Source organism: Hordeum vulgare, chromosome 3H (assembly GCF_904849725.1).
Source record: "Hordeum vulgare subsp. vulgare chromosome 3H, MorexV3_pseudomolecules_assembly, whole genome shotgun sequence".
NCBI classification, from domain to species: domain Eukaryota; kingdom Viridiplantae; phylum Streptophyta; class Magnoliopsida; order Poales; family Poaceae; genus Hordeum; species Hordeum vulgare.
The window spans coordinates 2146699-2290877 of record NC_058520.1 but is presented as its reverse complement, the minus strand read 5'-3'; the positions used below and the strand labels follow the sequence as shown (position 1 = coordinate 2290877).

General features: G+C 46.0%; 6 protein-coding genes and 1 long non-coding RNA gene across 7 annotated transcripts; 3 read left to right on the top strand and 4 right to left on the bottom strand.

Moving 5' to 3' along the window:
- The first annotated feature begins 50905 nt into the window (after positions 1-50905).
- Positions 50906-51553, top strand: LOC123439111. The gene is made up of 3 exons (XR_006630029.1): positions 50906-50956; positions 51043-51137; positions 51335-51553. It is a non-coding gene; the product is annotated as an uncharacterized LOC123439111 (long non-coding RNA).
- A 23920-nt stretch (positions 51554-75473) lies between these two features.
- Positions 75474-77112, top strand: LOC123442365 (cell division cycle protein 123 homolog). The gene has a single exon (XM_045118381.1). The coding sequence runs from the start codon at positions 75563-75565 to the stop codon at positions 76766-76768; it is 1206 nt and encodes a 401-aa protein (XP_044974316.1). The 5' UTR covers positions 75474-75562; the 3' UTR covers positions 76769-77112.
- Positions 77113-78304: 1192 nt separating this feature from the next.
- LOC123442366 (putative transcription factor bHLH086) lies at positions 78305-82343 on the top strand. Its single transcript, XM_045118383.1, has 7 exons — positions 78305-78593; positions 78674-78758; positions 79516-81328; positions 81443-81544; positions 81671-81736; positions 81844-81909; positions 82015-82343. The coding sequence occupies exons 3-7, from the start codon at positions 80843-80845 to the stop codon at positions 82120-82122; spliced, it is 828 nt and encodes a 275-aa protein (XP_044974318.1). The 5' UTR covers positions 78305-78593; positions 78674-78758; positions 79516-80842; the 3' UTR covers positions 82123-82343.
- Positions 82344-85910: 3567 nt separating this feature from the next.
- LOC123442364 (putative AC transposase) lies at positions 85911-88921 on the bottom strand. The gene is made up of 3 exons (XM_045118380.1): positions 88510-88921; positions 87207-88186; positions 85911-87117 (listed from the first exon to the last, which is right to left on the bottom strand). The coding sequence occupies exons 1-3, from the start codon at positions 88670-88672 to the stop codon at positions 86215-86217; spliced, it is 2046 nt and encodes a 681-aa protein (XP_044974315.1). The 5' UTR covers positions 88673-88921; the 3' UTR covers positions 85911-86214.
- A 3157-nt stretch (positions 88922-92078) lies between these two features.
- Positions 92079-93536, bottom strand: LOC123439110. Its single transcript, XM_045115859.1, has 3 exons — positions 92691-93536; positions 92486-92611; positions 92079-92378 (listed from the first exon to the last, which is right to left on the bottom strand). Exons 1-3 carry the CDS (start codon positions 93023-93025, stop codon positions 92285-92287), a joined length of 555 nt encoding a protein of 184 aa, XP_044971794.1. The 5' UTR covers positions 93026-93536; the 3' UTR covers positions 92079-92284.
- A 5463-nt stretch (positions 93537-98999) lies between these two features.
- On the bottom strand, positions 99000-104901 carry LOC123442363 (protein decapping 5-like). Its single transcript, XM_045118379.1, has 8 exons — positions 104635-104901; positions 103896-103996; positions 103189-103266; positions 102188-103108; positions 101297-101362; positions 100128-100322; positions 99941-100051; positions 99000-99868 (listed from the first exon to the last, which is right to left on the bottom strand). Exons 1-8 carry the CDS (start codon positions 104825-104827, stop codon positions 99551-99553), a joined length of 1983 nt encoding a protein of 660 aa, XP_044974314.1. The 5' UTR covers positions 104828-104901; the 3' UTR covers positions 99000-99550.
- Positions 104902-140513: 35612 nt separating this feature from the next.
- Positions 140514-141786, bottom strand: LOC123439109 (peptidyl-prolyl cis-trans isomerase CYP26-2, chloroplastic). Its single transcript, XM_045115858.1, has 2 exons — positions 140936-141786; positions 140514-140859 (listed from the first exon to the last, which is right to left on the bottom strand). The coding sequence occupies exons 1-2, from the start codon at positions 141697-141699 to the stop codon at positions 140745-140747; spliced, it is 879 nt and encodes a 292-aa protein (XP_044971793.1). The 5' UTR covers positions 141700-141786; the 3' UTR covers positions 140514-140744.
- Between the last annotated feature and the right edge of the window lie 2393 nt (positions 141787-144179).

Sequence of the window (144179 nt, the reverse complement as noted above, 5' to 3'; positions counted from 1 at the left end):
GATAGGTTTAGTTTAGTTTTCCCTGTTTTCTGTTTTAGCGTCCCGTAGAAAAGTACCCCGAAAATAAAAGTTCTCCGAATGTCCTGAAAATCAAGTATGATTTTTTCTGCAATTCTTGAAAAGTACTGAGACGAAGAGCTAGTCTGGGGGCTGCACCAGTGGGCCACAAGCCCTGGAGGCGCGGGCACCCCCCTGGCTGCGCCAACCAGGCTTGTGGGGCCCACGTGCACCCCCTCCACTCATTCTAGCTCTCATCTGCTTCTCCCACCTCCAGAAAAAAACGTTTCGCAGCTCAAACCCGTGTTCTTGCTCTTCTTGCTGGGATTTTCGATCTTTTTGCTCAAAGCACCATTCTCCGAACTGTTTTGGGGAAATTACTCCTTGGTAAGTGACTCCTCCATTGGTCCAATTAGTTTTTGCTCTAGTGCCTTATACTTCGCGTATTTTGGTGCCTTGGTGACCCTGTTCTTGAGATTTGCATGCTAATTTTAGCTGGTCCCAAGTAGTTTTGATGCATAATATGGCCTCTAGGCACTTGTCAGAGTGGTTGGTACGAGTTTAGTTGAGCCTTGTTCACTTTTCCTTAGAGTCACTAAAAATTTCAGAAATTTTCAGAGATAAAAAAGGGAAAAGATGAGGAGGTTCTTGAGAGGCTATTCAAGCCGTGACCCCAAGGATGATGGAAGTGAGAAGAAGCCCAAGTATCCGGTCCCTCGAGTTGCATAAATTCGAGCGTGCGAGTGGCAAGCAATGTGTTGTTACGCGCCGTCGGACTTTATGAGGACTTTTATTACTTGGTGGAGAACGCAGGCCTTATCGCCTTCGTTGAAGATAAGTGTCCACAATACCTCATCCTCACTAATATCTTTGTACAAGGCTTTAACTTCTATCCGAGGAAGAATCCTTCTATGGTTGAGTTCAAACTTTATGATATCCCCCAGCGCATGTCACTCGAGGATTTTTGCAATTTCTGCAAATTACCTTACGTTGGGGATATTCATGAACCTCGTCCACGGGACTTGGAAGCTTTCATCGATACTATTGCTGTAGGAGAGGAGAGGGGAGTGTCTTGCGCTAGAGCTGCTAGCATACATTTTCCTGTGCTTCGGTACTTCTCATTATTTGTGGGAAAATGTTTGATTGTCCGTGGGAAAGTTGGGTCCCTTAGTTCCCCAGATCTGGCGGTCTTGCACAAAGCCATTCATAATAATAGAATTTATAGCTTGGGTGCTATAGTAGCTCAACGGTTGAACACGAACCGTTCTAAAGGCGTTGTCTATGGAGGTATCTATGCTACTCGTCTTGCTAGACATTTTGAGATACCCATTAGACTGGACGAGGAAGAAGAGATTCTTCTTCCCGAGAGATATCTAGATTATGATAGCATGGTTCGCCATGACTTTCTTCATAGAAATATAAATAGAAGGATGATTTATAACCTGGTATTTAGTCAGGGTACTCGTGAGACTATTACTTTGCGTGCTCCTTCTTTGTTCAATCTTCATGCAAGCAGGTACATTATTATGCCCTCATACATCTACGCATATTGGGGCTTAGCCCAACCAAAGGTGCCCGTGCCCGAGCCACCAGTCGAGTACCAGACGCTAGTTTATCAATGGGAGCCACAGGAGCTCACACAGCACTGGCATCCTCAGTCCACTCCGGAGTACCCTAGACCTGGTTATTTCCCTCCCTGGGAGTAGACAGCTGCTGGCTACGCCTATAGGGATTTCCTTGGCAAATATGCAAAGGATTCCCCCGCGGCCTTGGAGCCTTGTGTTGGTATTCCATTGAAGAGGAAAGGGTGATGTAGCACAGCGGCGGTAAGTATTTCCCTCAGTTTGAGAACCAAGGTATCAATCCAGTAGGAGGGTCGCGTCAAGTCACAAGTATCTGCACAAACACAAAGATCTTGCACCCAATGCTATGAAGGGGTTGTCAATCCCTTATAGATTGTTTGCAAAGTGAGAACTGAAAGCAAAAAGTAAGCAAAGCAAAGTAAAAGCTGAGATGATAATTGTGAATAGACCCGAGGGACGTAGTGTTCACTAGTGGCTTCTCTCATGAAAGCAAGTAGACGGTGGGTGAACGAATTATTGTCGAGCAATTGATAGAATGGCGCAAAGTCATGACGTTATCTATGGCGATGATCATACATATAGGCATCACGTCCAAAACAAGTAGAGTGATACTTTCTGCATCTACTACTATTACTCCACACGTCAACCGCTATCCAGCATGCATCTAGTGTATTGAGTTCATAAGAACAGAGTAACACCTTAAGCAAGATGACATGATGTAGATGGACAATCTCAAATCTATGATGAAAGCCCATCTTGTTACCCTTGATGGAAACAACACGATGCGTGCCTTGCTGCCCCTTCTGTCACTGGGAAAGGTCACCGCATGGTATGAACCCAAAACCAAGCACTTCTCCCATTGCAAGAATCATAGATCTAGTTGGCCAAACAAAACCCAAGACTCGGAGAGACTTACAAGGATATCAAATCATGCATATAAGAAATCAGCAAAGACTCCAATATAATTCATAGATAATCTGATCACAAATCCACAATTCATCGGATCTCGACAAACACACCGCCAAAGAGGATTACATCAGATAGATCTCCATGAAGATCATGGAGAACTTTGTATTGAAGATCCAAGAGAGAGAAGACGCCATCTAGCTACTAACTACGAACCCGTAGGTCTGAAGTAGACTACTCACGAGTCATTGGAGAGGCAATGATGTTGATGTAGAAGGCCTCCAGCTCCAAAGTCCCCTCCGGCAGGGCACCGGGAAGGGTCTCCAGATGAGATCTCACGGAAACGGAAGCTTGCGGGGGCGGAAAAGTGGTTTCGTGGACGCCCTTATTTTTTCTGGGATTTTAGGGAATATATAGGCCAAAGAGCTAGGGCAGGGGAGCTCTAGGGGGGCCACAAGCTTGGTAGCCGTGGCCCCCTGTGGTCGCGACTACACGGCTTGTGGGCCCCCTGTGGGCCTCCTGCCTTGGCCTTCAAGTCCCCCGATCTTCTTCTTCTCTGGAAAAATTCATTTCGGGGATTTTATTCCGTTTGGACTCCGTTCCAAAATCAGATCTGAAAAGAGTCAAAAACACAGAAAAAATAGGAAGTTGCACTTGGCACTGAATTAATAAGTTAGTCCCAAAAATATATAAAAGGTATATAAAACATCCAAAGTTAAAAAGATAACAGCATGAAACCATCAAAAATTATAGATACGTTTGAGACGTATCAACATCCCCAAGCTTAACTCCTGCTCATCCTCGAGTAGGGAAGTGATAAAGAATGGTTTTTTGATGCTTTCATGCTACCTAGCATAGATGTCCTTTGTAACTCCTCTTATGTGACATGAATGTTCAGATCCGTTAGATTCAAAACAATAGTTTGCTATTGACGTGGAGATAATAATACTTCAAACAAACTAACAAGGTAATCATGAACTTTCGAAATAACAAGGCCAAAAGAAAGTTATCCCTACAAAATCATATAGTCTGGCTATGCTCTATCATCCTTGCACAACGAATTTATATCATGCACAAACTCGGTATTGGCCAAGTAATTGTTTTCACACCTTTACTTTCTCAAAACTTTTCAACTCTCACGCAATACATGAGCGTGAGCCATGGTTTTAGCACTATAAGTGGAATGGAGTGTGGTGGAGGTTGCAAGGCAAACAAGGAGAAGATGGTTACATTGACTAGGCATATCAATGAGCTATGGAGATGCTCATCAATAGATATTAATGTGAATGAGTAGGGATTGCCATACAAATGATGCACTAGAGCTAAGAGTATGTGAAAGCTCTTAAAGAAAACTAGTGGGTGTGCATCCAACTTGCTTGCTCACGAAGACCTAAGACAATTTTGAGGAAGCCCATCATTGGAATATACAAGCCAAGTTATATAATGAAAATTTTGCACTAGCTACATGGTGGTGACAAAACGAGATACTCTCAATCATGAAGATCATGGTGCTTAATAAGCACAAGTGTGGAAAGATAGTAGCATTGTCCCTTCTCTCTTTTTCTCTCATTTTTTTGGTGGGCTCTTTGGCCTCTTTTTTTTGTGGGCATCTTTGGCCTCTTTTTGTAAATGGGCTTCGCTGGCCTCTTTTATTTTCTCACATGGGACAATGCTCCTTCAATGATGAACATCACACTTACAACTCAAAACTTAGAGCAATGATGACTCTATATGGAATGCCTTCAGTAGTGTACCGTGACAATGATCTAGCATGGCATAGACATAAAATGGAAACATAATGCTAGCTATCTTATGATCATTCAATGGCAATGTAGAAGTGGTGGCACATGTCATGGTGGTAGTTGCATGGCAATATATCTCGGAATGGCTTTGAAAAAGCCAGAGTAGGTAGGTATGGTGGCTGTTTTGAGGGAGGCTAATGGTGGTTTTATGCACCGGCGGAAGTTGCACAACACTAAAGAAGATAGTGATGGTGGAAGGTGAAAGTGCATATAAACCATGGACTCAACATTAGTCATGAAGAACTCATATACTTGTTGCAAAAGTTTTAGTAGTAATCGAAACAAAGCATTCAACGCATACTCCTAGGGGAAGGGTTGGTAGGTATAAACCATCGCGCGATCCCGACCGCTACACAAAGGATGACAATCAATAAACTAATCTTGCTCAGACTTCATCACATAGCGGTTGACCATCGTGCATGCTACGGGAATCACTAACTTCAACACAAGTATTTCTAGATCCACAACACCTTACTAGTATAACTTCAATATAACCACAACCACAACTCAAAACTAATTGAGATGAATCAAACTTCTCTAACTACTCAATGCACATGAAGGTGGAAGTTTTCCTATCCCTTTGGATAACTACCCCTTTTGAGACTACTTTCATAGCATAGATCAACTACCACGCGATGCACTGCCCTTCTCCAAAAGATATAAGTGAAACACATAGAGAAAAATTAAGTAGCTCAAAAGATATAAGTGAAACACATGTGAGCTGAATTGCCTAACCAAAGGATATAAGTGAAGCTCGACAAAATCACGGTGAGTGCATGTCTCTCTCTCTAGGTGTGCAGCAAGTAATATTGCGACACAACAAAAATAAAGACTCCTACGATACAAGACGCTCCAAGAAAAACACATAACATGTGGTGAATAAAAATATAGCCCCAAGTAACGTTACCGATGGATTGAAGACGAAAGAGGGGATGCCTTCCCGGGGCATCCCCAAGCTTAGGCTTTTTTGGCATCCTTGAATCAACTTGGGGTGCCTTGGGCATCCCCAAGCTTGAGCTCTTGCCACTCTTTATCTCTTTGACCATAAGAACTTCACCCAAAACTTGAAAACTTCACAACACGAAACTTAAACAGAAACTCGTGATATCATTAGTATAAGAAAGCAAATCACCACTTCCTTAGGTACTGTAGCAAACTTAAATTCTACTTATGTTGATGTTGGGTTACTGTTTTTTCAATCTTTCATGGCTAATGCCCCCTGATACTATCCATAGTTTCGTCAAAATAAGCAACCAACTCAACAAAAACAGAATATGTTAACAGCAGACCAGTATGTAGCAATCTGTATACTTCGTATACTTCTGTTACTTCAAACATTCTGAAAAATTACGACAGTCAGAAGAATTTGCGTAGCAATCAGAAGCAAAAAGAATCAACTCAAAAGCTCTCACAGAACAAAAATGAAAATTCTTTTCGTGAGCAGAAAGTTTATGTCTTTTCCAGCATGATCAATCGATCATCCCCAAGACTAATCATAACGGTTTTACTTGGCACAAATCATCCCCAAGACTAATCATAACGGTTTTACTTGGCACAAACGCAAAAGAAACACAAAAAACACAATCATAACAGAATTATGAAAGTGTGGGAAACACAAAACAGAAAGAAAAAGGATAGATTCGTTGGGTTGCCTCCCAACAAGCGATATTGTTTAACGCCCTTAGCTAGGCATAAGGTAATGGAATCACGTATAGTCATCTTTGGTGCTCAAACCATAAGTAGTGTGATCATTTATCATCTTAAGATCTTCATCTTTATTGGATGACTCGCCACTAGCTTTAGGAACAAAAACAAACTTGATGGTCTTTTTGAGAGTGAGATTTGGAGTATTTTGCACGGCGGTAAAAGCGGAACCCAAGTTGGTTATGACATCTTCTAGTTTGCCAATTCTAGAGGAATCATTAACTATAGGTTCCTTCTTCCTTAAATTTTTCAAAACCATTCCCACTTTGGATCGGTACTGAGTAATTTGATTGTGGATCTTTCTATCCAAATCCTCAATAAGTTCAATTGTGGCAATTTTGTTTTCAATGGCGTCAAGCCTTTGCATCACGTGTTCCAAGGTCAAGGTAGTTCCATTAACCATGAGCGGGGGTGAGCCTACCAAATTCATGATAGCTCCATAGGAGTCAACAGTATGGCTCCCCAAAAAATTCCCGCCTACGATGGTATCAAGAATATACCTATTCCAAGGAGAGATTCCAACATAAAAACTGCGAAGAAGAACGGTAGTGGATTGCTTACGAGTAGATCTACTTTGAGCATTGCAAATCCTGTACCAAGCGTCCTTTAAATTTTCTTCCTCATTCTGCTTGAAATTAAGAACTTCGTTCTCAGGGGTATCGTTTGGAGTGGTGGGTCTAGCCATTGATGGACTATCCCACACACAAACGAGCAGGAAGTAAGCGAGTGAAACGGGCAAAAGAGAACGGCAAAAAGGCAAATGAAAACGGCAAAGGAGAAAGGCAAATGAAAACGGAAAATGTGAAATGGGGGAGAGGAAAACGAGAGGCAACTGGCAAAAAAGGTAAATGCAAGAGATGAGTTTTTGACACTTACTTGGATAGATCTTGACTTGATCTCGCCCCGGCAACAGCGCCAGAAATCCTTCTGTTGCTGGCTACGCCTATAGGGATTTCCTTGGCAAATATGCAAAGGATTCCCCCGCGGCCTTGGAGCCTTGCGTTGGTGTTCCCTTGAAGAGGAAAGGGTGATGTAGCACAGCGGCGGTAAGTATTTCCCTCAGTTTGAGAACCAAGGTATCAATCCAGTAGGAGGATCGCGTCAAGTCACAAGTACCTGCGCAAACACAAAGAGCTTGCACCCAACGCTATGAAGGGGTTGTCAATCCCTTATAGATTGTTTGCAAAGTGAGAACTGAAAGCAAAAGTAAACAAAGCAAAGTAAAAGTAAAAGGTGAGATGATAATTGTGAATAGACCCGGGGGCCGTAGTGTTCACTAGTGGCTTCTCTCATGAAAGCAAGTAGATGGTGGGTGAACGAATTACTGTCGAGCAATTGATAGAACCGCGCAAAGTCACGACGTTATCTATGGCAATGATCATACATATAGGCATCACGTGCAAAACAAGTAGACCGATACTTTCTGCATCTAATACTATTACTCCACACGTCGACCGCTATCCAGCATGCATCTAGTGTATTGAGTTCATAACAACAGAGTAACGCCTTAAGCAAGATGGCATGATGTAGATGGACAATCTCAAATCTATGATGAAAGCCCATCTTGTTACCCTTGATGGCAACAACATGATGTGTGCCTTGCTGCCCCTTCTATCACTGGGAAAGGTCATCGCATGGTATGAACCCAAAACCAAGCACTTCTCCCATTGCAAGAATCATAGATCTAGTTGGCCAAACAAAACCCAAGACTCGGAGAGACTTACAAGGATATCAAATCATGCATATAAGAAATCAGCAAAGACTCAAATATAGTTCATAGATAATCTGATCACAAATCCACAATTCATGGATCTCGACAAACACACCGCCAAAGAGGATTACATCGGATAGATCTCCATGAAGATCATGGAGAACTTTGTATTGAAGATCCAAGAGAGATAAGAAGCCATCTAGCTACTAACTACGGACCCGTAGGTCTGAAGTAGACTACTCACGAGTCACTGGAGAGGCAATGATGTTGATGTAGAAGCCCTCCAGCTCCAAAGTCCCCTCCTGCAGGGCACCGGGAAGGGTCTCCAGATGAGATCTCGCAGAAACGGAAGCTTGCGGCGGTGGAAAAGTGGTTTCGTGGACGCCCTTATTTGTTCTGGGATTTTAGGGAATATATAGGCCAAAGAGTTAGGGCAGGGGAGCTCCACGGGGGGCACAAGCTTGGTAGCCGCGGGCCCCCTTGGCCGCGGCTACACGGCTTGTGGGCCCCTTGTGGGCCTCCTGCCTTGGCCCTCAAGTCCCCCGATCTTCTTCTGTTCTGGAAAAATTCATTTCGGGGATTTTATTCCGTTTGGACTCCGTTCCAAAATCAGATCTGAAAAGAGTCAAAAACACAGAAAAACAGGAACTGACACTTGGCACTGAATTAATAAGTTAGTCCCAAAAAAGATATAGAAGGTATATAAAACATCCAAAGTTGCCAAGATAACACCATCAAAAATTATAGATACGTTTGATACGTATCATAGACCAACTTAGTCCAAAAGCCTAAGCTTGGGGGAGTACGCGTTTCTCACCGACTTTATATTCTTGCTTACACTTTCACTTTGTTAGTCGGTGTTCACACTTTGCCACTGTATCTTCCATGATAGTTATTTTTTTCTCGTTTTCTTTTCGTGTGTCTGTCTAGTTTGAGAAAACCCAAAAAGATTTTTCTTGTTCTTCTTTTGCTTGTTGGGAGCTACTACGGCGACAAAAATCCTTCTGTTGTCACTTGAGCTTGCGTTGGTTTTTCCCTTGAAGAGGAAAGGGTGATGCAGCATAGGAGCAGTAAGTATTTCCCTCAGTTAGAGAACCAAGGTATCAATCCAGTAGGAGAATCGCGTCAAGTACAGAGTACCTGCGCAAACACAAAAGAGCTTGCACCCAACACTATAAAGGGGTTGTAAAGTGATTGCAAAGTGAGATCTGAAGGCGGAAAGTGCAACGAAGAAAAAGAGTAAGGCTGAAAATATGGTGTGGAGTAGACCCGGGGGCCACAGTGTTCACTAGAGGCTTCTCTAAAAATAGCAAATATTACGGTGGGTGAACAAATTACTGTTGAGCAGTTGATAGAACCGCGCAAAGTCATGACGATATCTAAGGCAATGATCATACATATAGGCATCACGTCCGAGACAAGTAGACCGATACTTTCGGCATCTACTACTATTACTCCACATATCGACCGCTATCCAGCATGGATCTAGTGTATTGAGTTAATGATGAACAGAGTAACGCCTTAAGCAAGATGACATGATGTAGAGGGATAATCTCAAACCAATGATGAAAACCCCATCTTTTTACCCTTGATGGCAACAACACGATGCGTGCCTCGCTACCCCTTATGTCACTGGGTGAGGTCATCACACGGTATGAACCCAAAACCAAGCACTTCTCCCATTGCAAGAATCATAGATCTAGTTGGCCAAACAAAACCCACAACTCGAAGAGAAGTACAAGGATATGAAATCATGCATAAGAGAGATGAGAATAAACTCAAATAAGATTCATAGATAATCTGATCATAAATCCACAACTCATCGGATCTCGACAAACACACCGCAAAAGAAGATTACATCGGATAGATCTCCATGAAGATCATGGAGAACTTTGTATTGAAGATCCAAGAGAGAGAAGAACATGATACGTCTCAAACGTATCTATAATTTTTGATGGTTTCATGTTGTTATCTTGTCATCTTTGGATGTTTTATGTACCTTTTATATCTTTTTTGGGACTAACTTATTAATTCAGTGCCACGTGCCAGTTCCTGTTTTTTTTGTGTTTTTGGCTCTTTTCACATCTGATTTTGGAACGGAGTCCAAACGGAATAAAATCCCTGAAATATTTTTTTCCCGAACGGAAGAAGATCAGGGGGCTTTAGGGCCAAGCCATGAGAGCTACAGGGGGGCCACAAGCCCTGTAGCTGCCACCAGGGGACGGCGGCTAGCAGGCTTGTGGCCTCCCTGGCGCCCCCCTGACCTAGCTCATTCGCCTATATATTCCCTAAAATACACAAAAAAAATCAGGGAATCCATGAAAACACTTTTCTGCCGCCGCAAGCTTCCGTTTCTACGAGATCTCATCTGGAGACCCTTCTGGTGCCCTGCCGAAGGGGACTTTGGAGTTGGAGGGCTTCTACATCAACATCATCGCCCCTCCAATGACTCGTGAGTAGTTCACTTCAGACCTACGGGTCCGTAGTTAGTAGCTAGATGGCTTCTTCTCTCTATTGGATCTTCAATACAAAGTTCCCCATGATCTTCATGGAGATCTATCCGATGTAATCCTCTTTGGCGGTGTGTTTGTCGAGATCCGGTGAATTGTGGATTTGTGATCAGATTATCTATGATATATATTTGAGTCTTTGCTCATTACTGATATGCATGATTTGATATCCTTGTAAGTCTCTCCGAGTCTTGGGTTTTGTTTGGCCAACTAGATCTATGATTCTTGCAATGGGAGAAGTGCTTGGTTTTGGGTTCTTACCATGTGGTGACCTTTCCCAGTGACAGTAGGGGCAGCAAGGCACACATCGTGTAGTTGCCATCAAGGGTAACAAGGTGGGCTTTGTCGTAGATATGAGATTGTCCATCTACATCATGTCATCTTGCTTAAGGCGTTACTCTGTTCTTTTGGAATTAATACACTACATGCATGCTTGATAGCGGTCGATGTGTGGAGTAATAGTAGTAGATGCAGAAAGTATCGGTCTACTTGTTTTGGACATGATGCCTATAGATATAATCATTGCCATAGATGACGTCACGATTTTGCGCGGTTCTATCAATTGCTCGACAGTAATTTGTTCACCCACCGTCTACTTGCTTTCATGAGAGAAGCCACTAGTAAACTCTACGGCCCCCGGGTCTGTTCACACCTATCGTTTTCACTTTTGTTGTTACTTTGCTTTGTTACTTTGTTGCTTTCAGTTCTCACTTGACGTACAATCTATAAGGGATTGACAACCCCTTCGTAGCGTTGGGAGCAAGCTTTTTGTGTTTGTGCAGGTACTTGTGATACTCCTTCACTGGATCGATACCTTGGTTCTCAAACTGAGGTAAATACTTACCACCGCTGCGCTACATCACCCTTTCTGCTTCGAGGGAACACCAACGCAAGGCTCCAAGGCCACAGGGGAAATCCTTTGCATATTTTCCTAGGAAGTCCCTTAAGGTGTAGCCGTAGCAGAAGGATTCCTGGTGCCGTTGCTGAAGAGTATCAAGACAAGAACAGTCTCCCGTCAGCACGTGTTTCTGGCGCCGTTGGATGGTCTTTTGTTGCAGTAGCAGAAGTATTTCTGGTGCCGTTGCCGGGGAAGGAGAGATCTATCCAAGTAGATCTCACAAACTCATCTCTTGCATTTACTTTTTTTGCCAGTTGCCTCTCGTTTTCCTCTCCCCCACTTCACATTTGTCGTTTTCATTTGCCTTTCTCCTTTGTCGTTTTCTTTTTCTTTTTGCCTTTTTGCCTTTCTCCTTTGCCGATTTTCTTTGTTGCTTGTGTGCTTGTTTGTTTGTTGAAGTCATCATGGCTGAAAACACCAAACTTTGCGCTCGAGTACCAATAATAATGATTTTATGAGTACTCCGATTGCTCCCACCACTAGTGTGGAATCGTATGAAATCAACGCAGCTTTGCTGAATCTTGTTATGAAAGAACAATTCTCTGGCCTTCCTAGTGAAGATGCCGCATCCCATCTCAATACCTTCATTGAGCTTTGCGATATGCAAAAGAAAAGAGATGTGGATAATGACGTGATTAAGTTGAAGCTTTTTCCTTTCTCGTTGCGAGATCGCGCAAAAACTTGGTTTTCTTCTTTGCCTAAAATAGTATCGATTCTTGGGATAAGTGCAAAGATGCTTACATATCCAAGTATTTTCCGCCGGCTAAGATCATCTCCTTACGTAACGATATCATGAATTTCAAGCAACTTGATCATGAACACGTTGCACAATCTTGGGAAAGGATGAAGCTTATGATTAAAAATTGTCCCGCTCATGGCTTTAGTTTGTGGATGATTATACAAATCTTTTACGCTGGCTTGAATTTCGCTTCTCGCAATATCTTGGACTCCGCCTCAGGTGGCACGTTCATGGAAATCACATTAGGAGACGCTACAAAACTCCTAGACAACATCATGACCAACTACTCTCAGTGGCACACTGAAAGGTCACCTGCTAGCAAGAAGGTACACGCTATAGAAGAAATTAACTCGCTTAGTGCTAAGATGGACGAGTTGATGAATTTGGTTGCTAGTAGAAACACTCCTTTAGATCCTAATGACATGCCACTATCTTCCTTGATTGAGAGTAGCAACGCTAGTTTTGACGTTAATTTTGTTGGTAGGAACAATTTTGGCAACAACAATACTTTTAGAGGAAACTATGTTCCTAGGCCTTTTCCTTGTAACTCCTCTAACAATTATGGCAATTCCTACAACAACACTTATGGAAATCACAACAAATTACCCTCTGATTTAGAGAGTAATATCAAACAGTTCATCAACTCTTAAAAGATTTTCAATGCGTCCATAGAGGAAAAACTACTCAAAATAGACGATTTGGCTAAGAGCGTTGATAGGATATCTTGTGATATTGATGCTTTGAAACTTAGATGCGCTCCTCCCAAGGTCAACTTGGATGAAACTTTGAAAGCTATGCGTGTCTCCATGAATGAGAGCAAAGAAAGAACCGCCCAAATTCGTGCTAGGCATGAATGGTTTAAAAGGGTGTGTTCTAGTGATGCAAATCTCAAAGATCTTAAAGTGCTTGGTGTGACTCCTCTTGAATCTTTGTTTTTGCGTGTCAAACCTATTGATGAAGGGGCTGGATATGAATCCACTTTGGTTGAAAAACACGCCAATGATTCGGAGTCTACCCATCTTGATGATAAAGGTGTCTAGAGTGGAGTAGAAGAAATCAAAATTTTGGGTAGTAATGAAACTCCCACTTTGGATTTCAAGGAATTCAATTATGATAATTTCTCCTTGTTTGAATGCATTTCTTTGATGCAATCCATTGCAAACTCTCCACATGCTTATAGCCAAAGGAAAGCCTTTACCGCGCATATCGTAGATGATATGATGAAATCTCTTGAAGAGAAGCTCGAATTAGAAGTCTCTATACCTAGAAAACTTCATGATGAGTGGGAACCTACTATCAAAGTCAAGATCAAAAACTATGAGTGCAATGCTTTGTGTGATTTGGGTGCTAGTGTTTCCTCGATTCCAAAGTCTTTATGTGATATTCTTGGTTTTCATGAGATTGAAGAGTGTTCTCTTAATTTGCATCTTGCGGATTCTACTGTCAAGAAACCCATGGGAAGGATCAATGATGTTCTTATTGTTGCAAATAAGAACTGTGTACCCGTGGATTTCATTGTACTTGACATAGATTGCAATCCTTCATGTCCCATTATTCTTGGTAGACCTTTCCTAAGGACTATTGGTGCTATCATCGATATGAAGGAAGGGAATATTAGATTTCAATTTCCTTTAAAGAAAGGCATGGAGCACTTTCCTAGAAATAAAATGAGATTGCCTTATGAATCTATGATGAGGGCTACTTATGGTTTGAGCACCAAAGATGACTATACCTGATTCCATCTCCTTTTGCCAAGCTAAGGGCGTTAAACAAAAGCGCTTGTTGGGAGGCAACCCAACGAATCTATCCTTTTTCTTTCTGTTTTGTGTTTTCCACACTTTCATAATTCTGTTATGATTGTGTTTTTTGTGTTTCTTTTTGCGTTTGTGCCAAGCAAAACCGTTATGATTAGTCTTGGGGATGATTGTTTGGTCATGCTGGAAAAGACAGAAACTTTCTGCTCACCAAAAGAATTTTCATTTTTTTATGAAAGCGATTTTGAGTTGATTTTTTTGCTTCTGAATGCTATGCAAATTCTTCAGACTGTCGTAATTGTTCAGAATTTTTGAAGTACCAGAAGTATACGAAGTATACAGATTGCTACAGACTGGTCTGCTGTTAACAGATTCTGTTTTTGTTGTGTTGGTTGCTTATTTTGATGAAACTATGGATAGTATCGGGGGGTATTAGCCATGGAAGATTGAAAATGCAGTAACCCAACATCAGCATAAGTAGAATTTAAGTTTGCTACAGTACCTAAGAAAGTGGTGGTTTGCTTTCTTATACTAATGTTATCACGAGTTTCTGTTTAAGTTTCGTGTTGTGAAGTTTTCAAGTTTTGGGTGAAGTACTTATGGACAAAGAGATAAAGAGTGGCAAGAGCTCAAGCTTGGGGATGCCCAAGGCACCCTAAGAGATTCAAGGATGTCGTAAAAGCCTAAGCTTGGGGATGCCCCGGGAAGGCATCCCCTCTTTCGTCTTCAAATCCATCGGTAACGTTACTTGGGGCTATATTTTTATTCACCACATGTTATGTGTTTTGCTTGGAGAGTCTTGTATCATAGGAGTCTTTTATTTTTGTTGTGTCACAATCATCCTTGCTGCACACCTAGAGAGAGGGAGATGCACTCACCGTGATTTTGTCGAGCTTCACTTATATCCTTTGGTAGACAATTCAGCTCATATGTGCTTCACTTATATCTTTTGAGTTAGTTGATTTTGCTCTATGTGCTTCACTTATATCTTTTAGAGCACAGCGGTGCGTGGCTTGGTAGTTGATCTATACTTTGAAAGTAGTCTCAAAAGGGGGTAGTTATCCAAAGGGATATGAAAACTTCCACCTTCATGTGCATTGAATAGTTAGAGAAGTTTGATTCATCTCACTTAGTTTTGAGTTGTGGTTATGGTAATATTGAAGTTATGCTAGTAAGGTGTTGTGGATCTAGAAATACTTGTGTTGAAGTTAGTGATTCCCGTAGCATGCACGTATGTGAATCGCTATGTAATGAAGTATGAGCATGATTAGTCTTTTGATTGTTATCCTTTGTATGGCGGTCGGGATCGCGCGATGGTTTATACCTACCAACCCTTCCCCTAGGAGTATGTGTTGAATGCTTTGTTTCGATTACTAATAAAACTTTTGCAACAAGTATATGAGTTCTTCATGACTAATGTTGAGTCCATGGTTTAGATGCACTTTCACCTTCCACCATCACTATCTTCTTAGTGCCGTCCAACTATCGCCGGTGCACAAAACCCACCATTAGCCTCCCTCAAAACAGCCACCATACCTACCTACTATGGCTTTCTCAAAGTCATTCTGAGATATATTGCCATGCAACTACCACCATGACATGTCCCAGCACTTCAACATTGCCATTGCATGATCGTAAGATAGCTAGCATGATGTTTCCATTAATGTCTATGCCATGCTAGATCATTGTCACGGTACACTACCGAAGGCATTCCATATAGAGTCACCGTTGCTCTAAGTTTTGAGTTGAAAGTGTGATGATCATCACTGATGGAGCATTGTCCCATGTGAGGAAATAAAAGAGGCCAAAGATGCCCACCAAAATAAAAAGAATAAAAAAAGGCCAAAGATCCCACCAAAAAATGATGAGAGAAAAAGAGAGAAGGGACAATGCTACTATCCTTCCAGACTTGTGCTTATTAAGAACCATGATCTTCATGATTGAGAGTCTCTCGTTTTTTCACCACCATATAGGTAGTGGGAATTTTTCATTACATAACTTGGCTTGTATATTCCAATGTTATGCTTCCTCAAAATTGCCTTAGGTCTTCGTGAGCAAGCAAGTTGGATGCACACCCACTAGTTTTCTTTAAGAGCTTTCACATACTCTTAGCTCTAGTGCATCATTTGTATGGCAATCCCTACTCATTCACATGGATATCTATTGATGAGCATCTTCACAGCTCATTGATATGCCTAGTTAATGTGACCATCTTCTCCTTGTTTTTCTTGCAACCTCCACCACACTCCACACCACTTATAGTGCTGAAACCATGGCTCACGCTCATGTATTGCGTGAGAGTTGAAAAGGTTTGAGAAAGTAAAGGTGTGAAAACAATTACATGGCCAATATCGGGGTTGTGCATGATTTAAATTCGTTGTGCAATGATGATAGAGCATAGCCAGACTATATGCTTTTGTAGGGATAACTTTCTTTTGGCCTTGTTATTTTGAAAGTTCATGATTACCTTGCTAGTTTGCTTGAATTATTATTATTTCCACGTCAATAGCAAACTATTGTTTTGAATCTAATGGATCTGAACATTCATGTCACATAAGAGGAGTTACAAAGGACATCTATGCTAGGTAGCATGAAAGCATCAAAAATTCATTCTTTATCACTTCCCTACTCGAGGACGAGCAGGAGTTAAGCTTGGGGATGCTTGATACGTCTCAAACTTATCTATAATTTTTTATGGTTTCATGTTGTTATCTTGTCATCTTTGGATGTTTTATGTACCTTTTATATCTTTTTTGGGACTAACTTATTAATTCAGTGCCAAGTGCCAGTCCCTGTTATTTCTGTGTTTTTGGCTCTTTTCAGATCTGATTTTGGAACGGAGTCCAAATGGAATAAAACCCCCGAAATAATTTTTTCCCGAACGGAAGAAGATCAGGGGGCTTGAGGGCCAAGCCAGGAGAGCGACAGGGGGCCCACAAGCCCTGTAGCTGCCACCAAGGGGGGCGGCGGCTAGCAGGCTTGTGGCCTCCCTGGCGCCCCCCTGACCTAGCTCCTTCGCTTATATATTCCATAAAATATAGAAAAAAATCAGGAAATCCACAAAAACACTTTTCCGCCACCGCAAAGCTTCCGTTTTCATGAGATCTCATCTGGAGAACCTTCCCGGTGCCTTGTCGGAGGGGACTATGGAGTTGGAGGGCTTCTACATCAACATCATCGCCCCTCCAATGACTCGTGAGTAGTTCACTTCAGACCTACGGGTCCGTAGTTAGTAGCTAGATGGCTTCTTGTCTCTCTTGGATCTTCAATACAAAGTTCCCCATGATCTTCATGGAGATCTATCCGATGTAATCCTCTTTGGCGGTGTGTTTATCGAGATCCGATGAATTGTGGATTTGTGATCAGATTATCTATGATATATATTTGAGTCTTTGCTGCTTTCTTATGTGCATGATTTGATATCCTTGTAAGTCTCTCTGAGTCTTGGGTTTTGTTTGGCCAACTAGATCTATGATTCTTGCAATGGGAGAAGTGCTTGGTTTTGGGTTCTTACCGTGTGGTGACCTTTCCCAGTGACAGTAGGGGCAGCAAGGCACACATCGTGTAGTTGCCATCAAGGGTAACAAGGTGGGCTTTGTCGTAGATATGAGATTGTCCATCTACATCATGTCATCTTGCTTAAGGCGTTACTCTGTTCTTTTGGAATTAATACACTACATGCATGCTTGATAGCGGTCGATGTGTGGAGTAATAGTAGTAGATGCAGAAAGTATCGGTCTACTTGTTTTGGACATGATGCCTATAGATATAATCATTGCCATAGATGACGTCACGATTTTGCGCGGTTCTATCAATTGCTCGACAGTAATTTGTCCACCCACCGTCTACTTGCTTTCATGAGAGAAGCCACTATTAAACTCTACGGCCCCCGGGTCTATTCACACCTATCGTTTTCACTTGCGTTGTTACTTTGCTTTGTTACTTTGTTGCTTTCAGTTCTCACTTGACGAACAATCTATAAGGGATTGACAACCCCTTCATAGCGTTGGGAGCAAGCTTTTTGTGTTTGTGCAGGTACTTGTGATACTCCTTCACTGGATCGATACCTTGGTTCTCAAACTGAGGGAAATACTTACCACCGCTGCGCTACATCACCCTTTCCGCTTCGAGGGAACACCAACGCAAGGCTCCAAGGCCACAGGGGAAATCCTTTGCATATTTTCCTAGGAAGTCCCTTAAGGCGTAGCCGTAGCAGAAGGATTCCTAGTGCCGTTGCTGAGGAGTATCAAGACAAGAACAGTCTCCCGTCATCACGTGTTTCTGGCGCCGTTGGAAGGTCTTTTGTTGCACTAGCATAAGCCATCTAGTTACTAGCTATGGACCCGTAGGTCTATGGTGAACTAGTCACGCTTCATCGGAGAGGTCATGGTGTTGATGAAGAAGCCCTCCGTATCTAAATCCCCCCTACGGCAGGGCACCAGAACGTGCCCCGGATGGGATCTAGCGGAGACAAAAGCTTGCGGCGGCAGAAAAGTACTTTCGATGATCTCCTGATTTTTTCTGGGATTTTAGGGAATTTATAGGTGAAAGACCTAGGGCAGAGGTGGCCCAGGGAGCCCATAAGCCTGGGAGGCGCGGGCCCCCTGGCCGCGGATAGGGGGCTTGTGGGGTCCCTGCAGGCCCCCTGCCCTGATTCTCACGCTTCCCGAACTTTTTCTGTTCCGGAAAAAAATCTTTTTTGCAGTTTCGTTCCGTTTGGACTCCGTTCAAAATCCTCCTCTCAAAGGGGTCAAAAACATGGAAAAACAGGAACTGGCGCTTGGCACTGAGTTAATAAGTTAGTCCCCAAAAAGATATAAAAGGCATACAAAACATCCAAAGTTTGACAAGATAATAGCATGAAACCATAAAAAATTATAGATACGTTGGAGACGTATCAAGCATCCCCAAGCTTAACTCCTGCTCGTCCTCGAGTAGGGAAGTGATAAAGACTGAATTTTTGATGTGGAATGCTACCTAGCATAGTTGTCCTTTGCAACTTCTTTCATGTGACATGAATGTTCAGATCCGTAAGATTCAAAACAATAGTTTGCTATTGACATGAAAACAATAATACTTCAAGCAAACTAGCAAGGTAATCATGAACTTTCAAAATAACAAGGCCAAGGAAAGTTATCCCTACAAAATCATATAGTCTGCTATGCTCCATCATCCTCACACAACTAATGTAAATGAGGCACAACCCCGGTATTGGCCAAGTAATTGTTTTCGCACTCTTACTTTCTCAAACTTTTTATAACTATCACGCAATACATGAGCGTGAGCCATGGATATAGCACTATAGGTGGAATAGAGTGTGGTGGTGGTTGTGAGACAAAAAGGAGGATATGGTCACATTGACTCGGCGTATCAAAGGGCTATGGAGATGCCCATTAATAGATATCAATGTGAATGAGTAGGGATTTCCATACAAGGGATGCACTAGAGCTATAAGTATGTGAAAGCTCAAAAGGAGAACTAGTGGGTGTGCATCCAACTTGCTTGCTCACAAAGACCTAGGGCAATTTTGAGGAATCCCATCATTGGAATATACAAGCCAACTTACATAATGAAGATTCCCACTAGCATAAGGTAGTGACAAAGCAAGAAGCTCTCAATCATGAAGAACATGGTGCTATTATGAAGCACAAGTGTGGAAAAAGATAGTAGCATTGTCCCTTCTCTCTTTTTTTATTTGGGCTCTTGGGCCTCTTTTTTATCTTTTTTTTTGTTTGGGCTCTTTGGCCTCTTTTTTTTTATTTACTCACATGGGACAATGCTCTAATAATGATGATCATCACAATTTTATTTACTCACAGCTCAAAGCTTAGAATGATGATGACTCTATAGGAAATGCCTCCGGCAGTGTACCGGGATGTGCATCGATCTAGCTTGGCCTATGACGTTGAAACATCTTGCTAGCTATCTTACGATCATGCAATGGCAGTATGAGAGTGACGGCACAAGTCATGAGATGGAACGGTGGGAGTTGCATGGCAATATATCTCGGAATGGCTATGAAAATGCCATAGTAGGTAGGTATGGTGGCTGTTTTGAGGAAGGCATATGGTGGGTTTGTGCACCGGCGAGAATTGCGCGGCACTGGAGAGGCTAGCAATGGTGGAAGGTGAAAGTGCATCTATACCATAGACTCACATTAGTCATGAAGAACTCACATACTTGTTGCGTAAGTTTTTATTAGTAATCGAAACAAAGTGCTAAACACATACTCCTAGGACAAGGGTTGGTAGGTGTTAACCATCGCGCGATCCCGACCTCAACACAAAGGATGACAATCGATAGAGAAATTATGCCCTGACTTCCTAACATAGCGGTTCACCATACGTGCATGCTACGAGAATCAGTGACTTCAACAAAAGTATTTCTAGATTCACAACACCCTACTAACATAACTCTTAATATTACTAAACCCACGTCTCAAAACTAATTGAGAGGAATCAAAACTTCTCTTTCTACTCAATGCACATGAAGATGGAGGTTTTTGTATCCTCTTTGGGTACCTATCACCTTTGGAACTACTTTCATAGCATAAGCCAACTACCAAGTCACGCACCGCCGTGCTCTAAAAGATCTAAGTGAAGCACATAGAGCAAAATTATCTAGATCAAAAGATATAAGTGAAACACTATCAGCTTTCTAGAAAAATCACGATGATTTCATGTCTCTCTCTAAAGGTGTTCAGCAAGGATGATTGTGACACAACAAAAATAAAAGACTCCTACGATACAAGACGCTCCAAGCAAAACACATATCATGTGGTGAATAAAAATATAGCTCCAAGTAATGTTACCGATGGATTGGAGACGAAAGAGGGGATGCCTTCCCGGGGCATCCCCAAGCTTAGGCTTTTTGGTATCCTTGAATTTGGCTTGGGATGCCTTGGGCAGCCCCAAGCTTGAGATCTTTCCACTCCTTATCTCTTTCTCCATGAGAACATCACCCAAAACTTGAAAACTTCACAACACAAAGCTTAAACAGAAACTCGTGATAACAATAGCACAAGAAAACAAACTACCACCTCTCTAGGTACTGTAGCAATCTTGATTTCTACTTATATTGGTGTTAGGCTACTGTATTCTCACTTTTCCATGGCTAGTACCCCCCGATACTATCCATAGTTCCATCAAAACAAGCAACCAACACAAAAAAAACAGAATCTGTCAAAAACAAACCAGTCTGTAGCAATCTGTATACTTCGTATACTTCTGGTACCTCAAAACTTCTGAAACATTACGACGGCCTGGGAAAACGGTATATAAACCAGCAGAAAAAAGAATCAACTCAAAATCTCTTTCTGAATAAAAATGAAAAATCATCTCGTGAGCGAAAAGTTTCTGTCTTTTCCCAGCAGGATCAAACAACCATCACCAAGACTAGTCATAAAGGTTTTGCTTGGCTCAAACACAAAAGGAAACACAAAAGACACTATCATAACTTAATTATGATGGTGTGGACGCAACAAAACAGAAATAAAAAAGATACATTCATTGGGTTGCCTCCCAACAAACGCTATTGTTTAACGCCCTTAGCTACGCATTGATAATTCAATGATGCTCACAAAAAGATAGCAATCAGACACAAATAGAGCATCATGAAACATGTGACAAACATATCTAAGTCTAACATACTTCCTATGCATAGGCATTTTATAGGAAAACAAATTGGCAAGACAACCAATAGTTATCAAATGCAAGGAAGAAGAAAGAGACAATAGCAATCTCAACATAACGAGAGGTAATTTGGTAACATGAAAGTTTCTACCAAAATATTTTCCTCTCTCAAAGCAATTACATGTGGGATCATAATCAAATTCAACAAAATAGCTATCACAAAGGATATTCTTTTCATGATCCACATGCATGCAAAGCTGACGCTCTTCAAAAATAGTGGGATTATCATCAACTAAAGTCATGACTTCTCCAAACCCACTTTCAATATTATTGCAAATATCATTGCAACAAGTAGTGGACATAGCAAAACTAGCATCCCCAAGCTTAGGGTTTTGCATATTTTTAGCATGGTTGTCATTAATAGAATTTATAATGAAATCATTGCAATCATGCTTTTCATTCAAGGAGCCCTCGTGAATCATTTCATAAATTTCTTCATCACGATTTTTCAGATTCACGCATCTCAAGCAAAACTCCATAGAGAAAGTCAAGTGCACTCAACTCACTAGCAATTGGTTCCACATGAGTGGATCTCTTAAAGAGATTAGCAAGTGGGTGAGGATCCATATCACTAGATTTTTAGCAAGCGAAGATGCAAGCATATTGAAAGCACATAGCGAACAAGCAAAGGAAAGGCAAACGAAAAAGGCAAAAACAAATTTGTAAAAAAAAAATCAGAAGTGGGGGAGAGGAAAAAGAGAGGCAAAAAAGTAAATGCAAGAGATGAGTTTGTGACACTTACTTGGATGAGTTCTTGACTTGATTCTCCCCGGCAGCGGCGACAGAAATCCTCCTGTCGTCTCTTGAGCTTGCGTTGGTTTTTCCCTTGAAGAGGAAAGGGCGATGCAGCACAGAAGCAGTAAGTATTTCCCTCAGTTTGAGAACCAAGGTATCAATCCAGTAAGAGAATCGCGTCAAGTCCACAGTACCTGCGCAAACACAAAAGAGCTTGCACCCAACGCTATAAAGGGGTTGTCAAACCCTTTAACATTGATTGCAAAGTGAGATTTGAAGGTGGAAAGTGCAACGAAGAAAAAGAGTAAGGCTGAAAATATGGTGTGGAGTACACCCGGGGGCCATAGTGTTCACAAGAGGCTTCTCTCAAAATAGCAAATATTACGGTGGCTGAACAAATTACTGTCGAGCAATTGATAGAACGGCGCAAATTCATGACGATATCTAAGGCAATGATCATACATATAAGCATCACGTCCGAGACAAGTAGACCGATACTTTCTGCATCTACTACTATTACTCCACACATCGACCGCTATCCAACATGCATCTAGTGTATTGAGTTCATGACGAACAGAGTAACGCCTTAAGCAAGATGACTTGATGTAGAGGGATAATCTCAAACCAATGATGAAAACCCCATCTTTTTACCCTTGATGGCAACAACATGATGCGTGCCTCGCTACCCCTTCTATCACTGGGTGAGGTCATCGCACGGTATGAACCCAAAACCAAGCACTTCTCCCATTGCAAGAATCATAGATCTAGTTGGCCAAACAAAACCCACAACTCGAAGAGAATTACAAGGATATGAAATCATGCATAAGAGAGATTAGAAGAAACTCAAATAAGATTCATAGATAATCTGATCATAAATCCACAATTCATCGGATCTCGACAAACACACCGCAAAAGAAGATTACATCGGATAGATCTCCATGAAGATCATGGAGAACTTTGTATTGAAGATCCAAGAAAGAGAAGAAGCCATCTAGCTACTAGCTATGGACCTGTAGGTCTATGGTGAACTACTCACGCATCATCGGAGAGGTCATGGTGTTGATGAAGAAGCCCTCCATATCTGAATCCCCCCTCCGGCAGGGCACCAGAACGTGCCCCAGATGGGATCTTGCGGAGACAGAAGCTTGCGGCGGCGGAAAAGTACTTCGATGATCTCCTGATTTTTTCTCGGATTTTAGGGAATTTATAGGCGAAAGGCATAGGGCAGAGGTGGCCCAGGGAGCCCACAAGCCTAGGAGGCACGGGCCCCCCTGGTCGGGGCTAGGGAGCTTGTGGGGTCCCTGCAGGCCCCCTGCCCTGATTCTCAGGCTTCCCAGTCTTTTTCTGTTTCGGAAAAAATCTTTTTGGCAGTTTCGTTCCGTTTGGACTCCGTTCAAAATCCTCCTATGAAAGGGGTCAAAAACATGGAAAAAACAGGAACCGACGCTTGGCACTGAGTTAATAAGTTAGTCCCAAAAAAGATATAAAAGGCATACAAAACATCCAAAGTTTGAAAGATAATAGCATGAAACCATCAAAAATTATAGATACGTTGGAGACGTATTAGGATCTTTCCCGTGTAAATAGTTTTCATTTTCTTTGGGTCAAGGTAGAATACCATGTTTACAATGTTTATTGGCTCTCGCATGCATATATGTTTATCTGTTAAAGAGCCATATTACTTTGTCTTCTCCTTTGTGTTTGCGTGCAGATTCCAGCTTAGTCCAATGCGCGAGCACTCTTATTATTGTTCACATCGTTTGGTCGTGCAAGTGAAAGGCAATAATGACGATATGTGATGAAGTGACTGAGCCTGGAAAAGCTGGTATGAACTCGGTCTATTTTGTTTTTGTAAATATGACTAGCTCATCGTTCCTGATTCAGCTTTGTTGTGAGAGAAACATGTTTGCAATGACAACTTAGAGATCATAGTTGTTGATGCCATGCTTACTTAGCTAGGAGCTTATAATGGTTTGTCTTGGATGCCCACATGAATCTTGAGATGACTATGATGTAGTATGATAGGATGGTATCCTCCTTTGAATGATTCAAGTGACTTGACTTGGCGCATGTTCACGCATGTAGTTGAAACAAAATCAACATAGCCTCTATCATATTCATGTTCATGATGATTTATGTCCTACTCATGCTTGCACTCAATGTTAGTTAATCTCAATGCATTTTGATGATTGTTGTCGCTCTCTAGTTGGTCGCTTCTCAGTCTTTTGCTAGCCTTCACTTTTACTAAGCGGGAATACTGCTTGTGCATCCACTCCCATAAACCCAAAGTTGTTTCATATGAGTCCACCATACCTACCTATATGCGGTATGTACCTGCTGTTCCAAGTAAATTTGCATGTGCGACTCTCTAAACCTTCAAGAAGTAATCTTTTTTGCATGCCCGAACCGCTCATGTGGTGACAGGGGGGCTATCAGTATCTTCCATGCTAGGCGTGTTATCCTTGATATGTGTTTATTCACTATCATTCACGAGAAAGGGGACGGTAATTGGAATTCCCAGTTCCATGCTCAAATCGAAAAGAGAATTACAAACAGAACTCCCCCTGGATTGATGTTGGTATGGACGGCATCCGAGTATTCGGCTAGTCGTGGAGTGTGATTGATTGGTGGTGGGGGAGTCAAAACTTTACTTTTCTGTTTGGGAACCGCCTATAGCATGTGTAGCGTGGAAGATGGTGAAAACTCTTAGTCATTGCATTGACAATGAAAGCATGCCACCCAAAATTATTATCTCTGTTTTCAAAGCTTGAGCTTTGGCACCTCTGCAAATCAATGCTTCCCTCTGCGAAGGGCCTGTCTATTTATGTTCTTGTTGAGTCATCCTCCTCTTATAATAGCACCAATTAGAGAACACCTCTGACATTTTTATGCTTTGCTTTTAAGTGTGTTGAGTATGAGTGTGACTGGATCTTCTTTGCCATGAATTACAATGTTTAGTCAGCCCTTGGTCTCTGAAGGTGCTCTGCATTTATGTTTTGCGGTATCAGAAAGAGCTAGCGAGATACCATCTGTTCGTACTGCTTCATGATTGTTTTGATTGAAGTGTTGACATTTGAGACTTATTATTATTTGCTCTCTAGTTGATTATGCCATTGATATGAGTTTACCGTGAGACCTAGATGTCAGTTGCTTTTGTGGTTTGCTTGTGATCTTGCTGAAATTCTGGTTATGAGTTAGACATAGTAGCAACAACAAGATCAAACAGAGTTCGTAAATGTTTTTCTTTTGTCTCTTTCAGTTTGTCAACTGAATTGCTTGAGGACAAGCAAGGCTTTAAGCTTGTGGGAGTTGATACATCTCCGTCGTATCTACTTTTCCGAACTCTTTTGCCCTTGTTATGGACTCTAATTTGCATGATTTGAATGGAACTAACCCGGACTAACGTTGTTTTCAGCAGAATTGCCATGGTGTTGTTTTTGCACAGAAATAAAAGTTCTCGGAATGACCTGAAAATTTACGGAGAATTTTTGTGGAATTTATGAAAAATATTGGCGCAAGAATCAGCGGAGGAAGTGGAGCTGTGAGCCCACAAGCCCACCAGGTGCCCCCCTGGCTGCGCCTGGCAGTCTTATGGGGCCCACAACGCTCCACCGCCTCCAAATCCAGCTCTATTTAGTCCGTTTTGTCCGAAAAAAATCAAGGAGAAGAGTTAATCGCGTTTTATGATACGGAGGCGCCGCCACCTCGTGTTCTTCATCTCGAGGGCAGATCTGGAGTCCGTTCTGGGCTCCGGAGAGGGGAGATCGTCGCCATCGTCATCACCAACCTTCCTTCATCACCAATTCCATGATGCTCTTCACCGTTCGTGAGTAATCTCATTGTAGGCTTGCTAGACGGTGATGGGTTGGATGAGATCTATCATGTAATCGAGTTAGTTTTGATGGGGATTGATCCCTAGTATCCACTATGTTCTGAGATTGATGTTGCTATTACTTTGCCATGCTTAATGCTTGTCAGTAGGGCCCGAGTGCCATGATTTCATATCTGAGCCTATTATGTTGTCGCCAATATATGTGTGTTCTTGATCCTATCTTGCAAGTTGTAGTCACCTACTATGTGTTATGACCCGGCAACCCCGGAGTGACAATAGCCGGTGCCACTCCCGGAGATGACCATAGTATGCGGAGTTCATGTATTCACTAAGTGTTAATGCGTTGGTCCGGTTCTTTATTAAAAGGAGAACCTTAATATCCCGTAGTTTCCATTAGGACCCCGCTGCCACGGGAGGGATGGACAATAGATGTCATGCAAGTTCTTTTCCCTAAGCATGTATGACTACACACGGAATACATGCCTACATTAGATTGATGAACTGTAGCTAGTTACATATCTCTCCGTGTTATAAGTGTTGCATGATGAATAGCATCCGCCAAAATCATCCATCACCGATCCCATGCCTACGAGCCTTTTCTTATTGGTCCTTGCTACGTTACTTTGCCGCTACTGCTATCACTGCTGCTATTGTTACTCTGTTGCTACTGCTCTCACTTTGCTGCTACTGGTTACTGTTGCTACTATTGCTATCATACTGCTTTGCTACTAATACTTTGTTGCAGATACTAAATCTTTCAGGTGTGGTTGAATTGACAACTCAACTGCTAATACTTGAGAATATTCTTTGACTTCCCCTTGAGTCGAATCAATAAATTTGGGTTGAATACTATACCCTCGAAAACTGTTGCGATCCCCTATACTTGTGGGTTATCACTCGTCAAAACTCATAGTTTTGGCCTATTCCGACAAGTTTTGTATGCTATTAGTCACTGATTTTGGGTCCCGATGTGATCCGAATGTTTCGGGAAACCTTGAGTCCGGTTAAGGGGAACTCGTAAAACCTCGCAGTTTTGTCCTATTCCGGCCAGTTTTGTATGCTATTAGTCACTGATTTTGGGACCCGCTGTGATCCAAATGTTTCGGGAACCCCGGGGTATGGTTACGGGGAACTCAATAAAACTCATAGTTTTGGCCTATTCCGGCAAGTGTTGTATGCTATCAGTCATTGATTTTGCGTCCTGATGTGATCTGAATGTTTCGGGAACCCTTGGGTCCGGTTATGGGGAACTCGTAAAACCTCGCAGTTTTGGCCTATTCCGGCTAGTTTTGTATGCTATTAGTCACTGATTTTGGGGCCCACTGTGATTCAAATGTTTCGGGAAACCGGGGTTTGGTTTCGGGGAACTCGTCATAACTCATAGGTTTGGCCAATTCCGGCAAGTTTTGTATGCTATTAGTCATTGATTTTGCGCCCCGATGTCATCCTAATGTTTCGGGAACCCTTGGGTCCGGTTATGGGGAACTCGTAAAACCTCATAGTTTTTCCCTATTCCGGCCAATTTTGTATGCTATTAGTCACTCATTTTGGGTCCCGCTCTAATCTGGACGTTTAGGGAAGCTCGGGGTCCGATTACGGGGAACTCGTCAAAACCCGCAGTTCGGGCCTATTCCTGTCAGTTTTATATGCTATTAGTAACTGATTTTGGGTCCCGTTGTGATCCGAATGTTTCAGGAACCCTTGGGTCCGGTTACGGGGAACTCGTCAAAATCGTTGTTTTGGCATATTCCGACCAGTTTTGTATGCCATTACTCACTGATTTTGGGTCCCGCTGTGATCCGAACATTTCGGGAACCTTGGGGTCCGGTTACAGGGAACTCATCAAAACTCTGAGTTCTGTCCTATTCCCGCCAGTTTTGTATGCTATTAGTCACTGATTTTGGGTCCCGATGTGATCCGAATATTTCAGGAACCATTGGGTCCGGTTACGGGGAACTCATCAAAACTCGTAGTTCTGGCCTATTCCCGCAAGTTTTATATGCTATTAGTCACTCATTTTGGGTCCCGCTGTGATCCGAATATTTCGGGAACCTCGAGATCCGCTTACGGAGAACTCGTCAAAACTCATAGTTTCGGCCTATTCGACAAGTTTTGTATGCTATTAGTCACTGATTTTGGGTCCCGATGTGATCCGAATGTTTCGGGAAACCTTAGGTCCGGTTAAGGGGAACTCGTAAAACCGCGCAGTTTTGGCCTATTCCGGCGAGTTTTGTATGCTATTAGTCACTGATTTTGGGGCCCGCTGTGATCCAAATGTTTCAAGAACCCCGGGGTGTGGTTACGAGGAACTCACTAAAACTCATAGTTTTGGCCTATTCCGGCAAGTTTTGTATGCTATTAGTCATTGATTTTGTGTCCCAATGTAATCCGAATGTTTCGGGAACCCTTGGGTCCGGTTACGGGGAACTCGTAAAACCTTGCAGTTTTGGCCTATTCCGGCCAGTTTTGTATGGTATTAGTCACTCATTTTCTGTCCCGCTGTGATTCGAACGTTTCAGGAACCTCGGGGTCCGATTACGGGGAACTCGTCAAAACTCGCTGTTTGGGCCTATTCCTGTCAGTTTTGTATGCTATTAGTAACTGATTTTGGGTCCCGGTTTGATCCGAATGTTTGAAGAACCCTTGGGTCCGGTTATGGGGAACTCGTAAAACCTCGCAGTTTTGGCCTATTCCGGCCAATTTTGTTTGCTATTACTCACTGATTTTGGGTCCCGCTGTGATCCGAACATTTCGGGAACCTTGGGGTCCGGTTACAAGGAATCGTCAAAACTCACAGTTCTGGCCTATTCCTGCCAGTTTTGTATGCTATTAGTCACTGATTTTGGGTCCCGATTTGATCCGAATGTTTCGGGAACCATTGGGTCCAGTTATGGGGAACTCATCAAAAATTGCAGTTCTGGCCTATTCCCGCCAGTTTTGTAAGCTATTAGTCAGTCATTTTGGGTCCCGCTGTGATCCAAATGTTTCGGGAGCCTCGGGATCTGGTTACGGAGAACTCGTCAAAACTCATAGTTTTGGCCTATTACGGCAAGTTTTGTATGCTATTAGTCACTAACTTTGGGGCCCGCTATGATCCAAATGTTTCGGGAACCGCGGGGTCCGGCTACGTGGAACTCGTCAAAACTCATAGTTTTGGCCTATTCCGGCCGGATTTTTATGCTATTAGTCATTGATTTTGGGTCCCGCTGTGATCCGAACGTTTTGGGAACCCCGTGGTCCGGTTACGGAGAACTCGTCAAAAATCGCAGTTTTGGCCTATTATGGCGAGTTTTGTTTGCTTATAACTAACTCATTTTGGGTCCCGCTGCGATCCGAACGTTTCGGGAACCCTAGGGTCCGGTTACGTGGAACTCGTCAAAACTCGTAGTTTTGGCCTATTCTCGCTAGTTTTGTATGCTATTACTCAATGATTTTGGATCCCGCTGCGATCCGAACGTTTCGGGAACCCCGAGGTCCAGTCACGTGGAACTCGTCAAAACTAGCAGTTTTGGCCTATTAGGGCTAGTTTTGTATCCTGTTAGTCACTGATTCTGGGTCCTGCTGTGATCCAAACGTTTCGAGAACACCGGCGTCCGGTTACGAGTAACTCGTCAAAACTCACAGTTTTGGCCTATTCCGGCCAGTTTTGTATGCTATTATTCACTGCTTTTGGCGCCCGCTGTGAACCGAATGTTTCGGGAACCCCAGGGTCCGGTTACGGGGAACTCGTCAAAACTCATAGTTTTGGCCTATTTCGGCAAGTTTTGTATGCTATTAGTCACTGATTTTGGCTCCCGATGTGATCCGAATGTTTCGGGAACCCTTGGGTCCGGTTACGGGGAACTCATAAAACCTCGCAGTTTTGGCCTATTCCGGCCAGTTTTTATGTTATTAGTCACTGATTTTGGGTCCCGTTCTGATCAGAACGCTTTGGGACCCCGGGGTCCGGTTACGGGGAACTCGTCAAAACTCGTAGTTTTGGCCTATTCTGGCTAGTTTTGTATGCTATTAGTCACTAATTCTGGGTCCTCCTACGATCCAAACATTTTGAGAACCCCGGGGTCCGGTTACGGGGAACTCGTGAAAACTCGAAGTCACTAATTTTGGGGCCAGTTGTGATCCGAATATTTCGGGAACCCCGGAGTCCGGATATGGGGAACTCATCAAAACTCATAGTTTTTTTCTATTCGGGCAAGTTTTGTATGCTATTAGTCACTCATTTTTGGTCCTGATGTGATCCGAATGTTTCGGGAACCCTTGGGTCCGGTTACGGGGAACTCGTAAAACCTCAGAGTTTTCGCCTATTCCGGCCAGTTTTGTATGCTATTAGTCACTGATTTAGGGTCCCGCTTTGATCCGAACGTTTCGGGAACCTTGGGGTCCGATTACGGGGAACTCGTCAAAACTTGCAGTTTGGGCCTATTCCTGTCAGTTTTGTATGCAATATTAGTAACTGATATTGGGTCCCGATATGATCGAAATGTTACAGAAACCCTTGGGTCCGGTTACGGGGAACTCGTCAAAATCGCAGTTTTGTCCTATTGCGACCGGTTTTATGCTATTACTCACTGATTTTGGGACCCGATGTGATCTGAATGTTTCGGGAACCATTGGGTCCGGTTACGGGGAACTCGTCAAAACTCGTAGTTCTGACCTAACCCGCCAGCTTTGTATGCTCTTAGTCACTCATTTTGGGTCCCGTTGTCATCCGAACATTTAGGGAACCTCGGGGTCCGGTTACGGGGGTTTCGTCAAAACTCGCACTTTTGGCCTATAGTGGCTAGTTTTGTATGCTAGTAGTCACTTATTTTGGGTCCCACTGTGATCCGAATGTTTCGGGAACCGTTTGGTCCTGTTATGGGGAACTCTTCAAAGCTCGCACTTTTGGCCTATTATGGCCAGTTTTCTATGCCATTAGTCACTGATTTTGGATCCTCCTATGATTCGAACGTTTTGGGCACCCCAAGGTCCGGTTACGAGAAACTCGTCAAAACACGCAATTTTGGCCTATTTCGGCACGTTTTCTATCCTATTAGTCACTTATTTTGGGTACCGATGTGATCCGAATGTTTCGGGAACCTCGGGGTCTGGTTACGGAGAACTCGTCAAAACTCGCACTTTTGGCCTATTCTCAGCAGTTTTATATGCAATTTCCTCATTGATTTTGGGTCCCCCTGCGATCCGAACGTTACAAGAACCCCGAGGTCCTGTTACGGAGAACTCGTCAAAACTCGCTGTTTTGGCCTATTCCGGCCAGTTTTGTATGCTATTAGTCACTGATTTTGGGTCCCGATGTGATCCGAAATTTTCGGGAACCCTTGGTCCGGTTACGGGAACTCGTAAGACCTCGCAGTTTTGGCCTATTCCGGCCAGTTTCGTATACTATTAGTCACTGATTTTGGGTCCCGGTGTGATCCGAACGTTCCGGTAACCTCGGGGTCCGGTTACGGGGAACTCGTGAGAACTCCCAGTTTTGGCCTATTCCTATGAGTTTTGTATGCTATTAGTAACTTGTTTTGGGTCCCGATGTGATCCGACTGTTTCGGGAACCCTTGGGTCCGGTTACGGGGAACTCGTCAAAATCGTAGTTTTGGCCAATTCCGACCAGTTTTGTATGCTATTACTCACTGATTTTGGGTACCGCTGTGATCCGAACATTTTTGGAACCCCGAGGTCCGGTTATGGCGAACTCATCAAAACTAGCAGTTTTAGCCTATTCTGGCCAAGTTTGTATGATATTAGTCGCTAATTTTGGGTCCTCCTGCGAAAGTTTCGGTCTCCGTTACGGAGAACTCGTCAAAACTCGTAGTTTCGGTCTATTCTGGCGAGTTTCGTATGCTATTACTCACTGATTTTGGGTCCCGCTACGAACCGAACGTTTCGGGAACCCCGGGGTCCGGTTACGTGGAACTCATCAAAAAACACGGTTTTGGTCTATTACGGTCGGTTTTGTATGCTATTAGTCACTGATTTTGGTCTAACTTATATTCGAATGTTTCGGGAAACCCGTGGTCCGGTTACGGGGAACTCATCAAAAATCGAAGTTTTTCCCTATTATGGCGAGTTTTGTATGTTTATAACTCACTGATTTCGGGTCCCACTGCGATTCGAACGTTTCGGGAACCCCGAGGTACAGTTACGGGGAACTCGTCAAAACTCGCAGTTTTGGCCTATTGCGGCTAGGTTTGTATGCTATTAGTCACTGATTCTAGGTCCTCCTGTGATCCAAACGTTTTGGGAACCCCGGGGTCCGGTTACGGAGAACTCATCAAAACTCGCAGTTTTGGCCTATTCCCCCAGTTTTCTATACTATTGGTCACTGATTTTCGGTCCCGTTGTGATCAAACTGTTTTGGGACCCCGGGGTCCGGTTACAGGGAACTCGTCAAAACTAGCAATTCTAGCCTATTCTGGCTAGTTTTGTATGCTATTAGTCACTGATTTTGGGTCCTGCAATGATCCGAACGTTTCGAGAATCCCGGTGTCCGGTTACGGGGAACTCGTGAAAACTCACAGTTTTGGCCTATTTTGGCAAGTTTTGTTTGCTATTAGTCCCTTATTTTGGGGCCCGTTGTGATCCGAATGTTTTGGGAACCCCAGGGTCCGGTTACAGGGAACTCGTCAAAACTCATAGTTTTGGCCTATTCCGGCAAGTTTCTATGCTATTAGTGACTCATTTAGAGACCCGATGTGATCTGAATGTTTCACGGACCCTTGGGTCCGGTTACAGGGAACTCGTAAAATCTTGCAGTTTTGGCCTATTCCAGCCAGTTTTGTATGCTATTAGTCACTGATAGTGGGTCCCGCTGCAATCCGAACGTTTCGGGACCCCGGGGTGTAGTTATGTGGAACTCGTCAAAACTCCTAGTTTTGGCCTATTCTCGACAAGTTTGTATGCTATTACTCACCGATTTTGGGGCCTCCTGTGATCCGAACTTTTTTGAAACCCCGAGGTCTAGTTACGGGAAACTCATCAAAACTAGCAGTTTTAGCCTATTCTCGCCAGGTTTGTATGATATTAGTCATTGATTTTGGGTCCTCGTGCGATTCGAGAATTTGGAAACCCCGGGGTCCGGTTACGGAGAACTCGTCAAATCTCGCAGTTTTGATCTATTCTGGCCAGTTTCGTTTGCTGTTACTCACTGATTTTGGGTCCCGCTACGATCCGAACGTTTGGGGAACCACGGGATCCGGTTGCGTGGAACTCGTCAAAACTCGCAGTTTTGGTCTATTCTGGTCGATTTTGTATGCTATTAGTCACTGATTTTAGGTCCCGCTGTGATCCAAACGTTTTGGGAACTCCGTGGTCCGGTTATGGGGAAATCATCAAAAATCGCAGTTTTGGCCTATTAGGGCGAGTTTTGTATGCTTATAACTCACCGATTTTGGGTCCCTCTGCGATCCGAATGTTTCGGGAACCCCGGGGTCCGGTTACGTGGAACTCGTCAAAACTCGTAGTTTTGGCCTATTCTCGCTAGTTTTGTATGTTGTTACTCTCTAATTTTGGATCCCGCTACGATCTGAACGTTTCAGGAACCCCAAGGTCCAGTTACGGGGAACTCGTCAAAACTCACAGTTTTGGACTATTGCAGCTAGGTTTGTACGCTATTAGTCACTGATTCTAGGTCCTCATGCGATCCAAACGTTTCGGGAAACCCGGGGTCCTGTTACGTAGAACTCGTCAAAACTCACAGTTTTGGCCTATTCCGACCAGTTTTTTATGCTATTAGTCACTAATTTTCGGTCTCGTTGTGATCAGAACATTTTGGGACCCCGGGGTCCGGTTACGGGGAACTCGTTAAAACTCGCAGTTTTGGCCTATTCTAGCTAGTTTTGTATGCTATTAGTCACTGATTCTGGGTCCTCCTGCGATCCAAACGTTTTGGGAACCCCAGGGTCCGGTTACGGGGAACTTGTGAAAACTCGAAGTTTTGTCCTATTCCGGTCAGTTTTGTATGCTATCACTCACTAATTTTGGGGCCCACCGTGATCCGAATGTTTCACGAACCCCGGGGTCCGGTTAGAGGAACTCGTCAAAACTCATAGTTTTGGCCTATTCCGTCAAGTTTTGTATGCTATTAGTCACTCATTTTGGTCCTGATGTTATCCGAATGTTTCGGAAACCCTTGGGCCCGGTTACGGGGAACTCGTAAAACCTCGCAGTTTTGGCCTATTCCGGCCAGTTTTGTATGCTATTAGTCACTGATTTAGGGTCCCGCTGTGATCCGAACGTTTCGGGAACCTTGGGATTTGGTTACGGGGAACTCTCAAAACTCGAAGTTTGGGCCTATTCCTGTCAGTTTTGTATGCAATATTAGTAACTGATACAGGGTCCCGATATGATCGGAATGTTTCGGGAACACTTGGGTCCGGTTACGGGGAACTCGTCAAAATCGCAGTTTTGGCCTATTCCGACCAGTTTTGTATGCGATTACTCACTGATTTTGGGACCCGATGTGATCTGAATGTTTCGGGAACCATTGGATCCGGTTACGGGGAACTCGTCAAAACTAGTAGTTCTGGCCTAACCCGCCAGCTTGGTATGCTCTTAGTCACTTATTTTCGGTCCCGCTATGATCCGAACGTTTCGGGAACCTCGGGGTCCGGTTACGGGGGTTTCGTCAAAACTCGCACTTTTGGCCTATTGTGCCCATTTTGTATGCTATTAGTCACTTATTTTGGGTCCCGTTGTGATCCGAATGTTTCAGGAACCCCTTGGTCCAGTTATGGGGAACTCTTCAAAGCTCGCACTTTTGGCCTATTATGGCTGGTATTCTATGTCATTAGTCACTGATTTTGGTTACTCCTACGATTCGAACGTCTCGGGCACCCCGGGGTTCGGTTACGAGGAACTCATCAAAACTCACAGTTTTGGCCTATTTCGGCAGTTTTTCTATCCTATTAGTCACTCTTTTTGGGTACCGATGTGATCCGAATGTTTTGGGAACCCCGGGGTTTGATTACGGGGAACTCGTCAAAACTCACACTTTTGGCCTATTCTCACCAGTTTTGTATGCAATTTACTCATTGATTTTGGTCCCGTGTGATCCGAACGTTTTGGGAACCCCGAGGTCCTGTTACGGAGAACTCGTCAAAACTCGTTGTTTTTGCCTATTCCGGCCAGTTTTGTATGCTATTAGTCACTGATTTTGGGGCCCGCTGTGATCTGTATGGTTCGGGTACCCCGGGGTCCGGTTACAGGGAACACGTCAAAACTCATAGTTTTGGCCTATTCTGGCAAGTTTTGTATGCTATTAGTCACTGATTTTGATTCTCGATGTGATCTGAATGTTTCGGGAACCCCTGGGTCCGGTTACGGGAACTCGTAAAACCTCGCAGTTTTGGTCTATTCCGGCTAGTTTTGTACACTATTAGTCACTAATTTTGGGTCCCGCTGTGATCCAAACATTTCGGGAACCTCGGGGTCCGGTTACGGGCAACTCATCAAAACTCACAGTTCTGGCCTATTCCTGTGAGTTTTGAATGCTATTAGTAACTTATTTTGGGTTCCGATGTGATCCGTATGTTTCGGGAACCCTTGGGTCCGGTTACGGGGAACTCGTCAAAATCGTAGTTTTGGCCAATTCCGACCAGTTTTGTATGCTATTACTCACTGATTTTGGGTCCCGCAGTGATACGAACGTTTTTGGAACCCCGAGGTCCGGTCATGGCGAACTCATCAAAACTAGCAGTTTTAACCTGTTCTGGCCAGGTTTGTACGACATTAGTCACTAATTTTGGGTCCTCCCGTGATCCGAAAGTTTCGGGAACCCCGGGGTCCGATTATGGAGAACTTCTCAAAACTCGCAGTTTCGGTCTATTCTCGCCAGTTTCGTATGCTATTACTCACTGATTTTGGGTCCCGCTACGAACCGAACGTTTCAGGAACCCCGGGGTCCGGTTACGTGGAACTCATCAAAACTCACGGTTTTGGTCTATTTCGGTCGGTTTTGTATCTGATTTTGGGTCCCGCTGTGATGCGAACGTTTCGGGAACTCGTCAAAAATCGCAGTTTTGCGCTATTATGGCGAGTTTTGTATGTTTATAACTCACTGATTTTGGGTCCCGCTGCGATTCGAACGTTTTGGGAACCCCGAGATCCAGTTACAGGGAACTCGTCAAAACTCGTAGTTTTGGCCTATTGCGGCTAGGTTTGTATGCTATTAGTCACTAATTATGGGTCCTCCTGCGATCCAAACGTTTCGGGAACCCCGGGGTCCGGTTACGGAGAACTCATCAAAACTTGCAGTTTTGGCGTATTCCCGCCAGTTTTCTATGCTATTAGTCACTGACATTGGGTCCCATTGTGATCAAAACGTTTTGGGACCCCGGGGTCCGGTTACACGGAACTCGTCAAAACTAGCAGTTCTGGCCTATTCTGGCTAGTTTTGTATGCTATTAGTCACTGATTTTGGGTCCTGCAGCGATCCGAACGTTTCGAGAACCTCGGGGTCCGGTTACGGGGAACTCGTGAAAACTCATAGGTTTGGCCTATTTTGGCCAGTTTTGTTTGCTATTAGTCCGTTATTTTGGGCCCCGCTGTGATCCGAATGTTTCGGGAACCTCGGGGTTCGGTTACGGGGAACTCGTCAAAAGTCATAGTTTTGGCCTATTCCGGCAAGTTTGTATGTGATTAGTCACTGATTTTTGGACCCGATGTGATTTGAATGTTTCAAGAACCCTTGGGTCCGGTTACAGGGAACTCGTAAATCTCGCAGTTTTGGCCTATTCCAGCGAGTTTTGTATACTATTAGTCACTGATGTTGGGTCCCGTTGTGATCCGAACGATTCGGGAACCTCGGGGTCCGGTCACGGGGTACTCGTCAAAACTCGTAGTTTGGGCCTATTCCTCTCGGTTTTGTATGCTATTAGTAACTGATTTTGGGTCCCGATGTGATCCGAATGTTTCGGGAACACTTGGGTCCGGTTACGGCGAACTAGTCAAAATCGAAGTTTTGGCCTATTCCGACCAGTTTTGTATGCTATTACTCACTAATTTTGGGTCCCGCTGTGATCCGAACGTTTCGGGAAACTTGGGGTCCGGTTACACGGAACTCGTCACAACTCACAGTTTGGGATTATTCCCCCCAGTTTTGTATGTTGTTAGTCACTCATTTTGGGTCCCGCTGTGATCCGAATGTTTCGGGAACCTCGGGGTCCGGTTACGGGGAACTAGTCAAAACTCGTAGTTTTTGGCCTATTATGGCGAGTTTTCTATGCCATTAGTCATTGATTTTGGGTCCTCCTGTGATTTTGGGTACAGGGAACTCGTCAAAACTCGCAGTTCTTGCATATTCCGGTCAGTTTTCTATCCAAATAGTGACTGATTTTGGGTACCAATGCGATCCGAACGTTTCGGGAACCCCGAGGTCTGGTTATGGGGAACTAGTCAAAACTCGCAGTTTTGGCCTATTCTCACCGGTTTTGTATGCTATGTACTCATTGATTTTGGGTCCCTCTCCGATCCGAACGTTTCGAGAACCCCGAGGTCATCGTACGGGGAACTCGTCAAAACTCGCAGTTTTGGCCTACCGTGGCCAGTTTTCTATGCTATTAGTCAATGATTTTCGGTCCCGCTGGTCCATAACCGTTACGGGAACCCCGGGGTCAGGTTACGGGCAACTCGTCAAAAATCACAGTTTTGGTTATTCCGGCCAGTTTTGTATGCTATTACTCACTGATTTTGGGTCCCGCTGCAATCCGAACGTTTCGGGAACCCCGGGGTCCGGTTGTGTGGAACTCGTCAAAACTCATAGTTTTGGCTATTCTGGACATGTTTGTATGCTATTACTCACCGATTTTGGGCCCTCCTGCGATCCGAACTTTTTTGAAACCCCGAGGTTCGGTTACGGAGAACCCATCAAAACTAGCAGTTTTAGCCTATTCTAGCCAGGTTTGTATGATATTAGTCACTGATTTTGGGTCCTCGTGCGATCCGAAAGTTTCGGGAACCCCGGGGTCTGATTACACAGAACTCGTCAAAACTCACTGATTTTGGGTCCCGCTACGATCTGAACTTTTGGGGAACCCCGGGGTCCAGTTACGTGGTACTCGTCAAAACTCGCAGTTTTGGCCTATTTCGGTCGGTTTTGTATGCTATTAGTCAGTGATTTTAGGTCCCGCTGTGATCCAAACGTTTTGGGAACCCTGTGGTCCGGTTACGGGGAACTCGTCAAAAATCGCAGTTTTGGCCTATTATGGCGAGTTTTGTATGCTTATAACTCACTGATTTTGGGTCCCGCTGCGATCTGAATGTTTCGGGAACCCCGAGGTCCGGTTACGTGGAACTCATCAAAACTCGTAGTTTTGGCCTATTCTCGCTAGTTTTGTATGTTGTTACTCACTAATTTTGGATCCCGGTATAATCTGAATGTTTCGGGATCCCCGAGGTCCAGTTACGGGGAACTCGTCAAAACTCGCAGTTTTGGCCTATTGCGGCTAGGTTTGTACGCTATTAGTCACTGATTCTGGGTCCTCGTGTGATCCAAACGTTTCGGGAACCCCGGGGTCCGGTTATGGAGAACTCGTCAAAACTCGAAGTTTTGGCCTATTCCGGCCAGTTTTTTATGCTATAGTGATTTTGGGTCCCGTTGTGATTAGAACATTTTGGGACCCCGAGGTCCGGTTACGGGGAACTCGTCAAAACTCGCAGTTTTGGCCTATTCTGGCTAGTTTTGTATGCTATTACTCACTGATTCTGGGTCCCCTGCGATCCAAACGTTTTGAGAACCCCGGGGTCCGGTGATACGTCTGCAACGTATCTATAATTTTTTATGGTTTCATGCTATTATCTTGTCAAACTTTGGATGTTTTGCATGCCTTTTATATATTTTTTGTGACTAACTTATTAACTCAGTGCCAAGTGCCTGTTCCTATTTTTCCATGTTTTTGACCCCTTTCAGAGGAGAATTTGAAACGGAGTCCAAACGGAATAAAATCCCCGAAAAGATTTTTTCCGTAACAAAAGAAGATCAGGAGACTTGAGAGCCAAGGCAGGGGGTCCCCAGGGGCCCCACAAGCCCCCTCACCGCGGCCAGGGGGAGGCCACGGCCACCAGGCTTGTGGGCCCCCTGGACCTCCTTTGCCCTAGGTTTTGCGCCTATATATCCCCAAAAATTTCACAAAATATCAGGAGATCATCGAAAGTACTTTTTCGACGCCGCAAGCTTCTGTCTCCGCAAGATCCCATCTGGGGCACGTTCTAGTGCCCCGTCGGAGGGGGGATTCGGATACGGAGGGCTTCTTTATCAACACCATGACCTCTCCGATGATGCGTGAGTAGTTCACCATAGACCTACGGGTCCATAGCTAGTAACTAGATGGCTTCTTCTCTCTCTTGGATCTTCAATACAAAGTTCTCCATGATCTTCATGGAGATCTATCCGATGTAATCTTGTTTTGCGGTGTGTTTGTCGAGATCCGATGAATTGTGGATTTATGATCAGATTATCTATGAATCTTATTTGAGTTTCTTCTGATCTCTCTTATGCATGATTTCATATCCTTGTAATTCTCTTCGAGTTGTGGGTTTCGTTTGGCCAACTAGATCTATGATTCTTGCAATGGGAGAAGTGCTTGGTTTTGGGTTCATACCGTGCGGTGACCTCACCCAGTGACAGAAGGGGTAGCGAGGCACGCATCGTGTTGTTGCCATCAAGGGTAAAAGGATGGGGTTTTCATCATTGGTTTGAGATTATCCCTCTACATTCAGCCTAGGCGTTCGGGTACCCGAAACCGTTATCCGAACCCGAACCGAACCATAATACCCGAAATGTCGGTTAATTCGGGTTTTGGGCTTCGGTACGGTTCTGGGTTTAGAACGTTTCGGTCTTCGGGTACGGGTTCGGTTAGTAGGTGCAAAAACCCGAAGTAGCCATATTAATCGAAGTACACAACACGAGCAGCTCACCTCTTAGCACGGCTCCACCTCAGCACTTGTGCAGCCTGCCGGCCCAACTCCCCGCTCGCACACAAGCCTCCCCGCTCACAAAAGCCTCCTCCGCTCCTCGCCCTAACCCTAGTTCATTCCTTTTCTTCTATCCCTCGACCCACCTCGCCAGCTCGCCCTAACCCTAGTTTTTAGTGGCGGCAGCGGATGGTGGCGCCTCCACCTGCTCGTGACGCCTGACGCGTGATGGGAGACGCGCGAGCCGCCACCCGTCGGTTGCTGTAGCCTGTAGCGACGCGCCGAGGAGACGCACGAGCTGCCAGTTGCTGTACGAGGAGACGTGCGAGCTCCCGGGTTCGAGTCAACGCACGCACAGTCGACGGCAGTGAGCCAGTGACCAACTTCAGTGGTAAGTCCCTCTGGCTGAATTCGTATGCTCAAGTAGTCAAATGTACTTGTTGATTCACGCTAAGTTGTAGTTGTACTTGTAGTTGTAGTTGTACTGTTACTTGTAGTTGTACTGTTAAAATTCAGAAAAAAATTCTGTAGTTGTACTGTTACACTGATAATTGTACTTATGCTGTTATATTTTCTGTAATAAATTGTTTCTTCTTTTGACCTCTCTTCTCATTGCTGATATGTTAGGCTAACTAGTTGTGTCATTTGTTTTTTGTAGATGGAAGATCAAACCTCTCATATGTCAGTGTCACGCACCTCCCCTTACACCGCTTTGAACTCAGAGAAGGACAGTAATGATGGGGAGCAGCCCATGAACCAGCAGCAGGAGGAGATGACCAAGGTTGATAAGACGACAGCAAATGCAAAGAAAAGAAAGGAAATGGCTCCACGGTCTGAAGTTTGGAACCATTTTACCAAGGTCCTCGATGGGGATGTGTTGTCCAAATCAACACGCAACTATTGCAAAAGTGAGCTTGCTTGTGTTGCTAAAAGGAATGGTACATCATCCTTATTGAAGCATTTGACGTCGTGCAAGAAAAATCCTCATAGGGTCAATGATGACAAGCAGCCAACTCTACAAGCTACTCCGAATATGGCAGATACTAGTAAGTGCTCTCTCACCACCTGGAGATTTGATAAGGATAAGCTCAAAGATGCTTTGGCTGAAATGGTAATTATGGATGAGCTTCCGTTCTCATTTGTTGAGAAGCCAGGATTTAGAAGGTTTGTGGCAAAGGCTTTGTTGGAATTATGCCCTAGAGGCAATAATAAATATGGTTATTATTATAATTCCTGTATCAAGATAATAGTTTATTATCCATGCTATAATTGTATTGAATGAAGACTCATTTACATGTGTGGATACATAGACAAAACACCGTCCCTAGCATGCCTCTAGTTGGCTAGCCAGTTGATCGATGATAGTCAGTGTCTTCTGATTATGAACAAGGTGTTGTTGCTTGATAACTGGATCACGTCATTGGGAGAATCACGTGATGGACTAGACCCAAACTAATAGACGTAGCATGTTGATCGTGTCATTTTGTTGCTACTGTTTTCTGCGTGTCAAGTATTTATTCCTATGACCATGAGATCATATAACTCACTGACACCGGAGGAATGCTTTGTGTGTATCAAACGTCGCAACGTAACTGGGTGACTATAAAGATGCTCTACAGGTATCTCCGAAGGTGTTAGTTGAGTTAGTATGGATAAAGACTGGGATTTGTCACTCCGTGTGACGGAGAGGTATCTCGGGGCCCACTCGGTAATACAACATCACACACAAGCCTTGCAAGCAATGTAACTTAGTGTAAGTTGCGGGGTCTTGTATTACGGAACGAGTAAAGAGACTTGCCGGTAAACGAGATTGAAATAGGTATGCGGATACTGATGATCGAATCTCGGGCAAGTAACATACCGAAGGACAAAGGGAATGACATACGGGATTATACGAATCCTTGGCACTGAGGTTCAAACGATAAGATCTTCGTAGAATATGTAGGATCCAATATGGGCATCCAGGTCCCGCTATTGGATATTGACCGAGGAGTCTCTCGGGTCATGTCTACATAGTTCTCGAACCCGCAGGGTCTGCACACTTAAGGTTCGACGTTGTTTTATGCGTATTTGAGTTATATGGTTGGTTACCGAATGTTGTTCGGAGTCCCGGATGAGATCACGGACGTCACGAGGGTTTCCGGAATGGTCCGGAAACGAAGATTGATATATAGGATGACCTCATTTGATTACCGGAAGGTTTTCGGAGTTACCGGGAATGTACCGGGAATGACGAATGGGTTCCGGGAGTTCACCGGGGGGGCAACCCACCCCGGGGAAGCCCATAGGCCTTGGGGGAGACACACCAGCCCTTAGTGGGCTGGTGGGACAGCCCACAAGTGCCCTATGCGCCAAGGAGAAGAAAATCAAGAGAGAAAGAAAAAAAAGGAGGAGGTGGGAAGGAAGGGGGACTCCCTCCCACCAAACCTAGTCCAACTCGGTTTGGGGGGGGAGAGTCCTCCCCCTTGGACTCGTCCGACCCCCTTGGGGCTCCTTGAGCCCCAAGGCAAGGCCGCCTCCCTCCCACCTATATATACGGAGGTTTTAGGGCTGATTTGAGACGACTTTTCCACGGCAGCCCGACCACACACCTCCACGGTTTTTCCTCTAGATCGCGTTTCTGCGGAGCTCGGGCGGAGCCCTGCTGAGACAAGGTCATCACCAACCTCCGGAGCGCCGTCACGCTCCCGGAGAACTCTTCTACCTCTCCGTCTCTCTTGCTGGATCAAGAAGGCCGAGATCATCGTCGAGTTGTACGTGTGCTGAACGCGGAGGTGTCGTCCGTTCGGCACTAGATCGTGGGACTGATCGCGGGATTGTTCCCGGGGCGGATCGAGGGACGTGAGGACGTTCCACTACATCAACCCGTTCTCTAACGCTTCTGCTGTACGGTCTACAAGGGTACGTAGATCACTCATCCCCTCTCGTAGATGGACATCACCATGATAGGTCTTCGTGCGCGTAGGAAAATTTTTTGTTTCCCATGCGACGTTTCCCAACAGTGGCATCATGAGCTAGGTTCATGCGTAGATGTCTTCTCGAGTAGAACACAAAAGTTTTTGTGGGCGGTGATGTGCATTTTTCTGCCCTCCTTAGTCTTTTCTTGATTCCGCGGTATTGTTGGATTGAAGCGGCTTGGACCGACATTACTCATACGCTTACGAGAGACTGGTTTCATCGTTACGAGTAACCCCCTTTGCTCAGAGATGACTGGCAAGTGTCGGTTTCTCCAACTTTAGTTGAATCGGATTTGACCGAGGAGGTCCTTGGATGAGGTTAAATAGCAACTCATATATCTCCGTTGTGGTGTTTGCGTAAGTAAGATGCGATCCTACTAGATACCCATGGTCACCACGTAAAACATGCAACAATAAAATTAGAGGACGTCTAACTTGTTTTTGCAGGGTATGATTGTGATGTGATATGGCCAACGATGTGATGTGATATATTGGATGTATGAGATGATCATGTTGTAATAGAAATATCGACTTGCACGTCGATGGTACGGCAACCGGCAGGAGCCATAGGGTTGTCTTTATACTAACGTTTGTGCTTGCAGATGCGTTTACTATTTTGCTAGGATGTAGCTTTAGTAGTAATAGCATGAGTAGCACGACAACCCCGATGGCAACACGTTGATGGATGATCATGGTGTGGCGCCGGTGACAAGAAGATCGTGTCGGTGCTTTGGTGATGGAGATCAAGAAGCACGTGATGATGGCCATATCATGTCACTTATGAATTGCATGTGATGTTAATCCTTTTATGCACCTTATTTTGCTTAGAACGACGGTAGCATTATGAGGTGATCTCTCACTAAAATTTCAAGACGAAATTGTGTTCTCCCCGACTGTGCACCGTTGCTACAGTTCGTCGTTTCGAGACAGCACGTGATGATCGGGTGTGATAGACTCAACGTTCACATACAACGGGTGCAAAACAGTTGCACACGCGGAACACTCGGGTTAAGCTTGACGAGCCTAGCATGTGCAGACATGGCCTCGGAACACATGAGACCGAAAGGTCGATCATGAATCATATAGAAGATATGATTAGCATAGGGATGCTTACCACTGAAACTATACTCAACTCACGTGATGATCGGACTTGGGATAGTGTAAGTGGATCATGAACCACTCAAATGACTAGAGAGATGTACTTTTTGAGTGGGAGTTTAGCATATAATTTGATTAAGTTAAACCCTAATTATCTTGAACATAGTCTAAGTCCACTTTGAATATATTTGTGTTGTAGATCATGGCTCACGCGACAGTATCCTGAATTTTAATACGTTCCTAGAGAAAGCTAAGTTGAAAGATGATGGAAGCAACTTTGTAGACTGGGCTCGTAATCTTAAGCTAATCTTACAAGCTGGGAAGAAGGATTATGTCCTTAGTGCTGCGCTAGGAGATGAACCACCCGCTACGGCTGATCAGGATGTTAAGAACGCTTGGTTAGCACGTAAGGAGGACTACTCAATAGTTCAATGTGCAGTCTTGTATGGCTTAGAACCGGGACTTCAACGTCGCTTTGAGCGTCATGGAGCATTTGAGATGTTCCAGGAGTTGGAGTTTATCTTTCAGAAGAACGCCCGGATCGAGAGGTATGAGACCTCCGATAAATTCTATGCTTGCAAGATGGAGGAAAACTCGTCTGTCAGTGAACATGTGCTCAAAATGTCTGGGTACTCAAACCGTCTAGCTGAGCTGGGGATTGAACTCCCGCAAGAAGCAATCACTGACAGAAACCTTGAATCACTGCCGCCAAGCTACAAAGGCTTTGTGTTGAACTACAACATGCAAGGGATGAACAAGTCTCCCGGCGAGTTGTTTGCGATGTTGAAAGTCGCAGAGTCTGTACTCCGTAAAGAGCATCAAGTGTTGATGGTGAATAAGACCACTAGTTTCAAGAGAAACGGCAAAGGCAAGAAGGGAAATTCGAAGAAGAGCGGCAAGCCTGTTGCCAATCCGCCGAAGAAACCCAAGGCTGGACCTAAGCCTGAAACGGAGTGCTACTATTGCAAGGGTATGGGTCACTGAAAGCGCAATTGCCCCAAGTATCTGGCAGATAAGAAGGCGGGCAAAGAAAAATCAGGTATATTTGATATACATGTTATTGATGTGTACTTAACCGGCTCTCGTAGTAGTGCCTGGGTATTCGATACCGGTTCTGTTGCTCATATTTGCAACTCGAAACAGGAACTGCGGAATAGACGAAGGCTGGCGAAAGATGAAGTGACGATGCGCGTAGGAAATGGTTCCAAGGTTGATGCAATCGCCGTCGGCACAGTGTCACTTCAGCTACCGTCGGGATTAGTGATGAACTTAAATCATTGTTATTTAGTGCCTGTGTTGAGCATGAACATTATATCTAGATCTTTTTTATTGCGAGACGGTTACTCTTTTAAGTCAGAGAATAATGGTTGTTCTATTTCTATGAGTAACATCTTTTATGGTCATGCACCGAATGTGAGAGGATTGTTCATATTGAATCTTGATAGCGATACGCATATACATAACATTGAGACCAAAAGATTTAGAGTAAACAATGATAGCGCCATATTTTTGTGGCACTACCGCTTGGGTCATATTGGTGTAAAGCGCATGAAGAAACTCCATGTTGATGGACTTTTGGAGTCACTTGACTTTGATTCACTTGACACGTGCGAACCATGCCTCATGGGCAAGATGACTAAGACTCCGTTCTCCGGAACAATGGAGCGTGCAAGTGACTAATTGGAAATCATACATACCGATGTGTGTGGTCCAATGAGCGTGGAGGCACGCGGCGGATATCGTTATTTTCTCACCTTCACTGACGATCTGAGTAGGTATGGTTATGTCTACTTGATGAAGCACAAGTCTGAAACGTTTGAAAAGTTCAAGCAATTTCAGAGTGAAGGGGAAATTCATCGTAACAAGAAGATCAAGTTCCTACGGTCTGATCGTGGGGGTGAATATCTGAGTTTCGAGTTTGGTGATCACTTAAGAAAATGTGGAATTGTTTCACAGTTGACACCGCCTGGAACACCACAGCGTAATGGTGTGTCCGAACGTCGTAATCGTACTTTGTTAGAGATGGTGCGATCTATGATGTCTCTTACTGATTTGCCGTTATCATTTTGGGGTTATGCATTAGAAACAGCACCATTCACTTTAAATAGGGCACCATCAAAATCCGTTGAGACGACACCATACGAACTGTGGTATGGCAAAAGGCCAAAGTTGTCGTTTCTTAAAGTTTGGGGATGTGATGCTTATGTCAAAAAGCTTCAGCCTGAAAAGCTGGAACCCAAAGCGGAAAAGTGCGTCTTCATAGGTTACCCAAAAGAGACAATTGGGTACACCTTCTATCTCAAATCCGAGGGCAAAGTGTTTGTTGCTAAGAACGGAGCTTTTCTCGAGAAGGAGTTTCTCTCGAGAGAATTGAGTGGGAGGAAGATAGAACTTGACGAGGTTGTCGAACCTCTCATCCCTCTGGATGGTGGCGCAGGGCAAGGGGAAACCTCTGTCGTTGCGACGCTAGTTGAGGAGGAAGTTAATGATGATGATCATGAAACTCCAGTTCAAGTTTCTGTTGAACCACGCAGGTCGACGAGATCACGCGCTGCTCCAGAGTGGTACGGTAATCCCGTCTTATCAATCATGTTGTTAGACAACAATGAACCTGCAAATTATGAAGAAGCAATGGTGGGCCCAGATTCCAACAAATGGCTAGAAGCCATGAAGTCCGAGATAGGATCCATGTATGAGAACAAAGTGTGGACTTTGGAGATACTACCTGAGGGCCGCAAGGCTATTCAGAACAAATGGATCTTTAAGAAGAAGACGGACGCTGATGGTAATGTGACCGTTTATAAAGCTCGACTTGTGGCAAAGGGTTTTTCACAAGTTCCAGGAGTTGACTACGATGAGACTTTCTCACCCGTAGCGATGCTTAAGTCCGTCAGAATCATGTTAGCAATAGCTGCATTTTTCGATTATGAAATCTGGCAGATGGATGTCAAAACGGCGTTCCTTAACGGTTTCCTTAAGGAAGAGTTGTATATGATGCAACCCGAAGGTTTTGTCGATCCTAAGAGTGCTAACAAGGTATGCAAGCTCCAGCGATCCATTTATGGACTGGTGCAAGCATCTCGGAGTTGGAACAAACGCTTTGATGAGGTGATCAAAGCATTTGGGTTTATACAAGTGATTGGAGAATCTTGTATTTACAAAAAAGTGAGTGGGAGCTCTATGGCGTTTCTAATATTATATGTGGATGACATATTACTGATTGGAAACAACGTAGAGCTTTTGGAGAGCATAAAAGGTTACTTGAATAAAAGTTTCTCTATGAAGGACCTAGGAGAAGCTGCTTACATTCTAGGCATTAAGATCTATAGGGATAGATCAAAACGCCTGATAGGACTTTCACAAAGCACATACCTTGATAAAGTTTTGAAGAGGTTCAAAATGGAACAGTCCAAGAAAGGGTTCTTGCCAGTTTTACAAGGTACGAGATTGAGTAAGACTCAGTGCCCAGCAACTGATGAAGATAGAGAGCATATGCGCTCCGTCCCCTATGCTTCAGCCATAGGTTCTATCATGTATGCAATGTTGTGCACTAGACCGGATGTTAGCCTGGCCATAAGTATGGAAGGTAGGTTCCAGAGTAATCCAGGAGTGGATCACTGGACAGCGGTCAAGAATATCCTGAAGTACCTGAAAAGGACTAAGGAGATGTTTCTCGTGTATGGAGGTGACGAAGAGCTCGTCGTAAAAGGTTACGTCGATGCAAGCTTTGACACAGATCCGGACGACTCTAAGTCGCAAACCGGATACGTATTTATTCTTAATGAGGGTGCAGTAAGCTGGTGCAGTTCCAAGCAAAGCGTCGTAGCAGATTCTACATGTGAAGCGGAGTACATGGCTGCCTCGGAGGCGGCTAAGGAGGGTGTCTGGATGAAGCAGTTCATGACGGATCTTGGAGTGGTGCCAAGCGCACTGAATCCAATAACCTTGTTCTGTGACAACATTGGTGCCATTGCCTTAGCAAAGGAACCACGGTTTCACAAGAAGACCAGACACATCAACGACGCTTCAACCTCATCCGCGACTACGTCGAGGAAGAGGACGTAAATATATGCAAAGTGCACACGGATCTGAATGTAGCAGACCCGCTGACTAAACCTCTTCCACGGCCAAAACATGATCGACACCAGAACTCTATGGGTGTTAGATTTATTACAATGTAATTCACATGGTGATGTGAGGGCTAGATTATTGACTCTAGTGCAAGTGGGAGACTGTTGGAATTATGCCCTAGAGGAAATAATAAATATGGTTATTATTATAATTCCTGTATCAAGATAATAGTTTATTATCCATGCTATAATTGTATTGAATGAAGACTCATTTACATGTGTGGATACATAGACAAAACACCGTCCCTAGCATGCCTCTAGTTGGCTAGCTAGTTGATCGATGATAGTCAGTGTCTTCTGATTATGAACAAGGTGTTGTTGCTTGATAACTGGATCACGTCATTGGGAGAATCACGTGATGAACTAGACCCAAACTAATAGACGTAGCATGTTGATCGTGTCATTTTGTTGCTACTGTTTTCTGCGTGTCAAGTATTTATTCCTATGACCATGAGATCATATAACTCACTGACACCGGAGGAATGCTTTGTATGTATCAAACGTCGCAACGTAACTGGGTGACTATAAAGATGCTCTACAGGTATCTCCGAAGCTGTTAGTTGAGTTAGTATGGATCAAGACTGGGATTTGTCACTCCGTGTGACGGAGAGGTATCTCGGGGCCCACTCGGTAATACAACATCACACACAAGCCTTGCAAGCAATGTAACTTAGTGTAAGTTGCGGGATCTTGTATTATGGAACGAGTAAATAGACTTGCCGGTAAACGAGATTGAAATAGGTATGCGGATACTGACGATCGAATCTCGGGCAAGTAACATACCGAAGGACAAAGGGAATGACATACGGGATTATACGAATCCTTGGCACTAAGGTTCAAACGATAAGATCTTCGTAGAATATGTAGGATCCAATATGGGCATCCAGGTTCCGCTATTGGATATTGACCGAGGAGTCTCTTGGGTCATGTCTACATAGTTCTCGAACCCGCAGGGTCTGCACACTTAAGGTTCGACGTTGTTTTATGCGTATTTGAGTTATATGGTTGGTTACCGAATGTTGTTCGGAGTCCCGGATGAGATCACGGACGTCACGAGGGTTTCCGGAATGGTCCGGAAACAAAGATTGATATATAGGATGACCTCATTTGATTACCGGAAGGTTTTCGGAGTTACCGGGAATGTACCGGGAATGACGAATGGGTTCCGGGAGTTCACCGGGGGGGGCAACCCACCCCGGGGAAGCCCATAGGCCTTGGGGGAGACACACCAGCCCTTAGTGGGCTGGTGGGACAGCCCACAAGTGCCCTATGCGCCAAGGAGAAGAAAATCAAGAGAGAAAGAAAAAAAGGAGGAGGTGGGAAGGAAGGGGGACTCCCTCCCACCAAACCTAGTCCAGCTCGGTTTGGGGGGGGGGAGAGTCCTCCCCCTTGGACTCGGCCGACCCCCTTGGGGCTCCTTGAGCCCCAAGGCAAGGCCCCCTCCCTCCCACCTATATATACGGAGGTTTTAGGGCTGATTTGAGACGACTTTTCCATGGCAGCCCGACCACACACCTCCACGGTTTTTCCTCTAGATCGCGTTTCTGCGGAGCTCGGGCGGAGCCCTGCTGAGACAAGGTCATCACCAACCTCCGGAGCGCCGTCACGCTGCCGGAGAACTCTTCTACCTCTCCGTCTCTCTTGCTGGATCAAGAAGGCCGAGATCATCGTCGAGCTGTACGTGTGCTGAACGCGGAGGTGCCGTCCGTTCGGTACTAGATCGTGGGACTGATCGCGGGATTGTTCGCGGGGCGGATCGAGGGACGTGAGGACGTTCCACTACATCAACCGCGTTCTCTAACGCTTCTACTGTACGGTCTACAAGGGTACGTAGATCACTCATCCCCTCTCGTAGATGGACATCACCATGATAGGTCTTCGTGCGCGTAGGAAAAAATTTTGTTTCCCATGCGACGTTTCCCAACAGGCTTGTCCTCGTTTCAATGTCCCATCTAGGAGGACAGTTACTAGAGATTGTGTGTGCATTCATTACAGGGAGAAAATCAAGCTCAAGAAATTCTTGAAAGAATCATGTGAAAGAATTTGCCTAACTACTGACACATGGACATCTTCCCAAAAGCATAATTTTATGTGTGTAACAGCCCATTTTGTTGACAGTGAATGGATTCTACATAAGTGGATCATTGGATTTTTCTTGGTGAGGGGTCACAAGGGGGAAGACATTGGGAAGGACCTGGAGAAGTGTTTGGTTGAGTGGGGCATAGATAAGGTGTTTTCAGTCATAGTTGACAATGCCTCACCAAATGATGGAGATGTAAACTAAATAAAGAGGATCATGAATAGTGCAAATGCAAGCATAGGGAGAGGAGAATATATGCACATGAGATGTGCTGCTCATATTATGAACATGATAGTTACCGATGGGCTAAAATAGTTGGACATTTCGGTAAAGCGAGTTCGTGCTGCTGTTTGGAGTTGTCAAATTACATCAAGATTGCAACCTTTGAAATGTTTGGAGACATCAATGGAGATGAGGTGTGCACAAAAATGAATGCAACACTTAATAATCTGTTCAAGGAGTACGTTAAGTTATATGGTCGAAGTGAGCATGAAATTCAACCTGATGATGCACCTCACTTTGAAGAGAGCAGCTGCGAAAGTTTGATGAGTTCTTTGATTGCAAAGAAAATGAGAATGAATGACTGTGGAATTGGCATCAGCCCTTGCAAGTCTGAACTTGAAAAGTACCTTACGGAGGATAATGAAGCAAACAGCAGGAAATTCAATATTCTTGAGTGGTGGAAGGTTAACTCATCAAGATTTCATGTGCTATCACGCTTATCTCGTGATGTCCTAGCTTTCCCAATATCTACGGTTGCATCAGAATCGGCTTTTAGCACCGGTGGACGCATCCTTGATGACTTCCGAAGCTCTCTTACTCCATTCGTGGTGCAGGCACTACTTTGTACTCAAGATTGGTTGCGAAGAGAATGTCCAGTTAACGATGAAGAGGATGTTGAGCTACTGGCCAACCTTGAACAAGGTAATTAAAGCAAATAAGTTACTCTTAGATATGTGCTTTCTATTTTCTTCATACTTACATTCTCTTGCTTTATTTATTATTGTTAGATGTACTTCAAGAATTGTCTGATCTAAACATTGCTAAGTCTGGTACAAGTGCAAGTGTTCGCATCACCATTGATGACACTGAATCATAAGTCTTGGTGAGTGAAATTCTTGTAAGATTTCCTATGTAACTTGCATGTTTTTTCAACTTGATATGCTAGAAACTATGGTGGGAAAGTGGAAATGATATGCATGATCTCGTATACATATCACTTTAATTTTGAACATGATTTCTGTTTTAATTTGCTTTGCATTTGCACAATATATTTAAGTGATTTTCTTTTCACTTCTATAGGGAATACGAGAAGAACATCAAAGGAAGTGTGCTGCTGTCAAGGAATCCTCTCAGCTTCTTTTCTTGTGTTCTATCTTCTATGATTTCCTCGGCTTGGACCTCAAGGAGTTGTGTTGCTTGAAAACTTGTTAAGCCCTTAAATTATTAGCTATGGTTGTCTCAGTTTGGACCTATTCAGCTTGAACCATGATAACTATTCAGCTTGAACCATGTTTGTTTTGTGTTTGTGACTCAGCCTCATTTGTGACTCAAGTTATGTCTCTGTCTATGCTTGTGATGTTTTTATTTTCTGTTTATTTGATCTATGCTTGTGCACAATTATATTTGATCTATGCTTGTGAACATATGCACTATATTGTATTGTTATTGTTAAAGATCTCGCATGTGTTGTGCACTAAATCTGGAATTGGTGCACTGTAATGGACTGAATATTTCGGGTTCTAGGTACCCGAATTACCCGAACCGATTTTTTTGGGTAATTTGGGTACGGGTACTTATGCGGCATATAAGAATTCGGTTTCCATTTTCCACTAACCTTATTACCCGCAAACCGAACTAACCGAACCAAAGAAACCAAATTACCCAAACGCCCAGTCCTACTCTACATCATGTCATCTTGCTTAAGGCGTTACTCTGTTCGTCATGAACTCAATACACTAGATGCATGCTGGATAGCGGTCGATGTGTGGAGTAATAGTAGTAGATGTAGAAAGTATCGATCTACTTGTCTCGGACATGATGCCTATATGTATGATCATTGCCTTATATATCGTCATGACTTTGCGCGGTTCTATCAATTGCTCGACAGTAATTTGTTCACCCACCGTGATATTTGCTATTTTGAGAGAAGCCTCTAGTGAACACTATGGCCCCGGGTCTACTCCACATCATATTTTTAGCCTTACACTTTTTACTTCGTTTCACTTTCTGCCTTCAGATCTCACTTTGCAAACAATCTTGAAGGGATTGACAACCCCTTTATAGCGTTGGGTGCAAGCTCGTTTTGTTTGCACCGGTACTCTGGACTTGACGAGACTCTCCTACTGGATCGATACCTTGGTTCTCAAATTGAGATAAATCCTTACTGCCCCCTTGCTGCATCACCCTTTCCACTTCAAGGGAAAAATCAACGCAAGCATGTCTCCATCAACGTGTCAATTTCTAGCGCTCTTGTTTGAGAAGTAGCATCCGGTTACGGGGAACTCGTGAAAACTCGAAGTTTTGGCCTATTCTAGCCAGTTTTGTATGCTATTAGTCTCTAATTTTGGGACCCGCTGTGATCCGAATGTTTCCGGAACCTCGGGGTCCGGTTACAGGGAACTCGTCAAAACTCATAGTTTTGGCCTATTCCGACAAGTTTTCTATGCTATTAGTCACTCATTTTTGGTCCTGATGTGATCCGAATGTCTCGGGAACCCTTGGGTCCGGTTACGGGGAACTCGTAAAACCTCGCGGTTTTGGCCTATTCCGGGCAGTTTTGTATGCTATTAGTCACTATTTTGGGTCCCCTTGTGATCCGAACGTTTCGGGAACCTTGGGGTCCGGTTACGGGGAACTCATCAAAACTCACAGTTTGGGCCTATTCCTGTCAGTTTTGTAGGCTATTAGTAACAGATATTGGGTCCTGATGTGGTCCGAATGTTTCGGGAACGCTTGGGTCCGGTTACGGGGAACTCGTCAAAATCGCAGTTTTGCCTATTCCGACCAGTTTTGTATGTGATGCGATCCGAACGTTTCGAGAACCCCAGGGTCCGGTTATGTGGAACTCGTCAAAACTCGTAGTTTTGCCTATTTTTCCCAAGTTTGTATGCTATTACTCACCGATTTTGGGCCCTCCTGCTATCCAAACGTTTTTGGAACCCCGAGGTCCGGTTACGGGGAACTCATCAAAACTAGCAGTTTTAGCCTATTCTGGTTAGGTTTGTACGATATTATTCATTGATTTTGGGTCCTCCTACGATCCGAAAGTTTCGGGGTCACCGGGGTCCGATTACGGAGAACTCGTCAAAACTCGCAGTTTTGTCTATTTTGGCCAGTTTTGTGTGATATTAGGCACTGATTTTGGGTCCCACAACGATCCAAACGTTTCGGGAACCCCGGGGTGCGGTTACGTGGAACTCGCCAAAACTCGCAGTTTTGGCCTATTGTGGCCGGTTTAGTATGCTATTAGTCACTGATTTTAGGTCCCGCTGTGATCCGAACATTTCAGGAACCCCATGGTCCGGTTACGGGGAACTCGTCAGAAATAGAAGTTTTGGCCTATTATTGCGAGTTTTGCATGCTTATAACTCACTCGTTTTGGGTCCCGCTGCGATCCGAACGTTTCGGGAACCCCGGGATCCGGTTACGTGGAACTCGTCAAAACTCGCAGTTTTGGCCTATTGCGGCTAGGTTTGTATGCTATTAGTCACTGATTCTGGGTCTTCCTGCGATCTAAATGTTTCGGGAACCCCGGGGTCCCGTTACGGACAACTCATCAAAACTCACAGTTTTGGCCTATTCCGGCCAGTTTTATATGCTATTAGTCACTTTTTTGGGTCCCGCTGTGATCCGAACGTTTGGCGAACCCCGGGGTCCGGTTGCGTGGAACTCGTCAAAACTCGCAGTTTTGGCCTATTCTGTTCGGTATTGTATGCTATTAGTCACTGATTTTAGGTCCCGCTGTGATCCAAACGTTTTGGGAACTCTGTGGTCCGGTTACGGGGAACTCGTCAAAAATCGCAGTTTTGGCCTATTATGGCGAGTTTTGTATGATTATAACTCACTGATTTTGGGTCCCACTGTGATCCGAATGTTTCGGTAACGCCAGGGTCCGGTTACGTGGAACTCGTCAAAACTCGTAGTTTTGGCCTATTCTCGCTAGTTTTGTATGTTGTTACTCACTAATTTTGGATCCCGCTACGATTTGAACGTTTCGGGAACCCCGAGCCTGTTACGGGGAACTCGTCAAAACTCGCAGTTTTGGCCTATTGCGGCTAGGTTTGTACGCTATTAGTCACTGAATCTAGGTCCTCGTGCGATCCAAATGTTTTGGGAACCCCGGGGTCCAGTTACGGAGAACTCGTCAAAACTCGCAGTTTTGGCCTATTCCGGCCAGTTTTCTATGTTATTAGTCACTAATTTTGGGTCTCGCTGTGATGAGAACATTTTGGGACCCCGGGGTCCGGTTGTGGGGAACTCATCAAAACTCGCCGCTTTGGCCTATTCTCGCTAGTTTGTATGCTATTAGTCACTGATTCTGGGTCCTCCTGCGATCCAAACGTTTTGAGAACCCCGGGGTCCGGTTACGGGTAACTCGTGAAAACTCAAAGTTTTGGCCTATTCTCGCCAGTTTTGTATGCTATTAGTCACTAATTTTGGGGCCCGCTGTGATCCGAATGTTTCGGGAACCCCGGGGTCCGGTTACAGGGAACTCGTCAAAACTCATAGTTTTGGCCTAGTCTGGTAAGTTCTGTACGCTATTAGTCACTCATTTTTGGTCCTGATGTGATCCGAATGTTTCGGGAACCCTTTTGTCCGGTTACGTGGAACTCGTAAAACCTCGCAGTTTTGGCCTATTCCGACCAGTTTTGTATGCTATTAGTCACTGATTTATGGTCCCGCTGTGATCTGACCATTTCGGGAACCTTGGGGTCCGGTTACGGGGAACTCGTCAAAAAACTCGAAGTTTGGGCGTATTCTTGTCGGTTTTGTATGCTATTAGTAACTGATATTGGGTCCCGAAATGATCTGAATGTTTCGGGAGCCCTTGGCTCCGGTTCCACGGAACTCGTCAAAATCGCAGTTTTGGCCTATTCCGACGAGTTTTGCATGCTACTACTCACTGATTTTGGGTCCCGATGTGATCTGAATGTTTCGGGAACCATTGGGTCCGGTTACGGGAAACTCGTCAAAACTCGTAGTTCTGGCCTACTCCCGCCAGATTTGTATGATCTTAGTCACTCATTTTGGGTCCCGCTGTGATGCGAACATTTCGGGAACCTCAGGGTCCGATTACGGGGGTTTCGTCAAAACTCGCACTTTTGGCCTATGTGGTCAGTTTTGTATGCTATTAGTCACTTATTTTGGGTCCCGCTGTGATCCGAATGTTTCGGGAACCCCTTGGTCCAGTTATGGGGAACTCTTCAAAGCTCGCACTTTTGGCCTATTATGGCCTGTTTTCTATGCCATTAGTCACTGATTTTGGATCCTCCTATGATTCAAACGTTTCGGGCACCCCGGGGTCCGGTTACGAGGAACTCGTCAAAACTCGCAGTTTTTGCCTATTTCGGCAGGTTTTATATCCTATTAGTCACTCATTTTGGGTACCGATGCGATCTGAAGTCCATGCACTTAAAACCTGGCGACATTACCTTCTTGGTAATCGTTGCGAAATATTCACTGATCATCAAAGTCCAAAATATATCTTCACCCAACCGGATTTGAATCTGAGGCAAAGACGGTGGGTTGAGTTGATCACACATTATGACTTAGGGATAACTTACACCCCGGGGAAGGCCAATGTTATGGCTGATGCACTAAGTCGTAAGTATTATTGTAACAACTTGATGGTACAACAAGGTCAACCACATCTCTATGAGGAATTTCGGAAGTTAAATCTTCACATTGTTCCTTAAGGATTCCTTTCTACCCTGGTGGCGAAGCCTATTCTTACGGATCAAATCATAGCTGGCCAGAAGCGTGATAAGGGTATATCACGGATCAAGGGGAATATTATTAGCGGAAACGCTAAGGAATTCTCCATGAATGATCAAGATGTTGTGTTCTTCCAGAATCGTCTAGTGGTTCCAAAAATCCACATCTAAGGCAGTTAATCCTTAAGGAGGCTCATGATTCTCCTCTCACCATTCATCCTGGTAGTACTAAGATGTATCAGGACCTACGCCAGAGGTTTTGGTGGACTAGGATGAAGAGAGAAATTGTTGAGTTTGTTGCTAACTGCGACGTTTGTCGTCGAGTTAAGGTAGAACATCAAAGGCCTGCTGGCACCCTTCAACCTTTAGCTATTCCTGAATGGAAATGGGATAAAGTCAGTATGGATTTCATCACCGGATTTCCCAAGACCAAGGAAATAATGTTATCTTTGTGGTCATCGACCGTCTTTCCAAAGTAGCTCATTTTCTTCCAGTTCGTGAGAGTATAACAGCTAGCCAGCTAGTAGAGTTATATACCTCTCGAATAGTGTCTCTTCATGGTGTTCCTCTGGAGATTAACTCAGACCGTGGAAGTATCTTTACTTCTCGCTTCTGGGAGAGTTTTCAGAATGCCATGGGGACTCACTTATCTTTAAGCACTGCTTTCCATCCTCAATCAATTGGTCAAGTAGAAAAGAGTGAATCAAGTCCTAGAATATATGCTCCGAGCTTGTGTTATATCGTTCGGCATGAATTGGGAGAAGTGTCTTCCATTCACCGAATTTGCCTATAACAATAGTTATCAATCAAGCTTGGGCAAAGCTCCTTTTTAAGTTCTCTATGGACGAAGATGTCGAACACCTCTTAATTGGTCAGAAACCGGAGAGATGCAACTCTTTGTTCCGGATATGATCCAGGATGCAGAAGAGCAAGTTCGCATTATTCGTGAAAAGTTGAAAACAGCCCAGTCTCGTCAAAAGAGCCAATATGATCGTCATCATAAGGTTGTGACCTTTGAAGTTGACGAGAAGGCTTACCTTCGGGTTACACCTTTGAAGGGTACCCATCGATTCGGTATCAAGGGCAAGTTGGCTCCTCGTTACATTGGTCCTTTCCGCATTCCTGCCAAACGAGGAGAAGTTGCCTACCAATTGGAACTTCCTCCACATCTTTCCAATGTTCATAATGTATTCCATGTTTCACAACTCAGGCATTGCTTTTTGGATCCTATCCGCGAAGTGGACCACGAAAGGCTTGATCTCCAAGATAACCTTTCATACCGAGAATACCCTGTGCGTATTCTTGATCAAGCTGAGCGTACCACTCGACGTCGAAACCTCAAGTTTCTTAAAGTTCAACGGTCAAATCATTCTGAAAAAGAAGCAACATGGGAAAGAGAGGATCGTCTTCGACTTGAGTATCCCGCGCTATTCCCGACGACTTCTAAATCTCGGGACGAGATTCTTTTGAGTGAGGGTGAGTTGTCACATCCCTGATCCCCATTAGGGTTTAGCAAGTTTGAGCTCCTGTTTTCTTACATTGCATCTTAAGAATTTGAATTGCACTCAAGGAAGGAAATGAAATCAAAGCAAAACCTCAACAAACACTATATTCAAAAGAAAACCAAAGTAGTGCCAAATCAATTAACCCAAAATGGGCTTCATAAAAGTTCAATATTTTAGATAAATGTTGAAAACAATATATCAGAGGTGAAACATATTTTCAAAATACTTTTGGCATTTTAAATTTAAGTTAAAAGCTACTGAAATCAATTATATATTTGATTTCAAATATTTCAAAGTTTCCAAAAATGTTGAAAACTTTATATGTGGTTGGAAATATTCCAACTAACACTCCAGTATCATTCAAACTATTTTATGAATAGTTTGGAGCCAAAAATAAAACAAAACAAAGTCAGTAAGAATAAAATAGAAACAGAAAAGAAAAGAAATAAGAAAAAAACCTTACATGTCGCTCACCTGAGGCCCAGCCCACCTCAGCGCCTGTCGTCTTCCTTGTGCCAGTCAGCACCAGGAGGTGGCCGCCGCTCCCTCCCGCGTAGCCACGCACCTGCCTACCTGCCTGGCCACCGCATCGCGTTGGTGCGAAGGAGATAAGCTCCCCGAAGACCTCCCCGTGCTCATCCCCTCGCCATTCGCCCCCAGCTCCTCCCCCCTCTCGGCCGCCATTAGAGCCCGAGCTGAGCTCGAGCTCGCCGTCGCTCCAGCCCTTCTCCCTCTCACCTCAGCTGCGCGTTAGCTTCGCCTTGGTCCCCTGAAGCTCTCCAACCAGTCGCGCGACGCTGAGAACCCCTGAAACGCTGTGACGCCATCATCTTCAACCTCGGATCCCTGGAGTTCGCCGCCGTTGTTCTTCCTCCTCAGGCCATCCCCGAGCCTGTTCTCGCCGCCTATGCACTCCCTGTGAGCTCAGAGTTCTTTCCCCCTCATTTCCCCCTTTGATTCCAAGCTCTAGGCCCCGATTCCACCAGAGCCCGATGAGATCCGCCGCGGGACCTCGTCGCCGGTAGCCCTCCGGTGATCGGCTGGTCAATCTGAGGCCACCAATGGCTTCACTGCATTGCGTAGGTGCTGTAAGAGCCTAGCCCCGCGTGTGTTGAGCCCCATAGCAGTAACCCCGATGATGCCTGAGCTTCGGCCGCCGCCGAGCTCGTCGCCGGCATCATCTCCGTCCATTTCAACCCCTGCTGCGTGCAAAAATGGAACCGTGGGTGAAGTATCGTTCTTCTGGTGCCCTCCGCGTGAAGTTTGGTCGCCGGAATGGAAATCCCGAACCCCTTCGCCGTCTCTGTGGTCGCCGAAGGCTCATCGCCGGTGAGATCCAGCTCGCCGCCGGTGGATCTGACTCCCGTGAGTCACTGGCAAGTGGGGCCAGCCCCCAGGCTAATTAAGATTAGCAAAATAAAAAGAAAGATTATTTTCAAACCTAATCAGACACTGACATGTGGGTCCAACCCTGATAATTAGTTAATTAAGTTAAATTTAAACTAAAAACTGGCCAGAGTCACTGACCAGTGGGTCCCACTGGTCAGGTTTGACTTTCAACGGCCAGATTGACCTGCTGATGTCATGCTGATGCAATATAACCTTTTCTGTTTAAAAATAATTCCAGAATAAGTCCAAAACTTTGGAAATTCATAGAAAATTTAATATAACTCCAAATTTGACAAATAATATATGTAAAATGATCAAAACAATTCAAGAAATCCAATGGTGCTATTTTCATGCATGAAAAACAAAGTTATCAAATAGCATCAGGTCAAATCAATTAAAAGAATTTGCTAAATTATAACTCAAATGATATTTGAATTATGATTTCAAATCAAGATCACCCAAAAGGTTCTGTTAGTCATCTCAAACCATGCTACATTGCATTGCATGCATCATTTTGTTGCATATGTTTGATATTGATTGATTGTTGTTATTCCGGTAGGCTTCGCCCCTCCGGATACATCTGATTATCCGACTGACGAATATCACCCCTCTGCTGAGCAACAAGGCAAGCAACCATTTTGATCATCCCGATAAATCCCATGTTCTCGCTCCTGCTCTTACTTATTGCATTAGATCAAAATGCTTTAAATGCTTTTACCACGTTAGTGGAACCCACTTCCTTTGCATGACATGTCCTTGTCACAGTAAATAGTTGAACCTTGCAACCTAGCATACCTGGTAGATGCTTGAGCCATGATGTGCCTTATCCTGCTAGGCATGCTAGGCTTAGAGTTGTGTATGGTCTGTCATCTGGGTGATGAACAGGATCATGAGAATGTGTTCAATTAGTAAAGGTTGTGTGTTGAACCTGATTTGGTAAAGGTACCGGTGAAAGGCTATGTAGGAGTACATGGAGGGTTGTTTCATTGGAACCGTCCTTAGGAACTGAGTTCCGTGTATGTAATCCAAGACAAGATACTACCACATGTTGGGCCCTAAAATATGACCCCGCTCGACTTATTAACCGCTTAGTACTCGGTCCAGGAGTTGCAAGTAGTTTCTGGTGTTTATAGTCATGCTGGGGGCCGTGCATGGTGCTGACCTTAGAGGTGGGCTATGATGCGGTAGGCAGTGGCACGGTGTACCAAGTGGCACCCGGATGGTGGGCTTGGGAACCCTGCGCACATTGTTTGGGGCCGTGGCGGAAACCTCAGCCGGACTTCCGTGCGGGTTACCCTCAGATAGGCGATAGACCTGGACTAAGTATTAGCATGGTTAACGGTCGTGGCCGACTCCCTCGCTGGGCTTCCGCTTGAAGGTTGCCGAGGTGCATTACGTGCACATGGCGATAAGTGGCAAGAGCGTGTGTGAAGAAGTACACCCCTGCAGGGTTATGATCTATTCGAATAGCCGCGTCCGCGGATATGGACCGCTTGGAAACATATGTTGTTCATAGATAACTATAATGGTTACTCATAAAATTTGTCAAGATAAGTGTGAGTGTCGTGGATGGCACTTCCGTAGGAAGACGGAATGATTCCACGATGGAGTATTGTTGTGGTGTTAGTGGACTCGTGTGCGAGAATACATAGTTGTCAAAACTAATTAAAAATGCAATTTGTCTAGCCAAGAGTCAAATGCTGGCTTTCTGCATGAAACCCCACAACTCCTTGTTGATACATTGCATGAGTAGATAGATTATCCTAAAGTCTTCCTGAGTACTTTTGTACTCACGTTTGCTTAATAAATTGTTGCAGAGGTTGTTAATGACCCTAATGGAGGGTTCTACCTAGACGTTGATGATGACGAGTAGCTGGTGTCCTAGCTACGATCTAGCCCTAGGTTGGGTCTATAGATAGTCAGGCCATGTGCCTTTATCTTTCCATATGTTTGTACTCAGATAGTTTTAATCTTCCGCTGGCTTGTAAGACTTGTGTGTATGACTTGTGATGATGGGTCGTGAGACCCCTATCTGTGTAATATTATGTGGGAGGCTCTTCCGAGCCTTCTAAATAAAGTTTGTATGTTTATGGTTATGTTGTGATGCCATCGATGTATCTATACATATCGGTATGCCATGCATACGTGTGTTGTACTTGATATGTATGGGGTTTGAATACCTAGTCGTATGCCTTAGTAGCACTCCTTATGGGGAAATGCCCCTTTGTGATTCCATTGAGCCATGGTAGTTCGCTACTGCTCCGGACACATTGGTTGACCGGCATGTGTCCTTCTTAGCTGTTGTGTCTGTCCCTTTGGGAAATGTCACGCGCATGTAATGGAGTCCTTGTAGCTTGCTACAACTCGTCTACATTCACCGATGACCGACACCTGCTTTGCTGGGTCATGTATGCATGTCCCTGTACGGAACTGCCGCTTGAGTTTGTGACTAGACATGTCGATCCGGGTTCTTTGACATTGGATTGCTAGCGACACTATTGCATACGCGAGTCAAAAGGCGCAAACGGTCCCGGCTAAGGTAAGGCTGCAGCCGTGAGGATAACCGTGTGTGAGACCGCAAAGAGATGCGATGTGTTACAAGCTGGATTCCTATGGCTTAGGATCGGGTTCCCGACTCGGGAACCCCGGGGTCTGGTTATGGGGAACTCGTCAAAACTCGCACTTTTGGCCTATTCTGACCAATTTTATATGCAATTTACTCATTGATTTTGGGTCCCCGTGCGATCCAAACGTTTCGGGAACCCCGAGGTCCTTTTACGGAGAACTCGTCAAAACTCACTGTTTTGGCTTATTATGCCCTGTTTTCTATGCTATTAGTCAATGATTTTGGGAACCCTGAGGCCAGGTTACCGGGAACTCGTCAAAAATCACAGTTTTGACTTATTCTGGCGAGTTTTGTACTCACTGATTTTGGGTCCCGACGCGATCCGAACGTTTCGAGAACCCCGGGGTCCGGTTATGTGGAACTCGTCAAAACTCGTAGCTTTCCCTATTCTGTCCAAGTTTGTATGCTATTACTCACCGATTTTGGGCCCTCCTGCTATCCGAACATTTTTGGAACCCCGAAGTCCGGTTACGGGGAACTCATCAAAACTAGCAGTTTTAGCCTATTCTCGTTAGGTTTCTATGATATTAGTCATTGATTTTGGGTCCTCCTATGATCCAAAAGTTTCGGGAACCCCGGCGTCCGATTACGGAGAACTCGTCAAAACTCGCAGTTTTTTCTATTCTAGCCAGTTTTGTGTGATATTCGCACTGATTTTGGGTCCCGCTACGAACCAAACGTTTCGGGAACCCCTGGGTGCGGTTACGTGGAACTCACCAAAACTCGGAGTTTTTGGCCTATTGTGGCCGGTTTTGTATGCTATTAGTCACCGATTTTGGGTCCTGCTGTGATCCGAACATTTCGGGAACCCCGTGGTCCGGTTACGGGGAAGTCGTCAAAAATAGCAGTTTTGGCCTATTATTGCGAGTTTTGTATGCTTATAACTCACTTGTTTTGGGTCCCGCTATGATCCGAACGTTTCGGGAACCCCGGGGTCCGGTTACGTGGAACTCGTCAAAACTCTTAGTTCTGGACTATTCTCGCTAGTTTTGTATGCTATTACTCACTGATTTTGGATCACGCTACGATTCGAACGTTTCGGGAACCCCGAGGTCCACTTACGGGGAACTCGTCAAAACTCACAGTTTTGGCCTATTGCGGCTAGGTTTGTATGCTATTAGACACTGATTCTGGGTCTTCCTGCGATCTAAACATTTCGAGAACCCCGGGGTCCGGTTACGGAGAACTCGTCAAAACTCGCAGTTTTGGCCTATTCCGGTCAGTTTTCTATGCTATTAGTCACTGATTTTGGGTCCCGTTGTGATCCGAATGTTTTGGGACCCCGGGGTCCGGTTACGGAGAACTCGTCAAAACTCGCAGTTCTGATCTATTCTGGCCAGTTTTATATGCTATTACTCACTGATTTTTGGTCCCACTACGAACCGAACGTTTGGGGAACCCCGGGGTCCGGTTGCGTGGAACTCGTCAAAACTCGCAGTTTTGGCCTATTTTGTTCGGTTTTGTATACTATTAGTCACTGATTTTAGGTCCCGCTGTGATCCAAACGTTTTGGGAACTCCGTGGTCCGGTTACGGGGAACTCGTCAAAAATCGCAGTTTTGGCCTATTATGGCGAGTTTTGTATGCTTATAACTCACTGATTTTGGGTCCCGCTGCGATCCGAATGTTTCAGGAACCCCGGGGTCCAGTTACGTGGAACTCGTCAAAACTCGTAGTTTTGGCCTATTCTCGCTAGCTTTGTATGTTGTTACTCACTAATTTTGGATCCCGCTACGATCTGAACGTTTCGGGAACCCCGGGGTTCGGTTACGGGGAACTCGTCAAAACTCGTAGTTTTGGCCTATTGCGGCTAGGTTTGTACGCTATTAGTCACTGATTCTGGGTCCTCGTGCGATCCAAACGTTTCGGGAACCCCGGGGTCCGGTTACGGAGAACTCGTCAAAACTCGCAGTTTCTGGCCTATTCCGGACAGTTTTCTATTCTATTAGTCACTAATTTTGGGTCTCGCTGTGATGAGAACATTTTGGGACCCCGTGGTCCGGTTATGGGGAACTCGTCAAAACTCGCAGCTTTGGCCTATTCTGGCTAGTTTTGTATGCTATTAGTCACTGATTCTGGGTCCTCGTGCGATCGAAACGATTTGAGAACCCAGGGGTCCGGTTACGGGGAACTCGTGAAAACTCGAAGTTTTGGCCTATTCGGGTCAGTTTTGTATGCTATTAGTCACTAATTTCGGGGCCCGTTGTGATCCAAATGTTTCGGGAACCCCGGGATCCGGTTACAGGGAACTCATCAAAACTCATTATTTTGGCCTATTCTGGCAAGTTTTGTATTTTATTAGTCACTCAATTTTGGTCCTGATGTGATCCGAATGTTTCGGGAACCCTTGGGTCCGGTTACGGGAAACTCGTAAAACCTCGCAGTTTTGGCCTATTCAGGCCAGTTTTGTATGATATTAGTCACTGATTTAGGGTCCCGCTGTGACCCGACCGTTTCGGGAACCTTGGGGTCCGGTTATGGGGAACTCGTCATAAAACTCGCAGTTTGGGCCTATTCCTGTTGGTTTTGTATGCTATTAGTAACTGATATTGGGTCCCGATATGATCTGAATGTTTTGGGAATCCTTGGGTCCGGTTACGGGGAACTCATCAAAATCGCAGTTTTGGCCTATTCCGACCAGTTTTGTATGCTATTACTCACTGATTTTGGGTCCCGATGTGATCTAAATGTTTCGGGAACCATTGGGTCCGGTTACGGGGAACTCGTCAAAACTAGTAGTTCTGGTCTACTCCCGCCAGTTTTGTATGCTCTTAGTCACTCATTTTGGGTCCCGCTATGATCCGAATGTTTCGGGAACCTTGGGGTCCGGTTACGGGGGTTTCGTCAAAACTCGCACTTTTGGCCTATTGTGGCCAGTTTTGTATGCTATTAGTCACTTATTTTGGGTCCCGCTGTGATCCGAATGTTTCGGGAACCCTTTGGTCCAGTTATGACGAACTCTTCAAAGCTCACACTTTTGGCCTATTATGGCCAGTTTTCTATGCCATTAGTCACTGATTTTGGATCCTCCTATGATACGAACATTTCGGGCACCCCGGGGTCTGCTACGGCAACAAAAGTCCTTCCCTGGCAGAGGCGCCAGAAACCCTTCTGCTACGTCGACAGAAAACTTATGTCCTCTCTTGAGCTTGCGTTGGTTTTCCATTGAAGAGGAAAGGGTGATGCAGCACAGGAGCAGTAAGTATTTCCCTCAGTTTGAGAACCAAGGCATCAATCCAGTAGGAGAATCTCGTCAAGTCGAGAGTACGTGCACAAACACAAAGAGCTTGCACCCAACGCTATAAAGGGGTTGTCAATCCCTTCAAGATTGATTGCAAAGTGAGATTTGAAGACGGAAAGTGCAACAAAGAAAAAGAGTAAGGCTGAAAATATGGTGTGGAGTAGACCCGGGGGCCATAGTGTTCACTTGAGGCTTCTCTCAAAATAGCAAATATTACGGAGGGTGAACAAATTACTGTCGAGCAATTGATAGAACCGCGCAAAGTCATGACGATATCTAAGGCAATGATCATACATATAGGCACCACGTCCGAGACAAGTAGACGATACTTTCTGCATCTACTACTATTACTCCACACATCGACCGCTATCCAGCATGCATCTAGCGTATTGAGTTCATGACGAACAGAGTAACGCCTTAAGCAAGATGACATGATGTAGAGGGATAATCTCAAAGCAATGATGAAAACCCCATCTTATTACCCTTGATGGCAACAACACGATGTGTGCCTCGCTACCCCTTCTGTCACTCAGTGAGGTCATTGCACGCTATGAACCCAAACCAAGCACTTCTCCCATTGCAAGAATCATAGATCTAGTTGGCCAACCAAAACCCGCAACTCGAAGAGAATTACAAGGATATGAAATCATGCATAAGAGAGATCAGAAGAAACTCAAATAAGATTCATATATAATTTGATCATAAATCCACAATTCATAGGATCTCGACAAACACACCGCAAAAGAAGATTACATCGGATAGATCTCCATGAAGATCATGGAGAACTTTGTATTGAAGATCCAAGAGAGAGAAGAAGCCATCTAGCTACTAGCTATGGACCCGTAGGTCTATGGTGAACTACTCACGCATCATCGGAGAGGTCATGGTGTTGATGAAGAAGCCCTCTGTATCCGAATCCCCCCTCCGGCAGGGCACCAGAACGTGCCCCAGATGGGATCTTGCGGAGACAGAAGCTTGCGGCGGCGGCAAAGTACTTTCGATGATCTCCTGATTTTTTCTGGGATTTTAGGGAATTTATAGGCGAAAGTCCTAGGGCAGAGGTGGCCCAGGGAGCCCACAAGCCAGGGAGGCGTGGGCCCCCCCTAGCCGCGGCTAGGGGGCTTGTGGGGTCCCTGCAGGCCCCCTGCCTTGATTCTCAGGCTTCCCGATCTTTTTCTATTTCGGAAAAAATCTTTTTGGCAGTTTTGTTCCGTTTGGACTCCGTTCAAAATCCTCCTCTGAAAGGGGTCAAAAACATGGAAAAAACAGGATACGGCGCTTGGCAATGAGTTAATAAGTTAGTCCCAAAAAATATATAAAAGGCATACAAAACATCCAAAGTTTGACAAGATAATAGCATGAAACCATCAAAAATTATAGATACGTTGGAGACGTATCAGGGTCCAGTTACGAGGAACTCGTCAAAACTCGCAATTTTGGCCTATTTCGGCAGGTTTTCTATCCTATTAGTCACTCATTTTGGGTACCGATGTGATCCGAACGTTTCGGGAACCCCGGGGTCTGGTTACGGGGAACTCGTCAAAACTCGCACTTCTGGCCTATTCTCACCAGTTTTATATGCAATTTACTCATTGATTTTGGGTCCCCCTCCGATCCGAACGTTTTGGGAACCCCGAGGTCCTGTTACGGAGAACTTGTCAAAACTCGTTGTTTTGGCCTATTCCGGCCAGTTTTGTATGCTATTAGTCACTGATTTTGGGGCCCGGTGTGATCTAAATGTTTCACGTACCTCGGGGTCCGGTTACGGGGAACATGTCAAAACTCATAGTTTTGGCCTATTCCGGCAAGTTTTGTATGCTATTAGTCACTGATTTTGGGTCCTAATGTGATCCGAAAGTTACGAGAACCCCTCGGTCCGGTTAGGGGAACTCGTAAAACCTCGCAGTTTTGGCCTATTCTGGCCAGTTTTGTATACTATTAGTCACTGATTTTGGATCGCGCTGTGATCCGAATGTTTCGGTAACCTCGGGGTCCGGTTACGGGGAACTCGTCAAAACTCATAGTTCTAGCCTATTCCTGTGAGTTTTGTATGCTATCAGTAACTTATTTTGGGTCCCGATGTGATCCGAATGTTTCGGGAAACCTTAGGCCCGGTTATGGGGAACTCGTCAAAATCGTAGTTTTGGCCAATTCCGACCAGTTTTGTATATGCTATTACTCACTGATTTTGGGTCCCGCTGTGATCCAAACGTTTTGGTAACCCCGAGGTCCGGTTATGGCGAACTCATCCAAACTAGCAGTTTTAGCCTATTCTGGCCAGGTTTGTATGATATTAGTTACTAATTTTGGGTCCTCCTGCGATCCCAAAGTTTCTGGAACCCCGGGGTCCGGTTACGGAGAACTCGTCAAAACTCGCAGTTTCGGTCTATTCTCGCCAGTTTCGTATGCTATTACTCACTGATTTTGGGTAACGCTACGAACCGAACGTTTTGGGAACCCCGGGGTCCGGTTACGTGGAACTCATCAAAACTCACGGTTTTGGTCTATTCCGGTCGGTTTTGTATGCTATTAGTCACTGATTTTGGATCCCGCTGTGATCCAAATGTTTCGGGAAACCCGTGGTCCGGTTACGCGGAACTCGTCAAAAATCGCAGTTTTGCCCTATTATGGCGAGTTTTGTATGTTTATAACTCATTGATTTTTGGTCCCGCTGCGATTCGAATGTTTCGCGAACCCCGAGGTCCACTTACAAGGAACTCGTCAAAACTCGCAGTTTTGGCCTATAGCGGCTAGGTTTGTATGATATTAGTCACTAATTCTGGGTCCTCCTACGATCCAAACAATTCGGGAACCCCGGGGTCCGGTTATGGAGAACTCATCAAAACTCGCAGTTTTGGCCTATTCCCGCCAGTTTTCTATGCCATTAGTCACTGATTTTGGGTCCCGTTGTGATCAAAACGTTTTAGGAACCCGGGGTCCGGTTACACGGAACTCGTCAAAACTAGAAGTTGTGGCCTATTCTGGCTAGTTTTGTATGCTATTAGTCACTGATTTTGGGTCCTGCAGCGATCCGAACGTTTCGAGAACCCTGGGGTCCGGTTACGGGGAACTCGTGAAAACTCACAGTTTTGGCCTATTTTGGCCAGTTTTGTTTGCTATTAGTCCCTTATTTTGGGGCCCGCTGTGATCCGAATGTTTCGGGAACCCCGGGGTCCTGTTACACGGAACTCGTCAAAACTCATAATTTTGGCCTATTCCGGCAAGTTTGTATGCTACTAGTCACTGATTTTCGGACCCGATGTGATCTGAATGTTTCAGGAACCATTGGGCCCGGTTACGGGGAACTCGTAAAATCTCGCAGTTTTGTATACGATTAGTCAGTGATTTTGGGTCCTGTTGTGATTTGAACGATTCGGGAACCTCGGGGTCCGGTCACGGGGAACTCGTCAAAACTCATAGTTTGGGCCTATTCCTCTCCGTTTTGTATGCTATTAGTAACTGATTTTGGGTCTCGATGTGATCCGAATGTTTCGGGAACACTTGGGTCCGGTTACGGGTTACTAGTCAAAATCGCAGTTTTTGACCATTCCGACCAATTTTGTATGCTATTACTCATTGATTTTGGGTCCCGCTGTGATCTGAACGTTTCGGGAAACTTGGGGTCCGGTTACACGGAACTCGTCACAACTCACAGTTCTGGCCTATTCCCGCAAGTTTTGTATGCTATTAGTCACTGATTTTTGGTCCCGATGTGATCCGAATGTTTCGGGAAACCTTGGGTCCGATTACGGGGAACTCGTCAAAACTCACAGTTTGGGCTTATTCCCCCTAGTTTTGTATAATGTTAGTCACTCATTTTGGGTCCCGCTGTGATCCGAATGTTTCGGGAACCTCGGGGTCCGGTTACGGGGAACTCGTCAAAACTCGCACTTTTGGCCTATTATGGCCAGTTCTCCATGCCATTAGTCATTGATTTTGGGTCCTCCTCCGATTTTGGGTACAGGGAACTCGTCAAAACTCGTAGTTCTGGCCTATTCCAGTCAGTTTTCTATCCAATTAGTCACTGATTTTGGGTACCAATGCGATCTGAAGCGTTTCGGGAACCCCGAGGTCTGGTTATGGGGAACTATTCAAAGTTCGCAGTTTTGGCCTATTCTCACTGGTATTGTATGCTATGTACTCATTGATTTTGGGTCCCTCTCTAATAAGAACGTTTCGGGAACCCCTAGGTCATGTTACGGGGAACTCATCAAAACTCGCGGTTTTGGCCTACCGTGGCAAGTTTTCTATTCTATTAGTCAATGATTTTGGGTCCCGCTGTTCCACAACCGTTACGGGAACCCCGGGGTCGGGTTATGGGCAACTCGTCAAAATTCACAGTTTTTGCTTATTCTGGCCAGTTTTGTATGCTATTACTCACTGATTTTGGGTCCCGCTGCAATCCGAACGTTTCGGGAACCCCGGGGTCCGGTTATGTGGAACTCGTCAAAACTCGTAGTTTTGGCTATTCTGGACATGTTTGTATGCTATTACTCACCGATTTTGGGCCCTCCCGCGATCCGAACTTCTTTGAAACCCCGAAGTTCGGTTACGGGAAACTCATCAAAACTAGCAGTTTTAGCCTATTTTGGCCAGGTTTGTATGATATTAGTCACTCATTATGGGTCCTCGTGCGATCCGAAAGTTTCGGGAACCCCGGGGTCCGGTTACGGAGAACTCGTCAAAGCTCGCAGTTTTTATCTATTCTGGCCAGTTTCGTATGCTATTACTCACTGATTTTGGGTCCCGGTACGATCCGAACGTTTGGGGAACCCCGGGGTCCGGTTACGTGGTACTCGTCAAAAATCGCAGTTTTGGCCTATTCCGTACGGTTATGTATGCTATTAGTCACTGATTTTAGGTCCCGCTGTGATCCAAACGGTTTGGGAACCCCGTGGTCCGCTTACGGGGAACTCGTCAAAAATCGCAGTTTGTGCCTATTATGGCGAGTTTTGTATGCTTATAACTCACTGATTTTGGGTCCCGCTGCGATCTGAATTTTTCGGGAACCCCAGAGTCCGGTTACGTGGAACTCGTCAAAACTCGTAGTTTTGGCCTATTCTCGCTAGTTTTGTATATTGTTACTCACTAATTTTGGATCCTGCTACGATCTGAATGTTTCGGGAACCCCGAGGTCTAGTTACGGGGAACTCGTCAAAACTCACAGTTTTGACCTATTGCAGCTAAGTTTGTACACTATTAGTCACTGATTCTGGGTCCTCGTGCGATCCAAACAGTTTGGGAACCCCAGGGTCCGGTTACGGAGAACTCGTCAAAACTCGTAGTTTTGGCCTATTCCGGACAGTTTTCTATGCTATTAGTCACTGATTTTGGGCCCCGTTGTGATCATAACATTTTGCGACCCCAGGGTCTGGTTACGGGGAACTCGTCAAAAATCACAGTTTTGGCCTATTCTCGCTAATTTTGTATGCTATTAGTCACTGATTCTGGGTCCCCTGCGATCCAAACATTTTGAGAACCCCGGGGGCCGGTTACGGGGAACACGTGAAAACTCGAAGTTTTGGCCTATTCCGGCCAGTTTTGTATGCTATTAGTCACTAATTTTGGGGCCCGCTGTGATCTGAATGTTTCGGGAACCTCGGGGTCCGGTTACAGGGAACTCGTCAAAACTCATAGTTTTGGCCTATTCCGGCAAGTTTTGTATGCTATTAGTCACTCGTTTTTGGTCCTGATGTGATCTGAATGTTTCGGGAACCCTTGGGTCCGGTTACGGGGAACTCGTAAAACCTCGCAGTTTTGGCCTATTCCGGCCAGTTTTGTATGCTATTAGTCACTGATTTTGGGTCCCGTTGTGATCCGAACGTTTCGGGAACCTTGGGGTCCGGTTACGGGGAACTCGTCAAAACTCATAGTTTAGGCCTATTCCTGTCAGTTTTGTATGCTATTAGTAACTGATATTGGGTCCCGGTGTGATCTGAATGTTTCCGAAACCCTTGGGTCCGGTTACGGGGAACTCGTCAAAGTCGCAGTTTTGGCCTATCCCGCCAGTTTTGTATGCCATTACTCACTGATTTTGGGTCCCGCTCTGTTCCGAACATTTCGGGAACCTTGGGGTCCGGTTACACGAAACTCGTCAAAATTACAGTTCTGGCCTATTCCCGCCAGTTTTGTATCCTATTAGTCACTAATTTTGGGTCCCGATGTGATTTGAATGTTTCGGGAACCATTGGGTCCAGTTACGGGGAACTCGTCAAAACTCGCAGTTTTGGCCTATTCCTGCCAGTTTTGTATGCTCTTAGTCACTCATTTTAGGTCCCGCTGTGATCCGAACGTTTCAGAAACCTCGGGGTCCGGTTACGGGGGTTTCGTCAAAACTCGCACTTTTGGCCTATTGTGGTCAGTTTCGTATGCTATTAGTCACTTATTTTGGGTCCCGCTGTGATCCGAATGTTTCGGGAACCCCTTGGTCCAGTTATGGGAACTCTTCAAAGCTCGCACTTTTGGCCTATTATGGCCAGTTTTCTATGCCATTAGTCACTCATTTTGGATCCTCCTACGATTCGAAAGTTTCGGGCACCCCGAGGTCCGGTTACGAGGAACTCGTCAAAACTCGCAGTTTTGGTCTATTTCGGCAGGATTTCTATCCTATTAGACACTCATTTTGGGTGTCAATGTGATCCGAACGTTTAGGGAACCCCGGGGTCTGGTTATGGGGAACTCGTCAAAACTCGCAATTTTGGCCTATTCTCACCAGTTTTATATGCAATTTACTCATTGATTTTTGGTCCCCCTGCGATCCGAACGTTTCGGGAACCCCAAGGTCCGGTTACGGAGAACTCGTCAAAACTCGCTGTTTTGGCTTACTGTGGCCAGTTTTCTATGCTATTAGTCAATGATTTTGGGTCCCACTGTTCCCCAACCGTTTCGGGAACCCCGAGGTCAGGTTCCGGGGAACTCGTCAAAAATCACAGTTTTGACGTATTCTGGCCAGTTTTGTATGCTATTACTCACTGATTTTGGATCCCGATGCGATCCGAACGTTTCGAGAACCCCGGGGTCCGGTTATGTGGAACTCGTCAAAACTCGTTGTTTTGCCTATTCTGGCCAAGTTTGTATGCGATTTTGGGCCCTCCTGCTATCCGAACGTTTTTGGAACCCTGAGGTCCGGTTACGGGGAACTCACCAAAACTAGCAGTTTTAGCCTATTCTGGTTAGGTTTATATGATATTAGTCATTGATTTTGGGTCCTCCTACGATCCGAAAGTTTCGGGATCCCCGGGTCCAATTACGCAGAACTCGTCAAAACTCGCAGTTTTGGTCTATTCTGGCCAGTTTTGTGAAATATTACGCACTGATTTTGGGTCCCGCTACGATCCAAACGTTTCGGGAACCCCGGGGTGCGGTTACGTGGAACTCAACAAAACTCGCAGTTTTGGCCTATTTTGGCCGGTTTTGTATGCTATTAGTCACTGATTTTGGGTCCCGCTGTGATCCAAACATTTCGGGAACCCCGTGGTCCGGTTACGGGGAACTCGTCAAAAATAGCAGTTTTGGCCTACTATTGCGACTTTTGTATGCTTATAACTCACTGGTTTTGGGTCCCGCTGCGATCCGAACGTTTCGGGAACCCTGGGGTCCGGTTACGTGGAACTCGTCAAAACTCATAGTTTTGGGCTATTCTCGCTAGTTTTGTAATGTATTACTCACTGATTTTGGATCCCGCTGCGATCCGAACGTTTCGGGAACCCCGATGTCCAGTTATGGGGAACTCGTCAAAACTCACAGTTTTGGCCTATTACTGCTAGGTCTGTATGCTATTAGTCACTGATTCTGGGTCTTCCTGCGATCTAAACGTTTCGGGAACCCCGGGGTCCGGTTACGGAGAACTTGTCAAAACTCGCAGTTTTGGCCTATTCCGGCTAGTTTTCTATGCTATTAGTCACTGATTTTGGGTCCCGCTGTGATCTGGACGTTTTGGGACCCCGGGGTCCGGTTACGGGGAACTCGTCAAAACTCGTAGTTTTGGCCTATACTTGCTAGTTTTGTATGCTATTAGTCAATGATTTTGGGACCTGCAGCGATCCGAACGTTTCGGGAACCCGGGGTTTGGTTACGGGGAACTCGTGAAAACTCGGAGTTTTGGCCTATTCCAGCGAGTTTTGTATACTATTAGTCACTGATTTTGGGACCCGCTGTGGTCCGAACATTTCAAGAACCCGTGGGTCCGGTTACGGGGAACTCGTCAAAATCGCAGTTTTGGCCTATTCCGACCTGTTTTGTATGCTATTAGTCAATGATTTTGGGTCCTCCTGTGATCCGAACGTTTTGGGAACCTTGGGGTTCGGTTATAGGGAACTCGTCAAAACTCACAGTTCTGGCCTATTCCCGCTAGTTTTGTATGCTATTAGTCACTGATTTTGGGTTCTTATCTGATCCAAATGTTTCGGGAACCCTTGGGTCCGGTTATGGGGAACTCGTAAAACCTTGGGTCCATTTTTTTATGTATCCGACCACTGCGATGGCTTCATTGCGGAGCTACAACAGTGATGAAACCGAGTGACCAACTACTGGATAGCTTTCGTCAGAGATGTGTCTGTTGACGATGAACGACGTTGCTACAAGTTGGACCGGGCGTCACTCCGTTCGCCGGAACTGCGACCTTTGCCAATAGGAGCTTCTTGCGGTCGAGCCAACGAGAGCCACGGATAACTGAGGGCAGACCACGTTGGGAACAAGCGACCCTAACGTCAGAAAGGAATGTCAATGGCGACGGACACGTGCTACATTTCCCTGAAAGCTCTGATCGGGAGGAAGAAGAAAGAGTTAGGGGTTAAGGTGCAGATCGGACGGACCCGATACACTGCATCGGACGGTTGGGGCGCGACCAGCCGAAACTTTGGGCCGGCGCCTCGGTGCTAGGAGTGGCCTATAAGCATTGTGGCCTTCGTGAAGTCGAAGAAATAAAGTGTGTGTTGTTGTTGTTTATGGGCCAATAGCCTAAACAAGCCCGATGCGATCCTTGTGATGTCTCCCCCTCGTTTGCAGGCACGACTTCGCCTAGGTTTACTGGCACAGATGCACTCACCGGACCCGTTTCCAGCTGTCCACTAGCTCGCACATCAGCATCATTTCCCCATCGTCTCCTTCCTCGGCCATGAGCGCCTGTTGCTTCGGTGCTTCCTCGCAGGCAGCCTTGAAGTGACCTAGGAGGCCATACTTATGATATCTCACTTTTTTTATGTCAAACTTCCTCCTCGGTGGTGCAAACGCATCCTCGTCATCCGAGTCGGCGAAGTTCTTTCTCGCTGAGTGCATCTTCCCCTTCCCCTTCTTCTTGCTGATGCTCGTGGATCCGCCCTGCTGTTCTTTTGACAGGGCAATCCTTTGCGCCTTTGTCAGCATCAGGTGCTCACTCGCCTTCGCATCATCGAAACTGAGACAAATTCTCTCGTCATGGGCCTTGAACCTTCCGACGAGATCCTCGGTCGTGAGAGTCTTTAGGTTGAGACATTGCTCGATCGACGTGATGATCTGGATGTAGTGTGCCAGCGTGACGCGCAAAAATCGTCGAACGATTGCAACTTCTTCTAAGGTTGAACCATAGCCACGTATGCCATTGACGAGGGTCTTGAGACGGGAGGCAAAGTGATCAACCGTCTCGCTTTCCTCCATCTTTAGGCACTCATAGCTTCTTTGACACGGTCATGACCTTGGTGCAGGATTTTGATGGTCTCCCATGCCTCTACATCAAGCATTTGAAATAATGTTGATCAGCAGGATAGGCTAGACGCTGCTGTTTTTGCGACACTGATATTTGTATGCTAAATCGCAAGAAAAGAAAAGAAAAAAGACATTTGTATGCCAACCATTTACCATTTGAAGTAGCAAAGCTCATACCCACTTTGTTTTTAGGCATATAAGCATGGGTAAGCGTTCGTGTGCAGTGCGCTGGCGGAACGCTCGGGACAGTCACTTCGTCATGCTGGTGCTTTAAATGAAAGTAGCCACGAAGGCAACATGTGCACCTTTATCCTTTCCCAAAACACCCACATCCTTCTTCCTCGCGACTTTAACACCAATAAATTTTTTCAGACAACAAACTCCATGGATCCAGACCGGCCTCAGCTCCTGTTTCATTGTGGAGCTGCAACTGTGATGAAACCGAGTGACCGGCTACTGGATGGCTTTCGTCGGAGATGCGTCTGTCGATGATGAACGGCGTTGCTACAAGTTGGACGGGGCGTCACTCCGTTCGCCGGAACTGCGACCTTTGCCAATAGAAGATGCATGCGGCCGAGCCGACGAGAGGCATGGCTAACCGAGGGTGAGCCATGCTGGGAACAAGCGACCCTGACGCCGGTAAGGAACGTCAATGGCGACGGACACGCGCTACATTTCCTGAAAGCTGTGATGGGAAGGAAGAAGAAAGAGTTAGGGGTTGAGGTGCAGATCGGACGTACCTGATACACTGCATCGAATGGTTGGGACACGACCGGCCGAAACTTTGGGCCCACGCCCCGGCGCCTAGCACTGGCCTATAAGCATTGTGTCTGTTGTTCTTTTTTCATAGTTTTAAATAGCCCGCTATAGCCTTTTCAGCAGGGTGCCGCTCAATGGTATCATGTACAAATATGCTGCTATAGCCCGCTATAGCTGATTTAGAGGCCCGCCGCTGTTTGCCGTAGCCCGCTATTTAAAACATTGACTTTTTTATGGGCCAATAGCCTGAACAAGCCCAATGCGATCCTTGTGAAGTCTCCCTCTCGTTTGCAGGCCTTGTCTACCACGCGAACCGCGAGCGCGACGCCGGCCACGAGGGCCGACGCCGCCGCGGAACCCTACCCAAAGCGGACCCGCCGACGAGCCGTCGGAGATGCTGCTGGAGGAGCTGCTCCGCTGCCAGATCCAGCAGTGGTACCCGTTGTTCCGGCGCCACACGGTCCCCACCGCCATCATCCCGCTCCCGCCCGCCTTCCTCCGCTACCTCGCCGGCCGGCCCGCCTACCCCGACGGCGCGGACGAGGGCGAGCAGGGGCCGCCGCTCCCCTTCGTCCTCCCGACGCTCACCTCCGGCCGCGCCCCCTTCCCGCCGCTCCAGGGCCACTTCCCGGACCCCGTCTCCCTCCTCGACCGCGACAACACCGACCCACTCTTCGACTCCGACTCCGACGACGAGGGCCCGCCCCCGCCCGCGTTCCCGGAGCTCGAGGCCGCGGTGGACTCCGCCATCGCCGACCTCGGCGGCGCCGCGCTCCCCAAGCTCAACTGGAGCGCGCCCAAAGACGCCGTCTTCATGGCCGCCGACGGCACCGTCCGCTGCACCTGCTTCGCCGAGGTCGCCATGCTGCTCCGCGCCTCCGACTGCGTCGCCCACGACCTCGTCTCCGCGCGCCCCTCCTGCCAGGACTTCGTGCGCGCCAAGCCTGTTCGACGGAATGCCACACAAGGCAGTCGTGAGACCATCAATGGTGCAGGTGTTCTGAGTGATCACAGTGATGTGATTGATGGGCAGGAAGAGGATGATGGACAAGTATGCAGTGATGATGAGACTTGGGTGGACGACGGGTTCCAGTACTACCTCGCCCTCCGCAAGTGGTACTCAGGCCTCCGCCCCGAGTCAGAGTTCCGTTGCTTTGTGCGGGGGCGGAAGCTGGTCGGCGTGTCGCAGAGGGACCCGTCTGCCTACTACCCTTCGCTGCCTGGGTGGAGTGCTGAGGTGCAGCCCAAGATCGAGGACTTCTTCGAAGATGTCGTGGAGCCACAATTTGCTTCAGAGAATTATACGTTTGATGTGTACGTGAGAGCCGATGGTCGGGTGAAGCTGATTGACTTCAATCCATGGGGTGGCTATACCTTGCCGCTGCTGTTCACATGGGAGGAGCTTGAGGAGGAGCAGAGAGGAGAGGAAGAGCTGGAGTTTCGAGTGGTGATGCAGCAGGGTGCAGTGAGGCCAGGGTTAATGACAGCAATACCGTATGATATGCTGGATTGGGGGGAAGGTAGTGGCTGGGATGTTTTTCTTAAGAAGGCTGGCAATGAACTCGACAGACAGATGGCATCATTAGGTGTCGATTCGTAGTCATGCCCTGCCCTACAACAAGGTGCTTGAGGACTCCGCTCCAGTAGGTGAACAACTGAAGTGATGGCTCTTGGTAATGTTCCATCTGTCAAACACTAGAAGTAACAGCTTTCTTCAGATTCTGATGCAACTTCACGATACCAGGCTGTTCTCTTTTCTCTTGACTTTTGTAATGCTAGGTTGCTAGTGTTGAATTACCTCATGTTGCTTTATGTCAGTTACTTATATCTTAAGATATTTACAGAAACATGTCTGCAGTGCAAGTTTGTGGGTCATGGCTTAATTTCAATGGTTCTCTTATCTCTTGAACATGAATACACCCCCTATATTTCTTTGTTGTTTCATATGTACCAGCTTGTATCTACCTATTTATTTTGGCATTTCAAATTGAGGCAATGGTTCCAACCTCAAACTCTCTCCCAGTTTGAATGAAAGAGTCTTAACCTTGAACTCTCCCCCAGTTCACATTTCAACCTCGAACTCTGCAACGGTCCGGTTTAGGACCCTGTACTCTTAATACCGTTTGACTGAATTGAACCCTGGTATTCGCCATGAGGCGGATACATCACCCAGTTCGGGGCCCACTTGTCATTCATTCTTTGTCCCCAAGCATTGCCACAAATTGAGTTACTGATGGCACTCCTGTGAGTGAGTATGGGACCAAAGAGTATTCATGTGAGTTTGCTTGATAGCCCAGGCAAAAGGGATATATTAAATAATGTCCAGGTTATAGCCTGAGGCCCCGACGCATATAATCTAATACATTATTGTGGGGTAGATGACCAACTTTGAAATCGTCTAGGTGTTCAATACTTCAACTGTTCCATGGGAAGTGTCTGATTCTTGGAAGATCTGTCCCTAGCAAAGACAATGTTTTACTTTTTCTACTGTCAAACTCCTTTAACTCCTGAAACAAGTGACTGTACTAGACAGTTAAAGATCTACTCCCTCTGTACCTAAATAATCTAGGCTAGTTCTCCCCAACTACAATTATTTAGGTACAGAGGGAGTAGTAATTTAGTTGGCTGTATGCTTCCTTGTGCTATTCAATTTCTGTGAGCTACTAAGCTTATCCGTGCTCAACTGGCTTATAGCTTATAGATAAGCCTGAAGCTATTTGGGCAACCAAACTAACAAGTCATGAGCTGCTCCCTGATTGTGGCCCATTTACTTAGCAGGGCTGTTCTGTTCAATGTTAAGCCCGAATAAGCTAGCTGTTTGGTTCAAAGTCCTAACTTAACTGTTTAAGCTCATTTAAATAATAGGCAAAACCTTAAAGTGGGCCAAATTTCTTGCTTTGACTCTGTTATGGCAGGGATGTTCTGTTTAATGTTAAGCCCGAATAAGCTAGCTGTTTGGTTCAAAGTCCTGACTTAACTGGTTAAGGTTATTTAACTAATAAGGCCAAAGCTTAAATTGGGCCAAACAGGCCCCATTATAATCTAGTGCCAGTAGGCATGCCATGTAGGCAACACGAAGCTTACTAGTATCATGTAGTCTTCGTTTTCGGAATTTGTGACGATGTCATGTTTATAAATTTTCTCTGTGAAGAGAATTATATATGATGGTTGTTTTCGTATGGTTACTGCTGAGGGCGCAATTTACTTTTGTGCGCCAATTTTAACTGAAGGGTGAAAGAAGCGTTACTAGAAATGCTATCTTGGAGCTGAGGGTGCAATGTCTCAGCAATGCCTGGATCCTTATTCACTCGGTATCATCGACTTGCACAATGCACTGAACCTTCTGTCCCGTAACTGAAGAATTCCAGAGTTCGTTCGTGGGATATGATGAGCTGTATCCTGCAGTGCCTGGGGTGCGTGACAAGGTAGAGTTGACACTGCCTAGCGATTATTCACGAGCATATTACTACCGAATCCTAAGTCTTGAACAGGTTATGTTTTGCAGTGCATGCTCGGACCTGAACCAGAGGGGTACATAAAAGTAACTGCAGAGCAACATATCTGGAGACGTGTTTTGATGGCTCCACAAGGTAAGACCCTATCTAGTCTATATAAATAACCTCTGTTGCATTGCATATCCTGCTGTCAGTAGTATATATAGCCTGGACATCACTGGAATGCTGGCGTTACTCGTCAGTAAGTACTGAGTGCTGACTAAGCTGCTTAGGGACAAGATGGTGGGTGGGTACGCGTGCCGTGGTCGGCAAAGGGGCTGCTAGCTAGCCTGCCTTGGTATCATAATCTGCAGCTGTGCAGCCATTAGAGAATTCAGATAAGAAAGAAAACCATCAGGGAACTCCGATAAGAAAAGAAGGATGAGATAGTTTAGATAAGAAAGCCACACTAGAAAATCGACCCGCAGATGCCTTGCTGCTCGAAGCATCAGCCGTCCATATCCTCCCCATGCATCTGCCTGATCGACAAGGAATAGTACAGGCGTGCAGCACCAGTTGTTAACTCAACCCTAGCATGTAATGTATAATTGTAGACGTCCTTGTGTAGTCAACTAGTCATGGAAGATGGCTTATTATAGTACCCTGTACGTCGTTCCCAATATGTATTCCTACAGCGAGATGCACGGGGAGGACCGGAGGAGCCCCGTCGGGTAGGGCATGTAGGTGCTCCGCGACTGCATCGCACGTCCAGGTTTATACTCGGGTTTTGTTTATGTGCTTGCAATAAGTGTGACACTTGCAGTGCTGAGCTCTGCTAGCTAGGCCATGTGAAGCTTTGAAAGGCCACACTGCCTTCATTAATTATTAGGGGGGTTGCATTTGCCATGTACAGGGAATTTACCGGGTCGATCGTGAGCGCACGTCGAGGCTGGAGGCAGATCCTGATCCGCGTGAGATGTCCATGGAGGGTTCATCGTCCTGCAGCATCGCCCAGCACAAGATATTCTTTTAAGGTACGTGTGAATAACATACGATTTCCCATGTGCGTAGGATATGCATGGATGGATTGATGCTTCCTCTCGGTTTACTGAATTTGGTCCAGTAGTTTCGAGACACGTTTACGATGACTCGGTCCAGGGAGCATATATGTATACAATTCTACATTGGTACCTGGTTTTGTTAAGCCTGCGGCGAATCGCTGCGTGCAACTGTTGGTGATCTGCATTAGTCTCCGATAAAGCTAAAGTTTCTGCCCATGCAAAAATCAAATTTGCAATAGAAACAAGAACCTATAATTCCCTGCAATTGGAATTTGGAAGTAATGGGAGATACTTTCTTGTTTTCACTATAACCATTATTGGTGTTGTGCTAGTAGTAGCAGGTACCTAAACCCTGACCAATATTTGTGAACCTACACACATAGAAGAAACATGTCCTCTCGTACGGCGTACGGCTGATCAATATATATACCAAGGAAATAATTGAAGTTACACAACAATAACCCACACGCATTTTATTTTCTTGGCTACCTTTACACATGGGCTAGCTAAGCTATTAGCTAGCTAGCCATGGCAATGGAGGTTGAGGGAGGCTGCATTTATGGGAGCATGGCATCCCAGCTAATTATTTGCATCGCAGTTCCCCAGCAAGCAAGCTTGTTTCATGCATGCTAAGCTTGAATTCAATACAAGCTTGCCACAACGTCATCTCCACCTAGCCCCTCTCCCTGTTTATGTTTAACTAATCTAAGCAGGCATCAACTTGGCCTTGAATGCCACGTGAAGAGAGATGCAGTGTATAGATTATGTGGCACTGGAACATGGGGCTTCTAATTCCACTTCTCTACTAGTTAATTACCCTACTTAGCTGACCATAGCAAGGGAATTAATCATGGATGTGTGTGTCCCTTGGTAGCATGCCATCCACTGCTGCCTGTCTCCCTCTTTGCACTTGACGCTAATATTCCACTGACAGCTCAAGACCTTGCTGGCTCATTAAGCTCTGCACACTAGCGCCTACTCGATTAAGAAACTGCTCACTCTATATAAGTAGCCGCATGCTTGCACGTCTCGTCTCATGCATTGACAGAGCTTAGCTAGCTAGCTAGCTGCCAAGAGTTGCCCTGAACCCTAGCTAGTAGCTTCCCGGAACGCCATCACCAGTAGCTCGATCTCGCCTAGGTAGGGAACAGTGACACAGGGCAGCTAGCTGCCTGGCCAATGGCGAGCAAGCGGGCCACCACACGGGAGCTCCGGGCGATGTACGACGACGAGCCCTCCTCCATGTCCCTCGAGCTCTTCGGCTACCATGGCGTGGTCGTCGACGGTGACGATGAAGACGATGACACCGCCACCGCCCTCCCCCAGCTCTCCTTCGTCGACAACTTCAAAGGCGGGTGCGGGTCGGCCGCGGTGGACTACTACAGCTGGGCGTACAACGCCTCCGATGGGACGCCGGGCGCCTCCTCCAGCTCCACCTCGTCGGTGCTCAGCTTTGAGCATGCGGGCGGTGCGGGCCATCAGCTGGCTTATAATTCCGGCACTGGTGACGATGAGTGTGCGCTCTGGATGGACAGCATGGCGGATCATCAGCACGGCGCAGCCAAGTTTGGGTTCATGAACCCAGGGTCGGACGATGTCGTCCCAGTAATCCAGGAGAGCAGCATCAAGCAGCCGGCCAAGTCTGCGCAGAAGCGCGCGAGCTCGGTAACTACCTACATCAGATTTTTACCGTACATTCATGAGAATATGTTGTTACCTACGCAAGCTTTGCATCGAATCTGTTTAAGTGAATAATCTGATCTGTATTTATCTGTGAAGGGTGGTGAGGCGCAAGCGGCGGCGAAGAAGCAGTGTGGAGGAGGCAGGAAGAGCAAGGCCAAAGTTGTGCCTACCAAGGACCCTCAGAGCGCTGTTGCAAAGGTACATACAAGCAGCATGAGTCAATTTCTCCCTATTGTTGTGGTGCAAGATTCTTTGCGTGGCGAGGAAATTGCTTCGATCGAAACCAAACTAATCCAAGTTACTCGATCGATCCTGGTTGTGTAGGTCAGAAGAGAGCGCATCAGCGAGAGGCTCAAAGTTCTTCAGGATCTGGTGCCCAATGGCACAAAGGTGCGTACCATGATTTCTTATCATGCTTCAGTACAGGCTTATCTGTGAAAAAATGACCTGCTCATTAGTTGCTAATTTTCTGAATGAAACCAATGCAACTCCTGTAGGTGGACATGGTCACCATGCTCGAGAAGGCAATCACCTATGTCAAGTTCTTGCAGCTGCAAGTCAAGGTACGCGATGTCGATACATCGACTACTTATTCTTCAACCCGGTTCGATTCGATAAGCTATAATCCGACGATGTCTGATCTGTAATAACTTATAACTTTGGTGCAGGTGCTGGCGACCGACGAGTTCTGGCCGGTGCAAGGAGGGAAGGCCCCGGAGCTCTCCCAAGTGAAAACCGCGCTGGACGCCATCCTATCTTCTCAGCAGCAACCCTAGGCACTTCATGGATCCATGTTGAATTTTATCAAAGTTTTAGATTGATCGCAGCGCGTGTAAGAACAGAAAAGCAAAGAGAGCACAAGCTCTGTAAAAATACATGGCAGATCATGTTTTTGTTTCACTCCTTTTAGATCAATCCTCCTTGTTTTTATGTGACCGGTATTTGAAGTTCTGATCACTGTAACTAGTCCAATAAAACTTAGACGAACATGATGTTACACAGCTTAGTGAAACCTAGACAGGGTCCTGCCATCGCATGCAATGAGAATAAATTTGTTTCTATTGAAACATAAAATCCTCTTCTTCTTTTGCAGGGAACACAAAATCCTCTCTTTGATTTACATGAAAAACACACAATCAGATATAATGGAACGTTATCTTGAGTTTTATAGAATCAGAAAACTAAACTAAACAAATGAAATCTCTAACTATGAATCAGAAAACTAAACTATTCCCTTCATTCCTAAATATAAGCCTTTTAAGAGATTCTACTAGAAACTACAACGGATGTATATAGATATATTTTAGAGTATAGATTCACTCATTTTGCCTCGTATGTAGTCCCTAAAAAGACTTATACTGCCTCTGTACCGAAATACTTGTAGCTGGGAAACTACAAGAATTTTGGTACATAGGTAGTATTTAGGAGTTAAATGTTATCTTAAACTAACTTTCTTGTCAATTGGGCGGTGGGACTAGCAATGCATGCATGCATGATCGTGCAACCCTTATTGTTATTTTTCTCCTTACATTCTTTTACACTGGGTCTAGATCAAGATTGACAGATATTTGACAGGGACCTTAATTAACTGTAGGACAAAGTAAATCACCACAAAATTTATATAGAGAGGAGTATTCTGGGCACCACAGATTTTCTGCCACAAACATTGATAGCATGGCATCAGAGATCATGCGGCTACTTGTGTTTTTCTCCAAGTCAAACAGTTTTGTAATGCAACTGGAGTTAATTGTAGTTAGTGCGTGATTAGAGGAGGCTCGAGACAACTCCTAGGATGCTTCTCATGATACCATCATGTCTCATTAGAGTGGAGACACAGTTTCTCAACAACAACAAGACATTGTTATTGAGTGAATAAAAATGTTGATCTAATCATACCATCATTCACGGTGAGAGTTTAAACTCACCTCTTATCCCTTATTTGTGCCGATGCGTCGAGTTACCTGATTAAAATTGCGTTGTTTCTCCTTTTACCCTTAGTGATGAATTATCTCCACATTTTAACCCTATTTTACAAGTTTTTTCTCATCCCGGGAACCTCCTGTGGAAGTTGTCCTAGATGCAATGTCAACGAAATATGAATATAATTATCAGCAATAAATCTCTTAAATCTTAGGAAAAACATATCTCGCTTATTTTAACTCTAAACTGAGTGGTACTTGCTCTAGAAAGAACATTTAGAATTATGCCTCAAATTACAGTGTTATTTTTAGGATTCTTTAAATGTCCTTGAATCCCGCATTCGCAATTCACTGAATTTATCTTATATTTTAACATTGCCTTCAGATTAATTTAGTTACCGATACAACATTAAATAATTAGTAATTGAAAAAAAAACATGCTTTAGATTATAAGTATTCAGTTTTTTAGAACAATTACCGGTCAAGGTTGAGTTAAAATGAGCAATATATGCTTTTAATAAAGTAACTAATTTCCAATGATTTTGTGATGATCTGGGACATGGGTCTGCCAAGTGGTCCCGGAATGTCAGGATGGGGAAGGTTAATTAAATGGCACAAAATGTGAAATAATGCACAACTAGAGGGTAAAAGGAGGAAGAAAACTTAAACATGGCAATCTTTATTCTAACAGTTTCACAAAATAGGAGTTAAAAAGTGGAATTTACTAAAAATATAAAGGTAGAGATTTTTTTCCCATTCGAATGGTTTTATGTGAACTTGCTGCGTTCCAAAACATTTTTCTTGTATATCACATAGAAATAATTGAAATACTGGGTGAAGAAGGTTGGTAACTGAGTGAAGGAAGCATCCAGTATGATATCATAAGTAAACACAACTTTCTCACCCAAAAAAGAATTAAGCAAACAAACCGCCAATCCAATCTCGCCATCACTTGAGAATGGTAAAAACTGTGCATGGTTAATCATCACCTTCTAAAGTTCATGTAAGAATTTGAGGAAATACCGAGCAGGTAACAGTTATGACCGTTTGCTGTAAAACGTGTTGATATTTATTCTGTAGATCACATAGATCTGAGATAATTAGAATGCTGGATGAAGTAACTTGAGAAACAGATGGGGAAAAAAAAAACAAGAGCCCATTAAGTGCTCTAAATGCTTCTGAATAAAAGAAAGAGATTGTAGCTGACCGTCCAATCTATTAATGTTAATGATAAGTGCACGATAACACATCATCAGATGCTTGACATGTGGAACCGACTGTCATTTACATCATCAATCACAAGATAACCGATCCGATTATGATAAACAATGTCGTTGAAATGCTGCTAATCCCTAATCAGTGTGGTAATGATGGCCAGGAAGGCAGGAGAGATGCTGCGTCATGCAACTGGTCGGTGCCTTGAATGCACAAAAGAAAAACAGTGATCATGTCATGTGGTCCTAAGATCCAGAGATTTCTAGGTTCCAATCGTGCAAAACCAAGGTCAGGTCACGGTTTCGGCCATGTGACAACTCCATTACTCTAGTTGTTGACAATGGCTGCAATATGCAATATAATGTGCAAGCCTCCTAACAAATCAGAATGGAGATCCAAGCATGGCCGCCTGATTGCACACCAGCCATTCAGTACATTGATCAAAGTCAACACTGTCCCATGATTTTAGCTTCACGAGATGTTTCGTTTCCCTAGGAAAATATGAACCAATTGATTGTTTCAAGGATCATATCTCAACAATTTGGGACACTACAAGAGATGTTTTACCAGCAGTTTCCCACACAATTTCCCTCACAGAAAAAAAAAATACTGGCAGTTTGTGCTTCGGAGATTCTACAACGTAGGTGAATTTCAAAGGAATCAGTAAACATGGGCCGCGTCATGCGTGTGTTTCGATGGGCATGGCAGTCTGTCCAGCAGAATAAAATCTACAGATTCTTGCACACCATCTAGTACTTTATGCATTATTCTCATTTCCCAGTTCCATTCCCATGTGAGTTTGGAGCACAAAAATCTTAGATTAAAACCACCAAGACTGCCAATTTATGGCCTCCCATGCCAATATAAAATTCGATTGAACTAAGCAAAAGGACGTGAGGAGCATTACCTGACTCCCAAACTTCAAGTTGATTTCTCTTCCGTCTGCAACAACAACAAAATCAATATATAGAATCACACGAATTTAATGCACATAAGATGCCCATCCATTCTTTTCTTTCTCTTTTTTTTTCAGAATCGGATACCCGTATTTTCCTTTGGCGGTGGAGTTGAAACCAATGAATTGCCACTGCTATAATTTTGGACTGAATTCTGGGTTTTAGTGATTTTGCCAATCAAATAATGAGTACTTTTGTCACCCTCTGTAGTACTAGCAAAGTAATACTCCCTCCGTCCCAAAATAACTGTCTCAACTTTGTACTAATCTAGTCTCAACTTTGTACTAATCTAGTACAAAGTTGTACTCCCTCCGTCCCAAAATAAGTGTCTCAACTTTATACTAGTTCTAGTATAAATTTGTACTAAGCTTGAGACAGTTATTTTGGGACGGAGGGAGTACTAAGGTTAAGACACTTATTTAGGGACGGAGGGAGTACTAATACTGCAATAACAAAAAATTAAAACAAACTGCCTAGAGAATTACATGTATCTTTCATTCTTCCTTGTGGTATTAAGGATTTAAGCCATCTTCACAGGAAACAAACCTGAATTGCATTGTTGCTCTTGATTACCATGACCTTCAAGGTTCTTACTACATGTCATGATTCTGAAGACACAGGTTGCTCACCAAAATTCTGACTATGGTATTTTGTGCAGAGACTACAACAAACTGGCATTCGCAGCTTAGATGAACTATTTACATGATGAGAACCTATGGTGAATGAAACAGATGCCAACAAACTAATCTAGGATCCTGAATTTCTGACCAGTTACCCCTCATGAAGACTCCGGACCGTTTACAGCATCAGGAGCAGTAGCAGACTCGGTCAATCTCTCGAAATCAATAATGGTCGACTGAAAATTGAACTGATACCCGCTTTGCATCCATGATTTAATACACATCGTAGCCTGCATGCTACTGAGAGGAAGGCAGTACCGCTGCTTGCGGATACTGTCCCCTTTGCTTGTGAACAGTTCTTCAGGATCCAACGAGGTCCCTTGGATTGCCAGAAAGTCACGGGCCATCAACGAGAGCCGTGGGTAACGAGAGGAGTGCCCCCTCCACCATTCAAGAGCATCAGTGGAAATCGGGGCGAGGGGCTCCGCAAGATACTGAGTGAGCTCATCAGCGGCAGTGCTCATGCTGACACGGCGGCGTTTACGAATAATCTCCTCGGCGAAGGAGAACGCGCCACCATCCTCGGTGTTGTCTTGTTGGGTGATGTAGCCATTTCCAGCAGCTTGGAAGATGCTGCTGTAGTCTCTGACGAAATGGTCCCTTGCATCCTCCAAGTTGCTGGTGGAGTTGAGGGCATCAGGGATGAGCTCTCCTTTGATTCTCGGATCAAGAATTGCGGCCGTGAAGGTGTAAATGTTGTAAGCTTGAGATGTGAAGTCACGAGCTGTCTTGGACATGTCTCTGGCGATTTTCTCAAACAGTTTCTGGTGGCTGCTGTTATGGCAGACATTGATCAACTCGAAGACATGGTCCATGAAGAAGAAGACCAGCCCAATCGTCGGTAATTTGCAAGTACAAAGGTTGGTCGTGGTTTTATAGAACGGCTCAAGGTATGAGTGCAATGAATTGACCACTGACTTCTCCTCGGGGCTCAGAAACCAGCCCCTCGGTCCAAAAATGTCTTGAAACTTTTTGACGGAGTTATCCATCGCATTAGGGGCCTGAAGGAAAAGCATTAAGAGAAACATGAACAACAGAACTATATACCGCGATGGGAAAAAAGATGCAGGCCCCCGAATGCGAACAGTACCTTCTTCACCATGTCAAGCATATTGTAGTTGCCGTTCCAGCTCACCGAATGATCAAGTGGGAATTTACACGGGCCTTCCTGGTAAACTTCAGTCCAGTGCTTAAAATCCACCATCAACTCCTGGTTTGACTTGGTCTCGAGGATGAACTCGCGGGCCTTGGACAAGACAGGCTTCACATTTTGCAGGCCATCTTCTATGATAACCTCTAGCGCCTTTGCGGCACAGGGGATGTAGCAGAAGGGGAGCTTACGGGCCTCGAGCTCCCGCCTGAGCTCTTCACAAGCATCGATGGCATGCTGGCTGTTATTATGCGTGCAAGCAAGGACTTTCGAATCGATGTCAAATTCCTGCAAGACAGCCAGCAGAACCCGCAGAATCTCAGCCCCCGTGCAGTGGTACCGGACCCGGCACACGTCGAGCAGGGCTTTCTGCGAGACCCAGCTCTCGTCGATCCAGTGGCACTTGACAGACAGGTACACTATCTGCTCGTACGAGGTCCAAAACTCGAGCGCGACGGACATCCGGGACCTGACGCGCTGCAGAGACGCCTTGACATCCTCCTTCATGCTCTTGAACACCTGCAGGGTGATCTCCTGAGCCTTCTCCTTGGGCCAGAGCCTGACGGACGGGTTCAGGTACCTGCAGCTGTCGACGAACGCGGTGTCCTCGAGGGTGGAGGCCGGCAAGGAGGACCCGATGAGCCACCGGAGGAGCAACCAGTTGACGTAGTCGACGTCCACCGCCGTCTTCGCCGCGCTAGGCTTAGCGCGGACGGCCCGTGCTTTGGCCTGAGCCTGAACAGACTGAACCTGAACCTGCGCCTGCGACTGAGGCTGAGGTCGCACCGGGGCGTGAGGCTTCTTGTGCCTGACAAACATGCCTGAGACGGCGGTCTGGGCAGTGTGGCCCGGCAGGTGGTGGTCGGCGGCGAGCTGGTCGTAGCCCGGGTGCCGTCTGTTGAGGTGCTTCCCCAGATTGCCTGCATCACAATCGGCACCGTCGTGGAAAGGGGATGTGTGAGTTGGTAATTCCTCCCTCCGGCCACAAACATGACATGTTTTGGACACAATTCAGCTCAGCATGTCAGCTACATACATACATACGCACTGAAAATGAGCGAACAAACACACTAAAACGTGTCTACATAACATACATCCGATGCTAAAATGAAGAGCTGCTGCTGGATTGAGCGGCGCGCAGCAGGCTAGGCTAGACGGTGTTCTTGCAGTGCTGTGAAGATTTTCGGTAAAAAAAGATTCGGGTTTTGGGCCATGGGGGGTGAGGGGTGGTGTGGTTATTTACCGGTGGCGGTGGTGAGGCAGTAGGTCTTGCCGCAGAGGCGGCAGGCGCGGGAGCGGCCGTCGGCGGCGGTGTCGAAGAAGGCGAGGTAGAGCGACTTCTTCTTCTTGGCCCCTCCTCCTCCGGCCTCGGCGGCGGCGGCCGGCAGGAGGGTCATGTCGGCCATCCCGGTCGAAGCCGGCCGGGGCGCGGCAAAATCGGAGCAGCGAGCGGGGAGCCGAGGAGGAGGGCCGAGCCGGTGCCGGCGACGGCGCGGCGCCGATGGGGACGGGACGGGAGCAAAGCGGAGCTCGTGGCTAGGGTTGGGCTCAGGCTCAGGCTCGGGCTCGGGCTCGGGCTCGAGTTGGTCTGCGGTCGGAACCAACGCCAGCCAGCCGGCTCCCTGACCAGCAGCTAGCGCGAGCTGACTGACTGTCACCCAATCTTATTTCTATTTTTATTATGTGTTACTAGCAAAAGGGTCCGTGCGTTGCAACGGGAGAAAAATATATCACACGCTTTTAATCTTTTTATAATAATGTTGATTTATTAAAATAATAAGTTAACTAACTAATGTAGTCAGTCCTATCCTATTTTGTTGAGAAATCAACCCGTCCATTGTTAATTTCACCATGATAAGAAATTGAGCGGGACAAGCAAAGCAAAACAAAGAGGCTACCTGAATTGACCAATGAACTGTTATCTTATTTCACTCATGGGATAGAGAATGTGGGATCAGATGACAAACTGAAGGTGGTGTTCCATTCTCTCTCTCTACAACAATGCAATCTTACATTCAATACATTCATTCATCAGCAAAACAAATTCCCACAAAACAAAATTTATTGCCGGTGCTTGGCACACGGTTGGAGGCATGGGGAGGGGATCTCACCAGATGATGAGTTCCTACCGGAGGAGGGGATACGATGAGGGGAGCAAGGGGTTAGGCGCCTCTATGTGGCCATAAGGAGTCGTCGTTGCCGCGCCATAACCTCGGAGTTCCCCGTGTGAGCCATGGAGGCCCGCCTCCACCTGCAAGTACTTCGCTCCTCCGCGCCTTATCCGCGCGCCGCCGCCGTTCTGCATCGAGCAGACGCATCATCCCAAGTCGCTGTAGCTGTCGCGTTGATTTGATCCAGAAGCTGTGCTCGAGCGCCGAAACGGGGCAGCAAAGGGCAGAGGTACGACCGCGGAGGCGGGTGGGTTGAGATCGACAACAGTGGTGGTTGAGGTCGGCCGCGGCGGCGAGTGGTGTGGCAGCGGCCTGGGCACAGGCCAGGGTGGACCAGGGTCGACGCGATGCGCTCGAGCGCAGCAACGGGGGCAGTGAGCGGGGAGAGGTACAGCCGCGGAGGCGGGTGGGTTGAGATCGGTAGCGGTAGCGGTGAGGTCGGCCACGGCGGCGAGTGGTGTGGCGGCGGCCTGGGCACATGCCAGGGTGGCTCAGGGTCGGCGGGAGGAGGCGATGCGTACGGGTATAATTTTTGCAGCGAATCATTTTTTCCTTTTGCGTTGCAGTAAATGATGGAGCCCGGGTTGAATAACAAAAATTACAGGGGCTTTATTATAAAAATGCCGTGGTGGGTTTTCCGACAGAAGCAATAGCCGCTTTATTATTAGATATAGACTAACAAAAAAAATGACCGTGCATTGCAACGGGTACAAACTAAATCTGAGAATTCGTGCGGTATTTCAGAGTTTTAATTGGATAATATGATTTTCCATTGCAGGGCTCACAAGGATCCGCTTTATAAAGATCATGTTGTATTCCAAAAGTTTCTGATGTTCTTCTCTGCTAATAAAATCGACTCCTTCCATTGCAAAAGAGTTTACATTGGTTGGTGGTCTTTTACCGGCACGTTGCCTTCAGTAGTACAAGCACACCCTTCATGTCAGCAAGACCACTTCACTGAACACCATCAACGGGTCTCGATGGGGATCGGGATTAGGGTACACATGGTTGCAGGATAGATGATACGGCAGAAGGGAGTGCTCCCCCTCCCAGCTGTTGTGTGGGGCGCACAGAACACGAGTAAGATGCACCGTTCTCGCACTCTCTCTACTCTTCATCCCTTCCTCTCTCCTCATAATCTTACCAAGACATCAAGGACATTCAGAGTTAAGGAATATCATGATGTTCAGCAAACACCCGTGAGCCCTAAATATCTTCTCCTTACAAATTTCTATTCAATATTTCACTCACTTTTAATTATTACTTCCTTTGTTTTTCAATATAAACCTTTTTAAAGATTTGAATACGGACCAATACAGATGAATATAGGCGTATTTTAAAACGTAGATCACTCATTTTGTTTTGTATCTAGTTCATATTAAAAATCTGTAAAGAAAATATTTAGAAAACGGAGGGAGTAAGATGCGTTAAGCATGAATCAGTACAATTACTAAGCTTCCAGCATTGTGAGGCTCCTGGTGAATCGGTGGTGTGGAAGTTGTGTGATCAACGTTTGACAGGATGTGAACCGGAGACTACCGCGGTGTCGCGCGGCTCGGCGGAGGCCCGCCCTCTCCTTGCTCACTACCGCTAGCGTGCCGCCTGAGTTGCAGCCCTCCCGTATCTCTCTCCGTTTCTCCACAGAGCCTCCATCCTGGCTGTCGGCGTGTGCGTCGCCGCCGTTCATTTTTCTCTTCCGCTTATCTCTCTTCTCTCTCACAGGTACTCGACACCATGCCGCGTCCATCGGCCATCGTGCTCCAAGCTTCGGCCTCCTTCCTTCCAGATCCATCTGAATTCGCCAACGTCAGCCACGAGTGGTGAACCAACTTAATTAAGCGGCAGTGGTGCCCGATGGTGATTGTCCGGGGTGTTTTCTGTATAAACCGAAACGTTTTTAACTTAAAAATAGAGTGCTGGTTGAATTGTTAGAAACAGAGGGAACTTTCTGCAAAAACGACGGTGACAGGTTTTCTGACAGAAGCAATAGCCGCTTTAGTATTAGAAGATAAAGATAATTAACAGGACAAAAATCCACGCCAATTTTGTCAATCAATTAATAAGAAGGAATGAAGGAGCTTAAACTGGTAAGAACCCTAACACATGACCACCGCAGTTTTTGCATGACTCCTTTTCGTGGCACGTACAAAATTTTGCTTCGTTTCTACTCCCTCCGTTCCATAATGTCGTCAAAAACTCTTTTATGTTATGGAATCGGATGGAGTATTTGAGACCAACTTGAGAGGTCGTGAGCACAGTCGCTTTTGACGACCAAGAAAACAGTAGAAGCTGCAATGCAAATACGAGGTTCATGAAAATATTCAGGAAAGAATGGAGCGTGTTCACGCAATGTCGGTTGCTCGGCGTTGCCGGAAACCCATTCTGATCCTGCCTGTCTAGACAAAAGATACACGCGACTGCCTGAAACGGGGACAGCATGGGCAGCAGTACCTGCAATCCATCACAGACCGCCAATTTCCCTTGCGCGGCTGGTAAAATGTAAGCGCGCGTTTCCATGTGATTCCTTGCGCGTTCATGGTGTATGTACGTACACATGAGAATTTCTTCTTCTTCTTTCACCGAATTAGCAGAGAGCTCTGCTTCTTCTTCTTTCAGAAAGAAAGGAATGGATGCCTGTTTATTTCAGGGCAGAGAAGATACCATGCCCAGCCGTGTTTCTGTTGATGTGTTGGCGTGTCTGTCAGTCGATTACTACATTCTTGTGATATCAAACCACTATGAAAGAAAGAAAGAAAGATGTTTCTGTCTGTCTGTATGTACAAGGCTAGCAAAGCAGAGTAGGGTTGGAGGGATGAACTCGCAGGTCCAGAGATGCTGCCGTCCATTTCATTTCCTCCTCTTTGATGATGACGATGATCGCCTCCAGATCACGCCCAGCGGCAGCGCGAAGATGGGGAACGGGATCTTGGGCGGCGGGAGGCTGCAAGATTCACGGAGCAGTTTCGATCAGTGAGAGAGAGCATGCAAGAACCTCCATTGGTGTCAGAAATTTTTGCGGTTTCTTCGCTCTGGACTAGTTTTACTTACTGCAGCCGTATGGTCTCCACCTGGGTGAGCTCCGCCTCCACGGCCCCGCGCCGCGCCGTCGCGTCCTGCCGGACGGCCAGCACCCGGCACCCCAGCCCTCTCACTCCGGCGTACGGGCTCGGCGACCTGACCGACAGTGGCAAGAACACGAGCTGAGACTTGAGAGCTGAGAGCTGAGACGACGACGGTAAATCCATGTGCTTACCCGTAGAGGAAGCTCTTGTCGTGGAGGCCGACGACGAGCGTGGACGCCCGGAGCTGGCCGACGGCGGCCGCCACCGTGTCCCCGAGCTCCCCCTCCCGCACCACGATCTCCACCATGGCCTCGGCGACGCCGTCGCAGAGGTCCCTGAAGGCGAGCGCGAGCTGGAAGCCCCGCAGCCGGAGGCGCCGGCGCCGGCGCCTGGACCGGGCCGGCGCGCACACGTGCAGCAGCGCGATGGAGTCCCCGGCCCGGATGAAGTTGCGCACCGCCCACTCCAGCGCCGCGCGCGACGCCGGCGCGTCCTCCACCACCACCACCACCCTCTGCCTCTCCATCCCGCGCTTATGGTTGATTAATTACCCCGACACAACAACAACAACAAGAACAACAAGAAGAAGAAGAGGCCTCAGCAGGAGACCATCCATCTGTCCATGGCGCTGCCGGCCGGCATGCGATCGGGGAGGAAGACGGAAGGACTGGTGCGTAGCTCGGTGGTAGATAGCTAGGTAGGCTCGAGCCAGCTAGAGTTGAAGAATGGAGAAGGTGTGGTTGGGAGCAGAGAGAAGGAGGGAGGGACCCTTGGCCTGGCCTAGCTTAGCCAAGCTTCTTGCCTTGCTACCATTATTAAGATGCTGCAAGCTCCTAATTAACCGCATGCTACCTAAATGCATGATGCATTGCAAGGGTTTATTGAATGGTCTCTCTCGCTCTCGGCTTAGCTTTGATCCATCGTGTTGCCATGCATCATCACGTGTGCGCGCATTGGACGTTAGTAGGAAGATAACATGTTGGTTTGGTTTGGTCATAACAATGGTAGATTCCCGGCCGGAGCTAAAATTCAGAGACGTGGAGCCATCCAAAACGACAATCTCTTTTAAATTTGTAGAGGCATATGCGGTGTAGCATACCATATGACGTAGGCAGGGAGGTTTGCTCATGTTTTGTCCGAGGCTGGTTTTCTTTTGAATCTCGGTTCCAGCCTACCGAAATTACTGAATTCCAATGGTGGTTTTGGTTTGCATCTCGGCGGAAGGATCCAAACGGTTCGCTTGAATTCAAAAAAAAAATGTTTGAAAAAGAAGAAATCTCCTGCACAACTGAAATGACTTGCATAGTATATACTCCCCTCTGTCTCAAAACGTGGTGAGGACATTTTCCGACCCTAACGCCTACGACATTCATTCTGAGACAGAGCCAATATGTATGGTATGACCGAAAAGGTAAATATTCTAGGTGTTTATTGCCTGGAGTTATTGAGATTCAGCCACAAGAGTGGACAAGCATGTACTTATGAATAGAAAGAAATAGTTGGTTAAGAAAATTAGATAGGCCAATTTATGATGACCTTTGAACCGGTGTAGTATTTCCGTTCTAGTAATGAAAAGGGGGAGTTAACTAGCCCGGTTTCAGAAGAAAAAATCCATCGCAACATAAGTTATCATTTACGATGTTGCGATCTAATTAATTACTCACGCGATGTCACCTTAACCGTCGCCGGGCAGTTGAGAGAGAAAGAGACACGGGTTTTAGCTTGGTGATTTGTGTATGTGGATGTGGACGTGGATGGCCACGCGTTTGAGGTTGAGGGAGTGGTTTAGGGCGTCACTTTAGGAGGGGATCTTCAATTGGTTTGATATATCTCCTCCTCGACATGGACAGCGCAATGCGGCTTGTTTTGAGCTAGCTAGGCAGATAGTGTAGCAGTTGGTTCATTAGTTGGATGGGATTAGATTAGGAAATGACAGCTCCGGTGGGTTATGGTGTCACGCTACCCGTATGTGTACGCTGGCACTTGCGCCTGTAAAGATAAAAATATTATCTTTAGAATGTAAAGTAAATAACTAAATAATTATAGTTGAAGATTACAGAAGGGATAGTAGTGATCTGAATGTTCTTATATTTCTTTACAGACCAGAGAAGGATTCTCTCCTGTTGGATGTTGGTTTGGGTCCAGGTGGTGGCTGACTTGGTTGAGCTAGCAACTACACCCTCCATTACTAAATATATATTTTTTTTAAATATTTTACTAAAAAAAACTACAAACGGATGTATATAGTCTATTTTAGACTGTAGATTCATTCATTTTGCTTCGTATGTAGTCACATACTCAAATTTTTAAAAAGATTTATATTTAAAAAAAAAAGGAAGTATAACCAGATCAAGCGACTATTGAGCGGTTGTTTAGTCCAAGTACAAGTGATCAATTGCATGAGCTGGCCACTGCACGGGTGATGGTTTTGGGTTGCTCGTGTTGTCCTCTTCCCTTTGTCACATGTTGCGCGTGATTAGGTTACAGATTGATTGATTAATGACGATTACGACTGGATGCGTGGCGTGGGGACGCCGTCCGTGTCCCATGTCATGTCGATGCATTGCGGTTGCAGCAGTGTGAGTGACCCCGTGTCGATGCGTGGACCAAGCTTGGGGTGGTGGGTGTCAAAAATCCTTGGTGCCCTTTTACATGATTTATTTACTTACTATAGACCCCGTTGCTGCCCTGGAAAAAAAGGTTATTAGTTTCGAATCAACCTGTGGTTCGATGGTTAGAGCAACTTTAACCGATCGATTCATTTCATTCGTCTGTGTTTGTTTGGGTCGTCATGGACACAAAACATTGCCTAACGCGTCAAGTCAAACGGACGCGCGTTCGGAATTGTTCTTGATGGAATGGGGTTACCCGGGCAACTAGAGTTGGGTTGTAGACTTGATGAAAACTCGAGCCAAGCGACTGGCTCTGTTTGGATACTCAACTCAGTTAAAGGTTAGAGCTAGATTCTAATCCTGAATTAACCAAAAACTAACTCTAACCAAAGAGATGTTTGTATAACATGGTTAGAATGTCAATAAATATACTTTTTTCAATCATTTGGCTCCTTTAACCAGGATTTGGTGTAGTGAAGGTAGAAGAAAAATTGACTTTTTATTTGGACCAAACCTAACTCTAATCTAAATAAGCACCTCTCGGATGGGTTAGTTCTTTTGAGTGGACTAGATGCATCTAAACAACTTTAACCCTCTTGTTTTGATGTTTTGGGGTTAATTCGGTTCAATCTAATCAACCCTAACTCATGTATCCAAACATGACGTATGTTGGTGTGGATGTGGAGCTGGATTGATCCAGCCAGCCAGCAAGAGTTTGGCTGGCCGTCTGATACAGTGATACGGTAGGAGATCTTGCTTGCTTGCTTGCTTGCTTGCTGTCCAGTGCAGTCCCCAAAGCCAAGGAATAATTCACACACCAAGACGCCAACGCTCGCCGCGTGAGCTAGCTCTAGGAGTATCCTTTGCTTTCTCATGGCAGCAGTGTCTGGTGCTGCACGTGTGCTTCTCCTTGCCTTTCTGCCGACCTGACCGACCAACCCTCCCTCCCTACCTACCTTTACAAGAGAAGAAACAGCAGCAGCTACATTCTAGGCCAAGGCCAGCCACGCGATACGGAAAACGGATGCAGATGACTCATGCATATACATACAAAAAGCATGTACGATACCATCGCCTACCACTAATACACCCAACAAACAATCAAAGCGCTGGCCCAACCTACTGCTCCCTCCGTCCTATAATTCTTGTCTTAGCTTTGTTTAGAAATGAATGTATCTAAATACTAAAACTTGACTAGATACATTCATATCTAAATAAATCTAAGAAAAGAATTTTAAAACAGAGGGAGTGCTATATATATCGTGTCGCAATCATTTATCCAAGATCGACACACAAAAGGAAAGGATTGACACTATGATACCAACATAAGGAACCTAAAACTGAAACCAAAACTTTTCATCAGCTATAACAACGTTCTGGTTTACATCATATATACTATATACTAAAGCCGCAGCGATCCTCTTTTTCTGGTTTTTCTGACTCTTTTTACCATTTACTGTTCATTTTTACGGCGATGTCAACATCGATGAACAGTAAACTAATGTAAACAGTAACCCAACTGTGATTAATTCATGCAAACAGTAACTCATTTTTTTTGGCATCCACTGTCTACTTACGTGTAATCGCATTGTAAACAATACCCTTGTGAACAGTGTTTAAAAAGAAAAAGGAGATTTCTTACTTACAGAAAACATGATAATTATTAGTATTTATGAATCATACCATGTATTATTCTTATAAAATATATTATTTATGAACAATATTCATAAAAGTGGTTTTTTTACGTACTGTATATCGTCATAGGTATTTATATTTCTAAAAAAAGTTCTTTATGTATATTTTATTACTCTCTTATACGTACAAGTACTCCGATATTATTATTATTTTTGCTTAGTAAATTGTCTATGGGTTTCCTTTAATACAATTATACCATGCTATCTTTTAAACTTATATATAGATAATTCCTAAAGTGAAACACACAAATCTAATGGAATAGTTAAATATGTAGAGGAAAAAATAAACTAAATAAATACCAATCTAATGGAATATTTAAATACGTAGAGAAAAAATATACATATTATCTCATAATGAATTTTACCTAATGGCATTGCTCTTTGATAATAAATTGATCGTCTTTTCACTCCAATATTACCACGAAGCCGAAATCCGAGAAAAGATCGCATCTTACGTGTCAACCTTCTTTTGTTGTTTAAAATGGTATTGCTCAATTATTTTTCACTATATTTATTCTTATGAATTGTTGCCTCAAGATTTATTTTTCTCTAACGGTTTGAGTGATATCTCATTTTAAAAGAACAGTAAAACTAACAAATTGGAACAGATAACCCGAATAAACCAAACCATTATTTCCAAAACAGACACTTCCTATGCAACAGTGCTTCATATGACCAGTGTTTCCATGCCCACTGAATAAACTAAAATATACCCACATCCATAAAAAAAACTTTATACATATACTGTAAACCGGAATAATACCAACACATTGCATCCGCGTAAGCAATAATCCGAGGAAAATACAAAAGGGAAAACCTGAGTTTTTCTACGATTAACGATTATTTTCTTTATTTTTATTTTTTTGTATTACCCACTGTTGCATTATGATCTATTAAAGCTCTACGGTCACTATGATCATTGCCAACTTCACCATCCTTGGATCACCATGTACGATAAGAGAAATTTCACTCTATCAACATTACTCAAACATACAAAAAAGAACACCTTTGATGCATTTCACTCTATCAACATTACTCAAACATACAAAAAAGAACACCTTTGATGCATTTCACTCTATCAACATTACTCAAACATACAAAAAAGAACACCTTTGATGCTACTGATTCTAGCGTTGTTCGCCTGCTAAAGAGGTCATGCATGAATGCTACTGATTCTAGCGTTGTTCGCCTGCTAAAACTCCCAGATGAATATTATGAAGATATGACAGACCAAATATAAATATAATACACAGAGGTCATGCATGAAGAAGTCCCTGCACTAAGATAAGAAATAATAAAATTTAAAAATAATATAACATTGAATCACTTCTCTTATTGAATATCGCCACGTCTCACATGTTAAAGAAATTCCGCAAGGACAAAAAAGGCGAAACACTACAGATTTCAATTTGTTGCGTTGTATTCAGAATGATTTGTTTTGTACCTTGCCTGTACTATTTAACTCTTTGCGATCAATAAATCACGATTTAATCAAAACTTGGTCGCATGATCCTTAAAACGCTTCCATTCTATTAAGAACATGAAATGGACACCATCGGCAATGGTCTTTGTTGCTCTATACAAAAAAGAAGTCAAGCATCTCTACATGTACAAACAAAAGGACAACTACGACGGATGTAAACGTGTTATAATTAACTTTATTACACCAGTGAATCGTGCCAAAACAAAACTACACCTCTTTCCGTCCTATAAAACCCCCAAAAAATCTCAACCAGCTAAACATGAAAAAGATTACATGCATGCAATAAAAATAAAATTGAAGCACTTATTCAAAATATAAATGAGACTTTCGATCTTCGCCACTAGTACCTATATACTACTCCATCCTTCCGTCCCGAATTAGCCGTCCGCTCAAATGCCCGTGCGTGTGCGTGTGTCGTCAACATACTGACTGACGGGTGCTAAACTTCTCAATTCAAACTCTTGGACAAGTGGAAAACAGGTGGTAAAACCTAATCAAGAATGTAAGCTAATCATACTGATTGGACACAACAAACAATTAAAGCACTGGACCAAACTTGTCATCGTCGCGGCCACCATATCCCCACCCAACCAACCAGACACAGCACAAACAAACACACACATTGTATTTATTTCACACAGCAGCGGCACCAGGTGTCCTTTTCAATCCAACCAATAGGGGACAGAAAGGATACCAACGAGACAACACACAAGAAGAAACCCCGAAACTAAATTAAAAACTTGTCATGGCCTCTAGCTTCTGTTTACAATGTACTTGTTCAGAATTCTGGTACAAAACATGCAGTACAATACACCTACTAGATTGTACTTTTTGTAAAACAAAACCAGACAGACACAATGAGTGATGATGAGGTAAAAGCCCAACACTGCAGACACCAGGTATGAGATCGGCCTATACAACTACATCTCAGACTCGCGCTACACACACGCGCGCGCTTAAGAGGCGCAGCGGGTTGGTTGCTCATCATCTACCGCCAACTCTTCCTCCTTACACAGCACAAGCACAGTACTGAGGGCCTATAAAAAGTAAACCCACACGATCATCATCAAGATACACAAGCCTACACGGCAGCAGCCACCCCTGCCCTGCTGGGTGGGTAGGGTAGGGTCGGACCAAGGGACAACAAGCCAAGTCGCGCTTATTTGCAGCAGAACGGGAGCAAGTGAGATGAGCTGTAGTAGTAGTAAGTAAGTAAAGGGCTACAACACCAGTGTGATATGACGATGGCCGGGGCAGTGTCATCAGCCTCTTCCATATGAACCGCTGCCGCCACGCTGAGGATACGAGTCTTCCTGCCCGCCACCCCTCCCATAGCCTCCTCTGCCGCCACCGCCACCGTAGTAGTTATCCTGTCCACCACCACCACCACCACCACGTCCCATGTTTCCATAGCCTCCCCTCCCACCGCCGTAGTAGTTCTCCTGGCCGCCGCCCCTTCCAATGTTTCCATAGTCTCCTCTCCCACCGTAGTACGACCCACGGGAACGCCCACCACCCCCGCGGTAGCCACGTCCACCGCCACGGTAGGGCTGGCGATGCCTTGGGAAATCACCAAAAGTCTGCACAAAGATAACCATCAGAGACAGATAAATAGTGTGTCAATAAAGAAAGAATATGGCCAATCAATGTACCTCTGTGTCCATTTTCCTCAGTTCTGAAAACCTTGGCCTTCCGTTTTGCCCTCCGCGTCCAAATGTTCCACCAGAAAGGGAATCGAAAAAATCATCCTTGACATAGACAGGCTGGATACAGGATGAATGACAGGTTGATATTTTGCCCCAATAAACACAAAACGTATAACATAAGAAACTATCAAACCTTGACATCTAACTCTGGATTATCTGTTTCCTCATACTCTAGGTCTTCATCAAATACATCATCTCCTTGGTCGCCATCTTTATCCCTAGACTGAGATTTCTTACCAAGATGGCCCCATACTTCATCTTTGTTAAACTTCTCATTCATGGCCATAAAATCAAACTCTTCAGTAAATTTTGTTGACGCTTGCGACAACTGCACGACAAGAAAAGAGAAAGCATGAGTACCGCGGTCCTTACAAGCCAAACATTCTTTAATAATTCTATACAAGAACATGTAAGCATGATACAAGAAGGTCGACCTCTTCACAATAAATAACAGGGATAATGTCTACATGTATTTAGGCCTAAATATAGTGAAGGGCTTCGAGTTTCAGCTATTTGAGTTACAAGCTCCTCTTCTCCAGGGAAAACCTCACTGTCACAGACATAAATTAGAGGAGTGTGGCCACCCACCAAAAGATCAAGACCAACTACTGATCAATCTCATGCAGGAGATAACACTCTGCAAACGAGAACTAAACAGACTATGCTACGCAAACACACCGCACCCCCTCTTATATGTACCCTATATCCTACATGTCACTTCTTTTTCGTGTATGTACTATTTCAGAACATGTGAATCCCTAACTTTATACTAACAAAATGAATTGAAGCTAAAAGGTAACAGAAAAATATGTACAGTATTACTGATAAACAAATTTTATTGAGATATAGAAGTGCATGCATGCATCACAACTACTCCCTCCGTTCCTAAATATAGGTCTTTTTAGGGAAATCACTAAGGGACTACATACGGAGCAAAATAAATGAACTATACTCTAAAGTATGTCTATATACATTCATATGTAGTCCGCAAGTGAAATCTCTTAAAAAACTTATATTTAGGAACGGAGGGAGTAATACAAGTATTCTCTCAAATGTGAGAATGTAAAATGGTAATGTACTAATAATCTACTTTTGACATAGATAAAATGAAGGCACCCAAGATAATTTGAATACCAAGTCTGTTTTAAAAAAATATGAGCGATCCAACTGAAATAAGAAATCCACAACAAAGGAAAATTGCAGACACCAGCAGAGGTACAGATGACAACAGCACGATTAATATAGCATTCAATATAGACAACGCTGACAAAAAAAAGATATACTGGAGCGCATGTAGCATACCGCACTGCCTCTACCCCTTCCACGGCCCCTATAGTTGTGGTGGCCCTGTGAACCAGCTCCATTGTACTGAAAATAAAGTAAGGGCAACATAATAAGAACAGGCATAATAATGAGCACAGAAAGATAAGACAGGATGCTATGAGATTTCAGAAAGTTGTTATGAGGACATATGCCTAGTAGGTTTAACGATGTTCATTTCAAAAGCAAGTTTAGTGTAAGGTGTAAAGCAAAAGCAAGAATCCCTTCTTTTGCATTAAGAAACAAGATGATTTGAGGTGTACATGACAAGTTGACGACATCTAAACTAGATGTAATATTTTGCTTTACTGGTCAGGTCGATAAGAAACTGAGAAATATTTCAACTTGAGCTAATGAAGTGTGTTTCAAGGAGGTTAACTAGACGCTAAACTGGTCAAGAAGGCAATAAGCAGCCAAATTCAAAAACCTGATTCCACATTTGATCGTTTTAACTGTATGGTAGTAAACAAGTTGCGAAGGATCCAGTATTATCCTCTAACAAGTTTTCAGGTTTCTCACTACCTTCAAAGCTTCAAGTGGTTAATGATGTTCTGAGTTGGATAAAAACACCTACAAAATACTATCTATCAATAGTTGCTGCTTAAACATGCCAGCCACATGAAGCCAGACAATGATGGTGGGTTTCAAGCGACAACCAATTCACTTTGGCAAAATCAAGCAAGTTTCTCATGATAAGCCCACCAGGCGCTGATTATATACTACTCCCTCCATCCCATCAATTAAGAGTGTTTTCGACACTACACTAGTGTCGAAAATGCTCTGATATTATGGGACAGAGGGAGTAGATAACTCTTAAGAAAGAAAATCATGTATCTAAATGCATGCAAATAAAATACAGAAATGGTGGTATACCCTTTGTGGTGTCTGTTTTGGCAATGGCAATATAGGCTCATTATTCTCTGGCAGAGCGCGTGTCGGAGGATCAGGTAGCAGTGGTTCTGCAACCCTTGTTTTGGGGTCAGCAGGCTTGGTGATGTTGTTGCTCATTTGTAAAGGTGTTTGCATGGACTGAGATGATGAAAGCATGGATGGAGCATTCTGCAATAGCTGGCCAGATGATGCCAACAAAGGTGCCGGTATCTCCAATCCAGCAAGACTAGATGAAGCACTAGTCGAAGAAATTGCCTGGGGTGCTGTTTGGTACAACAGTGTTGAGCCTGAATTTACAGCAGGAGTCTTACTGCTAACAAGAGAATTTAAGTTCTGCGATGCTGTTGCACTAGTTTCAGTCATGGAAATTGGCTGACTGGCTACTGGAAGAGAGGCACCATGAGACGGCACCGGAGGAGTAAACAGAGGTACCATGTTTGGCAGCAGAGGCTTTGATGTTTCTGGACCTAATAAGCTAGCAGAAGGTGCCGTTGTAGCAGGCGTGGCACTTGAGGAAGGACCTTGACCAGTAACAGATGGTTGCAACAAGGGGGGCCCAGATGGTAAAGATGGATTCAGTCCTGGATATTGGAAAGTCTGTGGAGCTGATAATCCGGGCGTGGGCTGAAGCATAGTAGGTTGCTGCAGATGAGATGGAAGGCCACCTGGAGGCGTATAGTATCCCTGCCAATACATTGGCGGGACTGAAAGAGCAGAAGCATTTCCAGCGGGAGGTTGACCAGAAGAACCCCATGGATTATTCCCTGGCTGATATAGAGGAATGTTACTCGGGAAATTTGGCCTCTGAAACCCATATTGGGCTGGCTGGGAGCTGAGGTCCGGCAAAGCTGCACCACCAGCAGACTGCAAACTTGAGGTCGTCGATGATGGAGGATAATGTGACTGCAGAACAAAATTGAATCAGTCAAGTGGCCCTTAAGGTACAAGACTACAAGTTCCATGTATTTGCATCATATCAGTACCTGGATTATGGCAGGATCATTGTGCAGGGGAGCCGGTTGTGGTTGTGGTGGCGGCGGCGACGACTTAACTTGCAAATCCTGCAGAAGCAAAGTCAATCGTCTGCCATCCATGAGATATTATGACAGTAACACAACACTCGAATAGATAGATAATAGCAGATACCATAAATGGCATGTTTGAAGTAAAAACACCACAGGTGTGTACTAAGAACATGCCATAGATACTACATTAATACATTACCAGGGTAAAATCTTCTCACTGTCTAACTAAATATTAATACATTGCCAAGATAAAACCTTCCCACTATCTAGCCATCATGATATCATTTACGGAATACTTTTCTGACTAGCTCAGATCTCAAATATATCTTAGTTGGGCCATATCCAAAATTAGAAACATAACATGGTTTTACAAATTTGTGTTGGGATTTTGGCAATTTAAACAAAAGGCATGCCCAATATGTGAAGTACAACATAACCAATCATGTTACGGATTTGACTTCCTGTGTAACGACGAGGCTATTTCACACATGGCTGCCAGCCCGACGCTGTCTAGCAGACAAACAAGCTAAAAGTAAAATCCTACCAATCTGTATACAGACCGACTCAGCGACAGGAAGTTAGCTGCAACATGACATGATTACTCGGAGCATGCAACAACAAAACTAGAGAAGACAAAAAAGGGCACTATCCACGGTGCCACGTACCTTGATATCGCTTCCGCGGAAGAGGATGTACTCGTAGACTTTGTCGCTAGCGGGGATCTGTATCCCGTCCTTCTTGCGCCCTTCGGTTCCAAACGACCGCACTAGAAAAAACGACAATTGGAACAGATGTTAATCCGGCAGCGCCATACAAAATGTGGGCACGCCACGGCGCGAGAAGCGGCAGGCCAGCTGCCAACCATCGCAGACGTGCCGCTTCATAATTACAGCATACCATGTAGGAGGATGTGCGAGCGGTTCGCTTGGTAAATCCTAGCATAAAAGGCAAGAAGAAGAAAAGAAGTAGAGCCATACTCGACACACCATTCACCCCATCGTGTAACCGCAGGAATTGTTGGTTTCAGACCTACGACTTGCCGCAACAGGGGATACGGAATCGAGCATGTGGGCGCGTGACGGAGCAAAAAGCGACAAGCCAGCTGCTAAAGGGCGGGCATGCCAGTTGAGATGCGGCGGGTGCTTGGTAAATCCTAGCAGAAACTAGAGCCGTACTGGACACACTATTCACTCCATCTCGTAACCGCCCGAATTGTTGGTTTGAGACCCACGACTTGCCGCCGCAGCAGGGGATGCCAAATCCAGGGCTAGGACGAGCGCCAGATCGGGCGCGGCGGCGGGGGGGACCGAATCTAGGGCTGGGACGAGCGCATCTGGGGGATGGGGAGCGGCGTAAAGGCAGTGCGGGGGGGGAGGGGAAGGGGAGGAGGGGGCTGGTTCTCACCATTGCGGAGGCCGATGCTGGACTCCTCGGTGTTGATGTTGTAGAGGACGCCCTCGTACCTGATCTCGCTCTTGGAGGTGAGGCTGATGAGGCTCCCGAGGTACGTCTCCGGGGACGCCGCCCCGGCCGGCGCCTGGCGCGCGGGGGCGGAGGAGGAGGAGGACGGCGGTGGTGGAGGCGCTTCCGCCGCCATGGATGGCAGCTAGGGTTAGGGTGCACGAGCGAGGGGAGGGAGGGAGAGAGAGAGTGAAATGGAAACCCTAAGCGGGCGATCCGATTTGGCTCGGGACGGATGGCGTTTCCGTTTATGGGCTCGGGCTCCCGATGGGTTGCGGGCCCACATTCAGCAATTTCTTACGCTTCATGGGATTTGGAGGGTCTAGTGACTTTTTTCTTTTTTAAGCATTTTGGCTTCTAGGTAGGATAGGAACCAATCCTTCACGTTTCAAAGGCAGAGAAACATTAGCCGAGGCTCAATGCGAAAAATGTATCGTATGACACCCTTTTCCTATAGGTATAACGAAATGAATATGGTGGGGTTTGTTGCGTTCATTTCAAAAGCATGTAGAAGGGAAGGCTTTCTAATGGAATCCCTAGAGATACTAAGGGCTGTTTGGTACTGCTCTACTCTAGAAAATTCAGCTCCGCTCTAGAAAACATAAGTCAAACGGGGTAGCTTTACGATATACAGCTTCATAAAAAAACTAGAATCTGGGGTCCAATTTCCTGTTTTTTATGAAGCTCTCTAGGAGGTGCTCCATAAAATTGTAGAAGCTGGAGTTGGAGCGAAATTACCCACCACTACCACCCGTAAGTGGATACCCCTTCGTTAGGGGCTCACCAGAGGAGCTCTCTAGGGGGTCGAGGCGGAGCTCACCAGAGGAGCTCAAGGCGGCTCATTGATAGGTTAGGAGTAGCAGTGGCGTCGATCGACGCGGTGTAGCTTCGGTGGCCGCGAACAGGGACAACGGTTTGTAGCGACGGCTCGAGGGCTTCCGGCTTGATTTGGTCCCCCAAACGAACGAAGCCGGCTACAGCGGACATCCCGCATGTGTTCCCGCACGCCGGAGAGGCCGATGGACGCGTCAATGACGACGAGGCAGCGACGATTACACGATCCTTGACCTCGAAATCAAGCCAGGGAAGAGGGGCAAGATGGGGATCGAGTGGGGCGAGGGGGAATGGACGAGGGCAAGCTAGGGTTCTTGTTAAACGCGTTTCTAGTGAAGGGGGCACAAATGACCGCCACGCACGCCAAGGCGCGACCATGGACGTGGATGGTTGCCACGCCTTTGTTCAGTGAACAGAGGTAGGAGGAGGGTGTGACAGCCCGAGACCGACGCCCCACAAGATTCCCCTTTAATCCGTTTTCGTCGTGTGACTTATTTTATTTGTCGCATCATGCGCATCATCCGCATTGCATCGGCACTCCGTTGCCGCCAGTTTTCAAAACCTCCATCTGTTGTTAGTTGCCGGTTCTCTCCGTTCTCGCCGTTGCCCATGTAGAGCCCGACCACACACGCACGCGCCCGCGGCATCGTCAAACTCTGTTTTTAAAAGTGTGTATAAAACTTTCTCTGATTGGGTTGAAACTTGACGTGCTGTCTTATTTAGTTGTAGGTAGGCAGCCTGCCAATTTTCGTCGCAATCGGGGTCCGTCTGGTACCCGAACGGTCGACCATTGCGGCACCGTATTTGGTCTGTCGTCGGACGTTTTTCGGTATTTTAAATCGCGTTGTCAGGTGCCCGTTTTCCCTCTCGTCTCTGGCTAGCCACTCTACACAACCCCTTAGCCGTCCCCGCGTTCGAGATCGTTCGATTCCGATCGTACGGTTGAAACCGGGGCAAAAAACTACTAAACATAGCCCCCCTTCTCTATTTAAACAGCCCCCACCTTCCTAATCTAGCCCCTCTCTCTCTCTCCTCCTCGAAAACCACGCCGCCCCTCAAACCCTAGCCTCCTCTCTCCTCCCCACCGCAGCCTCCTCCCTCAGCCGCCGGGGCCCGCCCGAGCCCGCAGCCGGCCCGCTCGAGCCCAGAACGCGCCGCCCCAGTCGGCTCCCTCCTCCTCCCACGCATGCCATGCCAGCCGCCGCCATCTGCTCCAGGCCGCCGCCTCGCTGCCCCCCTCGCCCCCCGCGCTGGTTCCCCGGCCGCCTCCTGCCGCAGCCCCTTGCCGCCGCTGTTGGAAATATGCCCTAGAGGCAATAATAAATTAGTTATTATTATATTTCTTTGCTCGTGATAATCATTTATTATCCATGCTATAATTGTATTGATTGGAAACACAAATACATGTGTGGATACATAGACAAAACACTGTCCCTAGTAAGCCTCTAGTTGACTAGCTCGTTGATCAAAGATGGTCAAGGATTCCTAACCATAGACAAGTGTTGTCATTTAATAACAGGATCACATCATTAGGAGAATCATGTGATGGACAAGACACAAAATATGAACGTAGCATATTGATCGTGTCGTTTTATTGCTATAGTTTTGTCACGCCCAAGATGCGACCCTATCCTCAATTTGGCACGAGGGCCTCGTCAGGGATAGAAGCGCATCTCGTCGTGTCGCAAGAATGGATATCGTCACAAGTACATGTACTGAAAAGAAGAGATATATATAGAGTTGGCTTACACTCGCCACAAGCTACATCAGAGTCACATTAGTACATTACATAATCATCAAGAGTAAGAGCAGGGTCCGACTATGGACGAAAACAAACGAGAAAAATAAGAACGACGTCCATCCTTGCTATCCCAGGCTGTCGGCCTGGAACCCATCCTAGATCGATGAAGAAGAAGAAGAAGAAGCAACTCCAAATGTACAATCAACGCGCTCGCGTCAAGTAACCTTTACCTGTACCTGCAACTGGTGTTGTAGTAATCTGTGAGCCACAGGGGACTCAGCAATCTCATTTCCAAAGGTATCAAGACTAGCAAAGCTTAATGGATGAGGTATGGTTAAGTGGTGAGGTTGCAGCAGCGACTAAGCATATATTTAGTGGCTAATTTACGAGTACCAGGAATAAGAGGGGGAAGAACTATGGATAGCGGATGTGAACTACAGATGACCAAATGAATGATCCTGAACACCTACCTACGTCAGGCATAACCCCACCATGTCCTCAATCGGAGAAGGAACTCACGAAAGAGACAGTCACGGTTACGCACACAGTTGGCATATTTTAATTAAGTTAACTTCAAGTTATCTAGAACCAGTGTTAAACAAAGTATCCACGTTGCCACATAACCGCGGACACGGCTTTTCGAAAGATTTAACCCTGCAGGGGTGCTCCAACTAGTCCATCACAAATTACCACAAGCCGCATAGAAATCCTCAATCACGAAGCTCGCGATCTCGTCGGATTCCCTAGTGGAAAACCTCAACTCTGAGATTACCCAAAGCATCACCGGAATCCCGATGCACAAGATATCTCGTCAAAGGTAAAACTAATCCAGCAAGGCCGCCCGGCGTGTCGACGATCCCGATAGGAGCCGCGTATCTCGTTCTCAGGACACGACGGATGGAACTAGCTACGAGTGCCAAACCTTGAGTTTCCTCGCGGTGGCCCCGCAGGCAGACTGTTTGGGACCAACACCATTAGCACTGGCCCCCCTGTTTATGTAAAATTACTCCTCGGGTAGCGCTAACTCCCTATGCATTTCAGTATTATCAAATTATTATGTTGGGCAAATGTAAAACCAATGTTGGGCCTTGCCAGACCAGCTTTAATCTAAAACGAATTACCAAGGGGGTCCCCATAACAACCCCGATCGTGTTAGGAGCGCTCATTTATGGAACATAACACCGGTAGCCGAAAACTAAGGGGGCAAAGGTGGAACAAAACACCAGGCTAGAAAGGCCGAGCCTTCCACCTTTTACCAAGTATATAGGTGCATTAAATTAAATAGCATTTAATATGGTGATATGACAAGGAACCCATGTTATCACATGGAAGCAACTGCACCTGCAACTAGCAACGCTAACAACATGGTTAAGCAAGCGGTAACATAGTCAATCAGTGGTTTGCTAGGTCGAACAGGTTGAGGGTTATCATGGCATTGTTGAGAGGCTGGTATTTAACATGTGGTAGACAACGAGACATAATCGATAGAAGCGGTAAAACTAGCATGGCAATGATAGTAATGGTATCTGGGGAAATGATCATCTTGCCTGAGATCCCTCTTGGAAGAAGAATGCCTCCGTGAAGCAGACGAACCGACATAGTCGAACGAGTCCTCACATCCGGCACGCTTGCGGAACTCTATCGAGGCGGAGAGAACCGGAAACACAAATCATCACACGGAATTCACCACACGACGCACAACACAAATGATGCATGAGCAGCTGAAAACATGCAAGTCACGGCATGACAATTCACACAATCAAACACTACACATTAAGTGAAGTTCAATATGCAACGAGTTGCATATTGATGAAACTCCACGTTAATTATTTAGTTCTATCCCGATTAGATATACGACAAAATTAAATGTGGTTAGACATGCAAGAGGTGAAGCGGAAATTAAACTATCTATCTAGGCGTTTTAAATGAGGTCGGAAATGACATATAGCATCTCCGAGACGACCTCACATGTTAATTTACAATTCTGTCCAGATCTGAACTAATGCATTTAATTCGTTGTTAAACAGCAAAACAAATAGGTTCACGTGATTCTACGCGTCATTTCAAGCAAACTACACATAGAGAACATCCCAACGGAGCTACGGATCAAAAGTTACAAGCACCGCAAGATATGATGGCATGAATGCAGTATGTGTGCAACGACGGCTACGAGAACTTGAAATCATACAACCAGCAAGAGAAAATGAAACTACACGAGATTCTAAGCAACTTTCATGTAGGACACGATCAAATCGGAGCTACGGTTCAACAACTACGAGGAAAACAAGAAATGACTACAAGCTGCCAAAAATCAGCCACATAGCATTTTCTACACCCCACAACTACGGGCTACACAACTCCGATATGCTCAAGCAAGGCATGGCATGAAAGAGGGCAAGAAGCACTACTACAAACAACTAACAAAAACTAGCATGACATCATGGAACACTAGGGAAAGAAGTCACAAAAAGGCATCCCACTCACTATTCCAGACTTAGTGAAAAATTACACCTCATGAAAGTGCAGTTTTCGATCTGAAGCAATATTGACAACAGAAAAACCTATAGCTACAGGACTCCAAATGCCATGAAAGTTTACAGCATGCTAGAGAAACACAAGAGCTACAACTAACTCCATTGGACCAACCTCAAAAGAGCTACAGACCACAAGATGCAAGGAAGACAAGACAACAACAAAATATAACAGATTTCAGACTTAGAAATATTTCAGCACGTCTAAAACATCACCATTTCTAGCAACTTGAGGGCAATCAAAACACACATAAACATGCATTTCTATTGCAACCAAAAATACCAGGGACTAAACAAAACATCCAAGATCAATTCTCTAGTTGACAACTTGATCGTAGCACGCACGGAATAAATCCTACGAATTAAACAAAAGGGCAACTTAGCAAAATATCTTGCAAACTAACTTTCCATGGGATTTTTCTACCCCGGAAACATATAAAATATGTGGGGTTGCAACACCAAAATACACCACACATAAATGCGAGAAAATAACCTATACACGGGAAAATAAACTACCGCAATTCCCTACACGCAAAAATACAAATGTCTGCTCTAGAATACATGGAATAATGGTCCCTAAAACATGGACATTTAATCTACGGTATACGGGTAATCCGGACACGCACGGGAAATAACTACGGATCGGATCCTATTGAAACAACACGCAAAACGATGCATTAGGCACTTCAAACTACCTCAAATAATTATGCAAGTTGGATAATCGTATTCTCCGCGAAATTCTACGCCAAAACCATACACAATACATCGCGATCCGATACACGGTTAATTAACTACAGCCGTTTTAATATACGAATATCTACTGGAATTTATATAATTCCTAAAACAACCTAAAGCACTAATGGGCCGAATAGGAGGCACATATTAGCAAAGAAGCGCCCAGGGCGAGGAAATAGAGGTTCACCTTGTGGAGGCCGCGGGCCGGTGGTCGGTGGAGTTGGGCCGGGAGGCGAGGCCGGCCCACCTGGGACTGGGCCGTGGGGAGGCCGAGCTGGCCTGGGGCGCGAGGCCTAGGCGCGCTGGAAGGGGCGGTTGCCCTCCCGTCGTTCTCCTCGAACCAGGGGAACCGGCGGCGCTGGTGTTCGCTCTCCCATGGACGAGAGCAGGAGGCGGGCGCGAGGCTCGGACGCGGAGACGACCACCTGACGTGCAGCTGGCGGCGGTTGCCCCCGGGATCCGGCGTGGCGGCGCGGAGCGGCCAGCTCCTCCTGCTAGGGTTCGACGGGGGCCGAACTGGGGCTGCCGGCATTGTATGGGGACGGGGAGGCCGCGGAGAGGTTGGGGAACGGCGGATGCGGCTCTGGCCGACGATGTGCTCCGACGAGCCGCTGTGGGGGCCGGCTGCGGGGAGGAGGAACTCGGGCTCGGGCACATAGATCGATGAGGCAGCCATGGGAGGCTCGAACTGCACGGGGATGGCTCGGGAGAAGCTGTGGTCGCCCGAACATGTCCGATTTGACCACGGACATGTCCGGTAGGTGGGGTTTTTGGGCAAATCTGGCCCTTTGGATGGATATCCAATGGTCCAGATCTGACCTGAGATTGGATTTCGGGGAGAGAGGAGGTGGAGCTAGCAGGTGGGGTTTTTTCTAGGGGGGTGGCTGCAAAAATGACTAGGGGGAACCCTAGTGGAGTGAGAGGATTCTCACTAGGGGGTGCTACTTGTATAGGATTGGTCTCTGGAGGGGTGGACCTCGACCGTCCGATCGCGATCCGAAGACCACGAACGGAGGAAGTGGCTAGGTGGCACTGATGGGCTGTGTAGATGGGCTGAGTAGGGATGAGAGGGAAAACGGGCGGCGCGGCAACGAATTTTAAAACACCGACACACGTCCGACGGTAGACCGAATACGGTGCCGCTACGGTCGACCGTTCGGGTACCAGACGAACTTCGATCGCGACGAAACTTGACAGGCGGCCTAGTTATATTAAAATAAGACCACACGTCAAATCTCAACCCGATCAGAGAAAGTTTTCAACACACTTTTATAACAGGGTTTGACGATGCCGCGGGCGCGTGCGTGTGCGGTCGGGCTCAGAACGGACGACGACGAGAACCGGCAACTAGCAACGGATGCAAGTTTTTGAAAACTGGCGGCAACGAGATGCCGATGCAATGCGTATGATGCAATGACGATGCGACAAAAGAAAATAGACACACGACGGAAACAGAATAAAAGGGGGGAATCTTCTGGAACGCCGGCATCGGGTTGTCACAAGTTTTCTGCGTGTCAAGTATTTGTTCCTATGACCATGAGATCATATAACTCACTGGCATCGGAGGAATGCCTTGTGTGTATCAAACGTCACAACGTAACTGGGTGACTGTAAAGGTGCTCTACAGGTATCTCCGAAGATGTCCGTTGAGTTAGTATGGATCAAGACTGGGATTTGTCACTCCGTGTGACGGAGAGGTATCTTGGGGCCCACTCGGTAATACAACATCACACACAAGCCTTGCAAGCAATGTGACTAAGTGTAAGTCACGGGATCTTGTATTACGTAACGAGTAAAGAGACTTGTCGGTAACGAGATTGAAATAGGTATGCGGATACCGTTGATCGAATCTCGGGCAAGTAACATACCGAAGGACAAAGGGAATGACATACAGGATTATATGAATCCTTGACACTGAGGTCCAACCGATAAGTTATTCAGAGAATATGTAGGATCCAATATGGGCATGTGATACGTCTCCATAATATCTACTTTTCCAAACTCTTTTGCCCTTGTTTTGGACTCTAATTTGCATGATTTTAATGGAACTAACCCGAACTGACGCTGTTTTCAGCAAAATTGCCATGGTGTTGTTTTTGTGCAGAAATGAAAGTTCTCGGAACGTCCTGAAAATTTACGGAGAATATTTCTGGAAAATATGAAAAATACCTGCGCAAAGATCCACCGGAGGGGGTGAGCCAGTGGGCCACAAGCCGTGTGGCCGCGGCCACCCCCCCCCCTCCCAGGTCGCGCCGTCAGGGCTTGTGGGGCCGACGAGACTCCACCGCCTCCAAACTCAGCTCTATATATTCCCTTTCGTCCCGAAAAAAATCAAGAGAGAAGATTTCATCGCGTTTGCGACACGGAGGCGCCGCCACATCCTGTTCTTCATCTGGAGGGCAGATCTGGAGTCCGTTTTGGGCTCCGGATCAAGGAGATCGTCGCCATCGTCATCATCAACCTTCTTCCCTCTCCAATTCCATGAAGCTCTTCATCGTTCGTGAGTATTCTATTCGTAGGCTCGCTGGGCGGTGATGAGTAGGATGAGATCTATCATGTAATCGAGTTAGTTTTGACGGGGATTGATCCCTAGTATCCACTATGTTCTGAGATTGATGTTGCTACTACTTTGCCATGCTTAATGCTTGTCACTAGGGCCCGAGTGCCATGACTCCAGATCTGAAATTATTATGTTGTCAACAATATATGCGTGTTTTAGATCCGATCTTGCAAGTTGTAGTTACCTACTATGTGTTATGATCCGGCAACCCCGGAGTGACAATAACCGGAACCACTCCCGGTGATGACCATAGTTTGAGGAGTTCATGTGTTCACCAAGTGCTAATGCGTTGGTCCGGTTCTTTATTAAAAGGAGAACCTTAATATCCCGTAGTATCCATTTGGACCCCGCTGCCACGGGAGGGATGGACAAGAGATGTCATGCAAGTTCTTTTCCCTAAGCACGTATGACTACACACGGAATGCATGCCTACATCACATTGACGAACGGGAGCTAGCCACATATCTCTCCGTGTTATAACTGTTGCATGATGAATGTCACTCGACAAATCACCGATCCATTGCCTACGAGTTTGTACCACTGCCACTGTTACTTGCTTTGCTCTGCTGCTGTTACTACTGTTGCTGCTACTGTTACTTGATTTGTCCTGCTGCTGTTGCTACTACTATTACTTGCTGCTACTGTTACTTGCTACTGTTGCTACTTGCTATTGTTGCTACTTGCTACTGTTGTTTCTTGCCACTGATGTTACTTGTTACACTGCTGCTACGTGCTACAATACTTTTTCTGGCACCGTTGCCGGGAAAGATTATTTCCCGTCCACGGGCAACTTACTGGCGCTATTGATACTTCAGTTGGGAATAATCTGCCTTGTCAACAGATCGTTTCTGGCACCGTTGTTATCATACTACTTTGCTACTGATACTTTGCTTGCAGACACTAATCTTTCAGGTGTGGTTGAATCTGACACATTCAGCTGCCAATACTTGAGAATATTCTTTCGCTTCCCGTCATGCGAACCAACAAATTTGGGTTGAATACTCTACCCTCGAAAACTGCCGCAATCCCACACGCTCGTGGGCCATTGCAAGACAATTGCTAATTGTTGAGCAACTCGGACAAGCTCTTTTCTGGCTCCGTTGCCGTGGAGGCATCAAGTGAGGAATAGTTGAACGTCAACATCATTTTTCTGGCGTCGTTGCCGGGGAAGGATAGCTATATTCTCTAAGTTACTTGGGATTTATATCTGCTGATCACTATGAAGAATCTGAAAGATCCTAGAACCAAAGTCTTGCCCTCAACTACGAGGGGAGGTAAGGAACTGCCATCTAGCTCTGTACTTGATTCAACTTCAGTTATGAGTAAGTTTGCGACACCACCTCCTGCTGGAAATTTTGATATGTCGCCTGTGCTTGATGATGCTTATGATACTACTATGCCTGATACTGCTAGAGATGCTATGTCTGATACTGCTAGAGATGTTATGCCTGATACTGCTAGAGATGATATGCCTGATACTGCTAGAGATACTATGCCTGATACTGCTAGAGATGCTATGCTTGATACTGCTTTGCCTCATGATGCTAGAGATGCTACTTTGCCTGATGATGCTAGAGATGCTATTTTGCCTGATGATGCTATGCTTGATACTGCTAGAGATACTACTTTGCCTGATATACCACTAGGGGTATTCCTTGATGCTCATATTGGTAGAGTTACTGTCGATGCGCGTGATGCTTCTGAAACTGCCGAGACTATTGAGATAGAACCTGCTTTTGCTCTTGCTAGATCTAGCTCTCCTAGATATGAATTGCCTGATATACCTGAGGGTTATGTTATGGAGGGAGAGATAGCTGAGGATTTTTTTGCGTGTAAGGATGCCTATGACACTGAGAAATTACTTCTCAAGTGGAAGGAAAAATCTCTGAAAGCTAGGATGAAATACGACCCGAAGTTTGCCACTTCACCTATCTTTATCACCGATGAGGATTATGAATTCTCTGTCGACCCTGAGATAATCTCTCTAGCCGAATCTGATCCTTTCCACAGTTATGAGTCTGAGACGGTCGTAGTCCATCTTACCAAACTACACGATATAGCCACCCTTTTCACTAGTGAGGAGAAGATCCGCTACTAATATATCCTTAAGTTGTTTCTTTTCTCTCTAAAGGATGATGCTAAAGCCTGGTTCACTTCTCTTGCTCCTGGATGTGTGAGTAGTCCCCAGGTATGGTCTATTACTTCTGTGAGAAATATTTCCCTGCCCATAAGAAGCAAGCTGCCTTGCAGGAAATATACAACTTTGCTCAACTCAAAGAAGAGAGTCTCCCACAAGCTTGGGGGAGGCTCATCCAGCTACAGAATGCTTTGCCTAAGGAAACATGTATTCTTCTCAAAGTACTAAGGCGGCTGCTAGGGATCAAATGGTAGAAATCATCCGCCGAGCCAGCCGTTAATTTGCATCAACATAATTTGTTTAGAGCCACACGATCGCATGGACCACGTCAGGATCACACCATCGTTCAGGCCCCGTTTGGTTCATTGTTTTGAGGCCCAATACACCGGTGTAATATACCCCTGTAAGGCCCCGTTTGGTTCATCGTTTTGAGGCCCAATACACTGGTGTAATATACCCCTGTAAAATAAAAACGGATGGATCTAATGTTAGTGCTTGCTATGTCGTTTTTGAACTGTAATTTGTACACCCGTTTTCTTATTTACACCCGTAATAGGCATGTATTTGCTACAGACCATTGTCCGTCGTTTTTCCCACCTCACTCTCGCTCGAGACAAAGCGACGCGTCGGCGTCGGCGGCGCCGCGGATCTGGTCAAGCGGAGGCGAGCTCCGCGAAGACGCCGAGCGACTGGCCGGCATCGGGCGACACGTCGGCCTCGGCGAGCTCATTGGCACCACGGACCTGGTCAGCACAGGCGAGCCCGGTGAAGACAACGAGCGGCTTGCAGGCATCGAGCGGCGCGTCGGCGTCGGCGAGCCCGTTGGCGCCGCGGATCGCTGGCCGGTATCGAGCGGCGCGTCGGCGTCGGCGAGCCCGTTGGCGCCGCGGATCGTTGTCCGGCATCGAGCGACGCGTCGGCGTCAGCGAGCCCGTTGGCACCGCCGATAAGGTCAACGGAGGGAGGAGGATTTGGTGGCCGTGGATGCGTTGTCTTCGTGCTCCTTAGGCACTGCCGATCTGGTCAACGGAGGGAGGAGGATTTGGTGGCTAAGGATGCTGGTAGCTCGTTGTCTGCTCCATCTGCCTCTTCGTGCTCCTTCCACCGGATTTCAGTGAACTGCTCACACATGAGATTTTGCAAGCGGAAAAAATTGCCGATTGTATATTACTGAGCACTCGTAATATATAGTTGTAATAATTTACATTTGTAAGATTTCACCGACAATCCAAACGCGGCCTAAAATAAAAACGGATGGATCTAACGTTAGTGCTTGCTATGTCGTTTTTGAACTGTAATTTGTACACCGGTTTTCTTATTTACATACGTAACAGGCATGTATATGCTACAGACCATAGTCCGTCGTTTTTCCCACCTCTCTCTCTCGCTCGAGACAAAGCGACGCGCCGGCATCGGCGGCGCCGCGAATCTGGTCAAGCGGAGGCGAGCTCCGCGAAGACAACGAGCGGCTGGCCGGCATCTGGCGGCACGTCGGCGTCGGCGAGCTCGTTGACACCGCGGACCTGGTCAGCAGAGGCGAGCCCGATGAAGAGAACGAGCGGCTTGCAGGCAGCGAACGACGCGTCAGCGTCGGCGAGCCCGTTGGCGCTGCGGATCGCTGGCCGGCATCGAGCGGCGCGTCGGCGTTGGCGAGCCCGTTGGCGCTGCGGATCGCTGGCCGGCATCGAGCGACGCGTCGGCGTCGGCGAGCCCGTTGGCACAGCCGATAAGGTCAGCGGAGGGAGGAGGATTTGGTGGCCATGGATGCGTTGTCTTCGTGCTCCTTCGTCACTGCCGATCTGGTCAACCGAGGGAGGAGGATTTGGTGGCTGAGGATGCTGGTAGCTCGTTGTCTGCTCCATCTGCCTATTCGTGCTCCTTCCACCGGATTTCTGCAAACTGCCCACACACGAGATTTTACAAGCAGAAAATATTGTCGATGGTATATTACTGAGCACTCGTAATATACAGTTGTAATAATTTACATTTGTAAGATTTCACCGACAATCCAAACGCGGTCTAAAATAAAAACGGATGAATCTAACGTTAGTGCTCGTTATGTCGTTTTTGAACTGTAATTTGTACACCGGTTTTTTTATTTACACCCGTAACAGGCATGTATTTGCTACAGACCATTGTTCGTCGTTTTTCCCACCTCTCTCTCGCTCGAGACAAAGCGACGCGTCGGCGTCGGCGGCGCCGCGGATCTGGTCAAGCGGAGGCGAGCTCCGCGAAGACGACGAGCGGCTAGCCGGCATCTGGCGGCACGTCGGCGTCGGCGAGCTCGTTGGCACCGCGGACCTGGTCAGCAGAGGCGAGCCCGGTGAAGACAACGAGCGGCTTGCAGGCATCAAGCGGTGCGTCGCGTCGGCGAGCCCGTGGGCCCGCGGATCGCTAGCCGGCATCGAGTGACGCGTCGGCGTCGGCGAGCCCATTGGCACCGCCGATAAGGTCAGCGGAGGGAGGAGGAGTTGGTGGCCGTGGATGCGTTGTCTTGGTGCTCCTTCGGCACTGCCGATCTGGTCAACGGAGGGAGGAGGATTTGGTGGCTGAGGATGCTGGTAGCTCGTTGTCTGCTCCATCTGCCTCTTCGTGGTCCTTCTACCGGATTTCAGCGAACTGCCCACACACGAGATTTTACAAGCGGAAAATATTACCGATTGTATATTAGTGAGCACTGGTAATATATAGTTGTAATAATTTACATTTGTAAGATTTCACCGACAATCCAAACGCGGCCTAAAATAAAAACGGATGGATCTAACGTTAGTGCTTGCTATGTCGTTTTTGAAATGTAATTTGTACACCGGGTTTCTTATTTACACCCGTAACGGGCATGTATTTGCTACAGACCATTGTCCGTCGTTTTTCCCACCTCTCTCTTGCTCGAGACAAAGCGACGCGTCGGCGTCGGCGGCGCCGCGGATCTGGTCAAGCGGAGGCGAGCTCCGCGAAGACGACGAGCGGCTGGCCGGCATCGGGTGCAACGTCGGCGTCGGCGAGCTCGTTGGCACCGCGGACCTGGTTAGCAGAGGCGAGCCCGGTGAAGACAACGAGCGGCTTGCAGGCATCGAGCGGCGCGTCAGCGTCGACGAGCCCATTGGCGCCGCGGATCGCTGGCCGGCATCGAGTGACGCGTCGGCGTCGGCGAGCCCGTTGGAACCGCCGATAAGGTCAGCGGAGGGAGGAGGATTTGGTGGCCGTGGATGCGTTGTCTTCGTGCTCCTTCGGCACTACCGATCTGGTCAACGGAGGGAGGAGGATTTGGTGGCTGAGGATGCTGGTAGCTCGTTGTGTCCTTCATCTGCCTCTTCGTGCTCCTTTCACCGGATTTCAGTGAACTGCTCACACACGAGATTTTACAAGCGGAAAATATTACCGATCATATGTTAGTGAGCACTGGTAATATACAGTTGTAATAATTTAAATTTGTAAGATTTCACCGACAATCCAAACGCGGCCTCATTCTCCTAGCAATTACAACCGCCACCAATGCTTAATAGCTTGCACTGACCATGCAGCAGCAGCGTCGCTAGCCAGCTTACAGTAAAACGCCCACAAGCTCGCCACACAACGGCCATGGCTGCAGGCTTGCGACCATCCCATGAAGCACCGGTGATGCTCCGGCGGCCCGACATGCAACACTCGAGCGCAACACCGGCAACTCTCCGGGATGCCACATTCCAGCATTGATGATGCCCCGACGGCCCGAGGATGCTACATAGCAACACCGGTGATTCTCCGGAATGCTTCATAGCAACACCGGCGATGCTCCATAACAACAGCAGCGATGCATTGAAGCTTCATCGTCGCGCGGGTACCACCATGCGCAAATACTCCATTGCAGCACCAATGATCCAATGGCAGCAGCGCCATCGCTCGTTCCATTACAACGCCACCGGCAGCAGCACCGCCGCTCTTGACTTGTCGTGCCGACCAAGGCAACGCTCACACCATTGAAGCGCCCTGGTCGCACTGTCGGAAGCAGCGCCCGCTCCATTGCAGCACCACTATACTTGGCTCGTCGCCAACAGCAATGTCCCACTCCACTGCAGAGCCGGCGAGCAGTGGCGACTGGCGAGCCGCGAGCGCTCCCCATTGCAGAGCCGCGTGAACTAATTAGTTGCAGCGCTCGTACAACAGAAAACAAAGCGGCGAACAGTGACCGTTTTCGTTTTCCTCTGCAGCAGCGGGCAAGAGCACGAGCGAAGGGGGAGCAGAGCTAGCGGCAATGGTGGCCGGTGTTGGCCTCGATCTAGAGGAAGGTGAAGAAGACGATGTTGCTTCCTGCGTGGGGGATAAGGCCAATCCTGTGCGGTGCGTGGGACCAGCCAGAGATGTGGTGTGTGGGTTGAGCAGTTGACCAAGCAATGCACAATGTGCGTGGACGCGTGCCATGCAGACCAGGCGGATGATTTTCTACCCAAACCAGCCGGATGATTTTTTTTTTGAAGAAACCAGCCGGATGAATTTAAGAGGTTTCCCAGTACTAATCCGGCGTGTCTAGTTTGTACCCGTGAGTACGTAGGTCTCCATCGTTTTTTTGTCTTGATCGATTTTGAGTCCGCGTCCAACACGTACTAGGTCACCTACGTCTAGGTGTCCGTCTCCCACCAGAGCTTTATATATCATCCTTCCAGCTCCAGATCGAGCTAGTTAATCAATGTCGCCGTTTGGGAGGAGCGTGCCTCGCAAGAAGAGGACGAGGTTCATCGCGCCAACTCCGGCCGCCGCCGCCATGGACATGGTGCACGTGACTGCCGATGCTGGATCGTCTTCCGGCTCGAGCTCGGTGGCCGCCGCAGGCCAGCGCGAGAACCTGGCGGCGCCGCGACCTAGGTCCGAGGAGGAAGAACGGAGACGCAAGGGGAAGATGCCGACCGTGGAGCAGCAGAGCATGCCGCCGCCGTCGCCCGTCCCCGTCGAGGGGAAGCTCATGGGCGACGCCATACGCGCCAACGCGCTCGCGAGCGCGTCGACGCCGTTCGTGGCATGGAAGGACGTCCCGTTCGACTACGGCGCCGTGAGCCCTAGGCTCCGCGACGCCCTCGAAGATCTCGGCGTCGTCGCTGGCGCTGGCCCCGTATGCGTCTACGAGAAGAAGATGGCAAATTCGGACAGGCAAAAGGAGCAGAACCGCCTCCTAATATCATGCAAGGACGCAGGCGGCAACAATGACGGCGGCGGCACGAGCAAGAAAAGGAAGAAGAAGGACAACGGCGGTGGCACGAGTAAAAATGGCAACAAGAAGATGAAGAATAATGACAGCGGCGGCAACAATGGCGGCGGTGGCAGGAAGAAGGATAGCGTCGACGAGCGTTGTGCGGCGGCGAATTTCAAAAGGATCTTCTCGGACAAGGAGATTCCCATCGTGGAGCTCCAGCAGCCGGAGAAGAAGCAAGAGGAGGAGGAGGAGGAGGGGATGACGAAGGCGGAGAAGAAGAAGAGGGAGAAGGAGGAGCCTGGTCTGGACTTGCAGGTGTTCGACCGTGACGGCGAGATGTACGAGCTCAAGTGCAGGTTCCTGGAGTGCAACCAGGGCTACCGGCTCATCGGCAAACACTGGACGCGCTTCCTGGTCAAGACCGGCCTGCTCGTCAAGAAGAAGAAGAAGAGGAAGGGGTCGCCGGAAGCGGAAGGCAGCGAGGGAGGAGAGAGCAGCTCTCCGTCGCCCGAACCCGACGAAGGCCCACCGGAGCCGAAGGTCAAGGTGCGCCCTGCCCGCCTCGAGCTGTGGGCGTTCCGGTCGCCCAAGCTGACGATGGGGTGCCCCGGCCACGCGGACGGGAAGCTCGGGCTGGTCCTGCTGCACTACTTCGAGGGCGACGGCGCCGAGGCCGAGCGTGTCGACGTCGGCCGTGTCAGTGCGGATGAGCCGGAGCCGCGTGGTTCTGAGGAAGAAGACGCCATGATCGAACCGGCAATGCCCAACGAAGGTGACGAGATGGCCATCGATGAGCCGAACGTGGTGCCCGCCGACGCCCATGTGCATGTGGACGAGGTGCCCGTCATGGAGGCTGGTGAGCCGGAGGAAGATGAAGACGTCGCGATGGCCAACGTGGGTGCCGCCCATGTGCCGGTGCCACCCGTCGTCGACGGTGCACACGAGGAGGATGCCAACGAGGGCGCCGTGGCCTGGACGGAGGCCGACGAGAGGATGCGAGAGCTAGAGGCTGCAGAGGCGATGCTACTGCTGCGTCAGAGATCTCGTTGCATGAGGTGCAAGTAGTTTTCACTACTACGGAAAGAGTACTAGGCTCAGTTGTCGGATCATATCTAGGAAGAAATATGTTTTAGATTTAGATGCTTCAGTTTCAGTCCAATATAATGATGCATTTTCATTTTATTCTCTTTGCGTTTTGGGATGGCTCTTATATATACAAGGGTGCAATCTGGGACATGATCGAGCAGAGGTTTGTTTCAGCGATTTTTGGTACTGCAATTTCCGTATGCTGGTGTATATATACTGCTCTCGTCGTTAAACTAAAAAAAACACGGTGGGGTTTGTCGATGACACGCATGAGGTCCGAAGTTTGCCGTTGGACGTATCGCTTGGGGTACGTCCGGTAAACCTAAGATTGGCACCAACATAATGTTAGAGGAGAAGGAGGCACTCTCGTAGTAGGGGAATTGGTCGGTTTTCATGGTGGATCCTCTGATTGGAGATGAAGAGTAATAAGAGATTCTAAACGGGGTGATGAGATCGGCGTTGTTGATTCGGAGGTAGAGGGGATGAGCGGCGAGGTTTGGAGGGCATGTGTGGTACATGCATAAAAGTTTGCTTGTAATTTTTCAAACAATTGTGGATCAAAATATGGATGTGATATTTGTGTTCCTAAATTGCCCTCCACGGACAGCAGGGCTTCCTTGCTCGGCCATAGTCCACGGGCACTTGTTGCCGGGTCCAGGTGGAGGCCAAGAGGTGGAGGCCATAGGGTTCTCTCAACCGTCCAAGCTCGTCGTCGATGTATGGGAGGAGAATGAGCGTAGGCAATCAGTCGTTGACAGAGTAGACCAAGTACTGAAGGTGTTGGTAGTTGGTCAAGTCAACCTCGATAAGGGCAAGGTGGCCCGTCGAGGCAACGATCTTGGGCGTGCAATCGAAAAAGGGGCCGTTGTCATCATCATCATCTTCTTCTTATTTTTCTTCTTGGGTATTGGGGCAGTGGCAGGAGATGCAACAGTAGGAGCAACACGAGGGATCGACGAGGAGCAAGGTTACTTGGATGGTGGTGCTGCTGTCGCGCGTCAAGGTTCGTGCGGTGGTGTGGTTAGAGACATGGGCGGATTTGGACCCCACGTAGCCCTATAATTATAGTCGAAGCACAGGCAGGCTTGCCTGACTGACTCGGCCTGATCCCCCGAGTCCCCGAGAACAGAGGCGAGCGAGCGAAGCCCTCCCCGACCTCGCGCGGCTGCGCCCCGAACCCTACGCCTCCGCTGTTGCGTCGCCCGCCGTCGGTCATCGCCTCGCTGACATCTTCCCCTCCCCCCTACCATTCCACCACCCCCCGGCCCCGCCGCTCGCGCGCCTTCGACGGTCGACGCTGCCTCCATTCGCCCTCGCCACTCGCTGCATGTCCGCCATCTGCTGCTGCTTGACCGCCCGGTTAGGGGTCCGGCGAGGGCGCGAGGCGGCAAGCCGGCGACCCCGACTGGCAGTTAGTGCAGGTGGCCGGCTGCAGCCACGGTTGGAGCCGGCGAGGTAGTGAGCTTGTTTTTGTTAGAACTTTTGTTATTTTGTAGATGCCATATTGTTTGATATGCCTTTGTTTTTTAAATGTTTGCATGAAAGCAAGATGGATAAAAGAAACAAGACATTTTTTTTCGTTTCAGATTCGAACCATCGAAACCGCAAAAACAGGTGCTTCAACTCAAATATATAATCACCTTAATGTTAGAGCTGAACTCAAACCCGGTTAATTACTATGTATGATTGATCTTTGGAACGACAAGGAAGAAACATTGACACTCAGATTTGGTTTCCTTGTGTTTTGGCATGGATTTATGATAAGACCCCTCATTGCAACGCAGTTTAGCAATGGATTCATTTAAACGCTTTTTGCCCCGGTACGGTCTTGTGAGTTTGAATTTACGAGGTGTGTTTCTTTAATCAAATTTGTGAATTTACAGGCATATTTGGATGCCCGAGCATTGTGGAGAAGTGAATGTTTGTGCTCCAAAACAAATTAAAATACCACACTTAATGATGAGAAGACAAGTACTCCCTCTGTCCCAAAATAAGTGTCTCAACTTTGTACTAGCTCTAATATAAAATTGTATTAAGCTTGAGACAGTTATTTTGAGACGGAGGGAGTAATAAACATGACCAATGACTGAGAATTGCTCTATCTACCATTGGAATCCACAATGATATCTTCGAAACCAACTTTTTACATGATTTCTCGTGCTATTTGTAGCAACAAGTTTTCTGTGTTTTCCGTTTTACTATACAAACATTGATTTGATTATCTTTGATCTAGAGAAGGCCCGCTCAACACTTGCAATGCAAAATTGAAAGTTTGTAACAAAGTAGTATTCCTTCTATCCGAAATTACTTATCCCATAAATAGATAAAAAATGTATTCAAAACTAAAATGTGTCTAAATACATCCAGTTCTCTGACAAGTACTTCGAACGGAGCAAGCATACATTATGCACTAACCAGAGCTCGTGTGCAGGGGTATACCGCTGTGGGCCGGGTTGACCCATTTGTCATTTTTCGTTGGGATTTCAGCAGTTTTGCACTCGGGTTAGTCCATTTCGGGGTTTTTCATTCTTTCTTTCCTTTTCTTTTTCTCATTGTTCATTTCATTTTCTCCTTTTTTGTTTAGTTTTAACTTATTTTAAACTTCAATTTTTTTATCGATGTACATTTTGGTTTATGTATTTTTGATAGTTTTGTATCCACATTACATATAACATATATCCATGATGACCATTTTTAACAAATGTCAATGAACATTTTACAAATAAACAACAAACATTTTGTACATTTAATATTAAAAGGTTTCTATACACAACGGACAATTAGTAAATATATCATGAACATTTTATTTCATGTAAATGAATTTTTTCCCTGGATCCATGAATGTTTTAAAAAATGAATATTTATTTTATACATGATATTTTTATTACTATATTTATTTATATTATGCACGTGAACATTTTCTTCATTTTCCTTGAATATACATTCTCCCTATTTTGCTGACTATGAAAAATAATTTGAAAATATATGAAATGGATATTGTGTTGTATTATACTCCCTCCGGTCCTTTTTACTCCGCATATTAGATTTGTGTCAAGTCAAACTTTATAAAGTTTGACCAAATATATATTGAAAAATATCAACATCTATAATACCAAATATACATATCATGAAACTACCTTTCGCAATGAATCTAATAATATTAATTTGACATTGTGAATGTTGATACATATTTCTATAAATTTGGTCAAAATAGCGATACTTTGACTTCGGACAAAGCTAATATGCAGACTAAAAAGGACCGGAGGGAGACATACAGTATACTAAAAGAGCAGAGAACCGTTAGCGGCCCACCCCAAGGACGTACAACCCATGTTACAATATGTGCTGTCTTACGTGGGGCCTGCAGTAAAATAACGTATATGTTGTCTTATGTGGTGTAATAAGGTATGGAATGATAATTGGCTGCCCCGAGACTTTTGTTTGCGCCCGCTCGGTGTGATCTCTGCAAATCCCCCGGAGAAAGTTTCTGAACTGATATCACATGTGGACCGATGTTGGGATGAACGGGCCCTGTCAGAACACATCTCCCTATGGATGCCGACCTAGTGCGCAAAATTCCTCTCAGCTATACTTCTCAAGTAGATTTCTATGCCTGGCATTATGAGAAATCGGGTATGTTTTCGGTGCGATCGTGCTACAGAATGGTAATGGCAACGAAACTCCGACGTGAGTGATGGCTCAATGGAGCAGCAGAACCATCAAACATTGATCGGGAGGAAAGTAATTGGAAGAAACTGTGGGGGACTAAGGTTCCGGCCAAGCTTCGGCTATTCGCCTGGCGACTAGCCCGTGCTTCTCTACCAACAGGACAGGAGAGGGCGAGGCGCCATATGACGGAGGACATATCATGCCCGATCTGCCAGGGGGCGGTTGACAGTTGGAGACATGCTTTGCTCGATTGCAACATGGCGCGAAGTGTCTGGTCCTTGCGCGACCAAGACGATGATTCTCTGCTTCCAGTGTATGGGGATGAAACGCCGGATCCGAAGCTCTGGCTTCATGGGCTGTGCACCACACTAAGCACTGATCGGTTCATCGCCGTTCTTGTTGGGGAACGTCGCATGGGAAACAAAAATTTTCCTACGCGCACGAAGACCTATCATGGTGATGTCCATCTACGAGAGGGGATGAGTGATCTACGTACCCTTGTAGATCGTACAGCAAAAGCGTTAGAGAACGCGATTGATGTAGTGGAACGTCCTCACGTCCCTCGATCCGCCCCGCGAACAATCCCGCGATCAGTCCCACGATCTAGTACCGAACGGACGGCACCTCCGCGTTCAGCACACGTACAGCTCGACGATGATCTCGGCCTTCTTGATCCAGCAAGAGAGACGGAGAGGTAGAAGAGTTCTCCGGCAGCGTGACGGCGCTCCGGAGGTTGGTGATGATCTCGTCTCAGCAGGGCTCCGCCCGAGCTCCGCAGAAACGCGATCTAGAGGAAAAACTATGGAGGTATGTGGTCGGGCAGCCGTGAGAAAGTCGTCTCAAATCTGCCCTAAAAGCCCCATATATATAGGAGGAGGGAGGGGGACCTTGCCTTGGGGTCCAAGGGACTCCCAAGGGGTCGGCCGAGCCAAGGGGGGGAGGACTCCCCCCCCCAAACCGAGTTGGACTTGGTTTGGTGGGAGGAGTCCCCCTCCCTTCCCACTTCTTCCCTCTTTTTTTTTCTCTTCCTTTGATTTCCTTTCCTTGGCGCATAGGCCCCCTTGGGGCTGTCTCACCAGCCCACTAAGGGCTGGTGTGTCTCCCCAAAGCCTATGGGCTTCCCCGGGGTGGGTTGCCCCCCCCGGTGAACTCCCGGAACCCATTCGTCATTCCCGGTACATTCCCGGTAACTCCGAAAACCTTCCGGTAATCAAATGAGGTCATCCTATATATCAATCTTCGTTTCCGGACCATTCCGGAAACCCTCATGACGTCCGTGATCTCATCCGGGACTCCGAACAACATTCGGTAACCAACCATATAACTCAAATACGCATAAAACAACGTCGAACCTTAAGTGTGCAGACCCTGCGGGTTCGAGAACTATGTAGACATGACCCGAGAGACTCCTCGGTCAATATCCAATAGCGGGACCTGAATGCCCATATTGGATCCTACATATTCTACGAAGATCTTTATCGTTTGAACCTCAGTGCCAAGGATTCGTATAATCCCGTATGTCATTCCCTTTGTCCTTCGGTATGTTACTTGCCCGAGATTCGATCGTCAGTATCCGTACACCTATTTCAATCTCGTTTACCGGCAAGTCTCTTTACTCGTTCCGTAATACAAGATCCCGCAACTTACACTAAGTTACATTGCTTGCAAGGCTTGTGTGTGATGTTGTATTACCGAGTGGGCCCCGAGATACCTCTTCGTCACACGGAGTGACAAATCCCAGTCTTGATCCATACTAACTCAACTAACACCTTCGGAGATACCTGTAGAGCATCTTTATAGTCACCCAGTTACGTTGCGACGTTTGATACACATAAAGCATTCCTCCGGTGTCAGTGAGTTATATGATCTCATGGTCATAGGAATAAATACTTGACACGCAGAAAACAGTAGCAACAAAATGACACGATCAACATGCTACGTCTATTAGTTTGGGTCTAGTCCATCACGTGATTCTCCCAATGACGTGATCCAGTTATCAAGCAACAACACCTTGTTCATAATCAGAAGACACTGACTATCATCGATCAACTGGCTAGCCAACTAGAGGCATGCTAGGGACGGTGTTTTGTCTATGTATCCACACATGTAAATGAGTCTTCATTCAATACAATTATAGCATGGATAATAAACTATTATCTTGATACAGGAATTATAATAATAACTATACATTTATTATTGCCTCTAGGGCATAATTCCAACAGTCTCCCACTTGCACTAGAGTCAATAATCTAGCCCTCACATCACCATGTGAATTACATTGTAATAAATCTAACACCCATACAGTTCTGGTGTCGATCATGTTTTGGCCGTGGAAGAGGTTTAGTCAGCAGGTCTGCTACATTCAGATCCGTGTGCACTTTGCATATATTTACGTCCTCCTCCTCGACGTAGTCGCGGATGAGGTTGAAGCGTCGTTTGATGTGTCTGGTCTTCTTGTGAAACCTTGGTTCCTTTGCTAAGGCAATGGCACCAGTGTTGTCACACAACAAGGTTATTGGATCCAGTGCACTTGGCACCACTCCAAGATCCGTCATGAACTGCTTCATCCAGACACCCTCCTTAGCCGCCTCCGAGGCAGCCATGTACTCCGCTTCACATGTAGAATCTGCTACGACGCTTTGCTTGGAACTGCACCAGCTTACTGCACCCCCATTAAGAATAAATACATATCCGGTTTGCGACTTAGAGTCGTCCGGATCTGTGTCAAAGCTTGCATCGACGTAACCTTTTACGGCGAGCTCTTCGTCACCTCCATACACGAGAAACATCTCCTTAGTCCTTTTCAGGTACTTCAGGATATTCTTGACCGCTGTCCAGTGATCCACTCCTGGATTACTCTGGAACCTACCTGCCATACTTATGGCCAGGCTAACATCCGGTCTAGTGCACAGCATCGCATACATGATAGAACCTATGGCTGAAGCATAGGGGACGGAGCGCGTATGCTCTCTATCTTCATCAGTTGCTGGGCACTGAGTCTTACTCAATCTCGTACCTTGTAACACTGGCAAGAACCCTTTCTTGGACTGTTCCATTTTGAACCTCTTCAAAACTTTATCAAGGTATGTGCTTTGTGAAAGTCCTATCAGGCGTTTTGATCTATCCCTATAGATCTTAATGCCTAGAATGTAAGCAGCTTCTCCTAGGTCCTTCATAGAGAAACTTTTATTCAAGTAACCTTTTATGCTCTCCAAGAGCTCTACGTTGTTTCCAATCAGTAATATGTCATCCACATATAATATTAGAAACTCCACAGAGCTCCCACTCACTTTCTTGTAAATACAAGATTCTCCAACCACTTGTATAAACCCAAATGCTTTGATCACCTCATCAAAACGTTTGTTCCAACTCCGAGATGCTTGCACCAGTCCATAAATGGATCGCTGGAGCTTGCACACCTTGTCAGCATTTTCAGGATCGACAAAACATTCGGGTTGCATCATATACAACTCTTCCTTAAGGAAACCGTTAAGGAACGCCGTTTTGACATCCATCTGCCAGATTTCATAATCGAAAAATGCAGCTATTTAAGCATCGCTACGGGTGAGAAGGTCTCATCGTAGTCAACTCCTGGAACTTGTGAAAAACCCTTTGCCACAAGTCGAGCTTTATAAACGGTCACATTACCGTCAGCGTCCGTCTTCTTCTTAAAAATCCATTTGTTCTGAATAGCCTTGCGGCCCTCAGGTAGTATCTCCAAAGTCCACACTTTGTTCTCATACATGGATCCTATCTCGGATTTCATGGCTTCTAGCCATTTGTTGGAATCTAGGCCCACCATTGCTTCTTCATAATTTGCAGGTTCATTGTTGTCTAACAACATGATTGATAAGACGGGATTACCGTACCACTCTGGAGCAGCGCGTGATCTCGTCGACCTGCGTGGTTCAACAGAAACTTGAACTGGAGTTTCATGATCATCATCATTAACTTCCTCCTCAACTGGCGTCGCAACGACAGAGGTTTCCCCTTGCCCTGCGCCACCATCCAGAGGGATAAGAGGTTCAACAACCTCGTCAAGTTCTATCTTCCTCCCACTCAATTCTCTCGAGAGAAACTCCTTCTCGAGAAAAGTTCCGTTTTTAGCAACAAACACTTTGCCCTCGGATTTGAGATAGAAGGTGTACCCAACTGTCTCTTTTGGGTAACCTATGAAGATGCACTTTTCCGCTTTGGGTTCCAGCTTTTCAGGCTGAAGCTTTTTGACATAAGCATCACATCCCCAAACTTTAAGAAACGATAACTTTGGTCTTTTGCCATACCACAGTTCGTATGGTGTCGTCTCAACGGATTTTGATGGTGCCCTATTTAAAGTGAATGCAGCTGTTTCTAATGCATAACCCCAAAATGATAACGGCAAATCAGTAAGAGACATCATAGATCGCACCATCTCTAACAAAGTACGATTACGACGTTCGGACACACCATTACGCTGTGGTGTTCCAGGCGGTGTTAACTGCGAAACAATTCCACATTGTCTTAAGTGAGTACCAAACTCGAAACTCAGATATTCACCCCCACGATCAGACCGTAGGAACTTGATCTTCTTGTTACGATGATTTTCCACTTCACTCTGAAATTGCTTGAACTTTTCAAATGTTTCAGACTTGTGCTTCATCAAGTAGACATAACCATATCTACTTAAATCGTCAGTGAATGTGAGAAAATAACGATATCCGCCGCATGCCTCCACGCTCATCGGACCACACACATCGGTATGTATGATTTTTCCAACAAGTCACTTGCACGCTCCACTGTTCCGGAGAACGGAGTCTTAGTCATCTTGCCCATGAGGCATGGTTCGCACGTGTCAAGTGAATCAAAGTCAAGTGACTCCAAAAGTCCATCAGCATGGAGTTTCTTCATGCGCTTTACACCAATATGACCCAAGCGGCAGTGCCACAAAAATATGGCGCTATCATTGTTTACTCTAACTCTTTTGGTCTCAATGTTATGTATATGCGTATCGCTATCGAGATTCAATATGAACAATCCTCTCACATTCGATGCATGACCATAAAAGATGTTACTCATAGAAATAGAACAACCATTATTCTCAGACTTAAAAGAGTAACCGTCTCGCAATAAACAAGATCCAGATATAATGTTCATGCTCAACGCAGGCACTAAATAACAATGATTTAAGTTCATCACTAATCCCGATGGTAGTTGAAGTGACACTGTGCCGACGACGATTGCATCAACCTTGGAACCGTTTCCTACGCGCATCGTCACTTCGTCTTTCGCCAGCCTTCGTCTATTCCGCAGTTCCTGCTTCGAGTTGCAAATGTGAGCAACAGAACCGGTATCGAATACCCAGTCACTACTACGAGAGCCGGTTAAGTACACATCAATAACATGTATATCAAATATACCTGATTTTTCTTTGCCCGCCTTCTTATCTGCCAGGTACTTGGGGCAATTGCGCTTCCAGTGACCCATACCCTTGCAATAGAAGCACTCTGTTTCAGGCTTAGGTCCAGCCTTGGGTTTCTTCGGCGGATTGGCAACAGGCTTGCCGCTCTTCTTCGAATTGCCCTTCTTGCCTTTGCCGTTTCTCTTGAAACTAGTGGTCTTGATCACCATCAACACTTGATGCTCTTTACGGAGTTCAGACTCTGCGACTTTCAGCATCGCAAACAACTCGCCGGGAGACTTGTTCATCCCTTGCATGTTGTAGTTCAACACAAAGCCTTTATAGCTTGGCGGCAGTGATTGAAGGATTCTGTCAGTGATAGCTTCTTGCGGGAGTTCAATCCCCAGTTCAGCTAGACGGTTTGAGTACCCAGACATTTTGAGCACATGTTCACTGACAGATGAGTTTTCCTCCATCTTGCAAGCATAGAATTTATCGGAGGTCTCATACCTCTCGATCCAGGCGTTCTTCTGAAAGATAAACTTCAACTCCTGGAACATCTCAAATGCTCCATGACGCTCAAAGCGACGCTGAAGTCCCGGTTCTAAGCCATACAAGACTGCACATTAAACTATTGAGTAGTCCTCCTTACGCGCTAACCAAGCGTTCTTAACATCCTGATCAGCCGTGACGGGTGGTTCATCTCCTAGCGCAGCATTAAGGACATAATCCTTCTTTCCAGCTTGTAAGATTAGCTTAAGATTACGAGCCCAGTCTACAAAGTTGCTTCCATCATCTTTCAACTTAGCTTTCTCTAGGAACGTATTAAAATTCAGGATGACACTTGCGTGAGCCATGATCTACAACACAAATATATTCAAAGTGGACTTAGACTATGTTCAAGATAATTAGAGTTCAACTTAATCAAATTATATGCTAAACTCCCACTCAAAAAGTACATCTCTCTAGTCATTTGAGTGGTTCATGACACACTTACACTATCCCAAGTCCGATCATCACGTGAGTCGAGAGTAGTTTCAGTGGTAAGCATCCCTATGCTAATCATATCAACTATATGATTCATGATCGACCTTTCGGTCTCATGTGTTCCGAGGCCATGTCTGCACATGCTAGGCTCGTCAAGCTTAACCCGAGTGTTCCGCGTGCGCAACTGTTTTGCACCCGTTGTATGTGAACGTTGAGTCTATCACACCCGATCATCACGTGGTGTCTCGAAACGACGAACTGTAGCAACGGTGCACAGTCGGGGAGAACACAATTTCGTCTTGAAATTTCAGTGAGAGATCACCTCATAATGCTACCGTCGTTCTAAGCAAAATAAGGTGTATAAAAGGATTAACATCACATGCAATTCATAAGTGACATGATATGGCCATCATCACGTGCTTCTTGATCTCCATCACCAAAGCACCGGCACGATCTTCTTGTCACCGGCGCCACACCATGATCATCCATCAACGTGTTGCCATCGGGGTTGTCGTGCTACTTATGCTATTACTACTAAAGCTACATCCTAGCAAAATAGTAAACGCATCTGCAAGCACAAACGTTAGTATAAAGACAACCCTATGGCTCCTGCCGGTTGCCGTACCATCGACGTGCAAGTCGATATTTCTATTACAACATGATCATCTCATACATCCAATATATCACATCACATCATTGGCCATATCACATCACAATCATACCCTGCAAAAACAAGTTAGACGTCCTCTAATTTTGTTGTTGCATGTTTTACGTGGTGACCAAGGGTATCTAGTAGGATTGCATCTTACTTATGCAAACACCACAACGGAGATCTATGAGTTGCTATTTAACCTCATCCAAGGACCTCCTCGGTCAAATCCGATTAAACTAAAGTTGGAGAAACCGTCACTTGCCAGTCATCTTTGAGCAAAGGGGGTTACTCGTAACGATGAAACCAGTCTCTCGTAAGCGTACGAGTAATGTCGATCCAAGCCGCTTCAATCCAACAATACCGCGGAATCAAGAAAAGACTAAGGAGGGCAGCAAAACGCACATCACCGCCCACAAAACCTTTTGTGTTCTACTCGAGAAGACATCTACGCATGAACCTAGCTCATGATGCCACTGTTGGGGAACGTCGCATGGGAAACAAAAAAATTCCTACGCGCACGAAGACCTATCATGGTGATGTCCATCTACGAGAGGGGATGAGTGATCTACGTACCCTTGTAGATCGTACAGCAGAAGCGTTAGAGAACGCGGTTGATGTAGTGGAACGTCCTCACGTCCCTCGATCCGCCCCGCGAACAATCCCGCGATCAGTCCCACGATCTAGTACCGAACGGACGGCACCTCCGCGTTCAACACACGTACAGCTCGACGATGATCTCGGCCTTCTTGATCCAGCAAGAGAGACGGAGAGGTAGAAGAGTTCTCCGGCAGCGTGACGGCGCTCTGGAGGTTGGTGATGATCTCGTCTCAGCAAGGCTCCGCCCGAGCTCCGCAGAAACGCGATCTAGAGGAAAAACTATGGAGGTATGTGGTTGGGCAGCCGTGAGAAAGTCATCTCAAATCTGCCCTAAAAGCCCCATATATATAGGAGGAGGGAGGGGGACCTTGCCTTGGGGTCCAAGGGACTCCCAAGGGGTCGGCCGAGCCAAGGGGGGGAGGACTCCCCCCCCAAACCGAGTTGGACTTGGTTTGGTGGGAGGAGTCCCCCTCCCTTCCCACTTCTTCCCTCTTTTTTTTTTCTCTTCCTTTGATTTCCTTTCCTTGGCGCATAGGCCCCCTTGGGGCTGTCCCACCATCCCACTAAGGGCTGGTGTGTCTCCCCAAAGCCTATGGGCTTCCCCGGGGTGGGTTGCCCCCCCCCCCGGTGAACTCCCGGAACCCATTCGTCATTCCCGGTACATTCCCGGTAACTCCGAAAACCTTCCGGTAATCAAATGAGGTCATCCTATATATCAATCTTCGTTTCCGGACCATTCCGAAAACCCTCGTGACGTCCGTGATCTCATCCGGGACTCCGAACAACATTCGGTAACCAACCATATAACTCAAATACGCATAAAACAACGTCGAACCTTAAGTGTGCAGACCCTGCGGGTTCGAGAACTATGTAGACATGACCCGAGAGACTCCTCGGTCAATATCCAATAGCGGGACCTGGATGCCCATATTGGATCCTACATATTCTACGAAGATCTTTATCGTTTGAACCTCAGTGCCAAGGATTCGTATAATCCCGTATGTCATTCCCTTTGTCCTTCGGTATGTTACTTGCCCGAGATTCGATCGTCAGTATCCGTATACCTATTTCAATCTCGTTTACCGGCAAGTCTCTTTACTCGTTCCGTAATACAAGATCCCGCAACTTACACTAAGTTACATTGCTTGCAAGGCTTGTGTGTGATGTTGTATTACCGAGTGGGCCCCGAGATACCTCTTCGTCACACGGAGTGACAAATCCCAGTCTTGATCCATACTAACTCAACTAACACCTTCGGAGATACCTGTAGAGCATCTTTATAGTCACCCAGTTACGTTGCGACGTTTGATACACACAAAGCATTCCTCCGGTGTCAGTGAGTTATATGATCTCATGGTCATAGGAATAAATACTTGACACGCAGAAAACAGTAGCAACAAAATGACACGATCAACATGCTACGTCTATTAGTTTGGGTCTAGTCCATCACGTGATTCTCCCAATGACGTGATCCAGTTATCAAGCAACAACACCTTGTTCATAATCAGAAGACACTGACTATCATCGATCAACTGGCTAGCCAACTAGAGGCATGCTAGGGACGGTGTTTTGTCTATGTATCCACACATGTAAGTGAGTCTTCATTCAAACAATTATAGCATGGATAATAAACTATTATCTTGATACAGGAATTATAATAATAACTATACATTTATTATTGCCTCTAAGGCATAATTCCAACAGTTCTTACCACACTTTGGGCGATCTGGTGGGCACGGCGGAAGGTGATCCATGAGAAAGAATTCCAAAGCACGCTATCGACACAGTTATTTATCGAGCGTTACCTGCATGAGCTACGAGGTTTACCAGAGAAGAAGAAGTGCACGTCCAGGAGGACCGAGAACACGCCAGCTCCCAGCTGGATCCCACCAGCCAGCGGAGAGGCTAAGCTGAATGTGGACGGAGCTGTGGCCAAGTCAGCTAATATTGGTGCGGTGGGGGTAATTTGCCGCGATGAGCAGGGATAGTTCATTGGGGTTTCAGCGATAGTCCTAAACGGAGTGATAGATCCAGCAGTTGTTGAGGCCCATGCATGCAGAGAAGAGATAGCACTGGCGGAAGATTTGATGATCACCAAAGTTCGCATTGCATCTGACTGTCTGAGAGTCGTAAATGATCTGAAAACCCAAGATCAACGGGGAGAGTATTGCATGATCCTAAATGATATCCAGCAGAGAAAGTCTAGTTTCATTAGTTGTAGTTTTGTTTTTGAGTGTCGTGATAGTAATAGTGAGGCACATAAAATAGCAAGGATGGCCACAACCCTAGGATTAGGGCGTCATCTTTGGCTTGATTGTCCTCCTGACAACTTATGTATTCCCCAAAACATTATTAGTTGAATAAAGTGGGTTGCCAATAAAAAAAATGTGGGGCCCGCAGCAGGTCCTACCATGTGCTTTATTTATTTATTCCTTTTTTGTGCACATTTATGTTTTCTTATTTTGTATTTTTGTTTAATTTTATTTTATTATATTTACAAATATTATAAATATGTGTATCACAAAACACTTTACATTAAATTTCGCCAAAACTTAATCTTCCATTCAAAATGTTAAATGGGTATGGATAAATGTTTTTATGATATTTAAGGAAAATGTAGAATGTGAATAAAAGAGGTAAAAAATGTTAATCATGTGTACTGAAGTTATGTGCGACATTTAAAAATTCTTATATATTAACAATAATTTTTTTATATAATTCAAAAGGACTCTTATGAACATTAAAAAATGTATGTCAAATTTTAAAAATTGTTCACGAGTCTCTAAATTTCGTGCATACCATTTTCAACAGAAATGTTTGTATAATATAGTTCAAAAAGATTTTTAATTATCATTATTGTTTATTACAACGTGTATACAAACAGTTTAACAAGTATTTTTTTTTTGAAATATGTTAGTGAAATAATTATTTAATATGTATTTGCAAAATGCAAAAAACGTATATCCTCTCATTCGGTCGGTGCTGGTCTTCGATGGCTTTGTTTGAATCTAGTCTTCGTTCATGTGGTGTGAGGTTAGCCCCTTCCGATCTAACCTTCTCTTTATCGACGATGGTTGTTATTCTAGTGTTTGTTCTTTGTGGCCTTAACACAACGACATCTGGACTGTCTATAATAACAAGGTTTGCCTTGATCCGTTGGGGGAATGATGATGACGGTGCACACCTTTGTTTTATTAGTGTTTGTAGTTGTAGCTAGATGATCTCCATACCTGGTTATTGTTTTTGTTACTTCTGGTTTTCATGATATTCCCATTACAAATGATGAGTAGATCAAAAGTTTTTTTTTCCAGAAAACATTATATGCACTCAAGACGGTTTGTTCCAGTCTTTTATATCATCGACACAGTACAAATGCAAGTGGTCATTTATATGCATACACTTGTTTTTTAATGAACACACACATACACATTCTACCCTTATGTTTAAACACAGTACAGATGCAAACACGCATATATATACATACACTTACCTCTATGAATGCACGTATCCACACCCTATTCCTATGTTTGAACACAGTAAAGATGCAAATGCGCATATATATATATATATATATATAGGGTCGCGCTATTCGTCATCCTGGGCGAGAAATAGTTATTCTTCACCCCTTTGTTTTAATATCAATGCATCGTAATTTTACGTTCCGTAAATTCTGTCTTATTTTATATGTAAAACGAGACTGTAAAAAAATATAACCAATATAAAAATATTTTATATCACTTAAAATTACGAACATACAAAAGTAGTGCAAAAAATAAAAAAAAAATCATTTTTTTCTGGTATTATGACCTATATTTTTGTTTTTCTTTTGTAAATTATTTCGTAGTGATTCAATATAAATGTAAATATTTGTATTTAAGATTTAATTTATTAATAAATTGATTGTAAGATTATCTCGGATGAAGAATAAACTATTCTACACCCTGGGCGATGAATATAGTTTCAAATAAAAATACATTTAAAATACAAATAGTTAAATTTATATTGAATCACTATGTAAGATTTGACAAAAGAAAAAAATATATAGGTCACAGGACCATAAAAAATTGAATTTAGTGTATTTTCTGCACTATTTTTGTATGTTCGGAATTTTACGTGATATAAAATATTTTTACGTTGATAATATTTTTTTATGGTCTCTTTTAAGTACGTGTAAAATAAGACAAAATTTATGGAGCATAAAATTACGGTGCATTTATATTAAAATAGAGGAGGGTGAAGAATAACTATTCCTCATCCAGGGTGACGAATATCACGATATATATATATACACACACACACACACACACACCAAAGAAATTAGTACGTGCATATATATAATATGCATGTGTATTGCACACGCGTATCCCATAAAAATACTAACGTTTTATGTATATACTTTATCGGAGTTTTCATTCTTCGTACAATGAAATAAATTAAAAAGAAATTACTTTCCAGTATACTCGCATGTGATATACCTAAGAAATTAGTACGTGCGTAAATACAATATGTATGAGTATGGCACACACATACCCCATAAAAATAATAACGTTGTATGTATATACTTGATCAAAGTTTTCATTCTTCATACAATGAAATAAATTAAAAAGAAACTGCATTAATTAGTTTCCTATTCAACGCATGATATATGGAAGATGCTAAATATACTCACACCATTACTATCTGCATGCCTGAATCTAAGATTTGATGGTCACGAGGTAAGGAGCCTGGGCACCTAGGTGTCCCAAACGGTCGTCCTATATATATGCATACACTTACCTATCCAACTCTATTGGTGATGACATGTTGTGTGATCACGTCGTAACTCTGGATTTGAGAACATGAATGATCCTATCCAACTTCCGGAACAGAATCCGGACACATTTGAAGAGTTTATTGAAATGTATCAAGAAATTCGGCATCGAACAACTCACGAGCAGCTGAAGAAAGATTTGATTGAGTATCAGTGGGTGTTGAAAGGGGACAATAATGCTCGGATGTAATATTTGAACTTTTGAACTAGTGATGCATGCGACTAATTTAACGTTTGTACCCTTTACATGCGGCTATTTGATGGACCTGAAAAAAATAAGGAAGGTTGGATGTATGTGGGAGGATATTTGCTGATTTGTCTAAAGGTTGCTGACTGTATATGTTGATTTTTCATGTGACTTTTACGATTAATGATGTTTGCATGAGCTGTTAACGATGATAAAAACGATGCAGTGGGCCAAGGGGAACCAGTGACGGGGGCGCGGGTCATCCCGTCATGAAACAAGGCGTTGAAAGTGCCGTCGGACTCGGCATTGACCTTGAATCAATGGTTCGTGTAGCGATGACCGGCGAGGCACCCTCGATGGTCGCCATGGGGAACGTAGAACTGTAAGCCGTCAAGGACGAGTGGCCTGACGACACCAGCGACAACTACACATACCTCACGAGCATCTCTCAGCCCTACCGAGAAAGGGGGCATAGTCAAATACAACGAGCCAGCAACAACTACACATACCTCACGAGCATCTCTCAGCCCTACTGAGAAAGGGGGCATAGTCAAATCAAATACAACGAGCCGATCTTATGTTGGATGCCTCCTTTCTCGGTAGGGAACTCTCTCCTCAAGTGAAGGAGCGTTTCTCCATCAAACCATCGAGCCGAACATGTGGTGTTCACGGGAAGGAAAACTTGTTGGTGGGAACGGGAGCAAACAGAGGAGCGAGGAGGAAGAGAAGATGTTCTAGCTTGTTTCATTGAATACATGATGTACGTATATAGCATTAAATACATTATCTAGGGACTTATCTATGGAAACCACGTTTCTGTTTTTTGGCTCATCTGAATCCACGCTCACGAAGAAAAATCAAAACAAATATTAGAAAAATTTAACAAAATAAATTATTTTTATGTTTGGTAGATAATTTGATACGTGAAGACTGTTCCAAATTTCAACTTATTTAAATATCTGAGCAGCTCTCAGCAAGAAAGACGAATTGGGATTTATAAAAAAGGATAATTGTTCACAAACTGTTGTGACACGATTTGTCTTTTTTGCCGAGAGCTGCTCAGGCTCCCTTCACCAAACAAACCGGGTCGAATTTCTTGCAAGCCCCGTAAATACCACCGCTTGAAAACGCCGGAGAACGCGCCTTGAGATTCGTGCTCCAAATTAAGCCGATAAGGAAATCGACGATGCACAAAAGAAAAAAAGAAAATATCCAGATTTCATTTTAGGAAAAAGAAATGAAGTTACAGCAAGGCTTGATGTTTTTCCTAAAAATACGGGGTGTGTCCATGGTTCTGTTTCCGGGTTCGAGCTGTTCTTCCAGATTTGGTTTTGAACGGAAAAAAAAAACAAACCGTATCCAACAGCACAACGCTGTGTATAAAATGTTCCTCCGCTCCGCCGTCACGATATGCTAGGTATTTCTATCTCCTGCCGCCGCCGGATTCCTCCGCCACTCCCGATCGCCAATTCAGTTCGCCGTCACGCCGTTTTCTGAGGTGTCCTCTGCGTCCCCGTGGCCATGGACGAGATCTTTGTCGTCGACCGCAGGGAGAGGTTGTCCGCCGTGAACCTGGGCTCGCCGCCGTGCTCTGCTGCCAGAGCCAGCAAGAAGCGCAAGAACCAGCAGAAGGAGCGCATCGAGTTCTTGGCCCGCATCGAGTCGACGTCGCCATCGCCGTGGGCAGAGCCCGCCGCCGCCCCCTTTTTCCGGCCTCACGCTTCCATCCGTCGGGCCCAGTCCCCCGCGGCCAGATCCGGCAAGAAGCGCAAGAACCATCAGGAGCGCGAGTTCTGGGCCGGCATGGGCGTCAATTCGCTGGACGAGGTCGCCGTCGTGGACCGCAGGGTGCGAGGGGAGGAGGATCTTGGCGGCAGGGGCAGGCTGCTGCTGGGCGCGACCAGAGCAAGCAAGAAGCGCGAGGACGGCGTGTTCTGGGCGAGCATGGAGTCGGCGGCGGTGCCCGGCCCGGGCGTGGACTCGCTGGACGAGATCGCCGTCGTGGACGACAAGCTGCGCGACGTCCTGCGCGGCCTGGGCGCCTCCGCCCCGGTGCGCGTCTACGGGAAGCGGCTGTTCAAGTCGGACCGGGTGATGAACCAGCACCGGCTGCTCATGTCGTGCCGCAGCTGGCGGCACGGCGAGCCGTTCCCGTTGGACGAGGTCCTGACGGCGGAGGAGAAGCCGTGCGTGCAGGTGCAGGCCTACGACCGCGCGGGCCGGCCCTACGTGCTCGACTTCAAGAAGCTGGAGTCCAACAAGGCGTACCGCCTCATCGCCGGCTGGGGGAAGTTCCTGACCGAGAACGGCCTCGCCGTGCCCAAGGACGCCAAGGAGGAGGACCTAGAGCCGGCCATGGTCGAGCTGTGGGCGTTCCGCTCGCCGGCGCTCACGGTGGGCGTGGCCGGCCAGCCGTGCGGCGCGCTCGGGCTCGTCATCGTGCACTACCGCCAGGGGGACGCCCCGCACGCCGACGCCGCCATCGCGGAGGTCCTGGCCGCGGCCGCGAACAGAGCGGCGGCGATGCCGTTGCCGGTCGCGGCGCCCGTCCCGGAGCACCACGAGGACGCCGTGCACGCCGCCGTGGAGGGGGCTGATGACGGTGGTGCCTGTCCTGGAGCATGGCCGGACGCGAGGACGCTGGAGGCCGCGGAGGCGCTGCTGATGCTGAGTAGATCGAGCAGATCGATTGACCGATCGTCGATTCCCAAGCTACGAACTTGCTAGAGTTAGACTAGTCAGTAGGCATGAAAAATTACTAGCATTTTGGTCTTGTCTTTGTTTCTTGGATGGCTATGCACATTTTGGTTTGGAACACAGTCGAGCTTGTTCATCCCTTCACTTGTTCATTTAGGCGTTTTCTAGTAGTTGGTTGCAATGTGGACGAGACGACATACATGAAAGAATGAAAAGGAGAGAAACGAAGCCATGCATGCATGAATGCATCTCAGATATGTTTGCTTCATCCGGCCACTGCTGCCTGCTGCTACTGCTGCTCAAGGTCAAGGATTCCGCAGTTGGTGACAAGGATCTTGGTGTATGGCCGGTTGAACCCTCGCTCTGCGACCACCGCTCTCTTGTCCCCGATCAGCTTGGCCACCCTGCACAATCACAATCACAATCACACACATTTTTTTCCATCGAGATCGATCGATCGATCGATGGTGAAGCACTGACTTGAAGTAGGCGGAGCCGGTGTTGTCCTTGACGGTGGCGACGGCGGCGATCCTGCCGACGACGTCCATGCCGGCGACGACGCGGCCCACCACGAGCGCCGACGCGTCCAGCTCGGGGGAGTCCCTGGTGGCGATCACGAACTCGGTGCCGTTGGGCACCACGCCCGCCTGCTCCTCCTGGATCTCCAGCCGCCCGCCCCGCGCCACCAGCTTCGGCTTCGGCGGCGGCAGGCTCGGGTCCCGCACCACGATCGACACCGCCCCCGCCGCGTTCATCGCGCCGCCGCCGCCGCACCGCGCGCGCACGGCGTCCATCTCGGCCGCCAGCCGGTCGGTCACCGCGGGGATGACCGGGTAGGACACCACGCCGGCGTGCTGCACGTACCCGGGGACCACCTTCACGAACTCCTTGCGCCGGTACCCGACGCCCGTGGCGAGCGACAGGAACCGGGCCGCGCCGGCCGGGGCCGCGTCGCCGAACAGGCCCACCGTGATGCGCCCGGCCGGCTCGCCGCCGATGGACACGTCCAGGAATGCCTTGGCCGTGACGGGCAGCCCGTCGATGCAGGCCGACGCCTCCTGCGCCCGGGCCGACGGGGAGACGGCACCGAGGAGTGCCGGCGAGGCCGCGATGGTGACCGCGACCGCGGCCGCGGCGGCACGGCGGCCGAGCTTCGGCGGTGTCGTTTGGTGGATCAGCTGAGGCGGAGGCGGAGGCGCCGGCGGCAGCGTGGGCTTGGAGGTGTTGAGGATCCGATGCGACATTGCTGCTGCGGGTTGGATGGACTGGACGCGCGTCTGGATGACAACCCAAATCCATTTTCTATCTCAATTGTATGGTCTGCATTTGCATAGCCTGAATAAACCAGCCACACACATAGCGTATATATATATATATACACTAGCAAAAGGGTCCGTGCGATTGTAACGGGAGAAAAAAATCCCACACGCTTTGATTTGATTCAAAAGTTGTGCTCGAGCGCCGAAACGGGGGCAGCAAGCGGGCAGAGGTACGCCCGCGGAGGCGGGTGGGTTGAGATCGACAACAGTGGTGGTTGAGGTCGGCCGCGGCGGCGAGTGGTGTGGCAGCGACCTGGGCACAAGCTAGGGTGGATCAGGGTCGACGCAATGCGCTCGAGCGCCGCAACGGGGGCAGTGAGCGGGGAGAGGTACGGCCGCGGAGGCCGGTGGGTTGAGATCGGCAGCGGTGGCGGTTGAGGTCGGCCGCGGCGGCGAGCGGTTGCAGATAAATGATGGAGCGCATAACAAAAATTACAGGGGCTTTGTTATTAAAATACCGTGGTGGATTTTCCGACGAAAGCAATAGCCGCTTTATTATTAGGTATAGATATATATAGGGTCGCGTTATTCGTCACCCTGGGTGAAAAATAGTTATTCTTCACGTCCTCTATTTTAACATCAATGCACCGTAATTTTACGTTCTGCAAATTTTATCTTATTTTATACATAAAAAGAGATAGTAAGAAAATGTATAAATACTATAAAAAATATTCGTCACCCTGAATGAGGAATAGTTATTTTTTACCCTCTCTATTTTAACATCAATGTATCATAATTTTACGTTACATAATTTTTTTTCTTATTTCATACGTAAAAAGAGACCGTAAGAAAATGTATAAATACTATAAAAAATATTTTTGTTACGTAAAATTACAAATGTAAAAACATAGTGTAAAATATACATAAAATGCATATTTTCTTGTCTTACAACCTATATTTTAAATTTTTTTATGCCAAAATTTACATAGCGGGTCAATATGAATGTAACTATTTGTATTTTAAATGTAATTTATTTATGAAAAGCTCGTAAGATTACCTCGGGTGAAGAATAACCTATTCTGCATCCTGGGTGATGAATAGAGTTTCAAGTTAACACTTGGCTCGTAAGTGGAGCACGGCCTTTTTTAACCTCAATTGCAAATTCAACCTCGATTCGCAACTGAAACCCAACTTTTTTTGTCCAGTTACAACTTCACCCATTGACTCACAATTGGGGTTGACTTTTTTCACTTGACAGTCCAACACAACTGGGGTCAATGATCAACCTATTAATTTTGTCCTAGTTACAAGTCTATCATCGACTCATAACAGGGCCCAACCTTTTCTCCCAAGCGCAAACCCACCCGCGACTCACAACTGGAGCCCAATCTTTTTTTTGTCCTACTTGCAAGTCCACCCTTAACTCATAACTGAGGCCCGACCCTTTTTTCCTTAATTACAAGTCCATCCTCCACTCGCAACTCAGGCCCAACACTTTTTTGTCCTACTTGCAAGTCTACCCTTAACTCCCAACTTGGACCCGACCTTTTTTCCTTATTTACAAGTCCATCCTCGACTCGCAACTCAGGTCCAACACTCTTTTTTGTCCTACTTGCAAGTCCACCCTTAACTCACAACTGGGGCCCGCCTTTTTTTTCCTTAGTTGCAAGTCCATCCTCGACTCGCAACTCAGGCCCAATACTTTTTTGTCCTAGTTGCAACTCCACCCTTGACTCGCAACTTGATCCCGATCTTTTTTTTGTCCGAGTTGCAAGTTCACCCTCGACTCGCAACTAAGGCCCAACATTTTTTTCGTCCTAGTTACAAGTCCACTCTTAACTCGCAACCGGGGCGTGAATTTTTTTGTCCCAGTCTCAAGTCCACACTTGACTTGGAACTCGATTCCGACCCTTTTTTGTACCTGTTGCAAGTCCACCCTCGATTTGCAACCGGGGGCAGCGTTTTTTTTTCAGTTGTAAGTCCACCTCGCACACAACTGGACTGGACCCTTTTTTGTTCTCCAATATGTTCAATTTGTAAGAGGTGTATGGGATTTGAAAAATTCTTTGGTTTTCCAAATTTTGTTTGGGTTTAAAAAAAGTTTGATAATTTTAAAATAGGTTTGTGTTATTACAAAAAATGTCCGAATATTTAAAAACTATTCATGTCTTCTTGAAATAAGTTCCAATGTTTGGAACAATGTTCCCTTTTATATATTGAACAATGTTCCCTTTTATATATTGTTATTTAAAAAATGTAAGTTTTTTCAAGAATGTTCATATTTTTTCAAACAAAGTTTTTGGTGTTCAAAATATGTACCCATTTTGTTTTTATAAATGTTCATGTTTTCATTAAAAAAGCTGAGATTGTTAAACAATCTTAGGGAATTTCAAAAGAGGATACCATTTTTCAAAAAACATTAGTGGCTGTGGGGAAAGTTTCGTGTTTTCAGAAGGATTTTTCTA

Bases quoted from the DNA above. Each gene is read 5' to 3' on its own strand.
- LOC123442364 (XM_045118380.1), bottom strand. From the start codon at position 88,672: ATGGCCGACATGACCCTCCTGCCGGCCGCCGCCGCCGAGGCCGGAGGA. The intron at 88,187-88,509 runs GTAAATAACCAC...ATTGTGATGCAG, and splicing joins CTGCCTCACCACCGCCACCG to GCAATCTGGGGAAGCACCTC. The intron at 87,118-87,206 runs GTACTGTTCGCA...CTTTTCCTTCAG, and splicing joins TGCTTGACATGGTGAAGAAG to GCCCCTAATGCGATGGATAA.
- LOC123442365 (XM_045118381.1), top strand. From the start codon at position 75,563: ATGCTGCTGGAGGAGCTGCTCCGCTGCCAGATCCAGCAGTGGTACCCG.
- LOC123442363 (XM_045118379.1), bottom strand. From the start codon at position 104,827: ATGGCGGCGGAAGCGCCTCCACCACCGCCGTCCTCCTCCTCCTCCGCC. The intron at 101,363-102,187 runs GTATACCACCAT...CTTTATTTTCAG, and splicing joins CAAAACAGACACCACAAAGG to TACAATGGAGCTGGTTCACA. The intron at 99,869-99,940 runs GTACATTGATTG...ATCTTTGTGCAG, and splicing joins TGAGGAAAATGGACACAGAG to ACTTTTGGTGATTTCCCAAG.
- LOC123439109 (XM_045115858.1), bottom strand. From the start codon at position 141,699: ATGTCGCATCGGATCCTCAACACCTCCAAGCCCACGCTGCCGCCGGCG. The intron at 140,860-140,935 runs GTCAGTGCTTCA...GTGATTGTGCAG, and splicing joins ACCGGCTCCGCCTACTTCAA to GGTGGCCAAGCTGATCGGGG.
- LOC123439110 (XM_045115859.1), bottom strand. From the start codon at position 93,025: ATGGAGAGGCAGAGGGTGGTGGTGGTGGTGGAGGACGCGCCGGCGTCG. The intron at 92,612-92,690 runs GTAAGCACATGG...ACTGTCGGTCAG, and splicing joins GACAAGAGCTTCCTCTACGG to GTCGCCGAGCCCGTACGCCG. The intron at 92,379-92,485 runs GTAAGTAAAACT...TGAATCTTGCAG, and splicing joins GTGGAGACCATACGGCTGCA to CCTCCCGCCGCCCAAGATCC.
- LOC123442366 (XM_045118383.1), top strand. From the start codon at position 80,843: ATGGCGAGCAAGCGGGCCACCACACGGGAGCTCCGGGCGATGTACGAC. The intron at 81,329-81,442 runs GTAACTACCTAC...TTATCTGTGAAG, and splicing joins CGCAGAAGCGCGCGAGCTCG to GGTGGTGAGGCGCAAGCGGC. The intron at 81,910-82,014 runs GTACGCGATGTC...ACTTTGGTGCAG, and splicing joins TCTTGCAGCTGCAAGTCAAG to GTGCTGGCGACCGACGAGTT.